The sequence below is a fragment of the Taudactylus pleione genome, unplaced genomic scaffold (genome assembly GCF_031769625.1).
Source record: "Taudactylus pleione unplaced genomic scaffold, aTauple2 ptg000647l, whole genome shotgun sequence".
Taxonomy (NCBI): Eukaryota; Metazoa; Chordata; class Amphibia; order Anura; family Myobatrachidae; genus Taudactylus; species Taudactylus pleione.
In genome coordinates, this window is record NW_028285049.1 from 1335796 (window position 1) to 1439178 (window position 103383).

Sequence of the window (103383 nt, forward strand, 5' to 3'; positions counted from 1 at the left end):
CTGAGGCAGACTAGGTGGTGGAGTAGGCATCTTAGTTTCTCCATGTTGCATCACTCAGATTCACACTCCCTTTCCTTTGAAGTCCTTCTCATCCAGTGCCATAGCAGGGTGCCAGGGTTCTCTGGTCCATTAACCCTGCCCCCAGTGCATGAGACATCTTAATGTCACACAGCAAGCACCGGGTGAGTACTGTATGACCAGGTAGGTGGCTGCAGGGCACGACCACTGGACACATCCTGCGTTTTTCCTTCCAGAAAACTGCCTCTCCAGCCTTTCTAGGCATCCTACAAGGTCGTACAGGGTACTGTTGGGTTAGCGAGGGTGCCGACCCCCTCAGGCTTGCACCCTGGGTGGTGTCGCCGGCCAACCTTCCCTTGATATGGCCATGACCTCATCTGTTCTGTTATGAAAGCTCTGTCTTCATGTTGCTGTCATTAATCACTCTCTAAGGTCCGTTTCCCAAGTCCCTGCCAGTTTTGTTGACTGGCTCACATATTTCTTACCCTTTAACCTTTTACCCATTCTCATATTAGGTGACTTCATTATTCCCATTAAAAAATACAAACCATAGCTGCTCCTGCCACAAAGCTTCTTTTGCTTAACTTACTTTTAATCTCTCCCTGTGGACTTCACCTGTAATGAACACTTCATTTTCCTTGTCTTCTGCCAATTTTGTGTCATCAAACAACTAAAGTGATTTGGGTACATGATCAATTTTTCTATGGGGTCAAACAATTCCACGACTGATTATAACTCTGTATCCAGAATGGTCAACAGCATAATTTAACAAGTGGATGTTCTAACTCTGCTTCATATACTGTACAGAACTTCACTTGCTCTATCACTACTGTGTGCTATTGGTTATACTTGCCCCTTCTGTCTTCCACTAGCCCAGACCTCACTAATATAACCAAATACAGTCAGGTGCATAAATATTGGGACATTGACAGAATTTTCATATTTTGGCCTCTATTCACCACCACAATGGCTTTGAAATGAAACAAACAAGATGTGCTTTAACTGCAGACTTTCAGATTTAATTTGAGGGTAATTACATCCAAATCAGGTGAACGGTGTAGGAATTACAACGGTTTCTATATGTGCCTCCCACTTTTTAAGGGGCCAAAAGTAATGGGACTATCAACTCAAAAGCTATTTCATGGACAGGTGTGGGCTATTCCCTCATTATTTCATTATAAATTAAGCAGGTAAAAGGTCTGGAGTTGATTCTAGGTGCGACATTTGCATTTGGAATCAGTTGCTGTCGCGTCTCAATATGAGATCCAAAGAGCTGTCACTATCAGTGAAGCAAGCCATCATTAGGCTGAAAAATCAAAACAAACCCATCAGAGAGATAGCAAAAACATTAGGTGTGGCCAAATCAACTGTTTGGAACATTCTTAAAAAGAAAAAACGCACCGGAGAGCTCAGCAACACCAAAAGACCTGGAAGACCGCGGAAAACAAATGTGGTGGATGATAGAAGAATTATTTCCCTGGTGAAGAAAAACCCCTTCACAACAGTTGGCCAAATCAAGAACACTCTCCAGGAGGTAGGTGTATATGTGTCAAAGTCAACAATCAAGAGAAGACTTCACAAGAGTGAATATAGAGGGTTCACTACAAGATGTAAACCATTGGTGAGCCACAAAAACAGGAAGACCAGATTAGAGTTTGCCAAACAACATCTAAAAAAGCCATTGCAGTTCTGGAACAACATCCTATGGACAGATGAGACAAAGATCAACTTGTACCAGAGTGATGGGAAGAGAAAAGTATGGAGAAGGAAAGGAACTGCTCATGATCCAAAACATACCACCTCATCAGTGAAGCATGGTGGTGGTAGTGTCATGGCGTGGGCATGTATGACTGCCAATGGAAGTGGTTCCCTTGTATTTATTGATGATGTGACTGCTGACAAAAGCAGCAGAATGAATTCTGAAGTGTTTCGGGCAATATTATATGCTCATATTCAGTCAAATGCTTCAGAACTCATTGGACGGCACTTCACAGTGCAAATGGACAATGACCCGAAGCATACTGCAAAAGCAACCAAAGTGTTTTTTAAGGCTAAAAAGTGGAATATTATGCAATGGCCAAGTCAATCCCCTGACCTGAATCCGATTGAGCATGCATTTCACTTGATGAAGACAAAACTGAAGGGAAAATTCCCCAAGAACAAGCAGGAACTGAAGACATTTGCAGTAGAGGCCTGGCAGAGCATCACCAGGGATGAAACCCAGCGTCTGGTGATGTCTATGCGTTCCAGACTTCAGGCTGTAATTGCCTGCAGAGGATTTGCAACAAAGTATTAAAAAGTGAAAGTTAGATTTAGGATTGTTTAGTTTGTCCCATTACTTTTGGCCCCTTAAAAAGTGGGAGGCACATATAGAAACCGTTGTAATTCCTACACCGTTCATCTGATTTGGATGTAATTACCCTCAAATTAAATCTGAAAGTCTGCAGTTAAAGCACATCTTGTTTGTTTCATTTCAAAGCCATTGTGGTGGTGAATAGAGGTCAAAATATGAAAATTCTGTCAATGTCCCAATATTTATGCACCTGACTGTATATGGACAGATCACTAAAAGCATTTACATACTGTATGTATTTAGTGAATGTTGCATGCAGTGTCGGACTGGGGCATGAAGGGCCCACCGGGGGAATGCAGTGATAGGGGCCCATACGTATTTGTGTGGCAAGCCTCCAGAGTGGGTCTGGGCCTCTTTAAATATATACATATTGTGATAGGATCACTGGTAAAGTGGTCTGTGGCAGGTACATTTGTCCCAGATTCCTGTCTTTTGTGTTTTAAACCCCCAGAAGAAAGTCTGCAATGTAGCAGGCTTGAGTTTCGGCTTTTTGAAAAGCCGGTTTGGGACCTGGGGGTTGTGGGTGAGAGGTGAGGGAGGGCTCCACCCACGGCCACTCCAGGTTTTGGTTCTCGCAGCCTGGTAACAGGATTGTTAGTTTTCCACCTGAGAGTGGCCAATATAAGCCTAGTTTGTTTAGGGCTGATTGTCTCACCTGGGAGAGCAGACAGGGAGTTTGATCAGAGACACTTGGATACCTAACTGTGAGTGTTGTGCTGTGCTTTTGTTGCTGGCGAGGGCATTAGGCCCTGCCAGGTTCTGGTAGTGAGGGAACTACCTGTGAAGTTAGTGCCCCGACAGGGCTAGGATTTATATTTATGTTTTCTTTATGTTTCTGACATTGTACAATAAAGACTGGCGCCGACCAGCTTGTACTTGCATCCAGACTGGTGTGCTGCTTCCCTGCTGCTGTGTGTGTGTGTAAGGAAGGAGTCCTCTACCCAGGAGAGGGACCCCCTAACCTAACTGTCACAATATGTATAGTAAATACTGCTAGTAAATGTATGATAATGTACCAGAGTAATAACAGTAATGCATTAAAAATACACAACTGTCCTGTGCAGTATAATTCAAGTGCACAGTCTGGAACCTGATCCCTAGAGGAGGAGGTGGGCCTTCAGGCAGCAGTGGGGCCCACCGGGGCTTTCCCCTGTACCCCTGTTGCCCAGTCTGACCCTGGTTACATGTGTTTCATAACAACCTATTGTTTTTATCAATATCAGAAACAAGGAAAAAGTCTTGCACTGGTGATATTTAAACTCCAGATTAAATTATTGGATATGGTAGAAATGAATGATCAAGACGACAAAAATGATGATCACATAAGATCATATAAGCAAGATGTATTTTTTTTCTTGTATTTCTAGTGACTATATATAGTCCAATATTGGGCCCACACAAGCTCATTGATTTTGCAGTTACAATTACATTTTTCCACCTCACATCCTATTAGTGCCCACTCATTATTTTAGTTTTTTCTGTTTTTTTCAATATCGCTTTAAATGAAAAAAAAAAAAAAAATGATGAAAGCATTTTTTATCTTCTATCTAATATATAAAAAGTCCTGGGCAGCACTTTCAAGGGTAAAGCGTGGCAGGTGGGGCATCACTGATATGTGGCGTATCTATATTCTGTGTGCGACTGCAGCTGTATCTGTATGCAAAATGCTACGTTACAGTGTGACAGCCGCTGACACTGTAACGTACTGTAGCATTTCGCCTGCAGATACAGCCGCAGTCGCACACAGTATATAGATACGCCGCATATCATTTTAATCAGCAGAAGCTGCTTATGTGTCCTATTCGCATCGCACGAAAAGACGATCAGCACTACCAAGTCGTGCTACATTATGGCGCAACTAGTAGGGCTGTTTAACACACAAATAGACTATGGGGCATATTCAATTAGCCATGGGGTTTATCCCGCGGCTAATTGCCACGCCGGAACTACTCAATCAGCGGGGATACCCCGCGTGCGAGTCCCCGAAGCCCTGCGCGCCAGCCCCCACAGTCAGACTTTACCTCACAGCTCTTGGAGGTGCGGGGTAAAATCTGCGTAAAAACCACCAAATCAAGCTCGCGCACGGGGAAAAAACTAATTGATTCCGCAGTTTACACGCAATCAGATTGTTTCCGCGGGTGAGTCACGATTTTTCGGCACGGGAAAAAGGCTATTTTATTGAATAGTTTTTCCCCGCGCCGTGGGGATTTTGCCCGGCAATTGGTCGCGGGGTAAACCCTGAAGCTAACTAAATATGCCCCTAGATGTATGTGGACACATCTGTACACCATCAGTTGCAGCAAGATTCTGAGAAAGCCACCTATGAGCTATATGGGGAGCTGTGACATCCCTGTGGCCAGGGCCACCATCAGGGGGGGCTGTTGGGACTACTGTTCCAGGGCCCTCATCCCACAGCATGGACATTGCCATAACTCTTTACAAGTGAGAGGTGAACTTCAAACATATATTTTTTTAATTTCTTAAAATGACATTTACCAGGTAAGAATGCCGATGCCCCCAGGTAAGTAAGCCCAACCTAACCCCTAACCCTTTCTCCCTGGTACCTAAACCTAACCCTCCCTTCCTGCAGCCTAAACCTAACCCTCCCTCCCTGCAGCCTAAACCTCCCCTTTGTGCCTAACTTTCCCCTTACCACAGTAATTTCCTTCGAGATTCCAGCAGTCGGGATGCCGGCACCGGTATTCTGACAAGTGTCGATATTCCAGCGACGGCATTCTGACCGCATCACGGCTATAACGCACAATGATCACTATGGCTACATGCAATTTTTTAAAAGTATAAGCGTGTTTTCAGTAACAAACAGTAGCATCACTTACCTTACTTGCACCCGGTGCGGTGGTCGGTCCGGGATCCACGGTCTTGCGTGCCTGGGACACGTGCGCGGAAGGGAGCATGACTTTGTCCCGCGAAGCCACGTCTACTCATGTTTGACACTCTCCGGTCTTCAGCAATCAATGGGCAGGGGAGAAGCTAGGGGCTGCCCAGTAGCTGCGGTGCTGCTCCGCTGAGTAATCCCGGGTCAGCGCAGCAGCCACTGCTGGACAGCCAACAGCCCCTGCCTCTCACTGCAGTGTGGCTGGCTGCTCGGTGACACCATCCGAAGGGGCGACACCAAAATAGCAGAGCAGCTCTGCTGTTTTGATGTCACCTCCTTAGATGGTGTCACCCGGTGCGGTCTGTACCCACCTCACCCACCTTGTGACGCCAGTGTCAACAAGTAAATCTTGCTAACTGCCCTGGGGCCCATTTACATTTGGATGTAAATCAATTGTATGACACGCCCCTCAGATGTAGCAGTAGACGTCTCCCAAGATTGCTCCTCTGCCGCTGCTCTGTTGCATTCTAGCGACTTGTGTTGCGCAGGGTATGCACCGTTGCTGTGCGGAATGACTTTCTGTTGTAGGCTGTAATTGTGCTGCCCGGTGGCATAACTAAAAATATTGCTCCCCTCCTGCCAAAAAGTTTCTGACGCCTACCCCCGCCCCCCCCCCCCCTGGGATTTTGGTAAAAAGGATAGATGGTCGTTGATACGTAATTTGGCTCAGTATACAGGACCAGTAATCACAGTAAGCCATTATATGCGGAAGTAGGGCCATCCTGTCTGAGCTGAATGTTTTTATTTCAGATGTGGTCTCTATTCCAGATCATTTGAGCAAATTTGGGAATCTGGGGGGTAGGTGCAGAAAAAAAAAACTTGCACTGCCCTAGACATAGATGTACAGATTATTCTCCTTACTGTATGTACTGAATAGTTTATTATTATACAGTATTAATATTTGCCCATATAGATGGTCCATATATCAGTGCACCCCTAACAACAGTGCATGTTTTCCAGATCTCTTAGTTGGTGCACAAATATTTTCATTACTTGCCGACACATTTTAAAAGGTCTACAGCTACTGTAGTGCTTATTCTTTCAGGTGTGACACTGAGGGGATCTTAAAAAACATGCAACTTTAGTATTATATGCTACTTCAATTGTGGTCATCATGGTGAGTGCTAGGAAGGTGGCTTTCCAGGCAGCCGTAACCCCCCCTCCCCCTGCATTTGCCTAGGGTGTAGATAGGAGATACTGTACTAAGCATCATTATTTAATAAAACTAATCATGATATAAAGTATTTAAGGTAATTTCTGGTAGAGGTGATGCAGAGTTGCAATGAGTTAGTAATTCTTGTACTGTAATATTGTATAGATCCAGTGCTTTTTTTGTGGAGGTACTCAGGGGTACACAGTAGCGGCACTTTTTTTTTTTGTCTAATTTTTCATTCTTATAAGTAGTTCCAGAAATAGGTAGAAATGAAATCAGTGGTATAATTGCAGAAATGAATAAAATAAGTATCTGCAGACATATTCAAATTATGGAAGCTACTATAAGTATTGTATCAACTTGTGAACTTTAGGGGAACAGCCATGGGCGTAAGTACCATATGTGCACGGGGTGCAGCTGCGTTTCGGCCTATAGCTGAGGGGGGCCCATCTTCCTTGTCAGTGTTACATGTTTTATTTCACCATTCGGTGATACATATATATATATGTATCAATGATATAAGTGGCGCACAAAGCTCAATATAACACAAAAAGATATATATAGTGCAATGAAATGATAAAAATACAACAATTTAAACACTCCCAAAATTAAGGTGGCAGCCAATAACTTCCCTAGGATGATACAGGGGCCTATTCATTAAACCTAAAAATTCTCTGCAGATAATTAGCTTTAGAACTCTCATGGAGTTCTAGCTAATTATAGGTGGAATTCATCAATCCACCTCTCCATAAGTATCTATTCCGAAAAGCTGTCATTTTTGCGATGACAGCTTTTCGGGAAATAGATACTTTTCCTGCCTGCTCTACCTTATCGCATCTGGAAACACTGCTGCGCATGCGCTGTTACATCTGTAAAACCAGCGCATGTGCAGCACTGCCTAGAGATGCGTTAAGTTTGTGTACCCCCCCGACCCCCTCCGCTCACCTCCCCCCCCGACTTACCTGTCCGCGCAGCAGCCTCCGGCTCCGTCCTGCTGGTCTATCATGTGGTTCCCCAGCAGACCACATGACAGATTATAAAAAAAAAAGAACTTTTTTTTTTTGTCTAAACTTTCTTGTGCTCTGCTGGGGAACCACATGATAGACCAGCAGGACGGAGCCTGAGGACGGAGCAGAGCGCCGGAGGGACTCGTCGGGGGACCTGCACACGCGGATACAGGTAAGTTTCACCTGCTATTTGCCATCTCACAGTGGCGAATAGTAAGTAACTGCATCAAATTCTGAAAATTGATAATTTTCGGAATTTGATGAATACCACAATTTCCACATCCCCATACTAATGTACTAATGTACTAATGTACTAATGTATGGGGAGTGTGGAAATTAACGCAGGGGAACTTAGCAAGGAGATATCTGTGATATCTCCTGTGCTAAGTGGCTACATGAATACCAAAATAACGTTATTTAAGGAAAATGTCCTAAAAAACGTTATTTTAGTGTTGATGAATAGGCCCCTAAATCAGTAAATCATCAAAATGTGAATGTGAGAAAGTTTGTGGAAGACAGGCACCTTCAGTGTACCGGTCAGTTGGACAAAGTTCACAGAGGATTTTTAGATCACAGGATCCTTTGGGAAAATTCCTGAAGTGTCCTCACATAACGACCTTCTTGACGTGTGACTCAAAATAAACAGAAAAAAAGAAGAAAAAACATAGTGTAGCTGGTAATAAATAAGTGTAAACGGTGCTCATTCACACTGGAAATAGTGAAAATGCATTCAGTGAAAAAGCACTTCAAACGTGCTCACAACAAGCCAGTTTCGCGCACCAATGATATCAGAAACTTGTACCGACTATCTGTCTTTGTACTTAGCATATATCAAATTCTTTAATTATCCTGGACTTCCTTCAATTCCATATATATATAGCGCTCCTGCCTCACAAGTCACAAGACATGACGCTGCAATACAGGTATAATATATATACACAATCCAACGGCCAGCACTCCAAAGACAACAGTATATGGCCAGGGTGCACTTCCAAAAGCCCTCAACAGGGTTGGTTGTGTATTGTGATTTTTTCAAATCCGTGGAGTACTGCCGTTTTTTATTGGTCTGTTTGTTTGTTTGCCTGTCCGGATATGCATTGGTTGACAATGTCTAGATAGACACCAGATGTTAGACAGTCAATAGGTCAACAGGAACAGAAGGTTGGCAGACTAAAGGTTGATATGCATGAAGGCCAACAGTGTCAAGAGGTCGACACATAAATGGTCGACATTAGGGTTAGGCACTTACCCCGACGGTTAGGGTTAGGCACCAGGAGGGGGGGTTAAGCACTTACCAGAGGGTTAGGGTTAGGCATTAGAAGGGAAAATTAGAGTCAGACACCCACCCCAACGGTTAGGGTTAGGCAAAAGAAGGGAGGGTTAGGGTTAGGCACTAGAAGAGACAGGGTAAGGCACCAGGAGGGATGGTTAGGGTTAGGCACCAGGAGGGATGATTAGGGTTAGGCACCAGGAGGGATGGTTAGGGTTAGGCACCAGGAGGGATGATTAGGGTTAGGCACCAGGAGGGATGGTTAGGGTTAGGCACCAGGAGGGATGATTAGGGTTAGGCACCAGGAGGGATGGTTAGGGGTAAGGTGAAGAGTAGTGTTAGAAAACAAAAATAAATTATCAACCATTTGTGTGTTGACCATCTGTGTGTAGAACTATTGACACTGTCAACCATTTGTACCTGTCGACTTTCTTTCATGTTGACCTTTAGCGTGTCGGCTTTTTGTCCCTGTCGACCTTTTGTCCCTGTTAACCTATTGACTGTCTTATTCAATCAAACCCAATAAACAAGATAGGACATTCACTATGACTGATTTGTAGTTAAAGACTATATTCATGTTAAACCAGCATATTAGATCAAATATAACATTAAATTTATAAACCTCGGTGTAAGCTTAAATGTTCCTAAAAATTAGTTACAAATCTAAAATGAGTGAACAAGTGAATATATTAGATTCAACAATAACTGGATATTAATCATTATTGAAACACATTCTCAACAGTATAAAATAATGTAATCTTATCATTCAAAATTTGAACAATTATCAATTTAAAATAATACAAACTAAAACAAATAATCATAATATATCAATTTACTTGGACATATTAGAAGTAAAAATTTATGAAAACGAACATTCAATTGGATAGCAAGTAATGGTGGTCTTCATCTATACTCAGCGGACTGCAACATGTATTTGAAAGGTACTAACGCTTATTAATCCAGAGACGTGTATAATCTCGACATGAGTAAACCCCACCCCAAAATAGATAAAAATAACTACAGGTTGAGTCTCCCATATCCAAATATTCCGAAATACGGAATATTCCGAAATACGGAATATTTTTAACATGACTGAGAAAGTGAAACCTTTGCTTTCTGATGGTTCAATGTACACAAACTTTGTTTAAAGCACAAATTATAAAAAATATAGTATAAAATATCCTTCAGGCTGTGTGTATAACGTGTATATGAAACATAAATGAATTTCATGTATGTACACAAACTTTTTTTGATGCACAAAATTATTAAAAATATAGTATAAAATGACCTTCAAGCTATGTGTATAAGGTGTATATAAAACATAAATGCATTTTGTGATTAGATTTGGGTCCCATTCCCAAGATTTTTCATTATTTTATGCAAATATTCCAAAATACGGAATATTCCGATATCCAAAATAACTCTGGTCCCAAGCATTTTGGATATGGGAGACTCAACCTGTATAACATAAAATCTGCTTTTCTTGTGTAAATACATATACATACAGTAAAAATACTTACATACAATATACTATCTATAACACTGTTATATATATGAGAGGATTACTTTTCTAATCTGTTATTGAAGTAACGCATCTGAAAGCATCAATCTGCAGGTCTCGTTACATTGTGCCTCTTGCCCCATCTTCGCCACCCTCTTACCTCCTTACATTCTCTTTACTCCACAAAATTATCCTTTCCTCCTGCAGTCATCATTCTTTACCCCCTACCTCTCTCTTCCTTATACTTTAATCATAAGTTTCCATCTTTTAACACCTTCATTACCCCATTTCATCTTTTACCAGCTTCCCCACAAGCTTATTCCACCTTTTAAACCCTTCATCGCAGGGGCGTATTATGAGAGGAGGGTGCCCGTGTGCAATCTCTGTCCGGGCCCCCTCCTCTCTAGCCGGCAGTGCATCAGGAAGCACATTTTAGGCTCTGGCGCTGTACAAGAGCCTACTGTACACGCGCAGGTCTCTGGGGAAATGGCGGTGACGAGTTTTGTGTGTGGTGTGAGCCCATATGCACCGCACACCCTGTACCCATTATAGATAGACCACTGCATCATCATGAAGACATTCGTTCATCTATTTATTCATCCTTCATCTATATATTTATTCCAAGGCATTTCAGACAATTATACAATACAATACAATGCACTGACAAGAACAAAGTAGTATCATAAAATATCCCAAAGGATAGTAATTTGAAATAGAACATGTACAAGTGTCGTATTCATCACCTCCTTTTCACATGTGCGTTCGTCATGCCCTACTTTCATATGTCTCCTTCGTCATGTCCTCCTTTCACAAGCTCCCCGTTCATGACCCCACCGTCATGGTGCTCCTTGCCTCCCACCATGTCATGTATGCAGAGCTGCATCATGACATCCCGTTCATAGGTTATCGATTAGCCCTGTCTGAGCAGGATGTACTTACTGTAGCATTGCACTCAGAGGGCGGATAGTGATCACACATCAGTCACTACTGAGTGCAGAGCTTTGTGCAGCAGAGCAGGTCATAGGGGACTAAGGGGGAGATAGACCAAACCCTCTAAAGACGACATCTGGAGAGGTTGTCCATAGCAACCAATCAGCTACTAGCTATTAGCTATAAGATGATTGGTTGCTATGGATAACCTCTGCACATGTCCAAATTTGTATTTGGCTTTCAGAGTGTCACTATTGCAAGGTATTCTGTGGTGTAAAAAGGACAGGTCATGTGTGTCATTATAGAAGACAGCTGCATAAATATGAACCCTACTTATATAATCAGTTCTGCGTATGTGTAGCGTTCTTTGGACATGATTCAGAGTTGTGCGCTATTGCTGCCTAATCCATAATTGCCAACTCTCCCTGATTGTAGGGGGGGGGACTCCCTGACATAGGAGTAATCTCCCTGACTCCCTGAAGAGTCTAGATCAGTGATTCCCAACCTTGGTCCTCAAGGCACGTTAACAGTCCTGGTTTTAGTGATATCCATGCTTACGCACAGATGGTTACATCAAAACAACTGAGGTACTGATTAAGTCACATGTGTTCAAGTATGACTATACTTAAAACCATACTTGCCAACTCTCCCGGGACTGTCGGGTGCCGCTCCCGACACCCCGCAAGAGGAGGCAAGTCTCCCGCATCATCCGCCACACCCCCCGCAACCCCCCTGCGACCGCATGTAAAAGTGGGCAATTCGGGTGACGATGACGCGATTCGCACTAAATCTCGTTATCGTAACCCCTGTCCCCTGCTTTGGAATGCCGGTAATATCGGCTTAATTAAACATGGGGCGGAGCCGTGATGACGCAAATGCGCGGACACGCCTCTGCTCCGCCCCTTACAGCCGTCCCCACCCTCCCTACTGGACCAACCAGAAAGTCGGCATGTTTGCTTAAAACCTGTACTGTTAGTGTACCTTGAGGACCGTGTTTGGGAAACCCTGCTCTAGAGGGTAAATTTACTAAAGTGAGAGTTTTTAGAAGTTGAGATGTTGCACCTAGCAACCAATCAGAAGGTGCTAGTTAAATGTTAAGTAGAATCTGATTGGTTGCTATGGGCAACATCTCCACTTTCTAAAGACTCTCACTTTTGTAAATATACCCGTAGTAATCTCCCTGATTTCACCTTACTCCCATTATGAAGCTGTTATATTAAAAAAATTAAATCAGAGACACAGCAGGTAAAATAAGTATTGAACACATCAACAATTTTATCAGTAAATATATTTGCAATGTGTCTATTGTAATAAAATGTTCACCAAATGTCAACAACAACCCATGTAATCTACACATGCAAAGGAATCAAACCTTAAATATCCACAATTCAATTATGTGTAATAATGTGAAATGACATAGAGAAAAAGTATTGAACACGTTTACTGAAATTTATTTAATACTTCGTACAAAAGTCTTTCTTGGTAAAGACATCTTCAAAACGCCTCCTGTATGGAGAAACTAGTCACATGCATTGCTCAGGTGTGATTTTGGCCCATTCTTCCACTCAAACAGTCTACAAATCTTGAGGGTTCTGTGGACCTCTTCTATGAACTCTGGACCTCATTCAGAACCGCTCGCTAGATGCGTTCGCTCGCACGAAGTGTATGCAAATTTGGGAAGGCAGGCGATCGCACGGCAAGGCATTAGCACACCCACTATGTCTTAGGATCATTTCCCTGCATTAGTTATAAGGCACACTGGGGGTGATGTAAGAAGCTCAGAAGCGGTATCAGCGCACGTTATGTGCTCTGATACCGCTTCTACCCGATGTATGATCGGGGGTTTGGCGGTATACGCCCCTGTCATTATCGGCGCCGCTATCTACAAGATAGCAGCATCGATAGCCTGGGCCATGTATGAACGGTCAGATTGCCTGACCGTTCAGCCCGCTGTAGGTGTCGCTATCAACAGCTACAGCCTGGCACTGCCCTATCTCTACAGCAGGGACAGCGCTGTCCCTGCTGCGGCGGCTCCCGGCTCCAGGCTCCACTCGGGGATCTCGTGATACTCGTGAGATCCCGCGCATGCTCAGTGGAGCTGGCCGGGACTGAGACACAGCGCATCAGCACTAGGCTGGGAGCACTGGAGGGGGGAGTTAACGCTCTGGCCGATGAGATGTTTATACATCTCATCGGTAGTGCTTCCTGCTATAATACATCTACCCCACTGATCCCTATGGTTACATGGATTTTCTGAAAAGTATCAGTATGCTTTCATCAACAAATACATTTTTGTACAGTAACTCCTTTGGGGCTCATTTACATTAGGATGTAAGTCAGTATTATGACACGCCCCTCAGATGTAGCAGTACACGCCCACTTTAAAGCCGTGCTCATACTGTAGGTGTTCAATTCACAATCTCCCCTCAAATGCTTGTTCAAAAGTAGGCAAGTATGGCCCAATCCGCGATTTTTGCAGCTGTGGATACAGCAGTGACCAGGACTTGTACTGAAACGCCCACCGGAGCCTTCGTAGCTGTCAACAGCTGTGTACACTTACGCAGCATTGGACACAGATCAGGCAAACATCGACTCCGTGGGGTATATTTACTAAAGTGAGAGTTTTTAGAAGTGGAGATGTTGCCCATAGCAACCAATCAGATTCTACTTAACATGTATCTAGCACCTTCTAGAAGATAATAGCTAGAATCTGATTGGTTGCTTTGGGCGACATCTCCACTTCCAAAAACTCGCACCTTAGTAAATATACCCCCTAAAGTCATTGTATTGTCACTCTGATTGGCCGCTGCAACTGAGAGCCATGTTAACCGCATATGGGTTCGCAGACGCAGGATGTAACCGCAAAGCGGTGAAGACACGGCTGCATTATTAGCCTACGCTCCCCGTTGCCACCACCAAACACTCCCTGCCTGTCAATCACACTGCGATTAAGGACTTGCAGCGCGCGCCTATGGTAATGTGCCTTGCCTCATGCACAGTGTGACTCAGACGCATACGCAGTGGCAAAAAAAAAATCGCTTACATTTGCGAAAAACACCGGCATATCGTACAATCCTGAATCACCCCATTGTGTCTTACCTTAAACATTACTTAAGATATAAGGAAGGGACCTTACCTAGATAATCAGTATAGCTAGTTACATACAATGTTTTGCCACTAAAGGCACCTTCAGAACCTCTCAGTGTTAAGGAGACTTTAAGGGCATTGATGACTTTTTAAATTCAATGCTGAAGTTTATAGTATCTAATAAAAAGTAAGTCAATATTCCCTTTTATGCTAACACAGCTTAGCGCAGTGAAACACGGGGGAACAATAGGGTAAGAACCCTTTTTGTGTATTTGTACTTTAACTGGAGCTGTGTTCCCTTTTTAGAGAGCAGGTAGGACAGTTTAGGCATAACCAGTTCTACTAATAATTACAGCCCTGATGTTGAGAGTGCAGATTAGCTAAAATCAAAAGTCAAATAGAGCCGTGAAATCGTTACCAGCCAAGAACAAATATTTATCTAATGACTCGGTAAAACATTCTTTAACATCACAGTGAGGACACACACACGCGACCTACAAAACTGCGCGATTCTTTTTGATAGTAAAGATTGCTCACAATTTTATTCTAATTTCACATAACAATGAACAGAATAAAAACAAACGATTAGTCATAAAACGGACGTTCTAACTGCAGCCTCTCATGTTATTTGCACGATTACACTCATTTGTCTGTCGTATATATTTGACTAATTCCACTGCGCATTTCTGTGCACAATCGGAATGCGCATAAGAAGGAGATGTATCAAACCTTTGTGAGAGATAATGTGGAGAAGCTTCTAGTTATGATGTATCTAGCACAGTCTATAAAATGACAGAAACTGGTCGGTAGAGCAACTTCTACACTATATCTCTCTTTTGATTCATCTCCCCCATACAGGGAGAAGTAACAGCTTCCCCTGTCACTCCTCCTCACATCCATAGGATCCATCCATTCATTCATTGCCATATATTTATTCTTCTCTCATGTATTGCTTATTAGCACCTCATTTCTATCTTATAGAAGTCTAAACACTGACTAAGACAACCTCGTCGTTGTCCCTATGTTATACATCACATTTGAGCATTTGAATCCGTTCATGATCGGTCTGTAGAAGCAGATGAATGTGCTTCACTTTTTGAAATGTACCGAAGTATCACAAAATACCTATTGTCATAATGACTGACAGCTGGTTACCACTTTCTCATAAGGGCCTCATCTGTAGTTCTGTCCAGCCCAGGCAGCCTGCTAGCTACCTTATGCTGGTTTTTCCCATCTGCTGCCGCAGTCATCATCATTAATATGGAGACTAACTGACTGTGCGACCCAGCAGTGCGACGAGCGATGTACAGATAAATTGCGCACACCATAGACACTGCAGGGTCAGGCATACAAAGGCGCAAGGTATCGTTACATGCTGCAGGACAGCAGATGGGACAATGCCATGAACAAAAGATTGGGCGTACACACTGGGCCTGATTCAGAGCCGGACGCTATTTAAGAGCGCTCGCTCTGAATCAGGGTGTTTTTTTTTTGTTGTGGCCTCCTGGCCGCTCGCTAAGCTGTGTGGGCGGTCAGGTGATGGTCGCGATGATCACGACCATCGGGGCTTGCGATGAGACCCTTGTGGTAGGGTCTCGTCCGTCGCAGGCCCCAGAGAGCTTCCTGCTCTAACAGAGCAGGAATCTCTCCACTGACATCACTGGTAATGTCAGTGGTGCCTCCCACAAAAGACAGGCGTTACTTCAGGAACGCCTCCGTTTGTCTAGCCACCCCCCCCACCCCACCTACAAAACGGGGCGAGCTGTAGTGGATCCCGGAGCAAGAGAATTTCTCTCTCGCTCTGAGGCTTGCGCATGCGCAATACCCAACCATCGACCCGCTTGCGAGCACGGGTCTGAATCAGGCCCTCTATACAATGTGTATGATATATTGTTACGATCTGTGTTGGAACGATATATTGTACGATTCATCATGTACCCAGCTTTACACCTACTCTATGCTCGGTGCAAAATTCTTGTCAGAAACAGGCGTCGAATCTCAGGGCCTGATTCAGAGCCGCTCGTAAGCGGACGCTCGTTCGCTTTGAGCGATGTTCGCACAACTGCGCATGCGTATGGGTCGTAAACCAGTCACTGCGGTCGGAAATCGTGCGCTCGCAAAATAGCGAGGGGCTGCTAATTTCATTGACAGAATGTACCGTTTGTGGGTGGTAACGGGAAGGTGCTTGAAAATGGGGGAGTGAAGATCCGTACGCAGGCGTGCCAAATGGTAAAAAGGGCGTTTAATGGGTGTGCATAATTAGTAATGGAGTGTCATCGACCACGTCACTTGGTTGTCTTTTAGCCTGAACTGCTTGCAGTGATAGCGGTAGGAAAAACCTAACACAAGCACTGCGAGCAGTTCAGATGCCTTTCGATGTACCCGATTAATCAAATAAATACCGGAGATGACGTGTGATGTGAACGGCAAAGGGGTGTCTTTACAAAATGGCGAGCGCATTTTTCGTTTGCTCGCTCAGACATAGAGGCGTCAACAAACCGCAATGAGCGAGCGCTCAATTTAAATAGCCGGCCCCTTTTTTGGAACGACCGTTCGCAAATAGCGTCCGGCTCTGAATCAGACCCTCTGTACGCACGATCCAAGCAAGCAAGCAAGTAGGCCTACATGCTTACAACACTCCCATGACACTGTCACGTGACGGATCGGTTCCGTGCGTCCACATGTACGCCATCCAGAAACGCCAATTTCGCTCAGAGAGTTACATCACTTTGCAGATATGTGCAGGATCGGTATTTGGACTTACATCCCACTCACAAATAGGCCCAGGATGCATAAAAAAAAAAGAATTAAATAATAAAAAAAAATCTTTCTGTTAATGTTAAATCGGTTGTATAAGCTTCTTAGCACACTCCGGGTGCGATTCAGGCCCGGACACAAAGCAGCGCACTTTCGCTGCCATCAGGGGCCGGGTATGCAAATTATGCAATCGCATGGCCAGGTATAAGGACGCCCTCTATGTCTTAGAGAGCGATGGCAGAGTGACCGCACGCCGGTGTAAAGACGCCCACTTTTCTTTGTTAGTACACGTCATCTCCAGGAAGTGTATGATTAATCATAACCATCGAGAGCCATCGGAGCAGCACGTAGCCCTCGAGGTAGACCCTACCTCGCCGCAAGCACTGCGATCACTGCAGGCTGAAATACAACCAAGTGACGTGTACAGTGACGCTTCCATGCTAATTATGCACACCCATAAAACGCCGTTTTGACGCCCAGACACGCCTGCGTTCGCAGCACCACTCTCCCGTTCACAAGCAACTTCCCGTTACCACCCACAAACGGCGATATCTGTCACTCAAAGTAGCGTCCAGTCTGTGTACTACGAGCGCACAATTCCTGAGCATAGTGAGTGACTCATACGCAGGCGACATTCATCCATAGCGCACGAAGCGGTTTAGCTTCTGGGTCTGAATCAGGCCCTCTGTCCATCCTACTTTATTCTTCAGATGAAGCAAACCTTTGCTCCCACAGTATTATCATTAAGAAACATACAGATGTGGACTCCACATACATCTTATTTCCCTGCACGTTAAACAGCGCGCCATGCGGTGGTGTGACGGGAGTGCCGAACAGCTTTTCATGTGACTTTTTACTATCAAATGTGTCTTATTTGCAAAGCGATTAAACTGATATGCAGCATGCCTATGTTCTGTGTGTAACTGCGGGTGTATCTGCATGCCTATATTCTGTGTGTAACTGCGGGTGTATCTGCATGCCTATATTCTGTGTGTAACTGCGGGTGTATCTGCATGCCTATATTCTGTGTGTAACTGCGGGTGTCTCTGCATGCCTATATTCTGTGTGTAACTGCGGGTGTCTCTGCATGCCTATATTCTGTGTGTAACTGCGGGTGTATCTGCATGCCTATATTCTGTGTGTAACTGCGGGTGTCTCTGCATGCCTATATTCTGTGTGTAACTGCGGGTGTCTCTGCATGCCTATATTCTGTGTGTAACTGCGGGTGTATCTGCATGCCTGTATTCTGTGTGTAACTGCGGGTGTCTCTGCACTTGGAATACTACAGTATGTTACAGTGTCGCAGTAAAGTACGCTGTAAAGTAGTACAGTATTTTGCATGCAGATATAAACGCAGTTATGTTTAACGCGACTTGTAGCACACGGAGGTAAGATGTATGTGGAAACATCTGTAGATTAATTTTAGATTTTTTTAGTTTATATTTCATATTTGCAGTTATTGTGCACATAATCTATAAATGTCCAATGGCAATTTAAAGATCAAAAAACTACGCTGAGGACAATATAATTAATCTTCAATATGACTTTATAAGATCTCTGTAAAATGATGATCACTAAAAAAGTGTAACATATCTTCATGTTCTCTTTATTTTATCAATAACTCACACTAATTCTGCTGACACAGTGGGCCTGGTTCTGTGTACCTCCCAACTTTCTTGGAGTGTAGATCGGGACCTTTGCACGCGTAGAATGTTATGGGAGAGTCACGCGAGTGTAACATAACTGGTTGCGAACTCAGATGCTTAATCGCTTAAGTACACACTATACGATATGTGTATCCAGTGATGGCATTTAACGATACAGTATATCGCACCATCCGTACACACTACACTATCCGGTGTACAACCGGGCGATAAATCGTTCCATGCTGCAGCATGACGTTGGTTCAGTGCATTGTCCCATCTGCTGTGCGATGAAACGACCGCCGTGAACACTTAGTCATGCATACGCACTATTCAATCTGCAAAATATATTGTTCCGACCTGCGTCCGAATTATATATCGTACGAATCACATAGCGTGTACCCAGCTTTACATTGGAGGCCATAATCTTACGGGGAATCGGCCCTTAACATGGGGCAGGTGCTGGTTTTGTTGGTGAGTCTAATGGTAGTATCTAAAGACGCACCAAGCTGGATTATTGCGTGTTAAGATTCCCGTGCACAGTCAGATGCGCTCTTGTAAACCAGGGGAAGGGCGTTTACTAGCATTGGCATAAAGTCGCAGGGGCATCTACTGCAAATTACACCAAAGCGATCGCATCATTGTGCTTTTAGAATGAGCCCCAGTGTCTGTTAATTGCTGACCATAGAAGAAGCTATATTGTTTTGCTAGTTTTCCACAATGAAGTTGTTGTAACAATATTGTATCAATATAGTAAAAAAATATGTTTTCATTGTGTTTTTATGGTAACCAGTAAATGAAAAGAATGTAAAATGCAGTGTACTCACCATGGTGACTCCTGTCATGAGCTTACTAGTTGCAAAATGTGATTATCCCTTGCATGGAATTGTAACTCTGGACAAAATACTTCCCCTTTTATTTTCGCCTTGCAGTTCATTCACCTTATCACATTAACATTATCTACAGTAGGTTCCGTGCTGCTGATTGTTCCCTGTGCTCCGATAGAGCAGTGCTAGGTGTGTGACAGACGGGCATGCAAAGGCTGTATTATTGTACTGCATCAGATCACTCCTTCCCAGTAATGAATGGAATGGGCACAGTGACAACTGGCATGTCTCCTTGTTACTCTGCGTAGTGATTATCTCTTCAGTTTCCTCTTTCTTTTCTTCTGTATTTATTAGTTTGCATATTCAAATATGCAGAAGTTCATTATTTTTCTAATGAAGACATTATTTAATGTTCTTTATAAATTACAGATGTTTCCCCTCCGATCCCGTGTACATTGTCGCTGAAGATAATCTGTTGCACAATTTTTGATGGTTAAATTACATTTAAAATGAAGGCAGCCAGTATGGGAATATAGCAGCTGGTGCTGAGTGGGAAGGATCTCTGCGCACAGACGGCGTGTTTTTGCATCCGGCGCGAGTTTACGCATTTTTGCCTATGTCCGTCCAGGATTTGGCCAGATCTGTCATTCTATGAAATTGAGCATTTTGTGGCGGCAACTTGGCAGCAGCAATGCAACCACACAGAACCGCCATGTCTTGTGTAAGTGAAATGGGAGCGTCATGGGCGAGTATCTAAAGCTTTTCGCAATTCTGTGTCATGCATGCGGGAAGGGAAGCATGTTTCCAACAGATCTCTTGCATCTAGCATGGGGCTGCTGCAAGTGCCTACACTGAGGATGACAGGTAAGACGGCTGGTGTACAATCAATGGGTGAACTGAAGGTCCGATTGCAGACACATAAACCCCCACATTAGTCCTATGGATTCTCACATTAGCATAAGGTTGTGAATCAGGCTTCCGCAACTGCTGCCACTTTGCTCGCAACTTAGAATCAGCCCCATAATGTCTAATTAGACTTTGCCTTAATTATTCACTTTCAGGTAATCTTCAATAGTACAGCATAGAGAGCAAGATCAGATAGTATAAATAGCATCCAACATGCACAATAAGAAAAGTAATACTATGCAGTTGTCTATAAATACAGACAAAGGGGTCAATCAAATTAGATGCGAGTTGGGTCCTGCCAGCCGTTCTCATGGCAAACTCACACTGCGAATTTTATTTGCAATCTAATAGCCTTGCTTTTTCAGAGGAAATTTTTTTTTGTACGCAAGAGATAAGGTTGAGAACATTTTTATTTTAAGGTAAAAATGTCGGGTCACGGTGCAGGACCTCTGGTACACTTCTCCCAATGAATAATCATGCACTTAGGGCTAAATTTATTACGATTTGTGGTGGTCCCGATTTGCAATCTCGGGTGATATTATCACTTTTTTGCAAATCGGGAATTTACTATCAATAAAGTCGGGTGATTTCTTCATCTTTTGGGGTTGAAATTGGATGGTTTAATGCCACAAATTCATCCGTTTTGAACAATAGAAATGATATCACCATCGGTTCAAATTAGAAGTACATTTCACTTATTTCTGCCTAAATCGGGAATTTACCATTATTTGTTTTGCTAAAGTCGGGCGTTTTACAATCAAATCAGGGGACTCAATAGAAGTTTTATATGCACCACCTCCTGAGCTGCGAGTTGTCATTCAACATACACAAATCCGAGTGATTTGTGTATGTTTATTAATAGAAAATGTGTTGTAAGGTTTAATTTTAAAAAAATGACATAGGGTCCCCCCTCAAAAGCATAACCAGCCCCGGACTTGTCAACCTGCCTGGTACCTAGAATTACGGGAAACAAAACGAGTAGGTTTCCACCGTAATTTAGGTACTAGCGCCAAGCTGCAGGGCCAGTCCTGGTTTTAATTAAAACCAACACCGGACCCTTTCTAGCGTGGGGCTGATGCCACAGCCAGAAGCACAGGTGACTAAAGTTTATTTTCTATCAACCCGCCACCCACTGCCCAGGGGTGGCGGGGATAGCCTGGGCTATCAGCCTAGGCCAGGGGTGCCCTGGAGAGGAGGACCCCTTTATTGGGGGGTCCCCAAATCCCCAGGGATCGCTGGCCTGGGCTGACTAGCAGTCAGGGTTGATGCTGCGGCTGGGGGGCCCGGTGAATGGGCTCCCCTGGCTGTGGCATCAGCCCACCACTGGTTCTGGGAATTACAGGGGACCGTATGCATTTTTTTTCCCCTCTCATTCCAGAACCAGGACTGGTTCCCAGAGCCCAGTGCTGGCTGTGCTAAGTACAGTGGAACCCTATGCTTTTTCTCCCCTGTACTTAGGCAACCAGGACTGGCTATGAAAAGTCCAGGGCTGGTTCTGTTTTAGGGGGGGACCCCCCGTCAATTTAAAAAACAAAACAAAACAAGCAGCCTGCACATATATTTCACTGATATGAGCGGGCTGCTTGTTCGGGAGCGAAATTCGTCTGGTTAAATCGGGGCTTCAAAACGGACAGGATCGACCAAATACACCATCAGTCAAAACGATCCTGTCAAAACCAGGACCTTGGTAAATTCCCGATTTTAAAAGTGAAAAAAACGGCCATTTTGAATCGATCCAGTCCGAGTTGAAAAACGGACAAATCGGGACCAACAAGAATCTTAATAAATTTACCCCTTAGAGAGGTTTAAATAACATAATTTCTCAGTTTTCAGGTGAATATCTCTAAAAACTCAATAATGGGATAAATGATGTTGGACAGTTGATTGGTATGTGGAGGTGTAAATGATGTAGGACAGGTATGTGTAGGTGTAAATGATGTAGGACAGGTATGTGTAGGTGTAAATGATGTGGGACAGGTATGTGGAGGTGTAAATGATGTGGGACAGGTACAGTATGTGGAGGTGTAAATAATGTGTGACAGGTATGTGGATGTGTAAATGATATGGGACAGGTATGTGGAGGTGTAAATGATGTGGGACAGGGACAGGTATGTGTAGGTGTAAATTATGTGGGACAGGTATGTGGAGGTGTAAATGATGTGGGACAGTATGTGGAGATGTAAATGATGTGGGACAGGGTATGTGGAGCTGTATATGATGTGGGACAGGTATGTGGAGGTGTAAATTATGTGGGACAGGTGTCACAAACTCTTGGATGGGTTGTGGATGAGGCCTGTATTCAGGGAATTGGCTTGACCTATGCCCGAGTCGCGGAGTCTAATGTGCCAGCAATATTCACCAGGGACCCTCGCAAGAAGGACATGGACTTGGCTGCGTCCGACACACAGGTCGCATCCCTTGGGTTAGGTTTCCCTATACAGGTGCTGGTGAACTTTGGTTGGAGTGCAGGGAACTTTAGCGTAATCGACGAGCCAGGTCAAAGCCTACCGAATGGAATGGTACCAGGGAGCAGACAGAAGCGGGTCACAGGGAGAAGCCGAGGTCAGAACCAGATATCTACACAGAGCCAGGGTCAAACAGAATCAGAGTCACGAACAAAGCCAAGGTCAGAACCGGTAATCAGGATATGCACAGAAACGCTGGAGTATGGTACTGGAGCCTATACTCTGGCACTGAAGTGCTCTCAGGAACTTCCTTAAATAGATCAGAGTTCAAATAGGCATCCCAATCAGCACTTCCTATTATGCGCCTGTCTCTTTAAATCTTTTAGCAGAGCGTCGTGCGTGCTCCTATGGACGCCGCAGCTGTCTGCATGGAGCCAGCGAGGAAGGAGGGAAGCAGCTGACAGCGGCCACCAGGGATCTTCTGCCCGCTGTCACACGCCAGCCAGGACCCCAGCGTCGCCGGTCCAGGTAGGAAGGACCTGGATTCTGCAGCACTGCGACATTAGCCCCCCTTCTACGGATGGGCACCGGACACCCCACAAACTGCTTGCCAGGGAACTTCCGATGAAACTTTCGGAGGAGTTGAGGTGCGTGAATATATGAAGCCTTAGCCCAACAACGTTCTTCCGGACCATATCCCTTCCAATCTACCAGAAGTTGCACTGAACCCCGGGACATTCTGGAGTCCAAAATCTGTTCAACTTCATACTCCTCTTGGTGATCTACTGGAATTGCGGAAGGAGGATTGCAATGTCTCGAATATCAATTGAACACCAGAGGTTTGAGGACAGAGATATGAAATACGTTGGAAATCTTGAGAGCACCAGGAAGTTTTAAACGAACAGTCACTGGATTGATTATCTGAAGAATCTGAAACGGTCCAATGAATCTGGGAGCAAATTTCATGGTGGGCACTTTCAATCGCAAGTGTTTAGTAGATAACCAACCTTTGTCACCCGGGTATAACACAGGACCCTTCCTTCTCTTCCTGTCTGCCACCTGTTTATACCTGGCAGAGGTTTTACATAATTTCCTCTTCACCTCTTTGAAAAATTTTGAGGAAGCGACTTACTGTGCCACCCACAGCTGGAAGGGATACTGACCGAAGAGCCGGCAAGTCAGGTACCACAGGATGTAACCCATATTGAATGAAGAACGGAGAGTACCCCGATGCCTCAGCCCATGGCAACAAAGAAACCCAATCATCTTGATTGGCTGAGACATACATCGGAGTGAATTTCTCTAGATCTTGGTTTACCCACTCCGTTTGACCGTTACACTGAGGATGGTATGTAGAAGAGATACTCAGGTTGATATCAAAACTCTTGCACAAGGATCTCCAAAATCTAGAAGTAAATTGCACTCCATGGTCTGAGACAATGTCTTTGGGAAAACCATGTAGCTTGAAGATTTCTTTTATAAATATATTGGCCAATTTAGGAGCCGATGGTAACCCTTTAATGGCGCAAAATGAGCAACTTTGGAGAAACTGTCCACCACTACCCAGATTGTATTGAACTCCTGGCAGGAAGGTATGTCCGTTATGAAGTCAATAGAAATGTGAGACCAAGGACGATCAGGTACCAAAAGAGGACATAAGGAACCCTAGGGAAGTTGAAGAAGCACCTTGCGTTGAGCACAGGTGACACAGGCTGCCACAAAGTCTTTGACATCATGACGTACCGTCGGCCACCAGTACTTCCTGAGGACCAACTCCAATGTCTTTCCTACTCCTGCATGACCAGAGAAACGTGAAGAATGAGCCCACTGAAGAAATTTGGTTCACAGTTCAGGTGCTATAAACATTTTCCCCTGTGGAATCTTGACCTTAGAAACTGCAACAAAACACACAGAGTTCAGAATAGGCTTGTCCTCTTGTACTTCATTCTCTTCGGCAGAACTCAATGCTCAAGACAGAGTGTCAGCCTTCACGTTTCTACAATCTGGACGATAGGTAATAATCAGATTAAAACAATCGAAAAACAGTGACCATCTGGATTGACGGTAATTGAGACAATGAGCGATTTTGAGATAGGTGAGATTCTTGTCATCAGGAAAAACCGTGACCAGAAATTTTGACCCTTTCAGCAGATATATCCACTCTTGCAAAGCCAGTTTGATGGCTAACAACTCCTCTTCCCCGATTGCATAGTTCCTCTCCGAGGCTGAGAATTTATGGGAAAAGAAACCACAAGAGTACCATTTGCCCATTTCATCTTTTTGGGACAAGACCGCCCCAACACCAATTGTAGAAGCGTCCACTTCTAGGAAGAATGGTTGGTCACAATTGGGTTGTCTTAGAATGGGAGCCAAAGTGAAACATTGCTTTAATTTGACAAACATTTCCTCTGCGTTCTGTGGCCCTTCTTGGTGAGTGCAGTGATAGGCCCTGCAATGGATGAATAGTTCCTGATAAACTGACGGCAGAAATTGCAGAAGCCAAGGAAACGTTGTATTGCCTTTAGTCCTGTCGGACGAGGCCAGCTAATGATGGTGGAAATTTTCTCTGGGTCCATTTGGAGTCTTAAACCTGATATTATATACCCCAAGCACTTTAACTCTTTTTGGTCAAAGGAGCATTTTTTCCAATTTGCAGTAGAGCTGATTATTCCGAAGCCATGATAAAACTTCACAGACGTGCTTGCAATGACTTGCCAAATCTTTGGAAAATATCAAGATATCATAAAGATAAACAACTGCATACTGGTGCAATAGATCTCGAAAAATATGGTTCATGTATTTCTGAAAAACTGCAGGTGCATTACTTAAACCAAAAGGCATGACCAGGCAGGGCCATAGCTAGGGGTGTGCGGTCGGTGTGGCCGCACAGAGCGCAGGCCTCTGTGTGCGGCACTGTCGACATCCCACGGCCCCTGCTTCTGACTGGCACCTACGGATTATTCTTGAATCTCCTTTCCTTTTCCACAACTGGCAAACGTGATTTCCCGATCTGCATTGGTTCCTCAGGAGACTCTGCCGGGGCCGTGAAACGGGGTGCAAGCTTGAAGCTGAAGCGCCGGTATTGCTTCTGCTATCAGGTTCTCTCTCTGTGGTGCCGGTCGATGCGGATGCATAGAGAGATTAAATCATCCAAAGATGTAGGCAATTCTCTGGATGCTAAGACATCTTTAATTTGCTCAGAAAGTCCTTGCATAAAAGCCGCAACCAGAGCTTCATTGTTCCATCCTAATTCGGAAGCAAGGGTTCGGAATTGTACTGCGTATTGTCCTGCAGTCTGGTTTCCCTGTTTTAATTGCCGAGTTCATCGAATACTTTTCTGAAGGCTTCTAGAAATTTAGTGCTGTCATTACCCACAGGATCATTCCTCTCCTACAGTGGAGACGCCCAGGCGAGGGCCTGTCTGGACAGCAAGGAAATAACGTAGGTCACCTTAGTTCTCTCTGAAGCGAAATTTGCAGCTTGAATTTCAAATTGGATTGAGCACTGATTTAAGAAACCTCGACAAGTCTTGGGCTCACCATCATATTTGGAGGGATTCAGAATTCACAATGGTGTGGATGCCCCTGCCGCAGGAATGGACCCTGTAGACGGTGCTGTTGACTGTACAGGAGGAGGATGCAAACTGCTCACTTGTTGCATTAACGTTTGGAGGCATTGCATGATTTGGGTTTGATCCTGTTCTTGTTTTTCCACACACCCGAGCAAATTTTCCAGTAAGTCACATGGCGAGGAATTACCAGCAGCATCTATATTTGGGCCAGAGTATTCTGTCACAAACTCTTGGACGGGTTGTGGATGCGGCCTGTATTCAGTAAATTGGCTTGGCCTATGCCCGAAGCGCGGAGTATAATGTGCCGGTGGTGTTCACCAGGGACCCTCGCAAGAAGGTGTGGACTTGGCTGTGTCCGACACACAGGTCGCGGCCTCGGGTTAGGTTTCCCTATACAGGTGCTGGTGAACTTTGGTTGGAGAGCAGGGAACTTTAGCGTAGTCGACGAGCCGGGTCAAAGCCAACCGAACGAAACGGTACCGGGGAGCAGGCAGAAGCTGGTCACAGGGAGAAGCCGATGTCAGAACCAGATATCTACACAGAGCCAGGGGTCAAACAGAATCAGAGTCACGAACAAAGCCAAGGTCAGAACCGGTAATCAGGATATGCACAGGAACGCTGCAGTATGGTAATGGAGCCTATACTCTGGCACTGGAGTACTCCCAGGAACTTCCTTAAATTGGTCAGAGTTCAAACTGGCCCCCAATCAGCTCTTCCTATTATGTGCCTGTCTCTTTAAATTTTTTAGCAGAGCATCGCATGTGCTCCTATGGACTTCACAGCCGCTTGCACATAGCAGGCGGGGAAGGAGGTAAACAGCTGACAGTGGGCGGTGATCTTCCTCCCGCTGTCACACGCCAGCCTGGATCCCAGCATCGCCGGACCAGGTAGGAATAACCTGGATTTGGCAGCGCTGCAACGGTATGTGGAGGTGTAAATGATGTGGGACAGGTATGTGAAGGTGTAAATGATGTGGGACAGGTATGTGGAGGTGTGAATGATGTAGGACAGGTATGTGGAGGTGTAAATGATGTGGGACAGGTATGTGGAGGTGTAAATGATGTGGGACAGGTATGTGGAGGTGTAAATGATGTGGGACAAGTATGTGGAGGTGTAAATGATGTGGGACAGGTATGGTGAGATGTGAATGATGTGGGACAGGTATGGTGAGGAGTAATTGATGAGGGACAGGTATGGTGAGGTGTAAATGAAGTGGGACAGGTATGTGGAGGTGTAAATGATTTGGGACAGGTATGTGGGGATGTAAATGATGTGGGACAGGTATGTGGAGGTGTAAATGATGTGGGACAGGTATGTGGAGGTGTAAATGATGTGGGACAGGTATGTGGAGGTGTAAATGATGTGGGACAGGTATGTGGAGGTGTAAATGATGTGGGACAGGTATGTGGAGGTGTAAATGATGTGGGACAGGTATGTGGAGGTGTAAATGATGTGGGACAGGTATGTGGAGGTGTAAATGATGTGGGACAGGGATGTGGAGGTGTAAACGATGTGGGACAGGGATGTGGAGGTGTAAATGATGTGGGACAGGGATGTGGAGGTGGAAATGATGTGGGACAGGGATGTGGAGGTGGAAATGATGTGGGACAGGGATGTGGAGGTGTAAATGATGTGGGACAGGTATGTGTAAATGATGTAGGACAGGTATGTGGAGGTGTAAATGATGTGGGACAGGGATGTGGAGGTGTAACTGATGTGGGACAGGGAAGTGGAGGTGTAAATGATTAGGGACAGGTATGTGGAGGTGTAAATGATGTGGGACAGGTATGTGGAGGTGTAAATGATTTGGGACAGGTATGTGGAGGTGTAAATGATGTGAGACAGGTATGGTGAGATGTGAATGATGTGGGACAGGTATGGTGAGGTGTAAATGATGTGGGACAGGTATGTGGAGGTGTAAATGATGTGGGACAGGTATGTGGAGGTGTAAATGATGTGGGACAGGTATGTGGAGGTGTAAATGATGTGGGACAGGTATGTGGAGGTGTAAATGATGTGGGACAGGTATGTGTAAATGATGTAGGACAGGTATGTGGAGGTGTAAATGATGTGGGACAGGGATGTGAAGGTGTAACTGATGTGAGACAGGTATGTGGAGGTGTAAATGATGTGGGACAGGTATGTGGAGGTATAAATGATGTGGGACAGGGATGTGGAAATGATGTGGGACAGGTATGTGGAGGTGTAAATGATGTGGGACAGGTATGTGGAGGTGTAAATTATGTGGGACAGGGATGTGGAAATGATGTGGGACAGATATGTGGAGGTGTAAATGATGTGGGACAGGTATGTGGAGGTGTAAATGATGTGGGACAGGTATGTGGAGGTGTAAATGATGTGGGACAGGTATGTGGAAATTATGTGAGACAGGTATGTGGAGGTGTAAATAATTAGGGACAGGTATGTGGAGGTGTAAATGGTGTATGACAGGTATGTGGAGGTGTAAATGATGTGGGACAGGTATGTGGAGGTGTAAATGATGTGGGACAGGTATGTGTGGAGGTGTAAATGATGTGGGACAGTTATGTGGAGGTGTAAATGATGTGGGACAAGTATGTGAAGGTGTAAATGATGTGGGACAGGGATGTGGAGGTGTAAATGATGTGGGACAGGTATGTGGAGGTGTAAATGATGTGGGACAGGGATGTGGAGGTGTAAATGATGTGGGAGAGGTATGTGGAGGTGTAAATGATGTGGGACAGGTATGTGAAAATTATGTGGGACAGGTATGTGGAGGTGTAAATGATGTGGGACAGGTATGTGGAGGTGTAAATGATGTGGGACAGGTATGTGTGGAGGTGTAAATGATGTGGCACAGATATGTGGAGGTGTAAATGAAGTGGGAGAGGGATGTGTAAATGATGTGGGACAGGTATGTGGAGGTGTAAATGATGTGGGACAGGGATGTGGATGTGTAAATGATGTGGGACAGATATGTGGAGGTGTAAATGATGTGGGACAGGTATGTGGAGGTGTAAATGATGTGGGACAGGTATGTGTAAATGATGTAGGACAGGTATGTGGAGGTGTAAATGATGTGGGACAGGGATGTGTAAATGATGTAGGACAGGTATGTGGAGGTGTAACTGATGTGGGACAGGGAAGTGGAGGTGTAAATGATTTGGGACAGGTATGTGGAGGTGTAAATGATGTGGGACAGGTATGTGGAGATGTAAATGATGTGGGACAGGGATGTGGAGGTGTAACTGACGTGGGACAGGGAAGTGGAGGTGTAAATGATTTGGGACAGGTATGTGGAGGTGTAAATGATGTGGGACAGGTATGTGGAGGTGTAAATGATTTGGGACAGGTATGTGGAGGTGTAAATGATGTGAGACAGGTAAGTGGAGGTGTAAATGATGTGGGACAGGTATGTGGAGGTGTAAATGATGTGGGACAGGGATGAGTAAATGATGTGGGATAGGTATGTGGAGATGTAAATTATGTGGGACAGGGATGTGGAAATGATGTGGGACAGGTATGTGGAGGTGTAACAGATTTGGGACAGGTATGTGGAGGTGTAAATGATGTGGGACAGGTATGTGGAGGTGTAGATGATGTGGGACAGGGATGTGTAAATGATGTGGGACAGGTATGTGGAGGTGTAACTGATGTGGGACAGGGAAGTGGAGGTGTAAATTATTTGGGACAGGTATGTGGAGGTGTAAATGATGTGGGACAGGTATGTTGGAGGTGTAAATGATGTGGGACAGGTATGTGGAGATGTAAATGATGTGGGACAGGGATGTGGAGGTGTAATTGATGTGGGACAGGGAAGTGGAGGTGTAAATGATTTGGGACAGGTATGTGGAGGTGTAAATGATGTGGGACAGGTATGTGGAGGTGTAAATGATTTGGGACAGGTATGTGAAGGTGTAAATGATGTGAGACAGGTATGTGGAGGTGTAAATGATGTGGGACAGGTATGTGGAGATGTAAATGATGTGGGACAGGTATGTGGAGGTGTAAATGATGTGGGAGAGGTATGTGGAGGTGTAAATAATTAGGGACTGGTATGTGGAGGTGTAAATGGTGTATGACAGGTATGTGGAGGTGTAAATGATGTGGGACAGGTATGTGTGGAGGTGTAAATGATGTAGGACAGGTATGTGGAGATGTAAATGATGTGGGACCGGGATGTGGAGGTGTAAATGATGTGGGACAGGTATGTGGAGGTGTAAATGATGTGGGACAGGGATGTGGAGGTGTAAATGATGTGGGACAGGTATGTGGAGGTGTAAATTATTTGGGACAGGGATGTGGAAATGATGTGGGACAGATATGTGGAGGTGTAAATGATGTGGGACAGGTATGTGGAGGTGTAAATGATGTGGGACAGGTATGTGGAGGTGTAAATGATGTGGGACAGGTATGTGGAAATTATGTGAGACAGGTATGTGGAGGTGTAAATAATTAGGGACAGGTATGTGGAGATGTAAATGGTGTATGACAGGTATGTGGAGGTGTAAATGATGTGGGACAGGTATGTGGAGGTGTAAATGATGTGGGACAGGTATGTGTGGAGGTGTAAATGATGTGGGACAGTTATGTGGAGGTGTAAATGATGTGGGACAAGTATGTGAAGGTGTAAATGATGTGGGACAGGGATGTGGAGGTGTAAATGATGTGGGACAGGTATGTGGAGGTGTAAATGATGTGGGACAGGGATGTGGAGGTGTAAATGATGTGGGAGAGGTATGTGGAGGTGTAAATGATGTGGGACAGGTATGTGAAAATTATGTGGGACAGGTATGTGGAGGTGTAAATGATGTGGGACAGGTATGTGGAGGTGTAAATGATGTGGGACAGGTATGTGTGGAGGTGTAAATGATGTGGCACAGATATGTGGAGGTGTAAATGAAGTGGGAGAGGGATGTGTAAATGATGTGGGACAGGTATGTGGAGGTGTAAATGATGTGGGACAGGGATGTGGATGTGTAAATGATGTGGGACAGATATGTGGAGGTGTAAATGATGTGGGACAGGTATGTGGAGGTGTAAATGATGTGGGACAGGTATGTGTAAATGATGTAGGACAGGTATGTGGAGGTGTAAATGATGTGGGACAGGGATGTGTAAATGATGTAGGACAGGTATGTGGAGGTGTAACTGATGTGGGACAGGGAAGTGGAGGTGTAAATGATTTGGGACAGGTATGTGGAGGTGTAAATGATGTGGGACAGGTATGTGGAGATGTAAATGATGTGGGACAGGGATGTGGAGGTGTAACTGACGTGGGACAGGGAAGTGGAGGTGTAAATGATTTGGGACAGGTATGTGGAGGTGTAAATGATGTGGGACAGGTATGTGGAGGTGTAAATGATTTGGGACAGGTATGTGGAGGTGTAAATGATGTGAGACAGGTATGTGGAGGTGTAAATGATTTGGGACAGGTATGTGGAGGTGTAAATGATGTGGGACAGGGATGAGTAAATGATGTGGGATAGGTATGTGGAGATGTAAATTATGTGGGACAGGGATGTGGAAATGATGTGGGACAGGTATGTGGAGGTGTAACAGATTTGGGACAGGTATGTGGAGGTGTAAATGATGTGGGACAGGTATGTGGAGGTGTAGATGATGTGGGACAGGGATGTGTAAATGATGTGGGACAGGTATGTGGAGGTGTAACTGATGTGGGACAGGGAAGTGGAGGTGTAAATTATTTGGGACAGGTATGTGGAGGTGTAAATGATGTGGGACAGGTATGTTGGAGGTGTAAATGATGTGGGACAGGTATGTGGAGATGTAAATGATGTGGGACAGGGATGTGGAGGTGTAATTGATGTGGGACAGGGAAGTGGAGGTGTAAATGATTTGGGACAGGTATGTGGAGGTGTAAATGATGTGGGACAGGTATGTGGAGGTGTAAATGATTTGGGACAGGTATGTGAAGGTGTAAATGATGTGAGACAGGTATGTGGAGGTGTAAATGATGTGGGACAGGTATGTGGAGATGTAAATGATGTGGGACAGGTATGTGGAGGTGTAAATGATGTGGGAGAGGTATGTGGAGGTGTAAATAATTAGGGACTGGTATGTGGAGGTGTAAATGGTGTATGACAGGTATGTGGAGGTGTAAATGATGTGGGACAGGTATGTGTGGAGGTGTAAATGATGTAGGACAGGTATGTGGAGATGTAAATGATGTGGGACAGGTATGTGTGGAGGTGTAAATGATGTGGGACAGTTATGTGGAGGTGTAAATGATGTGGGACAAGTATGTGAAGGTGTAAATGATGTGGGACAGGGATGTGGAGGTGTAAATGATGTGGGACAGGTATGTGGAGGTGTAAATGATGTGGGACAGGGATGTGGAGGTGTAAATGATGTGGGAGAGGTATGTGGAGGTGTAAATGATGTGGGACAGGTATGTGAAAATTATGTGGGACAGGTATGTGGAGGTGTAAATGATGTGGGACAGGTATGTGGAGGTGTAAATGATGTGGGACAGGTATGTGTGGAGGTGTAAATGATGTGGCACAGATATGTGGAGGTGTAAATGAAGTGGGAGAGGGATGTGTAAATGATGTGGGACAGGTATGTGGAGGTGTAAATGATGTGGGACAGGGATGTGGATGTGTAAATGATGTGGGACAGATATGTGGAGGTGTAAATGATGTGGGACAGGTATGTGGAGGTGTAAATGATGTGGGACAGGTATGTGTAAATGATGTAGGACAGGTATGTGGAGGTGTAAATGATGTGGGACAGGGATGTGTAAATGATGTAGGACAGGTATGTGGAGGTGTAACTGATGTGGGACAGGGAAGTGGAGGTGTAAATGATTTGGGACAGGTATGTGGAGGTGTAAATGATGTGGGACAGGTATGTGGAGATGTAAATGATGTGGGACAGGGATGTGGAGGTGTAACTGACGTGGGACAGGGAAGTGGAGGTGTAAATGATTTGGGACAGGTATGTGGAGGTGTAAATGATGTGGGACAGGTATGTGGAGGTGTAAATGATTTGGGACAGGTATGTGGAGGTGTAAATGATGTGAGACAGGTATGTGGAGGTGTAAATGATTTGGGACAGGTATGTGGAGGTGTAAATGATGTGGGACAGGGATGAGTAAATGATGTGGGATAGGTATGTGGAGATGTAAATTATGTGGGACAGGGATGTGGAAATGATGTGGGACAGGTATGTGGAGGTGTAACAGATTTGGGACAGGTATGTGGAGGTGTAAATGATGTGGGACAGGTATGTGGAGGTGTAGATGATGTGGGACAGGGATGTGTAAATGATGTGGGACAGGTATGTGGAGGTGTAACTGATGTGGGACAGGGAAGTGGAGGTGTAAATTATTTGGGACAGGTATGTGGAGGTGTAAATGATGTGGGACAGGTATGTTGGAGGTGTAAATGATGTGGGACAGGTATGTGGAGATGTAAATGATGTGGGACAGGGATGTGGAGGTGTAATTGATGTGGGACAGGGAAGTGGAGGTGTAAATGATTTGGGACAGGTATGTGGAGGTGTAAATGATGTGGGACAGGTATGTGGAGGTGTAAATGATTTGGGACAGGTATGTGAAGGTGTAAATGATGTGAGACAGGTATGTGGAGGTGTAAATGATGTGGGACAGGTATGTGGAGATGTAAATGATGTGGGACAGGTATGTGGAGGTGTAAATGATGTGGGAGAGGTATGTGGAGGTGTAAATAATTAGGGACTGGTATGTGGAGGTGTAAATGGTGTATGACAGGTATGTGGAGGTGTAAATGATGTGGGACAGGTATGTGTGGAGGTGTAAATGATGTAGGACAGGTATGTGGAGATGTAAATGATGTGGGACCGGGATGTGGAGGTGTAAATGATGTGGGACAGGTATGTGGAGGTGTAAATGATGTGGGACAGGGATGTGGAGGTGTAAATGATGTGGGAGAGGTATGTGGAGGTGTAAATGATGTGGGACAGGTATGTGAAAATTATGTGGGACAGGTATGTGGAGGTGTAAATGATGTGGGACAGGGATGTGGAAATGATGTGTGACAGGTATGTGGAGGTGAAATTGATTTGGGACATGTATGTGGAGGAGTAAATGATGTGGGACAGGTATGTGGAGGTGTAAATGATGTGGGACAGGTTTGTGTGGAGGTGTAAATGATGTGGCACAGATATGTGGAGGTGTAAATGATGTGGGAGAGGGATGTGTAAATGATGTGGGAGAGGGATGTGGAGGTGTAAATGATGTGGGACAGGGATGTGTAAATGATATAGGACTGGTATGTGGAGGTGTAAATGATGTGAGACAGGTATGTGGAGGTGTAAATGATGTGGGACAGGTATGTGGAGGTGTAAATGATTTGGGACAGGGATGTGTAAATGATGTGGGATAGGTATGTGGAGATGTAAATTATGTGGGACAGGGATGTGGAAATGATGTGGGACAGGTATGTGGAGGTGTAAAAGATTTGGGACAGGTATGTGGAGGTGTAAATGATGTGGGACAGGTATGTGGAGGTGTAAATGATGTGGGACAGGGATGTGTAAATGATGTAGGACAGGTATGTGGAGGTGTAACTGATGTGGGACAGGGAAGTGGAGGTGTAAATGATTTGGGACAGGTATGTGGAGGTGTAAATGATGTGGGACAGGTATGTGGAGGTGTAAATGATGTGGGACAGGTATGTGAAGGTGTAAATGATGTGAGACAGGTATGTGGAGGTGTAAATGATGTGGCACTGGTATGTGGAGGTGTAAATGATGTGGGACAGGGATGTGGAAATGATGTGGGACAGGTATGTGGAGGTGTAAAAGATTTGGGACAGGTATGTGGAGGTGTAAATGATGTGGGACAGGTATGTGGAGGTGTAAATGATGTGGGACAGGTATGTGGAAATGATGTGGGACAGGTATGTGGAGGTGTAAATAATTAGGGACAGGTATGTGGAGGTGTAAATGGTGTATGACAGGTATGTGGAGGTGTAAATGATGTGGGACAGGTATGGTGAGGTGTAAATGATGTGGGACAGGTATGTGGAGGTGTAAATGATGTAGGACAGGTATGCGGAGGTTTAAATGATGTGCGACAGGGATGTGGAGGTGTAAGTGATGTGGGACAGGTATGTGGAGGTGTAAATGATGTGGGACAGGGATGTGGAGGTGTAAATGATGTGGGAGAGGTATGTGGAGGTGTAAATGATGTGGGACAGGTATGTGAAAATTATGTGGGACAGGCATGTGGAGGTGTAAATGATGTGGGACAGGGATGTGGAAATGATGTGTGACAGGTATGTGGAGGTGAAATTGATTTGGGACATGTATGTTGAGGAGTAAATGATGTGGGACAGGTATGTGGAGGTGTAAATGATGTGGGTCAGGTATGTGTGGAGGTGTAAATGATGTGGCACAGATATGTGGAGGTGTAAATGATGTGGGAGAGGGATGTGTAAATGATGTGGGACAGGGATGTGGAGGTGTAAATGATGTGGGACAGGTATGTGGAGGAGTAAATGATGTGGGACAGGTATGTGGAGGTGTAAATGATGTGGGACAGGGATGTGTAAATTATGTAGGACTGGTATGTGGAGGTGTAAATGATGTGGGACAGGGATGTGGAGGTGTAACTGATGTGGGACAGGGAAGTGGAGGTGTAAATGATTTGGGACAGGTATGTGGAGGTATAAATGATGTGGGACAGGTATGTGGAGGTGTAAATGATTTGGGACAGGTATGTGGAGGTGTAAATGATGTGAGACAGGTATGTGGAGGTGTAAATGATGTGGGACAGGTATGTGGAGGTTTAAATTATGTGGGACAGGGATGTGTAAATTATGTGGGACAGGTATGTGGAGGTGTAAATGATGTGGGATAGGTATGTGGAGGTGTAAATGATGTGGGACAGGGATGTGGAAATGATGTGGGACAGGTATGTGGAGGTGTAAATGATTTGGGACAGGTATGTGGAGGTGTAAATGATGTGAGACAGGTATGTGGAGGTGTAAATGATGTGGGACAGGTATGTGGAGGTTTAAATTATGTGGGACAGGGATGTGTAAATTATGTGGGACAGGTATGTGGAGGTGTAAATGATGTGGGATAGGTATGTGGAGGTGTAAATGATGTGGGACAGGGATGTGGAAATGATGTGGGACAGGTATGTGGAGGTGTTAATGATTTGGGACAGGTATGTGGAGGTGTAAATGATGTGGGACAGGTATGTGGAGGTGTAAATGATTTGGGACAGGTATGTGGAGGTGTAAATGATGTGAGACAGGTATGTGGAGGTGTAAATGATGTGGGACAGGTATGTGGAGGTATAAATGATGTGGGACAGGGATGTGTAAATGATGTGGGACAGGTATGTGGAGGTGTAAATGATGTGGGATAGGTATGTGGAGGTGTAAATGATGTGGGACAGGGATGTGGAAATTATGTGGGACAGGTATGTGGAGGTGTAAAAGATTTGGGACAGGTATGTGGAGGTGTAAATGATGTGAGACAGGTATGTGGAGGTGTAAATGATGTGGGACAGGGATGTGGAAATGATGTGGGACAGGTATGTGGAGGTGTAAATAATTAGGGACAGGTATGTGGAGGTGTAAATGGTGTATGACAGGTATGTGGAGGTGTAAATGATGTGGGACAGGTATGTGTGAAAGTGTAAGTGATGTGGGGCAGGTATGTGGAGGTGTAAATGATGTGGGACAGGGATGTGGAGGTGTAAATGATGTGGGACAGGTATGTGGAGGTGTAAATATGTGAGACAGGTATGTGGAGGTGTAAATGATTTTTGACAGGTATGTGGAGATGTTGCTGTGGCGGGATAGGGGTTTTAGAACTTGCAGATGAAAGGTAAAGGTATATGGGCCTGATTCAGAGCCGGTCGCTATTTGCGGTCGCTCGTCCAGAAAATAGGGGTGGCTATTCAAATGAACCGTTCGCTGTTTGCGGTCTGTTCACGCCTCTAGGTCTGAACGAGCGAACAAAACTTGCGGTCGTTTTTTGGGAAACTACGCCCCCTGTCCGCTCGCATCCTACGTCATGTCCGCTATTTATTAGATTAATCGAGTACATCGAACAGGGTATGAACTGCTCGCTATTCTTGTGGTTGGTTTTTGCTACCACAATTTTGCGAGCAGTTCTGGCTATAAAATAACCCAGTGACGTGGTCAATGACGCTGCTGTTTTAAATATGCACACCCATAAAACGCCCGTTTTGACCTTTAAGCACGCCTGCGTTCGGATCTCCACTCCCCGTTTTCAAGCACCTTCCCCTGTTACCACCCACATACGCCTCATCCTGTCACTCAAATTAGCAGGCATTCGCTATTTTGCGAGCACATGAATTTCGGCCGCACTGACTGGTTCGCGCATGCGTATATCGATCCGTACGCATGCGCAGTTGGGCAAACATCGCTCGGAGCGAACGAGCTGCCACTTACGAGTGGCTCTGAATCAGGCCCTATATTCCAACGTTTTACAAACTATAGAAACACTGAAAAACTACTCTGCAGACATTTTTCTGTGCCCCAAATTGCTGGAAAGACTTTATTTTGCTGAAAATCACTTGCTCGCTATCATTTTTCAACCATTAATAAAAAGTGCAAAAATTGGCGATTTGACACCGTTTTCCCTTATAGTCACTAACAGCCTTCTATATGGTGCTGCTGTTTCAGGGCCTGATTCAGAGATGTACGCTAACCCGATGGTTAGCGCACATCTCCGATGGTGGGAGGACTGATCATGCGCAGGAGATGTACTGCTCATTTGCAGTCCTCTGGCAGCGTTCAAGGAAACATGGGCGTGTCGCCCCCGCTTTCCGGTAGGGGACGATGGTAGCGATTGTTCCACTGGTGACCCCAGGCTGTGACCTGAGTCACAGCACTGGGATCACGCAAATGCAGCAAGGAGGTGTGTGATACCTCCTTCTGCATTTGCATTTTAAATGGACGGAATTGCACAGCCGCTTGTGTGCGGCTGTGCGATTCCGCCCATCTTTGAATCAAGCCCTCAGTTTCCTCTTTTTTGGGATCCCGGGTGGTCTCCCCAATTCTCTCAGGTCGCATTTTGTAAAATAGTTGTGCAAACTTCCCACGACTACCGTTTCTAATTGGATCTCGCGTTTCTCGGGTGCGCACATTCGTGCGATGTATGCGAGTTTCATGAAACAAACTTTCTTGAGCTGTAACAAGAAAACATACTGAGAATAGACCTAGAATGCATAACAAGAACAGCAGATCGGTAGTTACTCATACTTATATTAGAATATTGATACAAAAAATTGCTATGAACACTCGGAAAGGTGATACCGTGCAGTTGTTACCATCTAGAAATATTTCACATTAATTTTAACATAATGAAATAGGTTTCAATAAAACATAATACTATTTCAACTTCAGGAAAGTTTTAGATGGTCCAGGGAATTGGAAAATCAGCTTTCCAACAAACTAAGGTTTGAGTAAGAACTTTATTGAGGGCTCCTTGGTGTGAATAGAGAGAGAGAGGGCCTATATTCATTTTGTCCAATCTAGGGTCTTTGGACTTCCAGTACAGCAGATTAGCAGTGCACCTATAAGCTGCTCATACAAGGAGTGTCAGTCTGCGGAGTCTCTTCCACTACCATAGGAAGGAATCTGGAAGCCTATACATGGAGATAACTACTTATGTTCTCAAGCGTGACAAACTTACCTTCAACCCATTACGTTTGTGAGTTGGACACCAAGTGACACCAAATTTGCAGCCATAAAATTTCATGAAAATGTTAAAGGATCAGCCACCCATCTTTTATATGGTCTTGGAAAAAGACTGTGTTGGCGTGCCCTAAGGTGGAAAAGCTGGGTAAGGCCATAGTACATGCTACAGCTGTACAGTAAGGAGGCCATCGTGGAGTGTTTGAGGCATCAGCTCCAAAAACACGAAGCCCTATAAGAAGTGGTGCAGCAGCTGGAAGCTACTCCTTTTGTGCACAGTATAACTCTGATATTGAGGCTTAATTAGAAACTTTCAGAAGAACAGATCTGCTGGTCTAAACAACAATGGGCAGGTCTTGTGCCACCCTTCCTTTCTGGAGAACAACAGAAACTTGTTTTGACTTGAGCCTTACTGATGCCATGGACTGTGACAAAATAAAAGCTGACATTTTTAATTCTTTTGGGTGTAACTCTGTTTAATCAAGCGCACCCTGCTCAGCGTTGGGTTTACATAGCTCTCAGAGGCATAACCTCCTTCATCTCATATAGAAGTGGCTAGAGCCAGAGATTTTAACAGGACCACAGATTGTGGAAAGGATCATCAACACCTGAGATACTTGCCTTGGTGATCCACAGGGACTCTAAAACAGCAGGCCAGCTAGCTGAAATGGTTGATAGTTATATGGCGACCAGGGAACTTATGAGTATTCCACAATGTCCACTAATCTTGCACCAACAGTAACCGATGACTTCTGGAAAGAGTGATGGGAGATGGAATATATTTATGAATACCGAGGTTCCTGATTCAGAGCTATATGCAAATTGGGCTCATATGCAGCAATGTTGCATGCTCAGAAATAAGTGTAGATATTGACCTGTTTACAGAGTGGCCCACATCTATGAAACTAGAACTCAGCACTATTTTATAGCTAAAGTGATCATAGAGCTTCCATGTGTTCCACTGTTTTTTACTGTGGGATTACATCCTTTCTTAATGTATTCTGTGGACACATTTTCCCCACTCCTGGGAAACTAGGATGCTCACAGTCGTAGATAGTTGGGACCCATTTGTCAATACTGTTGACCCAGTGACAGTATGAGTGTCCTCCAATTCTATTGCTGCTTCCCTTTTTTGTAGGTATGGTTGGGGAGATAGAGAATGATGAGGACGGCAGTGTGGAGCAAAGTGATGTACAGTCCAACCAACCGAGGAAGAGAATGTCATTGAACCATGTGAGAATATGCCTGATTTTGAACTGAGGAAAGATCTTTTTGCCTCTGAATAGTTAAAGCTAATAAAAGTGAGAAAAAACACAAAGGTGATTGATGGAATGTCAGTAGAACCTGATAGTAGGCTGTCATACCCTCACATAGTAATACATCTAGATTTGTTGTATCAGGTGACAAGGAATGGGGAAGACATTGTGGAACAACTGGTAGTTCCACAGCCTTATAGAATAACAATGTTAGACCTGGCTCTTGATGATATAACTGCTGGACATTTAGGGGTAGAGAAACCTTCTGGGGGAATTGTAGGACAATTTTTTAGCAAGAGGCCCTCTCCCTACCCTAACCCTCCCTCCCTGCAGCCTGAAACTAACCCCCCCTTTGTGCCTTAACCTAACCTTCCCTTCACCGCACTCTAAATCTAAATCTTCCCCCTTAGTGCCTAACCCTCCCCCTAGGGCCTAACCCCTAACCCTCCTCCCAACCCGCTACTTACCTTCGGCATCCCAGCGGTCGAGATGCTGGCGCCGGTATTCTGACCGGCGTCGGTACTCTGATGCCGGTATTGTAAGCGTCGGCATCCTCTCCTATAAAGATGTATCTGCATACTAGGCCTGATTCAGATATTTACATAAATCCGATATTACATACTGTATTGGGAAGGGTGTAGCGCAGATCAAACCCTGTCACAGCAGGTACTGCATCTCACTTACAGTTTGGCGGGCACCGAGTTGGAGAGGGGGAGGCTGTGAGACAGAAATGCTTGCCTCCAGTGCAGGGTGGCCCGAGATGTAGGGGGTGATCGGCATCCTCCTGCTGACGGGGCGGCTCCATCAGGGTGGGCCGGGGTCAAGGTGGAAGGGGTGGCCAACATCCTGTTTCCGATGGGGATGGCTCCAAGCTGCACTGGAGCCAATAAACGGGGCCAATAAATTGTGCTGCACTGATATTTCTACAGTATATGTAACGTCAGTGCAGCACAACTTTCGGCCACATCATTGTTTTGGGCGGCAGGGGAACTTTTCCGGGTGATCAGGCTGAGAAATATAGTGTGGGGAGAACACTGGCGCCTGATTGCTGGATAGATAAATTGAGATAAAAAAGTAAAATGACAATTATTATATGTGTGGATGGTGATGTGAAGGGGTGGGGGTAGTTTAATCGTTAAGAATTTTGCATATTTAGTTTTGAAAGTTTTGTAAAAGCTTCTCTTTTCAATTCTAGTTTTCTTTTAGACTGCAGTGTCATCAATAATGGAAGAGGAAGTGGTCTGGCTACTTACTTCATGCGGAATTGTTTTACTTTTGCCCTGTCTACCATTCCCAGATGAAGTGTGAGAATGTCTGTTTGATGTCTGCACTGCTAAGACTTTGCATCTATTACAGCATTGTTAGGGTGACGAGGCTTCCTACCACTGGATCACGGTATGAGAAACGCTGCTCCTGTATTATTAATTTTCCTTCCAGATGGCTGGGGAGATAAGAAAAACTCAACACACACACTGTGATGAATTCCACTCAGCTCTCAGAGGTACATCCTCTTTGAGCTGTCTTTTATAACTTCAGAAAACTTCTGTTACAAACATTTGCCAAAAATGGTTTGACAGAAAAGAATACATATGATTGGTTTAACAAGTACATAGGATGTGTCAATGCGTCTTCAGTTTATCTTTTCTTCACAGTGTCCAAACTTGGTATCCTATTCTGGGATCTTTCAGCTGTTGCTCTCTTTCAGCTGCTCGTTCAATGTGATGGTGTTTCAATCTCATGATATTTGTGTGAAGGAAAATGGCTTTTGCTCATAAATACTGATGAATCTTACAGTATAAAAAGAAGGGGGGTTTAACTCCCTTTTGTTCCTCAGCACACTGAATAATACTTGCAACAATATATGAAGACTATATGGTCATAAAATTTCAGAGATGTTGGTTGCATGCATTTGCAAATACATGGGAAGCTGCTAGGCCACGTCACGGCTTCTCTGTCACTAGCAGTCCCTAACACTAAGGGGTTCACGTCCGGGGCACAGAGCACCCCAAAAATATCCAGCCCAGGACCCCCCCAGGGCATCACACGAAAAATGGAAAAAGAGTGACAGTGCAGAGTAAAGTATAGATGTGTAAAACTAATTAATAAGTGTTGAAAAAAGGGGTTAAAATATATGTGAAATATTACATGAATAAAATACAAATATAACAGGTGATGTGAAAAGCAACTATGTGTATTAAGTGGTGATGCCCTGGGGAGGCCCAGCCAGACCAGCCCCGGGGGCCCTACGCCCTAGTGACAGAGAAGCCGTGACGTGGCCTAGCAGCTTCCCATGTATTTGCAAATGCATGCAACCAATATCTCTGAATTTCTATGACCATATAGTCTTCATATATTGTTGCAAATATTATTCAGTGTGCTGAGGAACAATAGGGGGTTAAACCCCCCTCCTTTTTCTACATAGTATGACCCCTCCCTTTCATGCACCTGATTAGTACTGCTAGATTGATTGAGCAGCTGCCATTCTTGTTTGAATCTTACAGTATGTTTTAAATAAACACTCTATAAATTATTATAGACTCTCACAGCATCAAACACCGTTTTTAGAAATCCTCAAGTAAAGTACTATAGATCTATTTCATGGTGATGTCTCCTTCAAGTGTAACACAATGAAACATCTCTACACTCCCACTTCTGCTTTTCACATTCGTTCCTCACCTGGATGCTTTCCCGTCTCCTTTATATTGGTATGTCAGATCAACAACAGTTTTTGTTAAAGTATAGATGCAAGTTTTGTTAGAGCCAAGGTGCAGTTACTAAGGCAATAGACATTTCGTCCTCCCAGCCATTTTATATGCCGGCCAGTCTGGTTGTTTTAGACATGATAGTTAAAATTTGCCACTCTCCAAAATCATTGTCTCTTCTGTCCAAAAAGCAAATATATAAGTCAATTGAGACCAGAGACGTATTGTGGCTTAAAACAGGCCTTGGCATTATTTCCGTGCGCAAGGGGCGTGCTGTGAATAATGGGGGTGTGGCCTTGCATCACATCCTGGCCTTGCATTTGCCAGAATTGACCAATGATGACCACCACTGCCGGGGGGCACAGCAGGCCATGGTTCAATAAAAGACAAAAAGTCAAGCTTAGCGGCCACCTGGGGGGGCGGGTCTAATCCCTGTCCCGTCAAGAAAAAGAAAAACCTTTGGCTCCCACACAGTTAACCATCGATGATTTCTAACTATTGATGGTAGATGGCCATCCCTATGGTCAATCTACCTGTGATTGAGACTGGGAACACATGTACCGGTTTGGGTATGGTCATTAGGAGATTGCTTGGATGTGGTCACTCAAACCATCCATCAAATGAATGGCTTTTAAGATAATTGGATGTTAAACTTAATTCACGCATTCATATTTAGTACAAAATACCATGCAAATTATCAGGCCAGACACAACCAAAAAGACCTGGGTCATGCCCCTGGGCCTTCTAATGGTGTCAGCAGAAAGTATTTGCCTAGGCTGCATTATAAATAAACTAAACCATAGTTGGCGACTTTAGAAAAACGGGCGGTGCCAGCCAAACGTGTCGGTGTACATTGCAGTCTCCGAGGACACTTGAATGCTCTTCTGGACAGCCGGGACCAGCCCCCAATATTTAGGAGCCTCCCGGCCATTCCAGGAGATTAGGCGAGTATGAACCAAACCTGTCTATTGTGTTTTGTCTAATCCACCTATCTGTTGCATGATGTGAACAAGCCTCATCCATGGCAGACTTTATTAGACAGATATTTGCATTATGGATTATGACTAAGATTCTCTTACAGCAAAATATGCAGACTGGAAATATTTAGCATTATTCATTTCACTGTTGTACTGTTATAATGTGATTATTAGTTTAGTGCTAAAAACACCAACTCATTATTACATATGCATTTATTTATTACCAACAGAGTAACAATACACAGCAATAACAACAGGCTCATGTCTGTGAATAGACCATGAAGGCCTGGGCCAAGGGTTGGGATCACCACTGATTCACAGACAAGTGGACTAGTATGTCAACATCTTGGCTCCTACAGTTTTAACATTCTACTCTTTTAATATTTCCTCTCAGACATGGGATATAACCCAGTTGTGCTGCCGGGTTTATGCATGTTCGGGTTCTTGTTGCTGTTCTCCAGGAGCATGCAGATGAAGGTGACCAGCAGCTCCAGCGTCCTTCTACGGGTCTGATAGGCTCTATGAATATAAGCATACGCTGATTAATCATCACTCATTTACTAAGCACAGTATAATAGACACTTACTTTTGGAATATAATTGCAACTCGCACAACCCTAATCACTGTCTATTCTTATCTTTAACAGCTGATCTCTTTGCCATCTCATGACCACAGGTTTCCCCGATAGTTATGTCAAGCCACGTGAAGCCAAATCTTCTACAGTGCATGTGATCTACGAAGTGTACACTGTTGCATACGGGACTGCTGGCATTAGGAATGGAAAGGCAAAACCATGGGCATTCCAGGCCGGTGACTGGGAGGAGGGCCATAACTAGGGTAGTGCGACCTGCTCTGACTGGGAGGACGTCTCGAGGTGTTTTATGGGAGTGTCGGTGAAGGCGGCTGCGTTCTCTGCTGCAGAGCCGCAGCCACAGAGGCCATGTTCAAAAGGATTTCAGAAAGAAACACTGCGTCTGCCATAGGCTGGTGTATGTATCAATGGCAAACACGATGGTGCGCCGATGGAGGATTCTTCAGAACCACAGACGGAGTTGCACTGTCTAGGGGCTTTGAAAGTGGGTGTCTCTGTGTTTGCACGGTCCAGCGCTCTCTAGTACACAAGGGGGAGGCTGAGACTAGCATTAGCATATTATCACTGCTGCAACTCTGCAAAAAGTCGGCAGCAACAGCGTTCACTTCTGAATCAGGCCCTGTGTGTCTATACTGACGGAATCTTACATCTCCGACTATCTGTTAGAACCCAATCTACTTGTATTACTGAGTTCAATTGGGAAGCGCAATGGAATATTCTGGCGCTATATCAATAAATGTTAATAGTAATAACAATAATATGAAATAGCCTTGTTTCAATATGGTGCTAAGCAGACTTTTGGCGCAGATGCAATTGGGCTTCATTTAAATGTTAGGTTTACAGGGAAATCAGGGAAAAGCTGGGAGACCTGAGCACAGGTGGGTTGGACCAGGGCTGGTGCTACCATTAGGTAACCTTAGGCAGCCGCCTAAGGGCGTCGGCCACTGGAGGGCACCGCTGAGTCCACATAAAAAATAATGAATGGCATAATTCATAGCTGAGTGGCATATAATGAATTTGTGGCAGTGTTATGAGGTACATTATGATTTTGGTGCTCTGCTATGTGTAATCTATATTATGAATTTGGGACACTGCTGTGTGGCATGGTATTTAACTGGGGAGATTGATGCGTGGCAGGAGGGAGCAGGGGCGGTTGGTGAAATGTTGCCTAGGGTGCCCTGAAACCTTGCACCAGCCCTGATTGGAACTGATCCGAAATGTATATCAATTTATATGTAATATAATGCTATAGTTATCCACAATTGCAGAGGAAATTACTATTATGAATAAACAATAGTCACTCATGTGGAGGTGCTCCCCTGAGAGTACATGTATTAATGTTAAGAAGACAAAAGAAGAAAAGATTATTTTCTTCTTTTGTCTTCTTCATTGAAATGTCTCTGGTCCGCATGTTACAACTGATTCCAACTCACTTCATCATTATTATTCATCTTTTATTTATAAAGTGCCAACATAGGGCCTAATTAAGTACGGATCGCAATTACGATTTCAGCTGCGATTTCGTACGGAATGCAGCTGCGAAAATATGCTAATGCCTGCCACAACGCAGCCAGCATAGAGACACCCACTGCTGCTTTCTCACATCCGTAATACCTCGCACTCCTGTGTATACATCGGTAACATCGAAGCCCATCACGCACAATTACAGCAGACCTGACCAGCCGCAGAAACTGTCTCGTCGCATGCAGTGAGTCCTCAAGGTATGTAGGCCATCACAGTGACTAATTTATGCACGCCCAAGCAACACCGTTAAAACGGACGGGCACGTCTGCGTTTTTCCAAACACTCCCCCGTCACCACCCCCAAACGATCGCGGGCTGTCACTCCCTCTGCGATGATTTCCTATGTGCGCGCGCAATCGCAGTGCCATTGCCGCGCACGTGCATTGCGGCTTATAGCCGACAATTGCTTGATCTGCGTACAAAGTGCATTTGCGATCACTGCTGAATTAAGCCAATATTACACCTGTGCACCTGCTGGGTGACCTGGAAAATATGAACTGTGTGGGGTCCTGAGGACAGAGTTTGAGAACCTCTGGTCTAAGGTGATCGTAATCCAAGCTAAATTTTATGACGAGAAGCAGATGGCTCTGCCCCAATGACTGGAGGATCTAAGTGGTATGAGGAACACTTGATACATGGGTGAGCAATCGTGGCTGTTGGTGGGGAAAGCGCGTGTGACTACTGTATTGCAGAATTATTATTCAGCACTATTATTAAAGCAGGCATTAACAATTGCCAGTTTTGTGCGGCTGCTGGTAGTGTGATACAGTTGGCATCGAAAGATGCTGGCAAACAGGGCCTTCCCCCTCTACATTAGCCAAACCTTCTTCCTTTTCTAGTTTTGGAGAAGGCCTTCACTTTTGTACTGCATAGGCACTCTTCTTGTTATCCGCTAGGCCAGAGTAACTGTATTCCCTGTATATTTGTGTTACGTAATACCCACTGTTCTATACACAGCCAGGACACTTCATTGGATAAGATTCAAGCTAATTGGTGTTATTTGGTGAGTAGAGGGAGGCAGGGCTGTCGGGAAGGGGTGGGGTGCATACTAATTACCTGTGCCCAGGCCTGTAATAAAGGAGGACATAACAGGACAGCCATAAAGGAGAAGGAATGCTTTAGTGCCCCTAATATTTTAATCTGAGTTTTATTGAGCAGGAGCGTGGTAATGCCCCCATGTTTGGCCACACCCCCTCCAGCATCTAAGCTACAACAAAGGCTGCTTCATCTGTTATACATTTTAAAATCGATGAGGGCCACTAGTGGCATCAAGTAGACAACATGGTGCCCCCCGGTGTCTAGGGAATCAGAGATGACATATTTTACTTACAATGTTTAGGTATCTGACTGGTAATTGCTCCCAATGGCATACCTCCCAATAGTTCCTATATTGCAGACCTCCAAGGTGGTGTGGCCAAGTTATAACAAGGTTGGGGTGGATCTGGGTATGGGTTGGAAGGAAGTAACCTACACTGTCTTATGGTGAGTAAATTCTGACATGTTTTGCAACAGTCAGTGCTGCTGCAGGCTATGGACTGTGTTTTCCATTCTGAGGATTTTTATTTTCCATGACGTAATAATGTAGCAGTAGACTTACTGGCTCCTGGCTATGTTCTGAATCTGAATAGGCAGGGATGGTGATAGGAGATTGTTATCTTATATTACTCATATGATACTGTACATGTCACCTGAATTCTCCTTCACACTTGAAGACATAGAATATGTGCTTTCTCTCCAGCAGAATGTAAAAAAAAACCCACTGTAGCATCTTCTACAGTAGATATAATTTTGGAAATCTAATAATAATAAACTTAATAAAAATTGTGACGTTAGCAAATAAAACCTATTAGTTTGCCAGAAATTATTGCCTTTAGATTAGATATACACCTGTGTGTGTATACACACAAGCAATAGTTTTGATTTATGCCGCCAAACCTAATCCAAAACTTAGTTGATCAGGAGAATCCTGAATTATATAAGGCGAGATGTATCAAGCCCTTTAAAGACTGGAGTAGACAAGTGGAGAGGTTTCCCATAGCAACCAGTCAGCTACAAGCTAGCATTTATCAAGTATGGGTTGGGTATGAAATCCGACAGCGGCATCCCGATAGTCAGAATCCCGACACCCATAAGGAATAAAGGTAAGTCTAACCCTAACCTCCCCTCCTAATGCCTAAGTCTAACCTCCCCCTCCCCGCACCCTAAACCTAACACTGCCTCCCCGGTGCCTAATCCTAACCTGCTCCCCTAGTGCCTAAACCTAACCCCTCCTCCCTGCACCCTAATCCTAACACTCTCTCCCCGGTGCCTAACCTTCCCCCTAGTGCCTAACCCTAACCTCCCCCTAACACCTGGATGCCGGTGGTCGGGATCCTGGTGCCAGGATCCTGACCTGTTGGGATTTTAGCTTCGGTATTTAGACCGACGGCATCTCGCACGCTGGGATGTTTACTACATCCCATCAAATACTTTCTATAATTTTATAGGTAGGTAGAAGCTGGTTGCTTCCAATAGTCCACTTCTCGACTCTTTAGAAAGCTTAATACATCTCAAAATCTGATCTGTAATCTAGCCCAACTCTGCATCCTGCAAAATACAGTTCCATGAAGTAGTATCCAGATTCTTGTGGTTGATTCCAAGGTTTCTGGCCAAACTCAAAATCTCAAGGATTCGGCCAAATCCAAGGTGTCCTGAAATTAATTGTGCTTCTTCTAAAACATCTTGTTAGAGAGTTTGAATGTATTACTCACTTATAAACAGTTCATGCTTTAGTGTCTGGCAGGCTATGCCAGTATATTCCACAGGGCATTTACACACACATTCCCCATCAATCTGTGCCACAGTACCACCATGCTGACACGGCTGGCATTTACACACATCATACTCCTCAAAGTAGTCTTCAATGGCTCTCTCTAGGAACTTTGTCTTGTTATATGAGTCTCGTAAGTCACCCGGAACGAGAGTATAAATTTGCTGCAACTGTGGAGATAAAAAGGAAACAAAACTCTCAGGATTACAATATGCTCATGGTTAGGACTAGACTATACAGCGCTGATGGACCTGTGACGTCACACCCACGTGACCCGGCCTGAAAGGGGGGGGGCGGGGATGCTAAGTGTCCCCTTGCGGGGTCGCTACGCTTCAGGCACGGTGGCTCGCTGCGCTCGCCACAAATATTTACTCCCCCTCTATGCCCTCGTGGATGGTAACACAGGAGCGGTCCAGCCTCCTGCAGCGGTCACGTGATGGATACGCCACAGAGGTCCTTTAGCCACATAGGATCTAGCATCAACCGACCGTTGTCACAGATTAGTAACCCAGGATGATTCATTTAGCTAAAGAGACATTGTAAAGTGATACATTGTGTGAATATAATTTAGTTTCTGGTGACATTAGAATGCTCTGTGTTTTAAGGATTTAACCAGGACTTTTTGTATATAAATACAAAATATTTCCAGTGAATAAGTATGGGCCAAGGTTACTGTATATTGTTTCACAGAAAACAAATTAGACTACAGCTGGCCATCCACTATACAATTTTCTGTCAGATATCTGTTCAATCTGGCTGGTTGCAATGAAAACCTGGTAATGTATGGGAGCAAATGACAGTCGTCCATTTACTCACAAACACTGGAAAATAGCCAAAAATGGACGTTCAAATTGGTTAAAACACACAAATGTAACCAATTTCAACAATTTTTGTTGTCCTTCTTTCAGTGTTTAAAACCATATGATCGACTGTCATTTGCTCCCATACATTACCAGGTTTTCATTCCAACCAGCCAGATTGGACAGAGATCTGACAGAAAATTGTATAGTGGATGCCCAGCTTAAGAGGCATTTCATTATCACTTAATTTATACAAAAGCAGGTGAAAAATACCTAATTTTGTATAATTTAAGTGTCAGCCCCATTCATCAATCATGTAACGCAGGAGATATCACACATATCTCCTGGTTACAATTGTGAATTAATAATTTCCACAGTCCCCATACTTTAGTATGGGGATGCAGAAATTATAAAATTCATCAAGTTCCGAAAAAGCTTTTTTTTCGGAACTAGACTGAGAAGTTGTTCGCCACCTTGAGGTGGCGTACAGCTTCCGATAGTCTTCACAGGCTGCTGTTTATACGACAGTCTGTGAAGATATACATGTCAGCCACAGCAGAGGGATCTATTAAGATCCCTCCCTGCTGTGTCTGCACTGCAGAGCCCCAAAACTGAGAGCTTCGGGAGAACCGCAGTGAGAGTGTGACGGAGGGGAGGAGAGGATGCGGCGGCCTGGGGGAGTTTGGTGGAGGGTGCAGGATCGGACTCCAGCGATGTTTCAGGGGGGGGGCTCATTCCCCCCCGACCAGCCAGGACAGTAGCCACGCAATTACCGGCGGGGGAGCGCGTTCCATCCCGGCCAGCCAGAAGGTCAGCAGCCGCCTGACAGGGCTCCAGCAATTACAGACGGAGGAACCGCGGCTGCAGCTGATCGTGAGTCAGGACACATCACTGCCCCAGCTCCCTAGTCTGCTCCCTTTCCCCAGCATCCTGCTTGTCCTCTGTGGGCTGCTGCAGAGCGGGCAAGCGGGCGTGGTAGGCAGCGGAGAACAGAACGCAGCTGCAGCTCCCTGCAGTGGGGGGTGCAGGGGCAGGCAAACATCAGCGGCAGTGGTGGTGGTGGGGGGGGGAAGGGGTGCGGGGGGCAGACCGACATCAGCGGTCGTGGAGGGAAGGAGGTGCGGGGGCAGATGGTCATCCACGGGGACCCTTGGAAAGGGGAGCAGGATCGCACTGCAGTGCCCGCTTTGAGGGGAGTAACACTTTTCTGAAAAGCTGACTTCGTAAAAAGAGCGGCTTTTCGGAAGTGATACTTTTGTGAGGGAGGCATGATGAATACCTCCAAAATATTTTTTAAACTCGCAGCGAGTTTAAAACACAATTATCACTAGTGATAATTATGTAATGATGAAAAGGCCCCTAAAGGTGAATATCCACTACACGAGAAAAATGAGTGATTGAACGATTACGACATCGTTATCGTTCATTAATCGTGCAGTGAATATGTCGGCAACGACCAACAATGCGTGCTCCCGCTAGTCGTTTTCGGCATCTATCATCGCCTGAACATGTGGGCCAACCTGCCAATATCGACAGGTTGTGCATGTTCGGGGATGAGGGAGGGTGTCTGCACTGAACGACATATCATTCAGTGTAGGCACATTACCCACTGCACAGGATGATGAACAATTACAATGTTGTAATCGTACAGTCGTTCCCCACTCTCATGTAGTGTATACGCACCTTTACAGTAATTTCACTATTTCCCACATCACTTATACAGATGTGCCCTTATACATCTAGCCTATAATTCACCACACAGCGCAACTTGCCTGGCGTGAGTGAGCCGTCAGGTCCCGTGAGACTGTCCTAGCATTGGGCATCTTTTCGCAATGCAATGCAAATAGGACGCATCAGCAGACTGCGAATTAATGTGATATGTGACACGTGTATATCTGTGTGCACCTGAGTCTGTATATGAACCTCCGCAAAACTTGGAATGTAAAAAGCTGTGGCTGCTACATTGTAGCCCTTCTTATACAGAATCAGAGACCCAGATGCACACAGATATACATATTAATCACAGTATACTGGTACATCCTAGTTGCATCGCATTGCGACTTAGGGCCACATTCAATTTGAGGCGAAAAGTCCGAGGTCGGCCTTTTCGCCATCATCGCCGTTTTTTGCAGGAATAAAGTATCGAGCGTGTGCCCGCTTATCCCCGTATTCAATTAGGATCCGGCGAAAACGGGACCCGGCCGAAAGGTAAGTATCGGAAAGTTCTGTCACTTTAGGGGAAATCAGCCTGTCACCCCCCCAAAAGATGTTCTGACATGGGGGATCACTATGGGTACCCCCGATTTGGCCTGCTGAAGGTAATCAGGGTTTTTAAATAGCCTCGGCAGGTGCATAAATGCGCCTGTGAAGAAGTGGTGAAGAATAGCACTTATCTTTTTTTATTTGGAAAATCAAATTTGGGGTACATGAAAATGGGTGCAAGCATATTTTTAAGTCCTTAAAGTGTTTTTTTTTTTACTTCTTCAAAAATCCACCTGCCGCAACCAGCCACATTCTAGAAAACACCTGCCGCATACATGGGGAGCCCCCCTGAGGCTATTTCGCTAGTTTTTAAGTTTGTTCCTCAACATTTTGTTTTTCACCCCAAAATGAAAGTACCTTTTTTGGGGTGTCCTAAGGAATTTTTTTAAATTTTTTTGACACGGATTACATTAAGGGGACATTCCAAAGGCTGCTGGCTATTTTATTCTGCACCCCCAAACCCCAAGTCTGCACTTTTTTTCGCCACCTCTGCAGTGGTGAAAACTTATCCCTGTATTTTTTACAAAGACTTCTCGCACCTGCGAAAAGTCTTTGAAATTGAACATGGGGATAATTGAAACTGGCGAAAATTACGTTTATCACCGATAACGGACTTTTCGCCTCTAAATGAATATGGCCCTTAGATGCATTTTCTGCCAAAAATATGAAAAAAGACGCCCATCGCTAGCAGCATCTCACGAAACCTGGCGCACCGAGAGGGACTCTGTAGCGTGACTGCAGCACAGATGTGTAACTAGGACACATCTGTACGTCTCCTACAACACTGCTATAGGTGGACCCTGCGCCTTCTCATTATCTACCTCACATTCTGTGACATCTCCTTGTTATCATTATTATTATCTTTTTATATGGTGCCACAAGGGTTCTGCAGTGTTGCACATAGGGATAAAATACAACAAAGTCACGTAGGTACATTAGTCAGGTAGACAAATTTACATGTTAAAATCATTCACTGATATGCATTAATGAAATTAATAAAATATCTGTAAAGCGCGGAGGAATATGTGTGTACTATATGATCACAGCCCACAGATGACATCATTACTAGACAGTAGGAGAGAGGGCTCTGTTTGTGACAGTTTACATTCTGGAGGGAATATGGGCATAAACAGGGGAGCGGGGGGCATAGTTATGTGATGAAGGGGATTAGAGAGTAAGGGCGGTATTCAGTTAGTTCACACCTGCGGAAAAGTTTAGCATGCCAGACTTTTCGCCGTCATCGCGTGTTTTGGACGTGGAAACTTATCGTGCGCACTATTCGCCGTATTCAAATCCAAACCACGAGAAAACGGGACCCGGCAAATGTGAAACAGGCAGAAAGTGCTGTCAGAATTGGGGAAATCAGCCTGAACCCCCCAAAAAGAAGCACTAACATTGGGGATCAATATAAATGAGTACTAATAGCCCTAATAAAGCTATTTTGGGTACTTAAGTTTTAACAATTGCTTGCTATTAGCGCATACATGCCTACCCTCCTGGTTTTCGCGGGAGGCTCCCGATTTTTCGGGTAACCCCCCGCACCCCCGGAAGGGTAGGCATTTCTCCCGCATTCTGCCCACTTCCTAGTGAAGTGGGCAGAAAGAGGAGAATACCCACGGCGATTGCGGGTCTCCCTGTAGGGGGCACATTTACCGTGAGGGGGCGGGGCTTAATGACGCAAATCGTCAGACCCCGCCCCCATCACCCCCCTCCTGCTTCTCTTACCCGGGCTTCTCCCGGGAAGAGATCTGAAAATGTAGGCAACTCTGTATTAGCGTCCTTGTAAAAGTGGTGAAGGGGGCATGGCCTGACTGGATACCAGGGTAGACGTGTTGCCCTTCAGCTCCCTACAAACCCTAGTGGATTACCCTGCTACGTTTGCCCCTTGCTGTTTGGGGAGACCTCTCCTGCATAACTACCTCCTCGGGGCTCCGCTGATCCCCCGGCTAGCAGTCGCGAAGGTTTACCTCCTCTGGGGCCTTTGCGGCCTACTCCGCCTCCGGAGTCCCCGGCCTCGATTTCCAAGCCAGGCCCGCCGGTACCGCACTTGCCGCCGATCGCGGCCGGACTCTCCCGCGGCCGTCCTGTCACCTTGGACCCCACTCTGCCTGGCTGGAGTGGTGGTCTGGGCGGTCTGTGGAGGCGGGGGAACCCAGGAGAGGCCCGCAAACGGAGCCGCGAATCGTGGGAGGGCGCCATTTTGGCTCCCTTATAACTCCCCCTGCACCACCTCAGCATCAGCCGCTTGGGAGACCCTGACACCAGGAGTAAAGAGGACACCTCACCAGGGCCCCCTTGACCAACCACCTCTATACACAGGTACAAGATATTATCAAATCTATTGATTGCTGTGTTAGACTGTGGCTCCTGATTCCTGGCTCCCTTAAATCTGCTCCCTGAGTACACACTGAGATACTGCAGCTATAGGTGGCCGTGATGAGTGACCTGTCGGCTGGTCCGGGGTTGCTGTTTTGACTCTGGTCTCCTTAATATTGCGGTGCCCTCTTCAGAGAGTAATAGAGTTATAGCAGACGCCATTTTGGATCATCTGTGCAAATATATAATCACAAAATCAGTCACCTCTATGGTTCTTGCTCTCTATGCCTACTTGTTCTCCAGGAGCCCTGGCGGACTACTGAAGTGTCGTTACTAGTTGCGACTCACTATGTCTCTCTGAAACAGCTTTTTGCGTTGGCCCTGATGCCCCTCTGAAACTTATCAACATGCAGATTTAATCTTTCCTTCTCAATGTAACCACCGACCACAAATTGAAACATCACCAGTACCTGTATCTACTCGACACTCTAGTTGGAGGTGCCGCTTCATTGGAACACATCGGTATGGCTCCGAAAAGAATAAAAGCGGCCAAATCGGCTCCACCTGTTCACTTTTTTGGATCCTCTTCTACCTCTACTAAAAGCCGTCTTCAACAATCACCACCTGAGTCTGCTACGTCTCCAAAATCCCCACCTAGACAAGCAAGTGGTCCTCCTGTACCTTCTCAGGAAAATGAGGACAGTTTAGATGGTCCAGTTACCCTGCGTTCCATTCATACTATGTTAACGTCATTTAAGGTGGATATAACCTCGGAATTAAAATCTACCATTCAATCTCTGAGTGCTGATATTAGTGAAATCGGAGATCGTACCGACCATTTGGAATCTAAAATGGAAGAATTGGTTGCATCACATAATGACCTAATCTCAGCACACTATTCTCTGCAGGAGGAATTAGCCTCTGTGCGGGACAAGGTAACAGATCTGGAAGACTGCTCCAGACGCAACAACATTAAAATAAGAGGTATTCCGGACTCCGTCACAAATGCTGAGTTATATGATTATACCACGGAATTATTCCAGAAACTTCTTCCTGATGCCTTACCCTCGGAACTTCTGATTGACAGAATCCATAGACTTCCAAAATCCAAACAAGCTCCAGCCCAAGCACCTAAAGACACCCTCCTTAGAGTTCACTTCTTCCATATTAAGGAGCGTATACTTAAGGCTACTCTCTCTTCCTCCCCCACAGTTGAATGTCTGGACAATCTCCAACTGTTCCCTGACATTTCCCCAGCGACTCTGGCAAAACGACGTCTTTTCCTCCCAATTACACTGGCCTTGCGTAAAGAAAATATTCAGTATAGATGGGGATTCCCGACTAAACTGATTGTAACAAGAAATGGCTCGTATACAGTCATACAATCTCCAGAAGATGGGCCGGCTATTCTTCAAAAATGGGGTGTTGCTCTTACTAATCCTACCAATATGCCTCCTAAACCTATACCCCAAGAATGGTCCACAGTGCCGAGGTGATCCCTTGAGGTGTAGTATCTTTACAGTTACTGGATGTAGTTCTACCATTCCAAGCTATATTTAGAATTTTGTTATTCAATATGCTCTTTCTGTTTTTTATTTTTTTTACCTGTACTTCCTATGTGTATTAGGTTTACGGCTTTATGATGTACGTTATCTACGATTTTTGAATGCTATCTATGTTGTTAATATTACAATTGAAGGAATTATTTGAAATGAGGGGTACTAGGTGGTCTTCTCTTTGAGTCTCCCCCCATACTTCCAATTTTTCTGTCATGTTCTGTTTCAATGACAGAAACTCTAGCTCCTTTATGGATGCTATTTCGGTTTGTTGTATTTTTTTGTTTTATATGTTTGTTATTTTATTTATTAATTTTTTATGCATACAATCTCTGTATTTGTCATTTTTGTGCAGGTCTATTTGTAAAAAGTCCACACCACATTTATCTGATTCCTCCCCATGGCCAATTTTTTAAGCATAAATGTTAAGGGCCTTAATTCACCTCATAAGCGACGTCTTGCATTAAAATACTTCTTAGATCAAAGAGCTGACATAGTGGCAATTCAAGAATCGCATTTCCCATTACATTCTACTCCTCAATTTACTAATAAAGCCTATCCGACTTGTTATACCTCCTGTGGCCCATTTAAGAGGAATGGAGTGGCCATACTTTTGAGCAGATCATGCCCATTTAAAATAGAAAGTAAATGGGTGGATTGCAGTGGTAGATATATTATCTTGGTGGGGAAGATAGGTACTAAATACATCACTCTAGTGTCAATATATGTTCCTAATACAAGACAACCTAGTTTTCTTAAAAAGTTTTTACTTAAATTACAGGAAACTAGAAAGGGAGCTCTATTCATTATGGGCGACTTTAATCTTGCACCCGATCCTAAATTGGACAAATCTTCATCTCTCGATAAACAATCATTGAATGTGGCTTCCTCCCTAGCTCATTCCTTCTCGCACTTGTTGGCTGAATTTGACCTTTATGATGTTTGGCGAATCAAACACTCTAGAACACGTGATTATACCTTTTATTCAGCAGTTCACAAATCATATTCTAGAATAGATCTTCTTTTGACTGATAAATGGTCTCTCCAGTCCATTCCCCGGATTGATATCTTACCAATTACTTGGTCCGACCATGCTCCCTTACTATGGTCTTGGACCCCCTTTCCCACGTCTCCCACCTTTAGACCTTGGCTTTTACAAGAATATATTTTATTAGATGATGTTGGCTCGCGTGTTATGACTGACGCATTGACTGCAAATGTAGAATTAAATTCTCCCAAAGACACTTCAGCCACGAATCATTGGTGTGCACTCCAGGCGGTAATGAGGGGGGCTGCTATACAAGCCGCAGTTAAGATTCGGAAATCGAATCAAGAAATATATCTTGCATATCAAGCTGATCTTTTAAAATTAGAAGCACAACATAAACAAAATCCAAAGGATTCTATTGTTTTCTCTGCCCTATTAGAAGCCAGGAAGAAGTTAAATAATCTACACCTCTACTCTCTTGGAAATAGAGCCAATAAACTGCTAGCCCGCAAACTTAGAGGGAAAAATGCTATTAATAGAATTAAAAGTCTCTCTAACCCCAATGGATCCTCAATATCAAATCCTAAAGATATTGCTCAACAATTCGCCTTATACTATGAAAAGCTTTATAACCTTTCTCAAGATACCCATATACCTCAGCCCTCTGAATCTGTGATAAATTCATTCTTAGATTCTGTTAATCTTCCATGTCTTTCCCCTTTGGAAGCAGAAGCTTTATGGGTCCCTTGGAGTGATAGCGAAGTATTAAGAGCGGTTAAATCCCTTAAAAAAGATAAAGCACCTGGCCCAGACAGATTCATTAACAGTTTCTATACGCATTTTTAAACCATTTTGACCCCTATTTTAGTAAATTTATTCAACGATGTCTCTACTCAATCATTTCCTAAAGAAATGTTAGAAACCCAAATCATCACTATTTTGAAGCCTGGCAAGGACCCAACACTTTGCCCAAACTATAGGCCAATAGCTTTATTAAATTCAGATATCAAATTATATGCAAAAATAATTGCTAATAGATTGAATCCTATTCTTCCTAATTTAGTTTATTTCGATCAGGTGGGCTTTATCTTAGGGGGACAAGTGCCAGACAATACCAGAAGAGTTTTTTTCCTCCTGGAAGCCCAAGCAGCTTGTTCCGTGCCTATGGTTTTATTGTCCTTAGACACGGAAAAAGCCTTCGATAGGCTACACTGGCTTTTCATGTCCCGGGTACTGGCTAAGTTTGGCTTTTCTGGCTTGTTTTTGAAGGCTATCTTGAATCTCTACACTGTCCCTTCGGCTAGAGTATACAGTAATGGGTTTTTGTCCAACAGCTTTAATATCTCTAACGTGACTAGACATGGGTGCCCCCTTTCACCTTTAATTTTTGCACTAGCTATGGAACCCCTCGCAGAAAAAATTAGATCCTCCTCCTCCTTTGTGGGCTTCAATATTGGCCATAAGCAGCATAGGATATGTCTTTTTGCTGATGACGTCCTGCTATTCGTCACAAAACCAGACATTTCCTTACCTGCTCTTCACAATATACTTCAAGAATATACTGCATCTTCATACTATAAACTAAATACCTCAAAATCAGAAGCATTAGCATTCAATCTTGATCAAGCTTCCCTAGATAGTCTCCGGAATCAATACCCTTATGCCTGGCAGACATCATCTCTTAAATATCTGGGGATCAATATCCCTCTAAATCCTCAAAATGTTATTAAATATAATTATCAGCCTTTGTTAGAACAATTCTCAGCACTTACCAAAGCATGGGTTAATTATGAAATCTCCTGGATGGGCCGACTCTCCTCTGCAAATATGATGCTTCTTCCAAAAATTCTGTACTTATTTAGAGCCATTCCATATTTAGTTCCATTGAATCTGCTAAACAAATTCTATGCAGTTCTGTCTACATTTATTTGGAAGGGTAAACGTCCTCGTATAGCTAGGACTCGACTATTTCGGTCCAAATCTAGAGGGGGACTAGCGGCTCCTAATCTCGAATTCTACCAGCACGCTTGTCTTTTGGATCAGATGAAAAACTGGTTAGCCCCTCTACCGATTAAACCATGGGTATCTATTGAAATCTCTGTATCTCAAACTCTCCCCTTACGGGACATTATGTGGACTAAAACTGCTGATAGACCCCATAAATCCGTTATTCCAAAGAGCGTCTCTGATACCCTTATAGTTTGGGACAAATTGATTTCCACACATGGGGAATTTTCTCTTCCCTCATCTCACATTTCTATATTAGCCCTTTCTCGGCTGATCCCGGATCTAGTACTAACACCCGGGCATGAGAAAGGTATTATAGCAGTTAGAGATCTTTATACTAACCATCAATTTAAATCCTTTCAACAATTACAGGATCAATATGGTATTCCCAAGACTAACTTTTTTAAATTTTTGCAGGTGAGACACTGGGTATTTTCTAACTCTGGCCCAAATCATCTCCTTCCCACCCCACCTCCTTATATACTTTCTAAACTGTCTACTACTGGCCATAAGAGTGGCATTTCTATGTGGTGTATAATACGCTTATGACTCTGATGGAGGAATCTAAACTTTCTATACAATCCAATTGGGAGTCGGATCTTAATATATCTCTAACTGAAGAAGATTGGTCTATTTTATTTATGAACATTTTCAAAATGTCCAAATGTTTGAACCATTCTGAAATGCTCTATAAACTAATTCACAGCTTATATTACACCCCAATCAAGTTGCATAGAATCTGGCCAGACTCCTCTAAATTATGTTGGAGGAATTGCAGGTTAGACGGTACTCTAATACATATCTTTTGGTCTTGTCCTAATATATTTTCCTTATGGTCAGAGGTATTTCAATTAATAGCTCAGGTCACTATGGAGACTCTTCCCCAGTTTCCAGAAATCGCACTCCTACAATACAATCACATAATAAGTATGTTGTTGGACACATTTTGATAGCTACAAGGGCAGCTCTAGCACAATACTGGAAGAGACCTGACCCCCCATCTCTCTCGATAATAATATCCAAAATTCAGAGAAGTTTTGAAATGGAAACCTCTGGATTTAAATATTCTTCATCATCCTCGTCCCCACTGCTAAAATGGCGACCCTGGTCGGCCTTTACTGAATCATCTTCTCACACGACGTCCATAATTGGCTAGCTTTAACACTGCCCCAATTCGATATGCAAAAGGTTATTATGACAGACCACACATGTTTTCCCATTAATAATGGTTGCATGTATTGTACTGTTCTGTTTTGTTTTTTATAATTTATAGTATTGTTCTGTATTACTTAGTTTTTCTATGTAATACTTGCTATATTTTTATTTTATTTTTATATTATATAATTTGTCTAGTTTATTTTCTTTTTGTATTATATTTATTTTTATTTTATTTTTATAAAATTTCAAAAATATAATGTTTATATTATGATGATTGTAAATTACTGTTTACTATTGTCTTATCTGATGTATATTGGATTTTTTTTGTTCTACTAATAAAAATTATTTGAGTAAAAGTGGTGAAGAATGGCATTAAGCAGTATTTTTTTGAGAAAATAAATAGTCCTGTCATATTTGGGGTACTTAAAAATGGGTACTAGCATATTATAAAGTCTTAAAAGTGAAGTTGAAAAAAACGTGAAAAACACACCTGTTGGAAGCACCTGCAATCCTAAAAACACCTGACCCATCCTTGCAGACCCCAAGGAGCCTATTTCGCTAGTTGTTATGCTTGTACCCCCACTTTGTCCTTTTTCGCCCCCAAAATGAAAGTACTTATTTGGGGTGTTCCTCACTTTTTTTCTTTTTTTTTTTTTTTACACAGTTGTCCTTAGGGGGGCTGTCCCAAGGGTTTTGAGTGGTTTCCCCACTTTTGCACCCCAAAGTATAAAGTTTGCACCTGCTGTTCAGAGGCAAATCTTTTTTGCCTATTACATTGCATTGACTTTCCGCATACGCGAAAGCATTTGGGATTGAACACGGAGATAAGTTTCCGACACGCGAAAAACTGAGATTGGCGGATCTCAGCTTTTCTCGTCTAATTGAATACGGGCCTTAGAATGAGAGTATGTAGGCTTTAATGATAAGATGAGTTATAAGGGAACACTTAAAGACTTGGGGGTAAATTTACTGAAGTGAGTTTTAGAAGTGATGTCGCCCATTGCAACCGATCAGATTCTACATAACATTTAACTAACACCTTCTAGGAGATAATAGCTAGAATCTGATTGGTTGCTAAGGGCAACATCTCTTCTAAAACTCACTTCTAAAAACTCTCACTCATTCAGACCCGCTCGCTAAGATGCATACTCTCGCTGCTGCCGATGGTATGCAGTGTGTATGCATCGCAGTGCGCGTGCGCATACCTTAGCGAAAGTTCACAATGCATTCGGTCGCTGCACATAGACAGTCCAGCAGAGTGAGTGACAGGGGAAGCCGTTTGTAGGTGGTAACAGGGGCTGAACTAAAAACAACCATCGATCGCTAATAGGACTAAATTTAAATATATAAACTCAAATTACCTGTATGTTGCAAAAATTGTTGTATAATACAGCAGAGATAAAAAATGTGCTAGTGGTAACACAGTTACACACCTGTGAATCGGGTGTGTTGGACAGACAAAATATGTGGAGGAACCCCTGCGCTAATTAATATGCATAAGGGTTGATATGGATGAACTGACAATCACCACACTGCTATAATTATTTATAAATCTTTACTTATAATAAAATATAATATAACAATATCAAATTGACCGGTCAATATACAATGTAAAAAGTCACCATATTATAGTGATACAATTCTTAGATACACTATCACAAAAATGTATTGCTGAGAGAGGTGAATCCAAAACATAAACAGGCATATAATATTTAATAGGTGTCTTATATTAAATGTCTCTCATAGATAGTCTCAATATAAGGGGTATATTCAATTGGCCGCGAGGTTTTGCGAGGAAAAAACCTCGCGCCCCTCGCGGCCAATTTCGAAATCCTGCGGGTATGCGCCCTCCCTATACCCACGGGATTCAATTAAAAACCAGTGGGCGCGGGGTTTTCATCACTGAAAACCCCGCACCGCGTAAATTAAAAAAAAATAAAAAATTAACTTACCTGCCCGGGTCCCCGCGGCTCCCGGCGGCCTCCCCTCTCTCTTCTTACTAGAGAGGGGGCTGCTGGGAGTCCCGGGGGCTGATGGGAGGAGCAAGGGCTGCTGGGAGATGTAGTTCTCCCAGCGCCCATTCCGGGGGGGCCACACACACTGCACCGGGTGTCACACACACACTCATGCACTCATATACACACACAAACACATACACACTGACATACATCACACACACTGACATACTCACCGCTGCAGCAGAAGAGCCGGCTCCCGATGCAGAAGAAGAAGAGAAGACAGCGCTTTGGAAGATGAGTAATTAAGAACTAATTAAGCTAATTGTATACTTCCAATTGCTTAATTAGTCCTTTGGGGAGGGGGGGTTGTCAGAGCAAGTACACGTGATTTTTCCTAAGAACATTGATTTCTGGAAAAATCACGCTTGCTCAGGAGGTGCGCAAAAAAAAAACCTCCCGGCGCGTGTTTTTAAAAATAACACGCACCTAATAGAATAGCAAAAAACCCACACCTGCAGGAAATACCTCGCAGGTGCGGGTTTTTGGCTTTTCTCGCGGCCAATTGAATATACCCCTAAGAGTTAAAAAACAAAAAGCAAAAACCAATCATCCAGTTCACAGGGAGAATATTGGAATGTTTCACACTAAATGTGTGATCCCGCTGCAATGCTCTCACCAAAGCGCTGATCATATGTAATATCAGACAGCCGGCTCCATGTTATTAGGAATCCTGGGAGGCATCTAATATACAGCTCCGTTTAAGTAGATGAAATAATGTCTATTTCCAGGTAAGTAAAGCCAGGTAATTGCCGGAGGAGGCTGCGTCAACGGAGAGACAGTGTATATGCGAAACCCGTCAGAGGTATCCTTCCAGGACACATTGGGACTCATTTAAACACAATGGTGGTGTTCCGCAGCTGGGACGTGGATTTCAGGGACCCCGGAGGACATTCGCTGGCAGTCGGAGTAGAGGCTGGGATTGAGACGCGGCTGAAGCACCTTTACTGCACCATCAGGTGAGCCGCTCATACACTGTCTCTCCATGGACACAGCCTCCTCGCGACATTGTATCAGTGATGTAACCGCAAGATTAACCTGAGTTAACCTTGCGGCTACGATGTAGCGGTTCCCACCATAGACTTCAATGGGGATTTCTCACCATTGAAGTCTATGTGAGACACAGGCTGGCCGCATTCAGCTGATCAGGGAGCTGCTCCGGCGGAGATGCTCCCTGATTGGCTGGCGACGTCTTCAATGACGGGGCACACGTGTGCCCCAGTCATGTACGCGGAGCAAAGGTATGTGTACACACATACCTTTGCTCAGTCCGCATGGATCGTTTTTCTTTGCGTGGATTTTTTTTTTCAACCCCTGGAATGCCTACTTGGAGAAGTGGACGCGATATACGCATAGGAGAGGTGAGTATGGATTTTTTTTTTCAGGTACACCCCCTATGGATTACTTTGGATACTAGGTGAGTATGTGTGAGTGTGAATGTATGTTTTATTAAAATTTTACATTCACGGTGTGTGTTTGTTTATTTACGTATTTCTTTAGTTGTGGAACTACAAGTGCCAGCGGGCCCATAATGCCCCGCATGCTGGTATTTGTGGTTCTCCAAATACCAGCATGCGGGGGTGGCTTGCTGGTACTTGTGGTTCTACAACTAAAGACAATATGGAAACTTTAATTTTACACTTTACACTATCAACCAGGCACCCACCGCCCTAGGGTGCCAGGGATAGCCCCGGGCTATCAGTCTAGGCCTGGGGTACCCTGGAGAGGGGTACTCCTTTAATGGGGGGGTACCCAACTCCCCATGGATCCCCGGCCGAGACTGACTAGCGGTCAGGGATAATGCTTTGGCCGGGGAAACCGGTGAAAGGTTTTCCCTGGCTGTGGCATTATCCCCCCGCTAGAAAGAGTTCGGTGCTGGTTTCGGAATTTTCAGGGGACCCCTGATTTTCCAGTACCAGGACCAGCTCAACAAAGCCCTGTGCTGGTTCTTAATATACAGCGGCCCCCCTACGCATTTTGGCCCCTGTATTTTTAGAACCAGAACAGGCTTTATAAAGCCCGGGGCTGGTTATGCTTTTGGGGAGGGGGTGCACGTTTTTTTTTTTAAACACACACAGAAGCCATCACGGATCTCACTGATCTGTGATGGCTTCTCTAAAACTCGCACCTTTTAATGCTCGCATTAAAAGGTGTCAGTTTACATAGTCCTAAACTCGCAAATGCAGTAGCCTCGAGCTGAAAAGTTTGCAGGCTATTGAATTTGCGAGTTTCAGTACAAACTTCGAACTTTTTAAAAGTGCGAGAAAGTGCGAGTTTGTACTGTTACTAAAACTGACACCCTATTACATTTGACCCTATATGTTTTTTTATGTTTTAGATTCACCTCTCTCAGCAATACAGTGTATCTAAGAATTGCATCACTATAATATGGTGACTTTTTACATTGTATATTGACCGGTCAATTTGATATTGTTATATTATATTTTATTATAAGTAAAGATTTATAAATAATTATAGCAGTGTGGTGATTGTCAGTTCATCCATATCAACCCTTATGCATATTAATCAGCTCGGGTTCCTTCACATATTTTGTTGGTAACGGGCTGGCCATTAAAAACGGGGGAGTTGATGTCGAAATGCAGGCATGCCTGAGCATCTCAACGGCGTTTTAGAGGTGTGCATAATTATAAGACAGCATCATAGTACACGTCACCTGGCTTGTTTTTACACTGAAGTGCTCGCAGTGCTTGCAGCAGGACGTGCACAAGTGGGCATTGTTATATCCTGATTAAACCTTGGTACAATCCTGCCTATAAACCTCTAGACAATCCTGCCTATAAACCTCTAAACATAGATGGCGCTAAGTAGCGCTATGACCAATCGCACACCCCAATAAATGCTCTCAGACTTTGGCACTTGTGGTCCAACGCACAAAAGTTATTATTCAAGAAAAGTACAGATAGTTACACGCTGTGATCTAATATAATAAGCGCAAATAAATCATACAGACCCAAGGTACAGTTGTTATATACGCATGCGCTCTGGGCCCAGATACCGGCATCAGCATTAGAAACCTCCGTCAACAGCACAGCAAGAAGACTCAAGACTGGGGTCAGAGAGCGCACATATATACTCTTTCAGGAATTGGCAATACAATGGACATGAGCTGGTATCGTTTCATTGGTTCTTCTTCTTTGGTCTTCTGTTACGACATAGTTCATTGGTCTGTTTGTACTTGAGAAGTTCAGCCTCCCAGTGGCTCTTTGTGTACTTTTTCCTGCCGCATAAATAAGCAATGAACACTTCATACATTGTACATTCTATCACCTAATTCCCTATAGTTCATAACTTGCAGATGCTTGTAGCGATTTCCCCACCGATAGTACCGGAGATCTGCAAATACACAGCGGATCAGAATGGCACCAAACATGATCTACTTATTATGTACTAAACCATAAATATCATATAACATGCACTTCACATCATTGCAAATATAAATAACACTTTGGTAAATAACCTTTATTAATGCGGAACTTTTCTTTTATGTAATTGTGTAATATGTGAGCATTAGGAATATGAGGTAAGGACGCTAGTTAGCACTGTGCGGGTATGCGTTCGTGTGTATGAAATAGCAACTGTATATATATATCTCTATGAATTTCTTGGTTTTGACATTATGGGTCTGATTCAGACCCACTCGCGAGCGGCTGTCCGCTCGCAAGTGGGTCGATGTTATGGACTGAGCATGCGCACGATGGAGGGAGCTCCGTCGTGCGCATGCGCCAGACGCAACGAGCGAAGGAAAGTCCTTCGCTCGTTGTGTCCGATCAAAGGGGGCGTGCTGTCAATGTTGATTGACAGCACGCCCCCTTTGGTAGGCGTTCCGGGGGCGTGCCTCCCTGACGGGGGCGTTCCCACGGGAACGCCTCCCGTCAAAAGCCGGCCCACTGACATCACTAGTGATGTCAGTGGGAGTGATTTTGGCTCTGATAGAGCCAAAATCACTCCGGAGCTTGCGGTTGAAAAACTCAACCGTAGGCTCCGGCTCGCAATTTCGATGGTTGCGATGGTCATGACCATCGCGGCCATCAAAATGCACGCTCGTATAGCCTGTGGGTGGTGACCCACAGCTATACGAGCGTCCAGGAGGACGCTCCATTTTCATGGAGCCCGGCTCTCATTCAGAGCGTGCGCTCTGCTCAGAGCGTACGGCTCTGAATGAGGGCCAATATGTCTGGATTTGCAAAAATGACAGGCAATGGGGTTTACACAGATGATCAAACGATGTCTAATTAAATCACAAAGGCAAGGCTAATTCCTTTAAGCCTCAGACATAAATACACTGGTTTATTTAGCTTAACCACATCAGATACTAACGGCCTACAATGGCTATCAATAGCTTAAATGCCTAACAATGGTTTCCTAATTCACTCTGTCTGAGTATATCAATGTCTGTATTGTGGTTCAGTTTTCATAGGCATACTGTTCTGTGTGCAGAGCAAATGCTCACTGTATCTTTGTTTATTCTTCAATCACTTGTCACAGACAAATCCACAAAACCCGTCTTGTCAACCCTGAATGTTTAATGTAAGGATTTTATTTTAGTTATAGCTAAAAATGGCGTCTTGCGACTAGTTGTAAATTGGCATCTAGTTTGCCATTCGCAAGATGGTGTCATGCAGATTACGATTGTAAACAGATTCTGTCTTAGCCAATTATCTGGCTTCGACAGTCCACCCTATGATAGCCAATCAAACGCTATCACCACCTATTTTGAATCTGTTTAGCCATGCATGAGAATATACCGTTTAATGTTATTATGGTTTGAAACAGTTTGGTCATTTGAACCATTAGATAATGCGTCTCAAGGAGGGTAAAACAACCCTTATACGCCATCTGCGAATCCTCAAGGCATCATTGGCAGGATGTGGGAACTCATCTTGCCTATAAGGGAAGTTTGGAAAGGGGGATTGGGACTGCGTTACCTATGATGACTTAAAATAACATAAACTATATATTTATGCATAACCACACAAATTCAGATTACATTGTCATACAGTACATTCTAACTCAGGATTGTAATACAGTTCTTCCTTAATACTGGTATCCATATCTCTTAACAATTTACTGTACTAAAATTGGTCAGACACTCCCCTGATTTGGTGTAACACTCCTTCTCTCGATTCCACTCTATTATCACCAGCATCAGCTCCCATCTCCTCTATCTGTCCTCCATCACAGAAACCGGAAATCCCCAGACAAACCAAGATGATGGAAACTCTGGAAGAAAAATACAAAAATGAACACAGCAGAACAATCCCTTGCTGCAACTCTGATCTCCAATTTTTTTTTTCAGCTCAGATATCTCACTGCCACCTTTTTAATCCTCCCGGAACAGGTTCGCAATTGCCAGATCCTCATTATCTGCCTCGACTCCACCCTGTATCTCCACCAGTTGGTTAACCTTCCTGCAGTGAGTGGAATGGACCCAGGTATCTCTCTCGGCCACCTTCAAGGATGTGGTACTCGTCAACAACACCTGGTACGTACCTTCCCATCGATCTATCAGACAACCTGAGCGTAAAAAATTTCGGATCATAACAAATTCTCCAGGTTTGACATCATGACAGTTTTTCTCTGGCATATCGGGTGCCAATAATTTCAGCTGCTTCAACTGTTTACTCATTGTTATAAGATACTTTACAGTGACCTCGTTGTTACTTTTCAGGTCTTCCTGTGGATTTACAATTAAATGAGTTTGTCTACCAAACAGTATTTCAAAAAGGGACAGATTAAGAGGAGGCCTAGGAGTGGTCCTTATGCTATGTAGGACCAATGGTAGTGCTTCTGGCCATCCTAGTCCAGTTTCAGCCATGATCTTACTTAATTTATTTTTAATAGTGCCGTTCACTCTCTCCACCTTGGCACTGGCCTGGGGTCGATATGGGGTGTGAAGTTTACTATTAATACCCATCAACTTACACATACTCTGGAAGACGTCACCGGTGAAATGGGTACCCCTATCACTTTCAATAATTCTGGGGATACCGTATCTGCATACAAATTCCTGTACAATCTTTTTAGCAGTAAACACAGAAGTATTAGTGCAAGCTGGATAGGCCTCTACCCAATTAGAGAATACATCTTTACAAACTAATACATACTTGAGATTCCTGCTGGGTGGTAATTGGATAAAATCAATTTTTATCATCTGGAAAGGTCCGTCTGTCGGGGGGATGTGGGATGGCTCAGTTGGTATTGTTTTTCCAACATTCTTCCTTAAGCATGTCAAACAGGACATCGCTCTCTTCTCAGCTTGAGAAGAGAAGCCCGGTACACACCAATATGCCCTGACCAACTTACACATACCTTGTTTTCCCAAGTGAGTCAGACCGTGTGCTGACTCAGCCAAGCTTGGGTAGTATGCCTTGGGTGCCACCGGCTTACCTTGTCCATCTCTCCAAAGTCCAGAGGATTCCTGTCCACATCCCTTCGACCTCCAGACTGCTTTCTCCTGGTTGGAACACAAATTTTGCATCTCAATTAATTTCATCATGTCAATCATTTGGAACATCATTATTTGTTCAGTTGTTACATTCATTTTTAAACCTGGTGCCCATTTGACAGCTTCGTCTGCCCTGTTGTTGCCCAGTGACACCGGATCTTCCTCACATGTATGGGCTTTACACTTAATTACTGCCACTATTTTGGGCAGTTGAATTGCAATTAGTAATCCTTTTATATGTCTGGAATGTGCAACTGGTATGCCTGCTGCTGTCATAAAATTTCTCAGACACCATAGAGCTCCGAAATCGTGTACCACTCTGAACGCATACCTGGAGTCAGTGTAAATGTTAGCAGATTTGCCTGCTGCCAATTCACACGCTCTTCTTAGTGTTACTAACTCCGCCACCTGGGCTGAGTGAGGAGGACCAAGGGGTTCAGCTTCTATGATGTCCTTGTCATTTACAACAGCATAACCTGTACATAATTCACCTGTGTCTGTTTGTCTATGACAACTCCCGTCCCTGTAAAATGTCACATCCACATTCTCTAAAGGTGTGTCACGTGTGTCAGGTCTTGCAGTAAAGGTCTGGTTCAGATATTCCATACAATCATGTGCATCACTATGACCGCTGAACTCACTTTTTTCTGCCAGCAACTCGTCTCCCTCCACCCTTTGTGCATCACATTGCACATATGGTAAATACGTTGCTGGGTTTAACGTATTGCATCGTTTAACGGTGATGTTTGCAGGTGCTATTAGAGCTAGTTCCCATTTGGTGAATCTACCTGAAGAGACGTGTCTGATTTGGGCAGAGTTCAGCAGAGCAGATACAGCATGGGGAGTATAGACAATCATATCATGGTCCAATACCACGTCCTCACTTTTACTGACCAATAGAGCATAAAACAAGAATTTAACCAATGGCGCTGCAAAATGAACCTAGATCAATATAAAAATAAAAAATGAACTATAATATATCTGTAAAAAATATATATTAAAATATTTATATATATATATATATATATATATATATATATGTGGAGCAGGTGTTCCACGCTGCGGCAATGGTTGCTAGCCTTAAGAAGAAACAAAAAAGAAAAAGTAACAGCGCTGTGGGACACCTGCAACTAAATTGATATTCAATGGATACAAAAATGTTCAGTTGTGTCAGATAAAAAATACTACCTTTTATTTACTAAAGTTGTACACATGTAAACAACATACATCATTGGCCAATGAGACACTACTAAAAAATATACATTGTATTATTATCAGAAATAAATGATACTGTAACAAATGTCGTGAGTAGTTTGAAACAGTACAGAGACTAAATATCAAACAGCAGCTGATAAATATTCACTGGTAGCACTAATGATCAGCTATCCAGACTTGTGCTGAATATCTTATATAGGATCCGGGTACAAAAAAAGATAAAAAAAGTCTCAATAAATTCAATGTTCCTCTTTGTATATAAATCTCCCGATTTATTAAGATAAATATTGTCAAGATCTTACTGTGACTTGCACGGAAGATATAAGGTTATTCCATATGCTGGTAAAGATGTGAACTCTTACCACCAGCCTCCCGGTCCTGACTGCCGTCTGGCAGGGACCTCTTGCTCAAACTCAGTCCCAGCTTGCGGAACCCGGTAATCACCCGCTTATGTGTAGTGACCTGAGTGGTACCTGTAATGTCCCACAGTGGTGGGAAACATATCCCCAACTCCACTGGCTCTGCTTGCGGCGGTCACTCTCCACGCTGCGGCTCGCCCGATGCCTCTCAGCAACACGCGGCCTCTCCATGCGGTGTCCGGTGATATTCGTGACACCCGGCAGAGGTATAATTGTACATCCTGATAAGAAACAGACCCCCAACTCAACTGGCTCTGTTTGCGGCATTCACTCTCCACGCTACGGCTCGCCTGATACTTCCCAGCAATACGCGGCCTCTCCACGTGGTTTTCCGGGGATATCTGTGACACCCGGCCGAGGTATATTAATAAGATGATGGGCCAAATGTAATAGGGTGAGAGTTTAGAAAATGTGAGAGTTTAGCAGTAAACTCTCACATTGGTTGAGTTTTATCTTCAAAATGGGAAAACATCTGAATGAGATTTTAAATCGTGAGAGTTTTCTAAGTCTAAAAAAACATGCAAGTTCGCTCTGTTACTTTGTTTTTGGACTTTATTACATTGGCAAAGTTTAAAAAGTGTCAGAAACTCACACTTTTCTAAACTCTCACCCTATTACATTTGGCCCGATATGTCCTAGTAGGACTATAATATCTCAACCTCTCCGTTGTTTCAGGACTGGCAATAACGACAAAATAGTTGTCCAAATGGTTGTAAAAAGTCCTGCTGGACAAAGAGTGTCTCTTGCGCTGGTACTCAATGACCGCTGATGTAGGACACTGACGCGTTTCTTCCCATCGGGATTTCCTCAGAGGGGTGTGTCCAGTACAATGTCTATTCACCCTTAATATACCAGGTTCAATTTTAAATTTTAAACCACCTGTGTATAATTAAATCATTCAATGAAGCTCAAATTCAAAGCAATACTGACATAACTATTATTACCATAGAGAGGTGTACCACATTTCTCTATATACCAATACAGATAATTACATGAAAACAGAAAATAATAAAATGTATGAATTACTGATGATACTAATGTGATAAAATGATCTATAACAATTAAATACCTGTGCCTAACACAATATTATATAATAATGTTATCCTTATATATTCCAATGAATGAATAAATAAGCTCCCTATATTATATGTAAAAATAAAAATATATATGTGTGTGTATATATCAATATAAATATTATAAGCAAACTAAATATATACTACATGACTAACTAAATAAACAGTTATATAAAAAATAATAATAACCACCAAATGAATCTAGTAAGGAATGGATCATCTAAAATGACATGATTTAATACTAAATTGACCTGTTCTAAAGCATTTACTACACATACTATTAATATTGCATCCAAGGATTATGGATGTTATAATTCTTAAACCACCGCAACCTAAAATGTATATCTTTCAATAACACGCTGATCTTAAAGATACTAGAAATAGGATCTATCTATGCACAAAAATATAAATAAATAAATAAATGAGGAATCCAGTCCTCAGTTCAGATTCAGCACCTGTGGTCACATGAACTAACGTTGAGACATAAACCCTCACTATATATAAAAATGCATGATCCATTTCTAATGATATACAAGAGATGAAGAAACCAAAAACGAAAAATAATAAAAATAATAATAATAATAATAATAATAATAATAATAATAATAATAAAAATCAGGAACATATCTCTTCATTAGAGCTCATGATTGTACAGATAATAATTTGGCCATATAACCTCTATACTAAAATCATATATGAACTAAGTGAAGAATAGGAGGAATTTAAACTAAAAATGTATCATTATTATTAGGGCAATACTGCATACACATCATGACCCAGATGACATAGTATACCTCAAAGAACTACATTAAGATCTATAGTTTCATTCAGATCTTCAGGAAACAAGCCTCCTCCCCTACAAGTGTGTTTAATGTGTTCCACGCCCGTGATAGTAAGACTATCTGGACTGCTCATGAATATTAATAACACCACCCATACATCTTCAGATATGGAACTGGTGGAAAGAATACCATACATTTGTAAATATAATAAGGCAGTCTACCAAATTAAAAATCTTATTAAAAAGAATTATACAATTCTTAAGGGCGATCCCATCCTCAGAAACATCATTGAGGATGAACCATGTATTGTATTTAAGAAAAATCGTAATTTGAATAGTATTCTTGCCCCAAGTTTATTTAGCTCTAGTAAAGCAGCAGGATGAACCATCTAAATGTTCTTGGATGCCTAGTATCCCACCAGGCTTTTATAAATGTGGAAACACCAGATGTTTGATATGTCCTCATGCTAAAAACAAAACCAAAGAGTTACCATTGAAATTTTCAAATAAAGTTTATAAGATTAAGGAATTTATAAACTGTAGAACAGAATATGTTATCTATCTATTACAATGCAGTTGTAATCTTTCCTATAGAGGCAGAACAACTAGAAATCTTAAACTTAGGTTTGGAGAGCATAGAAGAAATATATTAAAAAAGGTTATGACTCATAGTGTTTCAAGACATTTTGTATTACATCACAAAAGCAGTCCAGATAGTCTTACTATCACGGGCGTGGAACACATTAAACACACTTGTAGGGGAGGAAATAGGTACAAAAGACTTTGTACACGGGAAGTGTATTGGATACACAAATTTAATAGCTTGTTTCCTGAAGATCTGAATGAAACTATAGATCTTAATGAAGTTCTTTGAGGTATACTATGTCATCTAGGTCATGATGTGTATGCAGTATTGTCCTAATAATAATGATATATTTTTAGTTTAAATTCCTCCTATTCTTCACTTAGTTCATATATGATTTTAGTATAGAGGTTATATGGCCAAATTATTATCTGTACAATCATGAGCTCTAATGAAGAGATATGTTCCTGATTTTTATTTTTATTATTATTATTATTTTTCTTTTTTGGTTTCTTTATCTCTTGTATATCATTAGAAATGGATCATGCATTTTTATATATAGTGAGGGTTTATGTCTCAGCGTTAGTTCATGTGACCACAGGTGCTGAATCTGAACTGAGGACTGGATTCCTCATTTATTTATATTTTTGTGCATAGATAGATCCTATTTCTAGTATTTTTAAAATCAGCATGTTATTGAAAGATATACATTTTAGGTTGCGGTGGTTTAAGAATGATAACATCCATAATCCTTGGATGCAATATTAATAGTATGTGTAGTAAATGCTTTAGAACAGGTCTGTTTAGTATTAAATCATGTAATTTTAGATGATCCATTCCTTACTAGATTCATTTGGTGGTTATTATTATTTTTTATATAACTGTTTACTTAGTCATGTAGTATATATTTAGTTTGCTTATAATATTTATATTGATATATACACACACATATATATTTTTATTTTTACATATAATATAGGGAGCTTATTTATTCATTCATTGGCATATATAAGGATAACATTATTATATAATATTGTGTTAGGCACAGGTATTTAATTGTTATAGATTTTTTTATCACATTAGTATCATCAATAATTCATACATTTTATTATTTATCTGTTTTCATGTAATTATCTGTATTGGTATATAGAGAAATGTGGTACACTTCTCTATGGTAATAATAGTTATGTCAGTATTGCTCCGAATTTGAGCTTCATTGAATGATTTAATTATACACAGGTGGTTTAAAATTTAAAATTGAACCTGGTATATTAAGGGTGAATAGACATTGTACTGGACACACCCCTCTGAGGAAATCCCGATGGGAAGAAACGCGTCAGGGTCCTACATCAGCGGTCATTGAGTACCAGCGCAAGAGACACTCTTTGTCCAGCAGGACTTTTTAAAACCATTTGGACAACTATTTTGTCATTATTGCCAGTCCTGAAACAACGGAGAGGTTGAGATATTATAGTCCTACTAGGACATATCATCTTATTAATATACCTCGGCCGGGTGTCACAGATATCCCCGGAAAACCACGTGGAGACGCCGCGTATTGCTGGGAAGTATCAGGCGAGCCGTAGCGTGGAGAGTGAACGCTGCAAACAGAGCCAGTTGAGTTGGGGGTCTGTTTCTTATCAGGACGTACAATTATACCTCTCCTGGGTGTCACGAATATCCCCGGACACCGTGTGGAGAGGCCGCATGTTGCTGAGAGGCATCGGGCGAGCCGCAGCGTGGAGAGTGACCGCCGCAAGCAGAGCCAGTGGAGTTGGGGATTTGTTTCCCACCACTGTGGGACATTACAGGTACCACTCAGGTCACTACACATAACCGGGTGCCGCAAGCTGGGACTGAGTTTGAGCGAGAGGTCCCTGCCAGACGGCAGTCAGGACCGGGAGGCTGGTGGTAAGAGTTCACATCTTTACCAGCATATGGAATAACCTTATATCTTCCGTGCAAGTCACAGTAAGATCTTGACAATATTTATCTTAATAAATCGGGAGATTTATATACAAAGAGGAACATTGAATTTATTGAGACTTTTTTTATCTTTTTTTGTACCCTGATCCTATATAAGATATTCAGCACGAGTCTGGATAGCTGATCATTAGTGCTACCAGTGAATATTTATCAGCTGCTGTTTGATATTTAGTCTCTGTACTGTTTCAAACTACTCACGACATTTGTTACAGTATCATTTATTGTTGATAATAATACAATGTATATTTTTTAGTAGTGTCTCATTGGCCAATGATGTATGTTGTTTACATGTGTACAATTTTAGTAAATAAAAGGTAGTATTTTTTATCTGACATAACTGAACATTTTTGTATCCATTTAATATCAATTTAGTTGCAGGTGTCCCACAGCGCTGTTACTTTTTCTTTTTTGTGACCAATAGAGCAGTTGCTGCTACACTTCTTAAAGATGTTGGGAGTGATCTTGCCACAGTGTCCAATTGGGCACTGTAGTATGCTAAGGGCCTACTGGCATCACCATGTTTTTGTGTGAGAACACCCGCTGCGCACCCATCAACTTCCGTACAATACAAATCAAAAGGTTTCTCATAGTCATGTATTCCCAATGCAGGAGCTTTTGTCAGACTATCCTTAAGATTAAGGAAAGCCTGCTCTGTTTCCTCTGTGTGTATGACACGATCGGGTTTTGAGGAAGAAATTAAGTCCTGTAAAGGCAAGGCCTGGGATCCACATTCTGCAGTATCCACACATTCCCAAGAAGGTACGGATTTGCTGCTGGTTGCGTAGCAGTGTCATATTTTGTATGGCTTGTATTCGTTCAGTAGTTAGATGTCGTAACCCCTGGGTTAGGCAATGTCCCAAGTATTTGACTCTGGATTGGCACGGCTGTAGTTTGTCCTTAGCAACCTTGTGTGAGATGAAGCACCAAAAGTTTAGTATCATTTAAATATGACATAAACTAATCAGAACATAGCAATAAATCGTCTACAAAGCACTTTCATGAGTGGGGTGGATGAAAGGATTGCTGTGTGGGTTGAGCGGGAGGGAAAGGTGGTGGGTATGGGTAAGGATATTGAGGGAGATATGGTTGTTGTGGATTGTATGGGAATTGTGGTTGTGTGTGATAAGTGGGGTAGGGCTGTGTTTGCAGTGGTGTAGGATTAGTGAGGATGTGTAGCTGTGCAGGTGTGGGTGCAGGTGTTTCTGCTTGCTGTGATGTTACATTCATTCCTTCTAGAGCTTGGATACTAACAGCCATTAGTTTCTCGCTCTGGATCTCTCACTTTTTAGAGATGTTCTTATCATGTTCAATAGCGGATTCTATGAGGGTGTCTACAGTGACTCCCATTCAGCCAGGCTGTGAGGTCTGAACTCGGGTCTTTAGGTTCTCTTTTAGACCATCCATAAGTACAGTGACAATCATTCCCCTGTGGTGAGTGCTATCTTTAATATCTTCTAACCCAGTGTACTGGGCGATAGCCTGCAGAGCTCAGTTACAATAATCCTCTGCAGAATCACTCTCTTTCTGTTTTATGGTGAAAATTATGCTCCAGTTAACTACTACTGGATAATATACCCCCAATTGAGTTACAATGTGGGAAATGTTACCTTGGTTAATTTCGTCTTTTAAGGGAACATCTCCATCCAATACACAATCCGTGATAAATTTTGTCACGTCAGTATTGCATGGAAGACAAGCCCTTAACACCACTCACCAGTCTTTGTTGGTTGGCTCGTGAGAACTACCCAAATTTTTCAAAACTCTTTGACATTTGGCTAATTCCTTTGTAGGATCGGGGAAATCATTCATTATGGAGTTTAGCTCCACTCTTGTCCAAGGACAATGCATTGCTACCTCCCTGGTGGGCACTACACCGTTCGCATCCGCATTCCCATTCAGAACAGTTATTGTCCGGATAGGATGCAGACCGGCCGCACTGCTACTTTTGACCTTATTACCTGGCTGGGAGTTTAGTCTATTACTGCTACGTATAGGGTTAACAACTTCCTCTACGGGTGCAGTAGATGTTAACACTTCCTGTACTATCACTGATGGAGATGGCGGCACCACTTGTGCTTGTCGTGGTGGAGCATCTAACATGTGTACAGCATGGGAAATGGCAGACATAACAAAAGGCTCATCATCCGCATCATAAACATTTTCCTTATGATTACTTAAGAGAGGGTACAAATTACTTGTTAAATTTTTATGGGTTTTTTCAACAACTGTACCTGCACCCCCATCCGCATAGGGCAGCGGTGGTGTGCGGCTGAACCACTGACAATACCTTCCACAATGCTACCTTGCTGCATGTGCGTGCTATCACGCGGCGCGCACGCCCCGCAGTTTAGCGTTGTGGGTGTACTTTCCGGTATCGTGCTCGCGACTCTAGTTTGCGTCGCTTGCACACCTTAAAGCCACACATCTCCCTCATGCTGCCATAATTTTAAACATTCGTTATATTTTACCTTTTTCACTCGAGAACGTACCAGACTGATGTGATCTCAGACATTGTTCAATACCTACTTATTAAAGCTACTAATTCTGGGAAACGGTCTAACACTCTTCTTCGTCATCTTAAGCCATAGGTCACAATACCTTATTGCATAAGCACCGTACGTAGTATGCATAATATGGCGTGCCGACCCAAGCGGCGCTTCCATTAGCAGCACATCATTGTCTAACATCTCTACTGTTTGCGTGGCTCCCATCCTGGGACAACTCCTACGTTATTCAATAAAGATTTAAACCGGTGAAAGACAGTCAAGACACTTTCACTTACCTGTGGACGTCTTTGAAAAAGGGCATATCCACAAACCCTATGGAAGACCTCTAGACGCCGCCACTCACCTAAAGAAAAGCTGCTTCCACGCAGAAATCCCTTTTTGACTACCTTTCAACTGCTAGGGGGTAATACTTACCCTTTGTTTTCCAGTTGATTTCGTCCACCCTCTCATCAGTTCACAATCACAGTTTAGCCAAAACTATGCGGTTCAATTACAGTGCTCAAATAAGCCTAACCGATTACTGAACACTGTAATCATACTGAGAGCCGAACCCTAACAAAAATAACAACCCATACACCTGCTTTGTTTATAGTAAACGGTAAGCTGCTACCGAGTCACTAGGCCGCTCCTTACGCCTAGCACTTAAGGGTCCTACGATACCCTTAACATTTAGGAACCGTATTACATCCTAAACCAACAAATGCTCACTGTTACACACTTTTTTCCTGCGCAGAAAATACATGTTAACCCAGCTATTGGCAACACTTGAAAATGCAATTCAATTGCTTTGTTTAAAACACGTGGCAGCAAGACCAGAAATACGTCTATCTTGATTTAGACGCCTGTTATTTAACCCTCTCCGGGATAAAGCAGTCGGGAAGCCGGCTGTCGGGCTTACGTCCGCCAGCTTCCCGACTGCATACCGGGTGGGGGGGTGAAGAAAGGGAAGAGTTGAGGATGATCATCCCCATTAATGTGAAGAGTTTAGGTGGGAAGGGTGGAAAGGTGTCTGATATTTTATTTATTGCAGAGAATGTTAAACCGTCCCATATCTTAAAATAAAAGTGTAGATTAACCTTCCAGAACAAAAGAAGGTGTATAGCTTGAGAAAGGATCACACTAGATCCAAAACGTTGCAAATAACTAAAGTAATATGTTTATTATTGTGATCTGGAGTGCCATCTATTCCTTGATTTATATTACCCTTTTATTCTGGCACCTGGAGATGACACTTTTTTTCCGGTGAATGGACATTTTTTTCATACTTATCTAGATTATGTTTATTGCTGTCATTGTTGTATGTGGTAGACTGCTCAGTACATACAGATTATAAAAAACCCTTCTAGTTAGCATATTTCAGACTTTTGAGAGATTTTACCCTTTTTGATGTTACCACTGGAGCATCTACCAAGGAGGCAGCGCATTGGGAAAAGAGGGCAACGTCAATTCCTTTGGTTCCCTGAGACAGTTTTTCATTTAGAGCTGCTGCAAAATCTATTTTTCCTCCTTCAACAAATGGGATCATCTTCTCAATGACAGCAGAGCCATCTTTTCCCCTGTACCATAGGTGACAAATAAATATTTAATATCTCAGCATGATAAAGATGTAATCACACAGCATTGTCAAAATGATTTTATTATACCCGATGCTGTCAGAAAATGCTTTCTGACACATTGCATCAATTCTATTTTATTGTTACATTTTACAAAGTTTTACTACACATTATATTAAATAATAATCCAACCAAAGATTAGTATACTTAACTGTAACTGTGTAGCGTTGTTACCTGTAGTGAATGACTTGGCCTCCCTGTCTTCTCTTGCTCATTAACGGGTATAGTGCAGGTTTTTGGAAGTGAAGTTGTTGCTCATAGCAACCAATCAGATTCTACTTATCATTTATTTGGCACCTTCTAGAAGATAATAGCTAGAATCTGATTGGTTGCCACAGGCAACACTCCACTTATAAAAACCTGCACATACCCCTAAGTGTCTGATTCTGAATAGCGCACTGCTGCGACCACATCTTTCGCTGCGGTCGTGCCTGCGACTTTATGCTAATGCTAGTCTCATCAGCCCTTCCCCTGGTGTACGAGCGTGCGTCTGACTGCAAGGGCTCAAACACCCACTTTCTGCATTTTGCTTGGTGTGTCTTTAATTGCTACCCTCGGACGTACCACTGAAACTTACACCAGTCACATACTTGGTACAGATTGTCCGTCAGAGCTTGGTCTCCAATGTAGGCGATTAAAGCCGCCCATACACTGTGCGATATGCACCTTCCGACGCGACGGGAGATCCGACGTCCGACGTATCGTACCAATCCGTCGGATCGACTGCTATATCGCACCGTGTATGGGCACCTTAAGTGTCTGAGTTTGCAATCAGTTATGCGAAACGCCTGGGACACTCCCATAACACAACAATCACACAGTTTAATATCTGTGCGTCTGTATAGCCACGTCCCAGGCAGTAGCGGCTCCAGGCACGGGCAAGCCGGTTCGTTGCCTGGAGCGCCACTGTATCCTGCGGGCGCAGGAAACTTCCGCACACCCTCCCGGCGGTAGTGAGTTAATGTAAGCTCAGGGAGAGGGAGAGGAGGGGAAAGGGGCGGCAACACAGGACAGTGCTGAGTGCAGCAAAGCCTAGTGCCGGTCCTGCTCCCAGGCACCGTCCAGGAATGCCCCAAAGCATTTCCAATACATTTCTGAGTCTGTTTGCCTCAATTGCTTCTGCAACTCTGTGTGGCAAGCATGAAATTTTAGCTACTTAGACGTACGTGCAGATGGAAATCATCAACCATTTGCATGAATAAGGGCATTGCACCCGACTCAAAATCAGCCCCTATGGCGATATTGATTTGTGACTACAGTTATGTGTACACTGATTGGGTGCAACTAAGTACCGGTGAGCACAATAAGTTCAGTAAGAAAGAGGACAGCCACATATAAACAATGTAATGAAGACAGGTCCGGTGGATAATAGTAAGCAAGGCAGAAGGGCATCGTGCTAGCACTGTGCCCTGCCGGACCACTTTCTGTGAGCGGGGGTATTGGATGTGGGGGAGGGGCACATGTACATCAACACTCCATCCAGATATGTACATGAGTCATAACAGGCCTTCATGCCCCATGTGCCAACTCTAGGTAGGGTGGCACCTGAAAACCAAACCAAATATAGCATACAATTCATAAAACATACCTTCTTTACTTGAAGTAATCTTATTGCATTCTGAGGGTTTTGCACCAGCAGAAACATCAACCCCTGTAGATACCACAGATAGCCCAGCTTCAAATCCAAGACACTTTGATACAGTATTGGTAGTAATGTCTGCAATGAAATGTAAAGACAGATTATATTATCAGTGTGAAAGGATACTGCGGACACACAGTAAACAAATGTGCAGGACAATTACCCTAATCCAACCTAACCCTAATCACATCCTAACCCTAATCACTTCCTAACCCTAATCACATCCTAACCCTAATCACAACCTAACCCTAATCACTTCCTAACCCTAATCACAACCTAACCCTAATCACAGCCTAACTATAACTGTCACCCTAAAATCCAATTTTGACATCCTGACTGCAAACCGCCCCATGTTTAGGGAGAGATGAGCACGCTTTCTGCTTTAAACGGGCTGCCCTGTAAAATCAGGACCGGTGCTGCTGTTCGGGTCATTTTTTTTAACTTTTCTTCAATTCCAAATGAATTTTGCTATGTAACTCATGCGCAGTAAGGGTTTTCAGAATTTTTCAGGCATGCGCAGTTCCAAAACATCAATGGACTACATGAACATCACCTTTGCGTGCAGTTCAGAATCAGGCCAAGAATATCTGTTCCACCAGCTGTAATATATTTTACCGTTTTCGTAATTTTCATATTACGCACACACATAGGCAACCTCCCAGGCAGTGCCCCACTCCACACACACATCGGACACATAATGTAGGTTATACTGTACCTTTCTCTTTCATTGCTATGGAATTCAGCACATATACAAGTTCATATTTCCCACCGATGCTCCCGGATGCTGCATAATGAGTCCCATACATCTCCAGAAGGCAAAGTATTCTGTCTTTTGATAGAAGGACGGGAAGCTGTTGAGGTCGTCGATGAAGGTCGTAGATAACATTATGTTTCTAGTTCTCATTTGGAATGTGCCACTCTTAAGAATTGTTTGTTCTGAAATATAATAGGAGCATGTCATAAGAGGGTTAGATGGGAACTGGAGCCTCTTGGTGCCTAGTTGAACAACAATATGGGCACAATTAGTGTCTTTTTCAATTTATTTATTTTTTGTTTATTTTTTTACTGAAAAGTAATATTGCCCAGCTCCATTTTCCAGCACTGGTTACCAAAGCATGATGGTGTTTTTAGTTCCACAAGCTCCAGCATGCCCTGGCAGTCATGGAAATGCAGCCGCATGTATTTCCTATATGCGCCATCATGCCCAAGCAGTCAATGGTTTTCAGAGCTTGCCGCTCCCATTATGAAGTGATTTGCTGGGCATGAATTTGTCACTGATGACAAGGGTGCCCTGTTGCTTCATAATTCCCATTTGTCTGATCCGTTCCTGTTTAGCCTGAATGAAAGCGGTTCTCCTTGAAATACTTATGTATATACCTACTGTATTCGATATGGTTTATATATGTTACTTGTTTATTTCAGCCTTTTCAAATATATATTGTCTCCTGTTATCTCCCATGTGTAGCCCCTACCCCCTTCCATTGTCTTTTCTGTACCCCTACATTTTGATATTCTTGTTAATAAAAACTATATGATAAAAAGGATAATGGTAGAAGTTGCCCATAGCAACCGATCAACTATTACCTATCCTGTACAGTATTAAGCACATGCTGTAAAATAACTACTTTAGATGCTGATTGGTTGCTATGGTCAACAACTTCTTCACTTGCCCTCTTTGGAAAGTTTGATACAACGCCCTCTGTCTTTATCACTTGTCATTGCAACCAAGCCAGGAATGCTGTGTGCACTGTGTATGGATTTGTGTGTTTGCTATTTTTGATACTGAACATTTCGCTGTAATAAATTAATTCGTTTTAAAATGTTGTGATAATTAAGATTCAATATGAAGAGAAGAACCAGTAGTAGCATGTAGAGAACAGACTCAAATCAAAAGTCACAGCGGCCACTATATATACTGTATATTATGCCAGTTATGCTATACCTCCCAAAGATCCCGATTTCAGCAGGACAGTCCCGCTCTTTGGGCACTGTCCTGCTGCTTTACCCGCGGGCAGCAGTGTCCTGTGAGCATGGAGATGGTTGGGGGGGCACTCTCTCACTGCTGCTTTGCATGGCAGCGTCATCCACACTGTACCAGGAGAGGCTGGGGGCTGCACACAGCAGCTCCAGGAGTGCCTGACAGACCCCCGCAGCATGATGAGAAACAGGGGCATGAAACTGTCACACCCCCAAAGCGGCATAGACACCCTCATCAGTGGCTGTGGACTCGAAGACACCCCCCCTTTTGCACACGCAAGGTGTCTGGGTACTAGTATTTAAAATTTTTTGGACATATGGTTATGCCGATCAGGACATCAGAAATGAATAGTAGTCGATAAGAACACAATAAAAAGTGTGTGTGTGTGTAAAGGGGGGGATCCGCCATAGCAGTTGTACTGTCAAGGTAATATGATTTTATCCATAGGACCCAATGAAAAAGTACTCCCAATAGCCACGTTGTCATGCAATCCATTTTTAAACTGTGCTATGATAATGTTATATGTGAGCATCTTTCCCATCAGATAGAGGATAGTGCAGTCTAGTACAGTGTTGGCTAACCTTGACACTCCAGCTGTTGTGGAACTATATATCCCAGCATGCCCTGCCACAGTTTTAGCATGCCCTAATAGGAAAACTGTAGCAGTGCATGCTGGGTTATGTAGTTCCATAACAGCTGGAGTGCCAAGGTTAGCCAACACTGGTCTAGTACCTGATAAACAAGAGCAGGAACATTCCATGGCTTGCGGTAATAGGTCCTTGTATTTCCATCATGGACTCTGTCACAGATCCCATGGAAATATTCATTGTCAAAGGCGTTTCTCTTTACTTCCATTCCGAGAAAGTTATATCTAAATTGAAAAGAAAATGACACGTAATTATTACATTAATGTCCGGTAAATCTCATCTTGGCGGCGTATGTTGGTATCCCCATGGTCCTGTATTTTGTTGGGACTTTCTAGTACAGTATTCCGTGTCGTATCTGCTGTGAAGTAACAAAACATATAACCGTGAAATAATTGTAGTTATTTTAGATAGACTGTAATACATTACACACCCGTTTCCTGATGTTCTACCAATTTCTGACAATTCAATGTTCATAAATCTGCACACAGGTCTTGGATCTCTCCCATCATTACAGGTTTAATCTGAGCTATCTCCACAATCATTGTCCCCGTTACACAGCAGCCTCTGCTTCACACACCTACCTGCAAAGAAGAGAAACTTTCTTTTACATTTCTTTCCATCAGTTAGCGATCTGAGCTTAACAAGACCACTCACATCATACCGATTAGCCATCATTAAGATAAAAACACCAAACTTTGAATTTCTGACGATATTCTTATATTTTTATTTGCATTTTAATTCATTTATTTTTTGATTCTTCATGGGTAAATGGCTGAATTTGCCATTAGACATATATAATAAGTGAAATCTAAATTAATTAATTTACTAGCGTGTGAGCACATGGAAATGTAATACTGCTGAATGCAAGTATGAACGTGAGTGGGTTTCAGTGAAAACAATAGTTTCCGATGTCACTACACAGTACTTGCTTGTGTTCATACAAGCATTTTGGGAACATCGCATTTCTGGTGCAGTTTTCCAGATGCTCCCCAATACAACGTTAACTGGTACTTTCACCTAAAAACTGGTACAGATTTTTAACTGGAAGCACCATTGATTCTTTCATGTGTTAAATTTATACTGAAGCTATAAAGATATAGGCCCTGATTCAGAGCCGGACGCTCTGACCAGAGCGCTCGCACTGAATCAGGGCCCACCTCCATAATTATGGAGCGTCCTCCTGGACGCTCATATAGCTGTGGGTCACCACCCACAGCCTATACGAGCGTGCAGGTTGATGGTCGCGATGGTCTTGACCATCGCGACCATCGCCACTGCGAGCCGGAGCCTGCGGTTGAGTTTCTCAACCGCAAGGCCCGGAGTGATTTTGGCTCTATCAGAGCCAAAATCACTCCCACTGACATCACTAGTGATGTCAGTGGGCCGGCTTCTGACGGTAGGCGTTCCCTTGGGAACGCCCCCGTCTGGGAGGCACGCCCCCGGCACGCCCACCAAAGGGGGCGTGCTGTCAATCAACATCGACAGCACGCCCCCTTTGATCAGACACAACGAGCTAAGGAAAGTCCTTCGCACGTCGCGTCTCGCGCATGCGCACGACAGAGCTCCCTCCGTCGTGCGCATGCTCAGTGCACACCATCGACCCACTTGCGAGTGGACAGCCGCTCGCGAGTGGGTCTGAATCAGGCCCATGGGCCTAACCCTACCCTTCCCTTAGGGTGACTAACTCTAAAACCCACCGAGGTGCCCTAAACGTAACCCACCCCCCACCGCGGCTATCAGGACGCACGGATTGTACTTACCTCATTCGGTCCCGCGTCGTTCTGGAATTCGGCATCGGATTATGATAGGTGTCGGTATTTCGACGCCTGTCAATAATCTCTAGCCGGCATTTTGCGGTCTCCGGTCACATAACTACATCCCAGAATGCTTATTGGTTTTTGCACAATTTCTAAAAGGTGTTTTTTTAATAAGTAATACTGATGAGTAGATTGCCAGTACCTGTTTCACATTCAAAGTAATTTCCGCAGTCAATGGGTTCTTCGTTACAAGGCGCATCTGCTTTACAGTGCTGTCGCTCTCCCAGGGCACTCAGACATCGTTTCCCGCCATACTGGCCACACCTCACAATACTCCGAGAATGGTACTTTAAATTAGAAAGAAAATATTTATGAACATTTTAACTTTTAAAAAAGTGGTTTTGCTTATTTATATGTAATATAATGGAATTTATCAGTGGACATAGGGCCTGATTCAGAGCCGGACGCTCTTTCAGAGCGCTCGCTCTGAATCAGGGTGTTTTTTTTTTTTTTAGGTGCCGGCCTCCTGGCCGCTCACTAAGCTGTGGTTAACCATTGCATAGGGGGGACTACTACTGGGGGCACTATATAAGGGGCACTACTAGGGGACTGCATAAGGGGGACCACTCCTGGGGAACAAGGGGTACTGCACAGGGGGAACAATTACTGGGGGCACTGTATAAGGGGCACTGCAGGGGGGCAACCATTACTGGGGGCAATATATAAGGGACACTACTTGGGGCCTGTATAAGAGGGACCACTACTGGGGGACATTGCATACTGGGGGTACTGTAATAGGGGCACTACTGGGGGGACTGCATTAAGGTGCATATGGAATGGAAAGCACTGTTCCCAGAGTGTCGAGAAAGGGGTGTGTATCATGTTATGTCTTTTTCCATGAGACCACGGCCCCGTAATTTGTTTGGGCATGGGCAACAATATGCCTGGGGGCGCCATAAAATATACTCGCTTTCCAAAAAATTTGGCTAGGGCCGGCCCTGCTCACACCCCCTGGAGGTCGCGAGCTGAAATGGGCAAAGTGTGACCCGTTTGGGCGCCCAAATGGCACTTTTCGCAATCGCGCCCAGCACTTTGGTGGGGGTAGCTGTTTTACGTAGCTAAACCCGACCTCATTGGGTGTGATCAGCGCAAAATTCTTTCTAATCAATTGAATATCGCCCCGTGATCTCATTTCATTTTAGACGGAAGATCGGACGAGAGAAAACAAATTAATTCCGCCCACAGTGAGGATGTATTCGCACAGTTTGACAGGCAGGGACAGTTTGTGGGCGGCAATGGGGGGCTAGTGACTCAAACGCAGGTGTCCATTTTCGGGGGGATTGTCAGCCTGTGACTGATCCCATATGCAGTAAAAATTTCTCTGTTGCCGCGGCCATTCTGCGTTACCATAGGGTTACTCAGAAGGCCGATTATCGACTGACCTGTGACCGATGCTGTGTCCTTGTACGCAGTTGCTTAGATTTGCAAAGCCACTGGTGGGCGTCTCAATACAAATCCTGGCTGCTGCATCATTTGCATATTTTTGCACGCCCTCTGCATAATAATTTGAAGTTGCTGAAGCATTAGTGTACCTCTCTGAACCAGGCCCTTTACCAAAAGGGAGTCTTACACCATCTTTACATTCTGTCTACTGAAATTAAATTATACAAGGTAACTTTAACCTAACACTAAAATGGTTTTTCAATATGTATATATATATGTATGTATAAATAATATATATATATATATATATATAACTCATATGTTTATTAGAGAATATAGGCCCTGATTCAGACCCACTCGCAAGTGGGCGTACGTACGTTCGGCGTACGTAAAAAAATATTTAAATTCAAGCACTCGCTCGTTTTTTCCTACGCAGCTAAAAATCCGCCCCAAACTCAGGCGACCCCTCCTCTAACTAACGAGCGTGCCAAATAGCGAGCGTTCATCCCCGAAATGGCTTGAAGGGAACGCACAAGTACAAACCGGAAGTGGGACTGTCAGATTCCGATTACCTGCTCGCTTATTCTGCCTACCTCCCTCAATCGTATCATGGCAATCAATGTATCAATTAGCTTAATTGTTTTTTTTTTTTCAACACAATGCAATAAACTTTAATCTTGTCCGTGTTTGTGTTTACTCGCAGAATACGTACGGCTGAAACCTTCGCTTTTATTGTTCAAAAGACATGTTAGCCCCAATTAAACAATTGTTCTATTTGTTTGGATCCCCGCAATTTTTCTGTGGTTCATTTCTTTATTTTAATTAGCTTACACATGTCACTGCATCAAGCCTATCATAACTCTCAAGAGATTTCTGGCCCTGTCGAACACATGACTCATACACTAACCAATAGAATTTGTCCTGTTATTTTCCCAAATACATTAGCCAATAAAATTTTGTTTTGGTGCTTTATTAAAAATAATTTTCTAAAAATACACCATTGCCATCATGAGATCCGCCGCATTCACCAGGCGCGAACTGCTGGTGCTGACGGCGGTGATGGACAGGCGAATCACCAGTCAGCCTCCACCCATCACAAATCGCCGAAAGCGTTCCGCATATGCGGAGGTACGTCGCCGCCTGCGCTCCTTTGGCTCACGACGACATATTGGCCAGCTGGAGCGCAGGTGGTCGGACCTGCACCGGTGGACGCCCCCTTGCTGGCATGCTTTCGCATGCAGATCGAGGAAAGTAAGTTTTATGGACTGTGGTTTTCAAGTTTATCTTGTGGGCCCTAACTGCGTGTGCATGTTTTCATGTCTGTCCTATTTATTCCTTGTAGTCATATCTGCATGTGCATGTTTTCATATTTGTCCTATTTATTCATTGTACTCATATCTGCATGTGCATGTTTTCATGTCTGTCCTATTTATTCCTTGTACTCATATCTGCATGTGCATGTTTTCATGTCTGTCCTATTTATTCCTTGTACTCATATCTGCATGTGCATGTTTTCATATTTGTCCTATTTATTCATTGTACTCATATCTGCATGTGCATGTTTTCATGTCTGTCCTATTTATTCATTGTACTCATATCTGCATGTGCATGTTTTCATGTCTGTCCTATTTATTCCTTGTACTCATATCTGCATGTGCATGTTTTCATGTCTGTCCTATTTATTCCTTGTACTCATATCTGCATGTGCATGTTTTTTTTTTTGTTTTTTTTTTGGATTCCTGTTGAAACTAACCACAATATTTTTAACATCTTTTAGGGGCACAGCAAAGACTACGGCGTCATCGGCAGACAAGACGCCGGGCCCGGCCCCTCTCTCCAAACCCCAATTCCTCAATTACCCCCTCCTCCGCAGACCCTGTGGCCGAGATTTCGGGTCTACTTCCCCTACAGCCCAATTCCCCCTCTCCTCCAACCGCCCCTCCTCCAAATACCCCCTCCCAGGATTCTGCCAACACCCTGCCCCTAGGTTTGGGGAATGTAGCCACCTCCGAGGTGGTCGAGGGAGTGGCTTCTCGCTCTGGCGTTTTGCAGAACGGTATGTTTTTTTTGTTTATTTTTGGCCACCACAAACTGTTTGTATGTAATCATGTGTCGTCCCCAAAGGCTTTCTGTCGCCTTTGGGAATTTTTGGGGGTTGTCTTTACCTGTTCCTGCTGATTTCACCAGACGCATATCACACCTGTGTGCATTTTTTTGGGCCCTTGTATTTTTGGCCTACGACATTTTGGGGTGCTGGGTTTTATCCGTGTAATGTTGTTTTTTGGCACAAGCTTTTAAGTTTTGGTTTGCTTGTTTTGTGTTGTTTTTGAATGTTGCTTCATTATTGATGTATTAATCCCCAAACTTTTGTCACCCACAGAGGAACAGAGGCATCGGGCAGAAATCTGTCAGTGTGTGGCCCGTATGCAGGAGCAAGTCACAGGGCTGCTGCAGGGCCTTGACCATCTGGCGGTCCTCCTTAGGAATTAGTTTTATTTTTTTATTTTTTTCAAATTGTTTTCCAATAAATCAGTTTTTATTCACGCTCTGTCTCATGCGTTTTTAGTAAATCCAAGATTCTTTACACTGACATAAGTAGACTCTTCAAGCAAGGATTGCCAATTAATCTCACTACAGATTGTGTGTTGTATTTTGAATGCAAACAGGCACAAGAAACACCTACCAGTACCAATGTCATTTTCCTTTTTTGGGGTGGACAACATGATAGTTTACAACATTTTACAGGTTCCTATTTGGTGGGCAATCTGCTTAGGCCGATCTTACGAAGCCAACTGATTGTACAGGATTCCTTGGTGTGTTGGTTAGTACCCCGAAAGCATATTACATTTTAGCTCCACTTGCTTCATTACTGGGTTACCCCTTAGGTAAATTTAACGTTTGTGAGTTTGGTTACACTTGCTTCTAACGTGCCCAAAAAGGAAACAAATTACACTCTCAAAATATTTATTCACAACAGAAATCAAAAAACAAAGTGGTCACTCACAAACAAAACACACAGTGATAATCAGAAATACACCACATACCAAAAACAGGAAACAAACACACAACAAATCAAGAACTGGTTGACGAAGGTCCATGCCCACATGATTTCAAAAATATGGCGTTGCAATATGGGTGTCATAATATATTCCAGAAGTTTCCACATAAAGGTTTTTGAAGGGTAGCAGGAAGTAGTCATCGTGGCAGTGCCAAAGATTATGCAAACAAACAGAAGATGGGGCAAAAATTAATATAAAAAAAGATGAACGCAAACAAACTGTAACACATTGGGTATAAACACTGTTGTTTGGTCAATAATTACCTAAAATATCGGGCCACCACACCATCGCGTATGGCCCCCCCACATACTGACCTCTGACCAACCTCGGGGGGGCCATCCTCAGGTATGGCATCCTCTGGCTGCATTGGGACACCACTCCTTATGGCGATGTTGTGAAATATCCCACACAGGACCACAATTTTCAAAACCATATCCGGCAAATACATGAGCTCGCCACCAGAGCGGTGGAGGCATCTGAATCGGCCCTTTAAAAGGCCGATACAGTGCTCCACCACTTGCCTGGTGGCTGTAAGTGCGGTATTAAACTCACTTTGTGGGCCTGGTGTGGGAGCCAAATAAGGAGTGAGCAGCCAGGGCATGCAAGGGTAGCCACTGTCTCCTGTGAAAAAGAATAGACAACATCAGGATCACTGTGTATCAAGCTTAACATTGTTATGTACTAAAGGTCTCCACTTACCCAGAAGCCACGCATCACCAGCTTGTAGGTAGGTTAATTTGTGCCATATCCCTGATTGCCGGATGACGAAGGAGTCATGTGCACTTCCTGGTAATTTTGCATTCAGGGACAGGATCTGGAGGGAGGCATCACATACCACCATTACATTCAGGGAGTGATAGTGTTTACGGTTGCAAAATATTGCCTCCAGCCGTGCTGGAGGCTGAAGTGGTATGTGAGTACCATCCACAACCCCTATGATGTGTGGGAAGCCAGCTATTTGGTAAAAATTGGCCTTGGCCACACTAAGGGCACCCATATCCAAAGGCATTTTAATAAAATGATGGAGGTGCTTGAAAAGTGCCTCCATCACTGCCCTCAGGATCCTTGAAAAGGAGGATTGTGAGATGCCCGCCACTATTCCCACCGTTGTTTGAAACGATCCTGAGGCACAGAAATGTAACACCGCCATAAATTGCATAAGTGGTGGTATTGCTGTTGGACTGTCAATTTGCCGCTCAAGATCACTCTCTATTAATGAGAGAGTGTCTATGATGATTTTGGGTGGAAGACGGTAGCGTCTTAAAACCTCATCATCGGGCATTCCAAAAAGGGTGACACGTGTTCGAAATATCTGGGGCCTTGCACGCCTACGATGCCTACGCCTGGGACGAGATTGAGGTTGGTCGGCTTCCGGGAGCATGGCCAGAACAATCCGCCCCAGATCAACCTGAAATGGCAAGATTGGAATGTAAGGCTTTGGACCCACCCCAAAAGAAAAATAAAACAACTTAGCTTGATGATACCATCCATTGCTGCTTACATGCCGGGGTATTGTCATGATACGTCCAAACTGAAAATATTCCCAATATTAAATTTAAAAAGTTTAGTCTGTGCATTTATGTTTCTAAATTTGGTGCAAGACAAAACATAAAATAGGCGAAACACACATTTGGGCAACGAGCAAAACGACATTGCACACAGTACGTCAAATTGGGGTCAAATGTAAGCCAAAAATGCTAAAGGGAAACCACAAACAATTTTACAGGATGATTAAGCATTTAAAAATGCGCTAATTAGTTCTCAAATACAAGTCACTCTACAAACAGAGAAAAATGCGCTAATTAGTTCTCAAATACAAGTCACTCTACAAACAGAGAAAAATGCGCTAATTAGTTCTCAAATACAAGTCACTCTACAAACAGAGAAAAATGCGCTAATTAGTTCTCAAATACAAGTCACTCTACAAACAGAGAAAAATGAGCTAATTAGTTCGCAAATACAAGTCACTCTACAAACATAGAAAAATGCGCTAATTAGTTCGCAAATACAAGTCACTCTACAAACAGAGAAAAATGCGCTAATTAGTTCGCAAATACAAGTCACTCTACAAACAGAGAAAAATGCGCTAATTAGTTCGCAAATACAAGTCACTCTACAAACAGAGAAAAATGCGCTAATTAGTTCGCAAATACAAGTTAAAAAATGGACTTACCAAGAGCAAATATATAAGATTCCCAAACAAAAGGTCTTTGGGGCCGAAAGAAAAAAAAACCTAAAAGAGATGAAATTAAGGTTTAAAAAATTAAGAACAATAACAAACAGAAGGAGACACCAATTGAACCAAAGTTAGACTTCACAAAACTTACCAAATCAAGAAACGAGGCAAAAAAAATATCCCCAAAAAAAGCGACCGGAAAATAAAAACTCAACTCTAGCAAACAAAATAAACTCCAAACGCCAACTCCTTAATACGCAAACAAGAAACTCCAACCAAGGTAACCTCCAACAATCCAAAAACGCCACCTCGACTCGAGGCACACCAAGCCATAAATAGTGTTTAGTTTCCCGCAAAAATTAAGGAGGGATCAAAGGAACGCACAATCAATGATGCGGCCGCAAAATAAGGACGCATGTATAAATACGTCACGAAACAACATTTAAATTCTGGTGTATTTCTTGTTTGGAGCTCAGACATGGCTACAGACCAGGGAAACAATGGACAAGAGTCAGGCGGTAAGTCTTTCATGCATTTTGTCTCAATGATTAATTTGAAACATAATATTGGGCAAGTTGTGAAGTTGAGAAATCTGCATATTTACACAAATAGGTGAGGAGAATGACATGGAAGAGGCTGCTGGGCCCAGTATTCCGGCCAAAGCTGCCAAAAAGAAAAGGCAGCCACATTTCACAAGAAAGGAGATGGAGGTTTTGATTCAGAAGTGTGTGGACATCCTGCCACAGGCAGACAGGAATATGAGTACAAGCCAGAAGTGGAGAATGTGGGAAGAGGTAGCCGTTGCTGTCAATAGGGTGGGTGATTATGTCCGTCTAGCCCGGGATGTCAAACGGCGGTAAGTAAACCCTTGCCCCCCCTATAAACAAACCCCATTTTAAACCAAAGGATAATGGCTTCCATTTTTTCCCACAGATGGGGCGACTTCAAATATCGCTTAAAACAAAAACTCGCGGACAGGGCTAGGCATGCAAGGGGGACAGGTGGGGGTCCCACCCCTGTGTCATTGGAGTTGACGGATTTAGAAGAGCTGGCACAGGGGTGTGTGCAGCCTGTGGAGGTGTTTGGCGTGTCCAACGTGGATACGGACATGCCAGACTTTGCGGCTCCTCATGTTGTCCCAGGTAAATCTTTGGATGTCATCAACTCTGAAATGTTATTGTGCCAATATGTAGATTGTAATGTGAGGCTTTTCTCTTTTTTCCTAACAGAGACACAGGCGGATGAGTCTGCTCCAGAGGGGAGCCTTGGCCGCAGAATTTCTGCTGGCTCTGCAGGGGAGGAACCAGTACATCTGGCTGAGGACCCTGCTGAAGCCAGTCCAGGGCAATCCCCCTCGCAGGCAGTGGCCCTCCTCACAGAACTCAATTTCAAATCGGATTTCCATACGGAGATTCTGCAGAGGATGGACGCCAGTCTGATACGGGTGGCTGAGGCCCTGGAGCAAAATGCTGCGGCCAACGTGACCATTGGTCAGGCCCTGGCGGAAAATACCAGGGCCAACATCCGCATCGCCAATGCCCTGGAGCAGCTCGTTCGCCAGCACATGGTGGAGCCGACCTCCCTTCCTGCCGGAACATCAGGATCCTCCACCTCTGGCACAACATCAGCCAATCCTCCAAATGTGCCTAGCCCTGTGCCTAGTCCAGAGGCCACAACATCTGCCTCTGGACAGGCCAGCCCGATGACATCCCGGACCCGGTCTGGCGCCCTCCCTCCCCCAGCCAAACGGGTGAAAAAACGGTGACAGCAATGGCGACTTTTCCCACACTCCTTCTGTGCTTGGCTCATATTCCTTTCGGGTCAAAACTTCCCTCTCCTTTCTTGTGAATTGTTTTTCATTTTGTGTTCTACATTTCATAAATCTTTTATGTTGACCCAATTATTGTAACTTTGGGAATGAACCCTGCAAAAAATCTTTGCCACAAATCGGTTATTTATTTTAGTTTTTGTTTGAGCAATAAAAAAAAATAAAAAAACTGACATTGTATTCTCACATTATTGTCAAAATGGATTACATTTAATCCTGGGCCAAAAGGCAAAAACTGGCAAAAACCACATTTTACATGCAAAAAAAAAAAAGTGCTCTTTAAGGAACGTTTAAAATTTAACATAACGAGGCAAATTCAACAGGCCAAAAGAAAAAGGTAAAAACAAAAAAAACATGATGACATTATTGTTACAATAGGCCCTAACCAACAAATTGACCCCAAAAGAAACACCCACAAATGTACGTAAATTGATTGTGTAATCATCACATTAGCAGCTATGATTTCCACCTGCGTACGCTGTTGTGCTAACCCAAAAAACTGCTTTCAAAACACATACCAAGCCGGTTTTCAATCCAACACTAATTGCTGATCTGACCACCCGCGATTAATCGCTGCAACATCGTAGAGTGCCGGAATGGAGGAGAAGGCCATCGCCAATGTGGTCGAGTAATCCAGACCCTAAGCTGTGCGAGCATTTTGAAGGGTAAGAGGATCATCCAGTGACGTATGAGTCGGTCCGTACACATTTTACGCTCGCATCTTCTAATGTATGTACGCCCCAAAAACGCCTCGCCACGCCTGCATTTTTCCATCTCCACCCCCGTCAACACCCAAAAACGCCCTGTTCTGTCAATCACATTTGACATGTCACTTCCTGTACGCTATTTGACGAACGAGACAAAATAAGCTCGCAATCTGCCGTACGCACATGCGCAGTGTTACACCGACGCATGCGCGGTTAGTCAACATCGGAACGCAACGAGCGTACTGCTGTTTGCGTACGGCTCTGAATGAGGGCCATAGATCATACTTGCCTACCGTCCCGGAACGGCCGGGAGGCTCACAATAATCTGGTAGTGCTCCCGGCCGTCCGGCAAAGTGGGCAAGTCTCCCAACCAACCAGTAATTTCGGCATTGTGCGGCAGAGGCGGGGCCAAAAGATGACGCAGTCTTTCCACTCCCCCCTTCCCGGCTGTGCCGACCTGGCTGACATTGCCAGAATGCCGGCAAGTATGATATAGATTTTAAGGATATAGTATAGGAAGATATAATATATTTGTTTTGAAAGATATTGATGAAATATTTCCCTTAAACTTTCCATAGTGCAGTACAAACAATATTTAGTGTACACTAAACGATTTAGTTAACGATATCGTTCAGTGACGTCATCCTGCCATATCCCGATATCGTCAGATTGGCTTGTATGTTTGCATGACAGCAAACACCGGTAACGACCCGCGGAAGCGCACATTGTTGCTCGTTTGGTGCATACACACTGGACGATATAACAATATCGTTATCGTCCATATCGTCCAGTTTTATCATCTCATGTGTATGCCCCATAACATCTGATTTCCGTACAATCCCTCGGGAAAATGGGCTCTCCAGTCTGCAGAGCAACAGCTTAAGACTTTTATCTTTGTGCCCACAGCGCCAAGCCACGTCTACCTCAGTGACCACTTATAATGAGGGTCACCAAACATATTGTCCTGCTCGTGCGATGATACGAATGGAATCGTCAAGTATTGCCCATCTATTCTATTTATGCCTGCCTAATGCATCTGCTGCAGGACAGGTGTGCAACATAGGTATGGTTAAAATGGTTTATATACCATTGCGTTTCTGTTTTTTTTTATTTTTAGCATGAAGTTATTTGTATGCCCTTACAGATGCAAATGAAGTGATAGGTAGTAGTATACTACATTACAGTATATAGATGCTTAACAAAGTTTCTGGGAAAATGTACTTCACTTCTATATGTGTGTGCAAATGGTGCATCGTCAAAGTTGATCATTACCCTGTGATTAGTGCAGGGGTCACATTCGCTCCACATGCTCCAGTCACTAAACTCACAGTCGACTGCAGGTGGGGCATCCGCCGATCTCTGGACCCTCTTGGAAAACCTGAAACCAAACATAATTTGTCCTGTGATTTTATGTGAGACCCCTCTTATTTCTTTCTTATTGCAGGTCCCCGTAGTAGGGTCTGATTTTGAGTCACATGCAAAAGCCAAGGCGGCAGTTTCAATAGGCGATCGCCCGTCTGTCAGTTCATGCAAATGGCCTACAAACTCCTTCCCTTGTGTACATCCATGCACAAAGTCGGCGCTAGGCTTCCCTGTACCCAGCGCTGTCCGTGCTGCACGGCCACGTCCCTTCCCTCCCCCTGAGCGTTCATCCAATAACGCCAGCGGGAGGGAGGGGGCGAGGTTTTGCTGTAATGGCGCGTTCAGGTAGGGCTGCTGTCCGGGAGACGGCCCTGCTAGCCCGTGCCTAGAACTGACACTTTACATGCAGCTACGCCTCCTGCAATTAGGCCACGCCCCCTTTCCCAGGCCGGCTCTTAACGGCCCTGACCGCCACACTCATATAATACGCCAACTGAATGAATGATTTTTGCATGCACTAGTAGCCACCACCCAGTCACCCCTCAGGAACGGCCAACACATTTCTGATATAATTTGTCCCGACTGCAACAGAACCATTGTGCAGCACTGTGTATTCCATGCTACATAGAGGTTTTCAGAAATTTTCCCACGTGAGCAGTTGTAAATAATCACTCAAATACGTGAACATCTGCATTGTGTTTGGATTCAGAATCAGATGCTTACGGGTATATTTACTAGAGTGCAGGTTTATAGAAGTGGAGATGTTGCCCATAGCAACCAATCATATTCTATTTATCATTTATCTATCACCTTTTAAAAGATAATAGCTAAAATCTGATTGGTTGCTATGGGCAACATCTCCAGTTCTATAAATCCACACTTTAGTAAAAATACCCCTTAGTGTCATCTCCCTAGTTGTACAACATTACAGAATATGTTGGTTCTATGTAAGCAAAGGATGATAAGTTTGCTTAAAATTAATTGCTGAAGTGCATTTCAACATGTGCACCACCAGAGGGAGCTATATTATCCCTGTATATTACATTCTGATAGTTACAGTATCATATTTTTTCTAAAAATACTGTTTGTAAGCAACTTCCAAGGGCACCTTGCTATGAGTCGGGGGACTCTGTATGCATGTTGGGTGTAACACATACTGCACTACACCTATCCAAAATAGTGTGACCACTTTTCTTGATCAGAATTTAATTCTTCTAAGTTTTAAATGTCACTATTAATGAATATTAGGTCATACACATAAAGAATTATCACATATTCTGCTGACAGTTGTGTACAGCAGCTATCAAATCAAGAACACTAATACCGGGAGATCTGTCATTATTGCAAGGTTAAAAATATTTTAAAATTGTATCAGAAAAATAAACATTCCCCAGTGATGAAATGCCTAAATTATTTAATATTTTTCATTTAGAGAAAATAAAAATTGGATAAACTTTAAAAACTCAGACAATACTGCACACGGTGACTTTCCTTTTATTTATTTTTCAATCACAAACAAAATTTCTATGTACTGTATATTACTGTACTATTACTTTAAATTGTGCCTTTAATATCTCATCTATATAAGAAGAAGATGATGTCATGTTTATATAAACATTTCTAGGCTGTAATATATGGAATACTTGGAGTTTAGGGATAAACACAATTAGACACCAGTGGTCAGTGTGATTATAGTACAAGGAAAACCTAGGGAAAGTAAATTTCTTTTTATTAGCATTTATATCACAAAATCATTCACTGAACAAGTTTATATTATAAATTATTGTGCACTTATTGTATAAGATGCTATGCTATATAAAATGTTATAATACACTACAGTATCAAAAACAGTGTTTCTCGAATCCAGTCTTCGGGACACGCTAACAGTGCATGTTTTCCATATCTCCTTGCTGGATCATAGTTGTATTCATTACTGACTAAGGGCATATTTATCAAAGCTTGATGTGAGATAAAATTGTGAAATATATATCACCAACCAATCAGCTTCTAACTTACATTTTGCAGGCTGTGTTTAAGAAATGATAGTTTGGAGCTGATTGGTTGGTGATATATATTTCACAATTTTATCTCACTCAGGGCTCTATTTATTAACATTATTTTTACTAAAATAAAGTGAAAAAGGGTGTTTTCACACCCTTTTCACATTATTTTAGTTTCACCTGTAGTTACTATAGGGTAATTGGAGTAGAATTAGTAAAATTCTACTCCAACCCTAATTATCACTTATTTTTAGTAAAGCAGATCACATTTCCCATAATTGTAATGGGAAATGTGATCCGACCATAGTTACTAAAAATAAATTGTAAAATAATACCGGGGGAAGCCCTGTGATAATAACGCCACCTGGAGGTGGCGTTATCCAGGGTCTCCCCCGGTTACCGGGCTCCCACTCTGCTCTAATGGGGAGAGCAGAGGTGGGAGCCGGTACCAGTAATCAGCTGTGTGGTCTAAATAGACCGCAAGCTGATTGCTGTAAAAAAAAGGAAAAAAAAAAATGAAACATTTTTTTTTTACTTACCTGAATCCAGGGACCGGTGATCGGGCCTCCGGTGATGGCTCCTCTCTGGTCAGCTGGTCTCCCACAGTGCACTGCTGCCCGGTCATCAGGTGATCGGGCCCCAGTGCAGTATGGGAGATCACCTGATCGGGAAGCCCGGAGAAAATCACCGGAGGCCAGGAGGATGCAGGTAAGTGTAATGAAGGGAGGGGGGGTCGAGGGGGTCCGCGATCACGGGGGGCGGGGCTTAGCATCGGGGGCGGGGCTTAGCGCCGGTGGGGGGGCAGCACTGACGGTGGGTCGGCGCATGCGCGGGCTCTTAGTCGCGGTATTTTTTCAGAAAATACCGCGACTAGAGTGCGGATGGGACCCGCAGGGACAGAGCTTTATCGCAAGCTCTGTCCCTGCAAGAAATTTATAGTAAATCCCTGTGATATTGCCTGAATTCGCAATGCGAATTCACTCGGTAATATCACACTACAATCCGCATTCAATATGCGGATTGTAGTAAATAGAGCCCTCAGTGGCCTATTCATCATAACTAAACTTTCTCTGGAGGTAATTAAGTTTAGAACTCGCATGGAGTTCTACCTAATTACCAGAGGAATTCATCATTCCTCCTCCCTATAAATATCTATTCCGAAAAGCTGTCATTTTTGCGATGATAGCTTTTCGGGAAATAGTTATCCCTGTCTACACTAACTTATCGCAGCTGGAAGCAGTGCCGCGCATGCGCTGTTACATTCATAAAACCAGCGCATGCGCAGCACTGCCTACAGATACGGTAAGTTTGTGTCCCCCCCTCCGCTCACCTGCCCCCCCGCCCCCCCAACTCACCACCCCCCGTCCAGCACTTACCTGCCCACGCAGCAGCCTCTGGCTCCGTCTGCTATGCTGTCACATGGTCTCCCAGCAGCACACAGTACTGTTTAGAAGAAAAAAAAATGTTTTTTTTTTTCCTAAACTTTATTTTGTTCTGCTAGGAGAACACATGACAGCATAGCAGACGGAGCCAGAGGAAAGACCAGAGCGTCGGAGGGAGATGCCTGGGGACCTGCCCACCTCACAGTGGCGAATAGTAACTCAATCAAATTCCGAAAATACATAATTTTTGGAATTTGATGAATACAATAATTTCCATATCCCCATACTGTGGAAATTAACGTAGGGGGACTTAGCAAGGAGATATCACTGATATCTCCTTGCTAAGTCCCTCTGCGTTAATCTCATGAATACTAAAATAACGTTATTTAAGGAAAATGTTCTTAAAAATGTTATTTTAGTGTTGATGAATAGGCCCCATAAAGCTTTGATACATATGCCCTTAACACATTATAAAATATCCACTTGTGGTTCTAATTATTGCACTTGCGATTCTGTGAGGAGACCTGGAAAACATGCACTGGTACTGTATCCTGAGGACTGCTTTTAAATAGCACTGATCTAGATCATCTGTAACTGGATTTACTGTGTCCCTACATTTTCCAATCCAACACTGTCTACAATCCATCCAGCTTCCCTCATCTTCTTGGAGAAACATATCGCTATCTCTAGATTGCATTATGTGTCTTCTGACCTGTAGAAATGGAGTAAAGCAGGGAAGAGGTGATCTCATCCTGTTTTTCTCCGCTGCACCATTTGGCTTTGACCCTACCCTGCTGGCTCTCTCTCTTCTCCCTCGCGCTGACGTCACTGACGCTGATCAGTGTATGCGCGGTGCATTCAAACATCTTTTGCAAATGCAAAAGACGTTTGGGGGTCTATTTACTAAGCTGTGTTAGGAGATAAAGTGAACGGTGATAAGGTACCAGCCATTCAGCTCCTAATTGCCATGTCACAGGCTGTGTTTGAAAAATGACAGTTGGGAGCTGATTGGCTGGTACCTTATCACCGTTCACTTTCTCTCCTAACACTGCTTAGTAAATAGATCCCTTAGAATCTCTTTGTGGGGACAGCCCTATACCGCATGAACTGTCCCGGCACTAAAAAATATAAATATGGTGAAAATTACAAAGCGAAAAGTGGCATTTTTTTGTTTTTTAAATAGACCCCTTAGTAAGTCTAGCATAGGGATACAATCGGGAAGCCGGCTGACATTATACCGACAGCCGGCTTCCCGACTGTCATATCCCGGCAAGGGTGAAATGACCGGCGTCTAGATGTAGACGCCGCTCATTTTACCGACGCTGGGAGACCAGCGCCCGGGATCCCGATCGAAGGGATGACGGGCGCCGCGAGCAGACAGCGGCGGGGGGGGGGGGGAGGGTTAGGTTTAGGGCTCCCGTGGGGGACTTAGGGTTAGACAACCCCCTGGGAGAGTTAGGGTTAGGCTAGGGGCAGGACGGTTAGGGTTAGGCACCCCCGGGGGGAGGTTAGGGTTAGGCAACCCCCGGGGGACTTAGGTGTAGGCAGCGGGGAAGGGGGGGTTAGGTTTAGGCACTTAAAGGGGGGGATTAGGGTTAGGCACCCCCCCGGGAGGATTAGGGTTAGGCTAGGGGGAGGGAGGGTTAGGGTTAGGCACCCCCGGGGGAGGTTAGGGTTAGGCACCCCCCCGGGGATCTTAGGTGTAGGCAGCGGGGAAGGGGTGGTTAGGTTTAGGCACTTAGAGGGGGATTAGGGTTAGGCACTTGGGGGGAGGTTAGGGTTAGGCACCCCTAAGGGAGGGTTAGGGTTAGGGGGGTAGGTTAGGTTAGTTAGTACTTACCTGGGGATGATTGCCGGGATTCGAACTGCCGGCCATGCGGTATTTCATACTGATTCCCTAGCATACACAGTAAATGTAACGTACAGTGTAACATGCTATTCAGTAATGTAAAAATAATTCAGTGTATTATGAAGATCTATATACATACCATGTCCCTTCTGGTGCAGATGCCCCACAGTACAGTCAGTGGCGTAACTACTGCCCCCGCAGCCACCGCGGTTGCTTGGAGGCGCCGGTTAGCTTGGGGGCGACAGGGGCAGTGGTTACGCCACTGCAACTGTGAGCGCTGGCCTCTGAAGTGATCAGAGGCTAAGGAAGCCTCCGATCACTTCAGAGGCCAGCGTTCCCAGTAATGCAGTGCGCGGGTGATGTCATGATGTCACCCGTGACCTGGGGAACCTGCGCGGCCGCGTCTGCTGGATCTATTTAGATCCAGTCAGCATGACAGCGGGAAAGACAGCCCGGATGACAACGCGCAGAGTCAGGTAAGTGCGGGGGGGGGAGGTTTGGGGAGGCCACAACTACAGGGGCACCACTTGAGGGGCACAACTACAGGGGGCACAACTACAGAGGGCACTACTAAAAGGGGCACAACTACAGAGGGCACTACTAAAAGGGGCACAACTACAGGGGGCACAACTACAGAGGGAACTGCTAAAAGGGGCACAACTACAGGGGAAACTGCTAAAAGGGGCACAACTACAGGGGGCACCACTTGAGGGGCACAACTACAGGGGGCACAACTACAGAGGGCACTACTAAAAGGGGCACAACTACAGAGGGCACTACTAAAAGGGGCACAACTACAGGGGGCACAACTACAGAGGGAACTGCTAAAAGGGGCACAACTACAGGGGAAACTGCTAAAAGGGGCACAACTACAGGGGGCACCACTTGAGGGGCACAACTACAGGGGGCACAACTACAGAGGGCACTACTAAAAGGGGCACAACTACAGAGGGCACTACTAAAAGGGGCACAACTACAGGGGGCACAACTACAGAGGGCACTGCTAAAAGGGGCACAACTACAGGGGACACTGCTAAAAGGGGCACAACTACAGAGGGCACTACTAAAAGGGGCACAACTACAGGAGGCACAACTACAGAGGGCACTACTAAAAGGGGCACAACTACAGGGGACACTGCTAAAAGGGGCACAACTACAGAGGGCACTACTAAAAGGGGCACAACTACAGAGGGCACTACTAAAAGGGGCACAACTACAGGGGCACTACTAAAAGGGGCACAACTACAGGGGCACTACTTGAAGGGGCACAACTGCAGGGGGCACTGCATATGGGCACAACTACAGATGGCACTACTTTAATGGGCACAATTACAGGGGGCCCTGCATAATGGGCACTACTACAGGGGACATTGCATATGGGGCATTACTACAGGGGGCATTGCATAAGGGGCACTAGCATTTTTGGGCACAACTACAGGGGGCACTGTATAAGGGGCACTAACTTGATACACGCCGTTTACAGGTTATAAACTATGTTCCCTATAATCTGGTTCTACAAGGACCTAAAAACTATCTTGAGCTGAGGTGACAGACTGGTAGGAGCAGAGAGGAGGGTTGGTGAAGTAGATCTGTCAGGGTGGGATGTAATGGGCATTACTGTTTGGCATAATGTGTATTTGGCATTACTGTGTGCACAATTTGCTATTAGGGGTATTACTGTGCGGCATTACTGTGTGGCATAATGTGTTGTATGTGGCATTACAGTGTGGCATAATGTGAAATAGGGGCATTATAGCGTGGCATAAATTTGCTATAAGGGCATTACTGTATGTCATTATGTGTTATACGTGGCATTATTGAGTGGCATGTGTAATGGGGATTGCTGTGTGGCATAATGTTTTGTAAGGAGCATTCCGGTGTGGCACACTGTGTTATAAGTTGCATTACTTAGTGTGTCATAATGTGTAAGGCACGTTACTGTATCATGTAACCACACACCTTAAATGTTGTCTTTGGGTGTGTTTGATCTTGGGGGGGAGGGGGCGCCTGAAACTTTTTTGGCATGGGGGAGCAAAATTTATAGTTACGCCACTGAGTACAGTAGACATAATGTAGGAGTCAGCCTCAGTATAAAGTGCAGGGAACCCATGACGTCTGGTGATGAGTTTCGGGGGTAAACTACAGGTTTTCCCAATGTTACCTACTATATATTGTGTCCACTGTAACTGATTAAGTGAAACACAAACACAGTTTCCTGAAACTTGCTGAGACAATAGCAACAAAATATACATTCATTTATTTATTTAGGTGTTAGAGCATTGGTGTTATCTGTGCAGATAATGCTCCATTCTGAGAGCTGCTTGTAAAATTCACTTTATTGTATTTACACTCCCCTAGATTGTAAGCTCCTAGGAGCAGGATCCTCCTCCCCATTGTCTCACAGCCTTCTTCTCTAGCACTTCTATGACAGCCTTCACCTTCAGAGCTGTACTGTGTATGGAGAATTGTGTTGCTAATTGTTACTTGTGCTCGGTTTATATTTTGGTTACTGTATTGTAATGTAATGTTCTGTGTACCCTTTACTGTATGTACGGCGCTGCGGACCACTTGTGGCGCCCTATAAATAAAATGTAGTAATAATAATAATAATAATAATAATAATAATAATGGGTAGATTTCCTTTGTCCATTGTGGAGTAATCTGTAAACATTGAGCAACCCAACAAGAACACTTGTATTCTATCTCACCTGAGGTTCCATTGTGCTAAAGTAACAGAGCACTGTAGCATCATTGCATGTAGCATTATATGGTAAAGGAAGTTTAAATTGCAATGAGGCAATATATGTAATTTAGTATGAACCGCAGTCAGTATAACAGCATTGTCTTTTAGTATTATTATTATTATTATTATTATTGTTGTTATTATTTTGTTACATAAGTATGTGCTTCATCCCTATGTGCCTTAGCAGCCCATTTATCAATAATCAAATGCTCAATGCGTTCTG

General features: G+C 43.8%; 1 pseudogene; it reads right to left on the bottom strand.

The window, feature by feature from the left end:
* Window positions 1-24721: 24721 nt before the first annotated feature.
* Window positions 24722-100585, bottom strand: LOC148478878 (complement component C9-like; annotated as a pseudogene).
* Between the last annotated feature and the right edge of the window lie 2798 nt (window positions 100586-103383).